The following is a 135,351-nucleotide window of genomic DNA, read 5'->3' as shown; positions in this document are numbered from 1 at the left end:
AATTTGGTGCCCTGCAATTTCACTGGCTGTTGTTGACACTAGCGTCCCACTTGTACCAGAGAGGTTAATGGACGCCTCTGCAACATAAACCCGGTAGAATCGGGAATTCCCCAGGGCAGCTGTCTAGGCCCCTTACTTTTTTCAATCTTTACTAATGACATGCCACTGGCTAAAAAGTCAGTGTGGCTATGTATGCGGATGACTCAACACTACACACAACAGCTACTACAGCGAGTGAAATCACTGCAAAACTTTACAAAGAGCTGCAGTTAGTTTCAGAATGGGTGGCAAGGAATCAATTAGTCCTAAATATTTCAAAAACTAAGAGCATTGTATTTGGGACAAATCATTCACTAAACCCTAAATCTCATCTGAATCTTATAATAAATAATGTGGAAATTGAGCACGATGAGGTGACTAAACTGCTTGGAGTAACCCTGGATTGCAAACTGTCATGGTCAAAACATGTTGATGCAACAATATTTAATTTAAAAATATATATATTTCACCTTAATTTAACCAGGTAGGCTAGTTGAGAAGTTCTCATTTGCAACTGCGACCTGTCCAAGATAAAGCATAGCAATTCGACAAATATAACAACGCAGAGTTACACATGGAATAAACAAAACATAGTCAATAATACAGCAGAACAAAAGAAAACAAAAAGTCTATATACAGTGAGTGCAAATTAGGTAAGATAAGGGAGGTAAGGCAATAAATAGGCCATGGTGGCGAAATAATTACAATATAGCAATTAAACACTGGAATGGTAGATGTGCAGAAGATGAATGTGCAAGTAGAGATACTGGGGTGCAGAGGAGCAAGATAAATAAATACATACTGTATGGGGATGAGGTAGGTAGATAGATGAGCAATGTACAGGTGCAGTGATCTGTGAGCTGCTCTGACAGCTGGTGCTTAAAGCTAGTGTTCCAGTCAATGGCAGCAGAGAACTGGAAGGAAAGACGACTAAGGGAGGAATTGGCTTTGGGGGTGACCAGTGAGATATACTTGCTGGAGCGCGTGCTATGAGTGGGTGCTGCTATGGTGACCAGTGAGCTGAGATAAGGCGGGGCTTTACCTAGCAGAGACTTGTAGATAACCTGTAGCCAGTGGGTTTGGCGACAAGTATGAAGCGAGGGCCAACCAACGAGAGCGTACAGGTCGCAATGGTGGGTAGTGTTTGGGGCTTTGGTGACAAAACGGATGGCATTGTGATAGACTGCATCCAGTTTGTTGAGTAGAGTGTTGGAGGCTATTTTATAGATGACATCACCGAAGTCGAGGATCGATAGGATGGTCAGTTTTACGAGGGTATGTTTGGCAGCATGAATGAAGGATGCTTTGTTGCGATATAGGAAGCCAATTCTAGATGTAATTTTGGATTGGAGATGCTTAATGTGAGCCTGGAAGGAAAGTTTACAGTCTAACCAGACACCTAGGTATTTGTAGTTGTCCACGTATTCTAAGTCAGAGTGGTCCAGAGTAGTGATGCTGGACGGGCGAGCAGTTGCGGCAGTGATTGGTTGAACAGCATGCATTTAGTTTCCCCTGCGTTTAAGCTCGTCTGGAGGTTAGTTAACACAGTTTCCAAAGAGGGGCCAGAAGTATACAGAATGGTGTCGTCTGCGTAGAGGTGTACCAGAGAATCACCAGCAGCAAGAGCAACATCATTGATGTATACAGAGAAGAGAGTCGGCCCGAGGATTGAACCCTGTGGCACCCCCATAGAGACAGCCAGAGGTCCGGACAACAGGCCCTCTGATTTGACACACTGAACTCTATCAGAGAAGTAGTTGGTAAACTAGGCGAGGCAATCATTTGAGAAACCAAGGCTGTCGAGTCTACCAATACAAAAGTGGTGATTGACAGAGTCGAAAGCCTTGGCCAGGTCGATGAATATGGCTGCACAGTAATGTCTCTTATCGATGGCGGTTATGATGTCGTTTAAGACCTTGAGCGTGGCTGAGGTGCACCCATGACCAACTCTGAAACCAGATTGCATAGCGGAGAAGGTACGGTGGGATTCGAAATGGTCGGTAATCTGTTTGTTAACTTTGGCTTTCGAGGTCTGTAGCAGTTTGGGTCTAGAGTGTCACCCCCTTTGAAGAGGGGGTTGACGGCGGCAGCTTTCCAATCTTTGGGAATCTCAGACGATTTGAAAGAGAGGTTGAACAGGCTAGTAATAGGGGTTGCAACAATTTCGGCAGATGATTTTAGAAAGAGAGGGTCCAGATTGTCTAGCCCGGCTGATTTGTAAGGGTCCAGATTTTGCAGCTCTTTCAGAACATCAGCTATCTAGATTTGGTTACAGGACAAATGGCGGGGGCTTTGGCGGGTTGCTGTGGAGGGTGTCGTGCAGTTGACCGGGGTAGGGGTAGCAAGGTAGAAAGCATGGCCAGCCGTAGAGAAATTCTCAATTATAGTGGATTTATCGGTGGTGACAGTGTTTCCTAGCCTCAGAGCAGTAGATAGCTGGGAGGAGGTGCTCTTATTCTCCATGGACTTTACAGTGTCCCAGAATTTTTTTGAGTTAGTACTACAGGATGCAAATTTCTGTTTAAAAAGCTAGCCTTAGCTTTCCTAACTGCCTGTGTATATTTGTTCCTAACTTCCCTGAAAAGTTTCATATCACGGGGGCTATTCGATGCTAATGCAGAACGCCACAGGATGTTTTTGTGCTGGTCAAGGGCAGACAGGTCTGGCGTGAAGCAAAGACTATATCTATTCCTAGTTCTACATTTTTTAAATGGGGCATGCTTATTTAATCTGGTGAGGAGGGTACTTTTAATTCCATGATACCCCGGCCAGGTCAATTAGAAAGGCCTGCCTGCAGAAGTGTTTTAGGGAGCGTTTGACAGTGATGAGGGGTGGTCGTTTGGTCGCAGACCCATTACGGATGCAGGCAATGAGGCAGTGATCGTAGAAGCTCGAATTGTTTGGGCACAGACTTGAATAGTAATACAGAACTCTGCAGGCTATCTTTGCAGTAGATTGCAACACCACCCCCTTTGGCAGTTCTATCTTGACTGAAAATGTTATAGTTAGCGATGGAGATTTCAAGGTTTTTGGTGGTTTTCCTAAGCTATGATTCAGACACGACTAAGACATCCGGGTTGGCAGAGTGTGCTAAAGCAGTGAGTAAAACAAACTTAGGGAGTAGGCTTCTAATGTTAACATGCATGAAACCAAGAAGTCAACAAATGAGAGCACCTGTGGAGTGGGAGTGGAGCTAGGCACTGCAGGACCTGGATTAACCTCTCCATCACCAGAAGAACAGAGGAGAAGTAGGATAAGGGTACGGCTAAATGCTATACGAACTGGCCGTCTAGCACGTTCGGAACAGAGAGTAAAAGGAGCAGGTTTCTGGGCACATTGGCATAGATTCAAGGTATAGTGTAAAGACAAAGGTAAGATAGGATGTGAGTACATTGGAGGTAAACCTAGGCATTGAGTAATGATGAGAGAGATATAGTCTCTAGAGACGTTTAAACCAGGTGATGTCATCGCATATGTAGGAGTTGGAACAACATGGTTGGTTAAGGCATATTGAGCAGGGCTAGAGGCTCTACAGTGAAATAAGACAGTAATCACTAACCAGGACAGTAATGGACGAGGCAAATTGATATTAGAGAGAGGCATGCATAGTCAAGTGAACATATGGGTCCAGTGAGTGGTTGGGCTGACTGGGAACACGGCGATTCGGACAGTTAGCAGGCCTAGCCTACATGCTAACATTTAGTAGGCCGGGGCTAAACAAGCTAGCAGTTAGCACACCGGGGCTGGCAAGATAGCAGTTAGCAGACCGGGTTAGCAAGCAAGCAGTTAGCAGGGGCTAGCAGTTAGCAGACCGGGGCAGGCAAACTAGCAGTTAGTAGACCGGGGCTAGCAAGTTAGCCTTTGGGGGACGTCACGATGGGGGTATGTCTGTTTTTGCCTCTTCGTGCGGTGACGTTGATAGACCAGTCATGTAGTTAGTAGGGTTCCAAGTAGCTCTAGGTAGCTAGCAGGCCTAGCAGATTAGCAGAATGGGCCTTCAGCAGGTGTCGCGCCTGAGGGGCCTGTTGGAAACCTCGGGCAGATTATGTCGGTATTCCAGTCTTAGAGGATCGGCGGGGTGTGAGCCGGGAGATGGTTCTAGCATGGGCTAGCCCCAGGCTAGTTGGTGCTAACTCCGGGACGGAAACGTTAGCCAGGAGTAGTCAACCCTGGTTGCGGTTAGCTAGCTGTGATGATCCAGATGAAAAGGTTCAGAGTTTGTGGTTGGAATTCGGGGATATGGAGAGAAAAATAGGTCCGGTATGCTTTGGTTTGAAACGCGTTGTATGAACTGGCGAAAGCTTTCCGAGCTAAAGGTTAGCTGATGAACGCTAGCAGTGGTTAGCTGACTGATAGCTGGTTAGCTAGCCAAAAAAAACAGTAGCTAAGCAGGGGAGAAGTCTGTCCACAATAAAGTGATGCTATGCCTTTTTAACAATACTATCAACAAGGCAGGTCCTACATGCTCTAGTTTTGTCGCACCTGGACAGCCGTGTGGTCACTTGCCACAAAGAGGGACCTCAGAAAATTACAATTGGCTCAGAACAGGGCAGCACGACTGGCCCTTAATAAATGTTCACGGAGAGCTAACATTAATAATATGCTTATAAGTCTCTCATGGCTCAAAGTGGAGGAGAGATTAACTTCATCACTACTTGTTTTTGTAAGAAGTGTTGACATGCTGAATGCACCGAGGTGTCTGTTTAAACTACTAGCACACAGCTTGGACACCCATGTATACCCCACAAGACATGCCACAAGAGGTCTCTTCACAAACCCCAAGTCAAGAACTGACTATGGGAGACACACAGTACTACATAGAGCCATGGCTACATGGAACTCTATTCCACATCAGGTAACTGATGCAAGCACCATAATAAGACACGCAGTCTACACACACGTACACATGGATGTTGTATTGTAAATATGTGATATTGGAGTAGAGGCCTGAGGGAACACACTAAATGTATTGGGTAAAGTGTTATGAAATGTAATGTCATGTAATATTTTAAACTGTATATAACTGTCTTAATTTTGCTGGACCCCAGGAAGAATATGGGGATCCATAATACAAATTCAAATACCAATGTAAATGGTCTCGGATGGTTGAGGGGCAGCTCTCAGGGAACTGTGGTCGGGATCTTGGACGGTTGGTGGCCTGGCAGTTGGTAGCTTGGGCCGGTGGACGATAGGTTGCTGGTTCGGGTCCCCGTTTTGACTTGGTGGGAGATCTGTCGATGTGTCCTTGGGCAGGGCGTTGATCCTGGTTGCGTCTGTGGATCTCTCAAGATGGGAGTCTGTTAGATGACTGAATGTAATGTAAATGTTGAGTGGCTTCACCGCACGTAGATTGTATGTTTTAATATTCAATAATAAAAAATACAAAAATTGCTGGGGAGGTCCACATACTCCTTACTTTTTTGACGTCTAGATTAGAAAAACTGTATCCAATTATATTTTCCAATTACATTAGCTGGTCTTCTAATACAAAGGTGATGCAGGGGTGAACAACACAATATGTATGTCTGTCTGTCTGTGGTTTTGCTATCAAAGCGGTGGAAATGGACACTTCAGATTCAAATCTAAGTAGTCTGAGTCGTGTTCAGTGTCCTGAAGCAAACCCTCACCCCCCTCTGACACTGTCTTTCATACGCACAACACACAGTATCATGTTTTGAAGCGACCCCTGCCAAACCAAACTGTAGCATGGACAAAATCGCTTTGCTAATCTGCTGTTTGATAAGCCCTAGACACAAGACTCCATGGAGTGGTTCTTATCACACGGGTAATGTGCCGCACGCGCATAACATTAAACACCTCACACACACATACAGTATGAGGAATAAAACACCTCTCACACACACATACAGTATGACGAATAAAATACCTTTCACACACACATACAGTATGAGGAATAAAACACCTCACTCACACACACATACAGTATGAGGAATAAAACACCTCTCACACACACATACAGTATGAGGAATAAAACACCTCACTCACTCACACATATCGTATGAGGCTGAAAACACCTCACTCACACACACACATATATTTGCACATACTGTATATACGCACACACATACGCAAACAATATACAGTACATATGCACAGGCACACACACACACACACGAAACAGGCCACACCGGGCCACCACTATAACCATTAAAGGGCCCAGTCTTCCGCAGGAGAGATAAACAGCTATCGTAAAATAACAGAAAGGCAAAGGCTCTGCATTTGTATTCAGTGCTGCTATCCTATACAATCATAACCAAATCTCAACCTAATCACAAACGTAAATGTAACACATGAAAATAATCTTCACAGGGAAATTATCTTAAATAAACCATTTAGGAAGAATAATGTTTACATTGGAAGAAGTGTTTCTTGGCTATCGCCCCAACGGCTTAGCTGTAGCTGTTATTATCAATGAATTCTTTATACCCTGAGCCAAGTTATTGTGCTGTTTTGTTCGGTCGTAGACATTGGCTACTTCAAGTACAAAGCCATAAGCAATTGTAATAAAGAGGGGAGAGCAAGATTAATTATTTTATCAGTTGAGTCATTGTTTGAGCTAGATTGACATTTTCCCTGGCACAAAGCAGTCGTCTTGGGATGGAATACAACAATAGTTAGACACACAAGAGCAGGGCCACAGTGGCGTCTAGCTAGCCACTTAAGTTTAAGATCACAAGAAATGACTTTGTTCGCTTGCTCTAATGATAATAGCCTACCTACATAACTATACGTGACTGTTCCATTTTACTTAATGATATCAAGTTACCCATGCATGTATTTTCATTTAATTTCTGAATAAAAACATTTGAAACAAACCTGGCTACTGTTTAGTATTTGATGCCCTAAGTTTCATGTAGTTTTCATAGATCTTCACGAAAATGCATGTCAAGCATATTGAATACCTTGGCTTTTTCAAGGAAGATTAATTTAAAATAAAGATCAAATTTTCTCATGCTCGATAAGCTCTCTACTTTGTGGTCAATGCTATGTAGCCTACATTCCCAAAGCTTTGAACAATCTCAAGTGATACTGGATACTGAAATTCTACATCTTTTCAAAAAGGACAGACCCGTAACACAACACAAAACAGTCAGTGTTGACCATGGTATGGATTACTTCTGTTTTTCTCAAATGTGAGTGTGGGGGAAGCAAACCCCAGACCCCACCCCAGCAACCAAGCACCCCCATACCCCTCCCCCTCCATAGGGACAGCTGTCAGACTGAGTTTCAAACCAAAAGCGTCACTCTCTGGTGTCCCCAACCCCCTACTGTCTCTCCTGACATCATCACTGCGAGACGCACTGAGCATAATCAACTCAGCTATTGTCTAACTCGGTTCAATCCATCAATTACAGAGACACATTGTGGGCAAATACTATTCTCACTGCACATATATTGTACCGACCATCTGACACAAGTTGTTTAAAGATGTTGAGATGAAGGGGGAGAACGAAGAGGTGTGGAGGAAGGGAGAAAGAGTAAGATAAAAGAGCTGGAGGGAGAAACTATATGTCTTTGGATAGATAGACTGATAGATTGATAGATGAATGTCTGGGTGAGCAGATTGCTCAAAATATTGACCAGTCATACATTGAATATAGATCAGGAAACAGGATGTATCAGCTATCAGAGCCTTGTTGCCGGTGGCTGATCCCTCCCTGTGTGGGAAACTGTAGTAGAACCTGACCATAGATCCTTCACTTAGTGTACTGGGTCAACCAACTACTCAATGGTTTTAAATGAATTCCACTGCTCACATGACCATGTATGGTCTCGTTTGGAATACAGAAGGAAAAAACACTATTGGGTGGCTCCTGGAACACAACCAGCCCATTGCAGCTGTCCCCAAATATACTGAACAAAAATATTAACACAACATGTAAAGTGTTGGTCCAATGTTTCATGAGCTAAAGTAAAAGATCCCAGAAATGTTCCATACTCACAAAAAGCTTATTTCTCTCAAATGTTGTGCACACATTTGTTTACATCTCTGTTAGTGAGCATTTCTCCTTTGCTAAGATAATCCATCCACCTGACAGGTGTGGCTTATCAAGAAGCTGATTAAACAGCATGATCATTACACAAGTGCACCTTGTGCTGGGGACAATAAAAGGCCTCTAAAATGTGAAGTTTTGTCACACAACACTATGCCACAGATGTCTCAAGTTTTGAGGGAGCATGCAATTGGTATGCTGACTGCAGGAATGTCCACCAGAGCTGTTGCCAGAAAATGTAATGTTAATTTCTCTACCATAAGCCGCCTCCAACGACGTTTTAGAGAATTTGGCAGTACGTCCAACCCGCCTCACAACCGCAGACCACGCGTAACCACATCAGCCCAGAACCTCCACATTCGGCTTCTTCACCTGCGGGATCATCTGAGACCAGCCACTTGGACAGCTGAAGAATTTCTGCCCTAACTGTCAGAAACCGTCTCAGGGAAGCTCATCTACGTGCTCGATGTCCTCACCAGGGTCTTGACCTGAATTCGGCGTTGCAACCAAATTCAGTGGGCGAATGGCCACTGGCATGCTGGAGAAGTTGTGCTCTTCACGGATGAATCCCGGTTTCAACTGAACCAGCCAAATGGTATAGCGTCGTGTGGGCGAGCAGTTTGTCCCATGGTGGCAGTGGGGTTATGGAATGGCCAGGCATAAGCTACGGACAACAAACACAATTGCATTTTATCGATGGAAGTTTGAATGCACATAGATACCATGATGAGATACTGAGGCCCATTGTCGTGCCATTCATCCACCACCATCACTTCATGATTCAGCATGCTAATGCACGGCCCCATGTTGCAAGGATCTCCACTCAATTCCTGAAAGCTGAAAAGGTCCCAGTTCTTCCATGGCCTGCTTACTCACCAGACATGTCACTGATTGAGCATGTTTGGGATGCTCTGGATTGATGTGTACAACAGCACGTTCCAGTTCCCACCAATATCCAGCAACTTCACACAACAATTGAAGAGGAGTGGGACAATATTCCACATGCCACAATCAACAGCCCGATCAACTCTATGCGAAGGAAATGTGTCACGCTGCATGAGGCAAATGGGGTCACACCAGATACTGACTGGTTTTCTGGTTTTTAATGGTATCTGTGATCAACAGGATGCATATCTGTATTCCTAGTCATGTGAAATCCATAGACTTGGGCTTAATTGACTGATTTCCTTATATGAACAGTAACTCAGTAAAATCTTTGAAATTGTTGCATGTTGTGTTGTTTATATTTTTGTTCAGTGTATTTTTGTCTTGATTGCCCCCTAGTGGAGTTCTAAAAAGCCATCTTAAAAACTTTGTTACTCTTTCCATTGGAGTAATCACTGATCTGAAGCTTTCACCTCTCCCTCTCTTCCTCCCTCTCCTTCTCTCTGTCAGTGTGTTTGGCAGGTAAGCCACCCACCTGTATTTTCAGGTGGTTATGTAACCAGACTTTAACCACTGGAGAAGATTACAGAAACAATGTCCTCTTAGCAAGGAGTTTAGGATTGACAAGTTCATTTCTCGCTCTTTATCTCTGTCTGCCTTTCTCTCACTCCTTTCTGTCTCTCTCCTTCCTGATTCTTCCCTTTCTCTCTTTTTCATTGTATCTCTCTGTTTTGTTCTGTTCACCTCTCTACTCAAATATAATAAACAGAGAAATAGAGAAAAAAAGACGGAGGGAGAAGATTTCCAAGGTACCCATAGCTCCCCACACCTTATCTCGCTTTTCTTCCTTCTCTCATCCTCTTCTCTGGCATACACACTTGTGTCCCAAGCCGATCACAGGGCCCATCTCAGGTGTGAAGCTGCCAGGGTAGTGTTTACACAGGTGGAATACTTTTAGTCAGCACCTGACCCTCTCAGCATGATGTCTCTGATTCAGGAACCTGGTGACAACAGGAACCTTTCTTTCTCTTTCTCTTTCACTCACTCACTCACTCACTCACTCACTCACTCACACACTCACACACTCACACACTCACACACTCACACACACACACACACGTTTTATTACATACAGTCGGGAGGAACTACTGCATATAAGAGGAACGTCAACTCAACATCATTACGACCAGGAATACGACTTTCCCGAAGCGGATCCTGTGTTTTGCCCACCACCCAGGACAATGGATCGGATCCCAGCCGGCGAACCAAAACAACGACGCCGTAAAAGGGGCAGACGAAGCTGTCTTCTGGTCAGGCTCCGGAGACGGGCACATCACGCACTGCTCATGAGCATACTACTTGCCAATGTCCAGTCTCTTGACAACAAGGTTGATGAAATCCGAGCAAGGGTAGCATTCCAGAGAGGCATAAGAGACTGTAACGTTCTTTGCTTCACGGAAACATGGCTCACTCGAGACACGCTATTGGAGTCGATACAGCCAGCTGTTTTTTTCACGCATCGCGCCGACAGAAACAAGCATCTTTCTGGTAAGAAGAGGGGCGGGGGGGTATGCCTTATGATTAATGAGACGTGGTGTGATCATAACAACATACAGGAACTCAAGTCCTTCTGTTCACCTGATTTAGAATTCCTCACAATCAAATGTCGACCGCATTATCTACCAAGATAATTATTTTCAATTATAATCACATCCGCATATATTCCCCCCAAGCAGACACATCGATGGCCCTGAACAAACTTTATTTGACTCTACGTAAACTGGAAACCACATATCCTGAGGCTGCATTCACTGTAGCTGGGGATTTTAACAAGGCCAATCTGAAAACAAGACTCCCTAAATTCTATCAGCATATCGATTTTGCTACCAGGGCTGGTAAAACCCTGGATCATTGTTATTCTAACTTCCGTGATGCATATAAGGCCCTCCCCCGCCCTCCTTTCGGAAAAGCTGAGCACAACTCCATTTTGTTGCTCCCTGCCTATAGACAGAGACTAAAACAGGAAGTTCCCGCGCTCAGGTCTGTTCAACGCTGGTCCGACCAATCTGGTTCCACGCTTCAAGATTGCTTCGATCACGTGGATTCGGATATGTTCCGCATTGCGTAAAAAAACAACATTGATGAATACGCTGATTCGGTGAGCGAGTTTATTAGCAAGTGCATCAGCAATGTCGTACCCACAGCAACTATTAAAACATTCCCAAACCAGAAACCATGGATTGATGGCAGCATTCGCGCGAACCACTGCTTTTAACCAGGGCAAGGTGACTGGAAACATGACCGAATACAAACAGTGTAGCAATTCCCTCCGCAAGGCAATCAAACAAGCTAAGCGTCAGTATAGAGACAAAGTAGAGTCGCAATTCAACGGCTCAGACACAAGAGGTATGTGGCAGGGTCTACAGTCAATCACGGATTACAATAAGAAAACCAGCCCCGTCGCGGACCAGGATGTCTTGCTCCCAGACAGACTAAACAACTTCTTTGCTCGATTTGAGGACAATACAGTGCCACTGACACGGCCCTCTACCAAAACCTGCGGACTCTCCTTCACTGCAGCCGACGTGAGTAAAACATTTAAACGTTTTAAACCTAGCAAGGCTGCAGGCCCAGACGGCATCCCCAGCCACGTCATAAGAGCATGCGCAGACCAGCTGGCTGGTGTGTTTACGGACATATTCAATCAATCCTTATCCCTGTCTGCTGTTCCCACATGCTTCAAGAGGGCCACCATTGTTCCTGTTCCCAAGAAAGCTAAGGTAACTGAGCTAAATTACTACCGCCCCGTAGCACTCACTTCCGTCATCATGAAGTGCTTTGAGAGACAAGTCAAGGACCATATCACCTCCACCCTACCTGACACCCTAGACCCACTCCAATTTGCTTATTGCCCCAATAGGTCCACAGACGACGCAATCGCAACCACACTGCCCAAACCCATCTGGGTCACCTACGTGAGAATGCTGTTCATCGACCACAGCTCAGCATTTAACACCATAGTACCCTCCAAACTGATGTTGTAGGTAACAACATCTCCACCCAGCTGATCCTCAACACTGGGGCCCCACAAGGGTGCGTTCTGAGCCCTCTCCTGTACTCCCTGTTCACCCACGACTGCGTGGCCATGCACGCCTCCAACTCAATCAACAAGTTTGCAGACAACACTACAGTGGTAGGCTTGATTACCAACAACAACGAGACAGCCTACAGGGAGGAGCTGAGGGCCCTCAGAGTGTGGTGTCTGGAAAATAACGTCAAGAAAACAAAGGAGATGATCGTGGACTTCAGGATACAGCAGAGGGAGCACCCACCTATCCACATAGACGGGACAGTAGTGGAGTGGGTAGTGGGTTTTAAGTTCCTCTGCGTACACATCAAACTGAATTGGTCCACCCACACAGACAGTGTGGTGAAGAAGGCGCAGCAGCGCCTCTTCAACCTCAGGAGGCTGAAGAAATTTTGCTTGTCACCAAAAGCACTGACAAACTTTTACAGATGCACAATCGAGAGCATCCTGTCGGGCTGTATCACCGCCTGGTATGGCAACTGCTCCACCCACAACCATAAGGCTCCAGAGGGTAGTGAGGTCTGTACAACGCATCACCGGGGGCAAACTACCTGCCCTCCAGGACACCTACACCACCCGAAGTCACAGGAAGGCCAAAAAGATCATCAAGGATAACAACCACCCGAGCCACTGCCTGTTCACCCCGCTATCATCCAGAAGGCGAGGTCAGTACAGGTGCATCAAAGCAGGGACTGAGAGACTGAAAAACAGATCTCTCTCAAAACCATCAGACTGTTAAACAGCCACCACTAACATTGAGTGGCTGCTGCCAACATACTGACTCAACTCCAGCCACTTTAATATTGGAAACATTTATGTAAAAAATGTATCACTAGCCACTTTAAACAATGCCACTTAATATAATGTTTACATACCCTACATTACTCATCTCAAATGTATATACTGTACTCGATACCATCTACTGCATCTTGCCTATGCCGTTTTGTACCATCACTCATTCATATATCTTTCTGTACATATTCTTCATCCCTTTACACTTGTGTGTATAAGGCAGTTGTTGTGAAATTGTTAGGTTAGATTACTCGTTGGTTATTACTGCATTGTCGGAACTAGAAGCACAAGCATTTCGCTACACTCACATTAACATCTGCTAACCATGTGTATGTGACAAATAAAATTGGATTTGATTTTGACACACACACAGTGATGTAGTGGTACACAGAAAAGTTGGGTAAACTGTTGAGCCAAAAGTGGGTAAACTCTGTTTACTTGCGTTTACCCTCCACTACACCACTGCACGTGCACACACACACTAAAGGTCAGATTACCTGACCTATCACCCCACAGTTAAGGTCTCTCTCCACAGGTGATAAAGCTAACTGTCTGGCTGGTGTAATACTGGTGTATAGGAGCCAATTTCCTAATACTTCCTCCCACCTCGCTTCTGTTCCTCCGCTCTCTCTAGCTGCTACCCACTCTACTTTTTCCACTTTCTTTCCCTCATTCTCTTTCTCTCTATCCCATGTTCTCCCTCTGCCTCCTCACTCTCCAATAACTCTCCATCTGTCTCTTTTATCTCCTCTCCTGTCCCTCCTCCGTCTCCTCCCTCTCACATACCTGTCCCTCTCCATCTCTATGACCTCTACCTCTCCCTCCCTCCCCTCCACCCGCTACCTCTCCCCCTCACTCCCCTCCTCCCTCTACCTCCCCCCCTCACTCACCCTCTACCTACCTCCCCTCCGCCCTCTACCTCCCCCTCCGCCCTCTACCTCCCCCTCCCTCTCCCCCCCTCTACCTCTCCCCCTCTCCCCCCCTCTACCTCTCCCCCCTCTCCCCCTCCCCCCTCTCCCCCCTCTCCCCCTCCCTCTACCTCTCCCCCCTCTCCCTCTCCCCCTCCCCCCTCTCCCCCTCCCTCTACCTCTCCCCCTCTCTCTCTAACTCTCATATAAAGGTGGATAGATTGAGCAGAAGCCAGTTAGCCAGGCTAACACAGACCAGTGAGTCTCAGCTACGCCAGGAACACCAATCCAAATGTAATTTTCTGCAAGATTACACACGATAATGACTGGCTTTGGAGGACCGCCATAACTGATGGCTTCCAATTATAGATGTATAACTATCGATCTGTCAACACTAGAGGGGGGGGGGGGGGGGGGGGGGTAGAGAGGGAGGGAGGGAGGGAGTAAAGCTCTGTAAAGAAATGTTTACTTTGCGAGATGGGAAAAATAATAAAAATGTATTGGAAAAATTATATCACTGACAAACATGACCTCAGAATGCAGGCGGAAGATTGAGGAATGTTCTAATAGCTATTCTCAAAACAAAATGTGTAGCGACACACTGTTTTGAGAGAGGAGAGCAGAAAGCTGATAAAAAAAACAGTACGGTGGGTATACCGGAGTACAGGACAGATCTCTACCACCTGGACAAAGGTAACACACACACACACATTTAAATCGAGCCCAAATGCCCTCTAGCCAACTGCCTTGGTCAAAATACCCCACTGTAGATACACACATCCAAATACCCTCTAAATGCCCCCAGTCTAAATATCCCACAACAACCCGTCCATGTCCTAAAAACCCATCCAGCCCCTGCACCTGCTCAGTACTTACTCACTGGTTCCTCCAGAGTACTGCAGCCAGCTGCAGTCAGTCAGTCTCAAGGACAAATGCCTCAGCTCTACCCAGCTCTCTTCCTTCCTCTCCTCTCTGTGGCTCAGCGATGCAGCAGCAGCACAGACCTTTCTCTCCTCTACTCCGGACCAGGCAGCACAGAGTTCACTTACCCCACTCACAGGGGAGTCCTGAGTGTGTGTGATAGGGGGAGAGGATAGAGAGGAAGTAGAGGACACAGCTCTCCTGCATTCCCATAGACACGGGAATTGCTATAGCAGCCTTGCAGAGAGGGGGAGAGAGGGAGGGAAAGAGAGGCAATGGCATCACGTTTCAGTGAGGTTCTGTGTCAGCATGTGTTTGATGCAAGTGTAGATGTCAATAAAGATATGCAATTTATGAAGCTGTTTTTGGAAAACTGGTATTTTGATGTTTTCTGAGGGACTTTTTCTTTTTTTGCTTGAGGTTTGTGTAAACCAAACATGAATATTACTTCTAAACAGTGTTTATTGTTTCAGAGTATCACCACATTTACTTTGTTCCTTCCTGATTGAACTGACATGTAAAACAGTTTTGCACAGTTCTGCTAATAATTGTTAAAGACCAGACCGTGGTAAGAGAAATTGATCTCACATCTGCTCATAATACAAGGGGATTATTCCACACATTACATTGGCAACACTTTATTTTGCCATCCTATTTCAGTTGGTATTTACCAGGTAAATGGAAGAGACTAAAATAACTACAGGACTGTAAAGTAATGCCCTTCGCTTCATAAAACGTCATTGCCTGTGTCCGAATACCTGTAATAGTTCAAAATAGTAGGCATTTTGGGTATGCAAATTTTTAAAAGGTTTTATAGTGTGTGACTTTGTATTTCCTTAGTATGCTTTAAATGCCATGATGTCATACTCATTTAGTCTTTTCATCTAGTAGAATTTGCTGCACATGAGGAAGAGAATCGTCTTGCTAGACAACAGCTGATAATCAGCTGAGGACGCGCTGTACTAAAATGACCAAACGGCAGGAATCAACGTAATTGCGCATTAGATGACACATTCTCAGTAGGATGAGACGAGTACAGCTGATATGTTGCTTACTGCATTTGTTTTTAATAAACAGTACGTTCTAAATACTATGTAGTAAAGTGGTATTCAAACTTTCTCAGCGGGGATACCATTATTTTCTCCAGAATTTCTGGCAAACCTCCTCCCACCCCAAAATCTAATGAAACAACCTTAAAATCTGTACATTTCGATTTTTACATCAACAAACAACCTTCAACTCATTACATTTCCAGCTTTCTCATCAAAATGAATAGGAACCAATAAATACATTTACTCAAAAACGTTATACATTGTCCCATACAATCATTTCTTGTGCCCCTTCAACCCAAAGAAAATCTGGCGACTCCATTGCATTGGGGTCACGACCCCGACTTGGAATACCAGATGTAGTACGATTAGTACACAGTATGCAATTTAACTAAGTATTGGGCAAGCCAGATTTTGGACACGACCACTGTGAATCATTATTGGAAAGGAGGCATTTCCATGTGATGCATACAAAGCAAGTACAGCCTGATTACTTTTGACTTTTGTTTGGCTTCTTTTTAATAAAATAAACACTATTCTGGAATCTTCAGGGATTGAACATTCTACTTTACAACCATACCATGATTAATTTCCTGAATCATTTACCACACTCTTCCCTCAGGCATACCATCTACACATTCCAACATAACTGACCAATATTCAAAAGAAAGCATATGATAGTTTAAATGTAATATATATTACATGTACACTATTTGTTTTTAAATTAGCCAGTTACTCTGGTATAACACTAATGTAATGCAACTACAAGTAGTATACATTTAATTACCATGCACTACTTAGCTACCACTTCAGCCATCACCTTTTTGTACTAACCAGAGTAAGTACTAGCTACATAGGTTATACCACTATAGTTACCTTGGAATAATGCCAATGTAATGTGGCATTGCAAAAAATATTTAAAAGAAACTATAACTTCAACCACATGAACATCCATGAGTGATTTTGATGCTTACAATTATTTTAACCTGAAATAGATTTTTTGTCATCCTGTGCAACATCACACAACCATTTGGCTCTGCCATACTTACAGAAAATGGAACATTGATTGAAGAGAAATTGTATTCTTGTGAAACTGAGCCTTTTAGTGTGTAGTACACACAGTCCAACTATATAGCCTGGCTAGTTGCACACAATCAAACCCAACTACAATGCCTGGTTGTCTTCTCTTCATTCCTTCTCTTTTTCCTGGTATGTTGGACATCAAGTACAAATCTGAGTTTAAAAAATATATTTTTATTTTATTTAACCTTAATTTAAATAGGCAAGTAGGTTAAGAACAAATTCTTAATTACAAGGACGGCCTACCCCGGTCAAACCCGGATGACGCTGGGTCAATTGTGCGCCGCCCTATGGGACTCCCAATCACGGCCGGATGTGATACAGCCTGGATTCGAACCAGGGACTGTAGTGACGCAGTGCCTTAGACCGCTGCGCCACTCAGGAGCACTGATGGGAACCCTAACGCTCCATGCACTTCCTCTCTAACCAGGGTTGTGACTTTCCCTATCATAGGATGTTCGTCCGCCTTTAAGTTAAACATTTGCATTTGTTCCTTCTTCCAGCTCTGATGCTCTATCAGGCCTTCTTTCCCAGGAAGTGTTGACCACTGTCCTCCCTGCTCTCAGTAGGGTCCATCTCCATCGAGGCCTGCTGGCCTGGCCTGTTCAGTTTGGGGCCTAAAGCATGGGGCTCAGTTAAAACCCAGGCCCGCTCCCTTGGGTCTCTGTGTGGCCCGAACAGGCTCAGTGATGCCCCTGCCCTCCGGACCCAAGCCCATGCCAGGGCTCCAGCCCATACTCTGCAGCATCCGGTTCCCCATGTTGGTCTCTGGGATGGGCCCCGCACTCTCACCTACCACCCCTAGAGAAGGAGACATAAAAGAACAGGAACACAGAGTTACTACAGAGAAGAGGAGATGGAGACATAAAAGGAGAGAGCATGTTAGAGGTGGAGGGAGACATATGTGGAGAGTATTACACTTTACAGAGACTTTATGGACTTTATAGACCACATAGGGTGCCTTCAGAAAGTGTTCATACCCCTGGACTTATTCCACATTTTGTTGCGTTACAGCCTGAATCCAAAATGGGTTAAATTATTTTTTTTATTTTTTTATCTCTCACCCATCTACACACAATACCACATAATAACAAAGTGAAAACATATTTGTATACATTATTGCAAATGTATTGAAAATTAAATACAGAAATATCTCAATACTTTGTAGAACCACCTTTGGCAGCAATTACAGCTGTGAGTCTCTATGAGCTTTCCACACCTGGATTATGCAACATTTGCCCATTATGCTTTTTAAAATAATTCAAGCGCTGTCAACTTGGTTGTTGATCATTGCTACACAACCATTTTCAGGTTGTGTCATATATATTTTCAAGTAGATTTAAGTTAAAACTGTAACTCGGCCAAGGGCATCTTGGTATCAACTCCAATGTAGATTTGGCCTTGTGTTTCAGGTTATTCCTCTCCCTGTGTCTGGGGGAAAGCAGACTGAAGTAGGTTTTCCTCTAGGATTTTGCCTGTGCTTAGCTCCATTACGTTTCTTTTTATCCTGAAAAACTCCCCAGTCCTTAACGATTACAAGCATACCCATAACATGATGCAGCCACCACTATGCTTGAAAATATGGAGAGTGGTACTCAGTAATGTGTTGTATTGGATTTGCCCCAAACATAACACTTTGTATTCAGGGAAATTACTTTAGTGCCTTGTTGCAAACAGGATGCATGTTTTGGAATATTTTATTCTGTACAGGCTTCCTTCTTTTTACTCTGTCAATTAGGTTAGTATTGTGGAACAACTACAACGTTGTTGATTAAACCATTAAACTATGTGACTGTTTCAAAGTCACTCTTGGTCTCATGTTGAAATCCCTGAGCGGCTTCCTTCCTCTTCGAAGGATGCCTGTATCTTTGTAGTGACTGGGTGTATTGATACACAATCCATAGTGTAATTAATAACTTCACCATTCTCAAAGAGATATTGAATGTCTGCTATTTCTTTCCATCTCTACCAATAGGTGCCCTTCTTAGTGAAGCATTGGAAAACCTCCCTGGTGGTTGAATCTGTGTTTGAAATTCACTGCTCGACTGAGGAACCATACAGATAATTGTATGTGTGGGGTACAGAGATGAGGTAGTAATTTAAAAATCATGTTAAACACTTGTTGCAGAGTGAGTCCATAACAAAGGGGTTGAATACTTATTCACTCTATACATTTCAGCTTTTCATTTGTAATTAGTTTGTAAAAATTTAGGAAACCACAATTCCACTTTGACATTATGGGGTATATATTGTGTGTAAGCCAGTGACAACAAATCTCAATTGAATCCTTTTCCAATTTAGGCTGTAACACAACAAAATGAGGAAAAAGTCAAGGGCACTGTATATTGTTTGGAACCCAATTCATACAGTCCCATTTTTACCACATTACCGGAATAAGCCTTTTATACCGACCGTGCACATGTTGGCAAGTTAAGGAGTGGGAGTAGGCATGGGTCGATGGGGGTGTAAGTCTATTTTAATAAATTAATTGCACATTCAGTGCAATCACAAACTATTTGAGTTATTCTAAAAGGGATTATATCATTTCTTTCCCTCACCAGTCCACCCACACACACACACACACCCACACAATGACAAAGCAAAAACAGGTTGTCACTTTTGGACATTTATAAAAAATGTGAAACTGAAAAATCAACTTTACATAAGTATTCAGTACTTTGTTGAAGCACCTTTGGCCACGATTACAGCCTCAAGTCTTTTGGGGTATGATGCTACAAGCATGGCACAACTGTATTTGGGGAGTTTCTCACAGTCTTCTCTGCAGATCCTCTCAAGCTCTGTCAGGTTGGATGGGGAGAGTCGCTGCACAGCTATTTTCAGGTCTCTCCAAAGATGTTAGATCGGGTTCAAGTCCGGGCTCTGGCTGGGCCACAAGGACCTTCAGAGATTTCTCCCGAAGCCACTCTGTCTTGGCTGTGTGCTTAGGGTCGTTGTCCTGTTGGAAGGTGAACCTTCACCCCGGGCTCTGAGGTCCTGAGGGCTCTGGGGCAGGTTTTCATCCAGGATCTCTCTGTACTTCGCTCTGCTCATATTCCCCCTCGATCCTGACTAGTCTCCCAGTCCCTGCCTTTCAAAAACATCCCCACAGCATGATGCTGCCACCACCATGCTTCACCGTAGGGATGGTGCCAGGTTTCCTCCAGACGTGACACTCGGCATTCAGGCCAAAGAGCTCAATCTTGATTTCATCAGACCAGAGAATCTTGTTTCTCATGGTCAGAGTCCTTTAGATGCCTTTTGGCAAACGCGGGCTGCCATGACGCGGGCTGTCATGTGCCTTTTACTGGGCAGTGGCTTCTGTTTGGCTACTCTACCATAAAGGCCTGATTGGTGGAGTGCTGCAGAGATTGTTGTCCTTCTGTAAGGTTCTTCCATCTCCGCAGAGGAACCCTGGAGCTCTGTCAGAGTGACCTTCGGCTCAGTTTGGCCGGGCGGCCAGCTCTAGGAAGAGTCTTGGTGTTTCCAGACTTCTTCCATTTAAGAATGATGGAGGCCACGGTGTTCTTGGGGACCTTCAATGCTGTCAAAAATGTTTTTGCTACCCTTCCCCAGATCTGTGCCTCAAGACAATCCTGTCTCAGAGCCCCACGGACAATTCCTTCAACCTCATGGCTTGGTTTTTGCTCTGACATGCACTGTCACCTGTGTGACCTCATATAGACAGGTGTGTGCCTTTCCAAATCATGTCCAATCAATTGAATTTACCACAGGTGGACTCCAATCAAGTTGTTGAAACATCTCAAGGATGATCAATGGAAACAGGATGCACCTGATCTCAATTTAAAGTCTCATAGCAAAGGGTCTGAATACTTATGTAAATAAGGTATTTTTGTTTAATAAATGTGCAAACATTTCTAAAAACCTGATATTTTGAAACAGAGCCCAAGCCCATGCTTTTTGAAAATCCACGTTTAATCTCTTTCCTACCCTCACTCCGCTTCGTTATGGAACAGGTGTAGGGTCTTACATTGAGAGTATATTCAACAGGATAACTATAGAAAATAATAGCATATCTATATTTTTTAAAGAATGCAAGTCGTGTGTACATATTTCACAACCTCCACGGGCTTTTGGAGTTGCCTTTAGGCAATTAAGCCAAATAATAAGCCTACATTTGAATTAGGCTACATTATTGCATGCTAAATGTTTTCTGATCAATATGATAGATGAGTAAACGAATAGACGAGCTGCCACCACTTATTTGCCCAGCAGTGAATAAACCAAATACACAGACGGAGATTCACTGAAACAAAATCACATTGATCGATTAAGACAAGTCACCGGCTTTTGGTCAGGAGTATATGGGATCCATATACATGCCAAATGTATTCACAAAGGTAAATCACCAATCCACAAATGTAAATCACTGTAAGGTTCTGTATTTATTTTCTAAACCTTGTGTTCTTGAACGTAGCCCTGTCTTTCATTTTTGTTCATTGATTTCACCTGTGTGAGTTACTCGCCTGGTCTCATCAGCTCCTTATTTAGTCCAGTTCATTCTGTTTGTGCCTTTGTGAGGTATTGTTCGTTTTGACTTTACTAAGCCTTTTTCTAGCTTGTTTGTGAGAACCAGTTATAGCCTTCAGTCCTAGTTTTTTATTTACCTGCCTGTTTCCCAACCTGTGTATGACCATTGCCTGCGACCACGATTCCTGCCTTCTGCGAAGGCGAAATAAACACCTGCCGCGCTCTGCGCGTGAATCTATACTTTTTTCTCCCTGAGTATTCACTACAATCCCCAATCCACAAATGCAATTCACTATCCACAAACACATTTTGATTTGTATTTGTAAATCAATATATTGCATTATATTGGAAATGACCTGCATATCTGCAGTTATAAAAAGATTAATGCAATACATCGATTTACAAATACAAATCAAAAGGTTTGTTTGTGGATAGCGATTTACATTTGTGGATTGGTGATTTATATTTGTGAATACATTCGGCATGACATGGATTCCATAAGAGTAGGCCTAGGCTACTGAACGATTGCGAGTGAAGAGCAAAATAATCCATTTGTTAAACTAAATAACATGCAGGCAAATTCTTCTGATTAGTGCTGATAAACGGTGCTGAAATAGTTGACCAAACGCAGTTAGGCTATTATAACAATAGGATGACTTTGGGAGTTTCAGTAAGCAACAATTCTTTGCCTTCAAATACATTAGCCTACTTTATTCAATATTCCATCCAGTTGTGGTTAAGAAAACAGTGCTAAGGGCTATGTGAAGAGATGGGTGAAGTGACATGCCTCACAATGTTTAGAACTGCCAGAAGGATGGTAACAGCCTAGTAGTAACTGGTGCTGCCTAGCAGCCATCAAAAGCTTAAGAGCGTAGTGCGTGCCAATGCCGCCTCAGCATTACGGCTACATTTCATACTAAGCCGCGGGCAGAACTTTACCGCAATCATGACTAGATCGGTTCGTGGAAATAAACATTTAGGCTTTGGATGGAAAAAAGTTGGCGGGATGCTAAAGTATGTTAGAGGGAGACATAAGAGGAGAGGGAAAGAGAGAACTTGAAGGAGACCGGAAGAGCGAGAGAAGAGTAGAGCAGATGATCTTGATGAAGGCTTATTGATTAGGCTCAATGGGCTGAAAAAGCTACAGTATTTAACCCCTGAACTCTACCTCTAACCCAATGAACCAGCTGAGGCCTGCTCTACAATGATTGTGTCACAAAATACATCTTGTCTCTTCTTTTTCCTTGACCTTTACGCACAGTGTCTTCAGAAAGTACTAAGTCCACATTTTGTTGTGTTATAGCCTGAATTCAAATTGGATTAAATAAATAAAATCTCACCATCTATACACATCTATATGCGTTTGTGGAGTAAGGATGCGTTTGTTGAGTAAGGATGCGTTTGTTGAGTAAGGATGCGTTTGTTGAGTAAGGATGCGTTTTGTTGAGTAAGGATGCGTTTGTTGAGTAAGGATGCGTTTGTTGAGTAAGGATGAGTTTGTTGAGTAAGGATGCGTTTTGTTGAATAAGGATGCGTTTGTTGAGTAAGGATGCGTTTGTTGAGTAAGGATGCGTTTGTTGAGTAAGGATGCGTTTGTTGAGTAAGGATGCGTTTGTTGAGTTGCGTTTGTTGAGTAAGGTTGCGTTTTGTTGAGTAAGGATGCGTTTGTTGAGTAAGGATGCGTTTTGTTGAGTAAGGATGCGTTTGTTGAGTAAGGATGCGTTTTGTTGAGTAAGGATGCGTTTGTTGAGTAAGGATGCGTTTTGTTGAGTAAGGATGTGTTTGTTGAGTAAGGATGCGTTTTGTTGAGTAAGGATGCGTTTGTTGAGTAAGGATGCGTTTGTTGAGTAAGGATGCGCTTTGTTGAGTAAGGATGCGCTTTGTTGAGTAAGGATGCGCTTTGTTGAGTAAGGATGCGTTTTGTTGAGTAAGGATGCGTTTTGTTGAGTAAGGATGCGTTTGTTGAGTAAGGATGCGTTTTGTTGAGTAAGGATGCGTTTTGTTGAGTAAGGATGCGTTTGTTGAGTAAGGATGTGTTTGTTGAGTAAGGATGCGTTTGCGGGAAACCCGATTGAGGTGTCAAATGGTGAGTCTGTCAGAGTGACCAGGAGTGCTCTTATTTTGATGAATAGTTTTTCTGAAGAGCAGAAGAAGATTGCAGTGGGCTTCAAAAGAATCCGGACAACAGAAGTTTTGTGTTTTGAACTTCGGAGTAGAGCACCAGTCAAAGGAGTCATCTCAGGGGTGACGACAGCTGTTCAAGTTGAATAACTGAAGAGAATTCCTAGTGTGGTTGGTGCCCAGTGTCTGACCCGCTGGGTGAATGTCTGTAGGCCCTTTTTTTTTTATAAAGTCTGTAGGCCCTGTTTATTTGATAAAGAGCAAATACCTACGCATGTGAAGCTTGGTTATTGAAGCTATGTCGTAAGAGCTTCCGTCGCCAAACCACTGTAGTGTAAGAATTGTAAAGGATTTGGCCATGTTTCAAGTGTGTGCAGACGAACAGAGTATACTGAAGAAAGGTGTGTAAAAGGATAACAGTGTTGCAATTGTGGTGGGGATCATGATCTTGAGTTCCTGGAGTGCCCTGTAAGGGTGAAGGAAATTGAGGTGGCTAAAGTTAATCAATTAAATCTACAATGGAGGCGATTAAAATAATTGAGAAAACAAGTGGTGCTAGTGAAGAGATGGTAGTGGATACAACTCAGCCTGTAGTCAATGTTTACTGCCAGACATAATATACCCTGTGTGTTAAAGGTGGATTTTGTTGCATTCACTGCCAGTCAAACTGTACAGCACAAGCCTCAAAGAAGTCAAAGAAACTTGACATGATTGTGCCTATTTTTTTTATTTCACCTTTATTTAACCAGGTAGGCTAGTTGAGAACAAGTTCTCATTTGCAACTGCGACCTGGCCAAGATAAGGCATAGCAGTGTGAACAGACAACACAGAGTTACACATGGAGTAAACAATTAACAAGTCAATAACACAGTAGAAAAAAGGGGAGTCTATATATACATTGTGTGCAAAAGGCATGAGAAGGTAGGCAAATAATTACAATTATGCAGATTAACACTGGAGTGATAAATGATCAGATGGTTATGTACAGGTAGAGATATTGGTGTGCAAAAGAGCAGAAAAATAAAAATAAATAAATAAAAACAGTATGGGGATGAGGTAGGTGAAAATGGGTGGGCTATTTACCAATAGACTATGTACAGCTGCAGCGATCGGTTAGCTGCTCAGATAGCAGATGTTTGAAGTTGGTGAGGGAGATAAAAGTCTCCAACTTCAGCGATTTTTGCAATTCGTTCCAGTCACAGGCAGCAGAGAACTGGAACGAAAGGCAGCCAAATGAGGTGTTGGCTTTAGGGATGATCAGTGAGATACACCTGCTGGAGCGCGTGCTACGGATGGGTGTTGCCATCGTAACCAGTGAACTGAGATAAGGCGGAGCTTTACCTAGCATGGACTTGTAGATGACCTGGAGCCAGTGGGTCTGGCGACGAATATGTAGCGAGGGCCAGCCGACTAGAGCATACAAGTCGCAGTGGTGGGTGGTATAAGGTGCTTTAGTGACAAAACGGATGGCACTGTGATAAACTGCATCCAGTTTGCTGAGTAGAGTGTTGGAAGCAATTTTGTAGATGACGTCGCCGAAGTCGAGGATCGGTAGGATAGTCAGTTTTACTAGGGTAAGTTTGGCGGCGTGAGTGAAGGAGGCTTTGTTGCGGAATAGAAAGCCGACTCTTGATTTGATTTTCGATTGGAGATGTTTGATATGGGTCTGGAAGGAGAGTTTAGAGTCTAGCCAGACACCTAGGTACTTATAGATGTCCACATATTCAAGGTCGGAACCATCCAGGGTGGTGATGCTGGTCAGGCGTGCGGGTGCAGGCAGCGAACGGTTGAAAAGCATGCATTTGGTTTTACTAGCGTTTAAGAGCAGTTGGAGGCCACGGAAGGAGTGCTGTATGGCATTGAAGCTCGTTTGGAGGTTAGATAGCACAGTGTCCAAGGACGGGCCGGAAGTATATAGAATGGTGTCGTCTGCGTAGAGGTGGATCAGGGAATCGCCCGCAGCATGAGAAACATCATTGATATATACAGAGAAAAGAGTCGGCCCGAGAATTGAACCCTGTGGCACCCCCATAGAGACTGCCAGAGGACCGGACAGCATGCCCTCCGATTTGGCACACTGAACTCTGTCTGCAAAGTAATTGGTGAACCAGGCAAGGCAGTCATCCGAAAAACCGAGGCTACTGAGTCTGCCGATAAGAATACGGTGATTGACAGAGTCGAAAGCCTTGGCAAGGTCTATGAAGACGGCTGCACAGTACTGTCTTTTATCGATGGCGGTTATGATATCGTTTAGTACCTTGAGCGTGGCTGAGGTACACCCGTGACCGGCTCGGAAACCAGATTGCACAGCGGAGAAGGTACGGTGGGATTCAAGATGGTCAGTGACCTGTTTGTTGACTTGGCTTTCGAAGACCTTAGATAGGCAGGGCAGGATGGATATAGGTCTGTAACAGTTTGGGTCCAGGGTGTCGCCCCCTTTGAAGAGGGGGATGACTGCGGCAGCTTTCCAATCCTTGGGGATCTCAGACGATATGAAAGAGAGGTTGAACAGGCTGGTAATAGGGGTTGCGACAATGGCGGCGGATAGTTTCAGGAATAGAGGGTCCAGATTGTCCAGCCCAGCTGATTTGTACGGGTCCAGGTTTTGCAGCTCTTTCAGGACATCTGCTATCTGGATTTGGGTAAAGGAGAACCTGGAGAGGCTTGGGCGAGTAGCTGCGGGGGGGGGGGAGCTGTTGTCCGAGGTTGGAGTAGCCAGGCGGAAGGCATGGCCAGCCGTTGAGAAATGCTTGTTGAAGTTTTCGATAATCATGGATTTATCGGTGGTGACCATGTTACCTAGTCTCAGTGCAGTGGGCAGCTGGGAGGAGGTGCTCTTGTTCTCCATGGACTTCACAGTGTCCCAGAACTTTTTGGAGTTGGAGCTACAGGATGCAAACTTCTGCCTGAAGAAGTTGGCTTTAGCTTTCCTGACTGACTGTGTGTATTGGTTCCTGACTTCCCTGAACAGTTGCATATCGCGGGGACTATTCGATGTTAGCGCAGTCCGCCACAGGATGTTTTTGTGCTGGTCGAGGGCAGTCAGGTCTGGAGTGAACCAGGGGCTATATCTGTTCTTAGTTCTGCATTTTTTGAACGGAGCATGCTTATCTAAAATGGTGAGGAAGTTACTTTTAAAGAAAGACCAGGCATCCTCAACTGACGGGATGAGGTCAATGTCCTTCCAGGATACCCGGGCCAGGTCGATTAGAAAGGCCTGCTCGCAGAAGTGTTTTAGGGAGCGTTTGACAGTGATGAGGGGTGGTCGTTTGACTGCGGCTCCGTAGCGGATACAGGCAATGAGGCAGTGATCGCTGAGATCCTGGTTGTAGACAGCGGAGGTGTATTTGGAGGGCCAGTTGGTCAGGATGACGTCAATGAGCAGAAATGTTTTTGGAACTCAAGGATTTTACATTGAAAGACTTGCAAGGGGTACTGGTGTTGGAAGACCCACCTTCCCAGGTTCCCCTTGAGCCTGTGTTGGGATCAAATCTGTTTTATTTATGTTTTATTTATTTTTAACAGAAAAGTTGTTTTACTTTTGGGGGGGGGGTTGTTTTTTGGAAGGAATCCTGTTTCCATCCTGCATAGTAGGTAGCGGGATGCACATTACATTGTGTGATCACCAATATACCATAGAGGAAGTGCATGTCAGAGCAGAAACTATAACATGAAGTCTAAGGAACTGTCCGTAGATCTCCAAAATAGAATTGTGATGAGGCTTATATCTGGGGAATGCTGTACAATAATTTCTAGAGTGTTGAAAGTCTCTATCATTGGGAAATTTAAATAATATGGAACTACCCAGACTCTGGCTAGAGCTGGCCGTCTGACCAAACTGAGCAATCGGCAACAAGGACTTTGGTCAGGAAGGACCAAGAACCTAACGACCACCAAAACTACAGAGTTCCTTAGCCGAGATGGGAGAACCTGCCAGAAGGACAACAGTCTCTACAGCACCTTCACCAATCTGGGCTTTATGGGAGAGTGGCTAGACAGAAGTCACACCTAAGAAAAAGGCACATGAAAGCACACCTGGAGTTTGCAAGAAGGCACATGAAAGACTCAGAGATCATAACGCAAAAGATTCTGTAGTCTGATGAGACAAATTAGATTCTGTGTCCTGAATGGAGAAAACCAGGCACAGCTCATCACCTGTCTAACGCCATCCCTATTGTGAAGCATGGTGGTGGCAGCATCATGCTATGGGGATACTTTTCAGTGGTAGGGACTGGGAGACTGGTAAGGATAGAGGGAACAACGAATGCAGCCAAATACAGGCAAATCCTTGATGACAATCTGATTCAGAACGCAAATGACCTTAGACTGGGGCGAAGATTTATGTTTCGACAGGACCATGACCCCAAGCATACAGCCAAAGCAACACTGGAATGGCTTCAGAACAAGAATGTGAAAGTCGTTGAGTGGCCTAGTCAAAGCCCAGAGTAGAAAGACTTGAAGATTGCTGTTGACCGCTGCTCCCCATCTAACTTAACAAAGCTTGAGAAAATCTATAAGGAAGAATGGGAGAAAATCCCCAAATTCAGATGTGAGAAGCTGATACAGACATACCCAAGACGACTCAAAGCTGCAATCACCGCCAAAGGTGCTTTTACAAAGTATCGACTCAGGGGTGTGAATACTTATGTAAATTAGATTTCTGTATTTCATTTTCAATAAATTAGCAACATTTTCTAAAAACATGTTTTCACTTTGTCATTATGGGTTATTGTGTGTAGATTGAGGGAGAAAAAAAATCTATAATCCATTTTGAATTCTGGCTGTAACGCAACAAATGTGGAATAAGTCCAGGGGTATGAACACTTTCTGAAGGCCCTGTAACAATGAGAGGTGTGGGCAATAGAGCAGACTCCTGTTGCATGACTTCAAGTTGTAGCCATTGGTATACACTCCTTTATATCCTCTTCCTAGAACCAAGATGGGCACCTGACCAAGACGTATTAACCCTTTATATCCCCAGTCTCATTCCCTTTCCTGGTATTAACATGTTCCACTCCCCTAAAAAACACTAACAGAGGTGAAGGGGAGCAGGAACGTTCTGTGATACACAGCCGTGATTGGCTTAGGGTTCATCTGGTATCTCTCTGACTGCAGAGCCTGCCAGCTGACTGGTGTCCAGCCCAGGTTAGGGAGGAAAGGTGAAGGCGCCAAGAGCTAAAGCTGGTTAATGACCAGGGTTGGGTGTGTGTGTGTGTGTGTGTGTAAGTGAGTGAGTGCAGTAGTGTGTGTCAGAAAGAGTTAACCTGTGGGTGGAGGTAAGCCAAGGGGTGCTGCTTTGCGTCTCCTCTTGACTTCCCCCGTACACAGAGACCCAAGGTGACCACTCGTCTGTCTGTAGAACCACAACCAGAACATAGGAATCATTCATTAGCATCCATGTGTTGGCAACATCCTAGAAACAATGTACCGTTGTGGATGGAACCACTGTATAATTTGTGAGATAATTTGTTGATTGGATTATTCCTAATGTACCTGCTGGCTGTTTTCACTGAGCAGCTCCTCCGATGCCCTCTGTCTGTCCGTGAGTCCCAGTGCATCTAGAGAGAGAGAGAGAGACAGAGAGAATATACTAACAGCTATTAGAAAATGTAAAATACGTCTATCTGGGCATTATCAGCCACAACTGTTTAACAGTCGGTACTGTTTTGAAAGTGCAGCTAGGCGGTGAACTAACAGAGGCATGCCTTACTTGTCCGTGTTCTCGTCTAGACCCCGGACTAAACCACGGGCTGTGGACGACACATAGGTTTGTTTAGTTTATTTGCACACAGTCAAGTCAATTATAGAAAAAAACTGAATAAGGGAAAAAAGAAACAAAGTGTAGACAAGTATTCTACAAGTCAGGTTGTAAGGTAGACTGACTCGTGTGAGTGGGGGGGGTCCTGGTGGTGTCGTCCCAGCCGCTCGTTGAAGGCCTGTCCTGGGCTGCCCTGGGAATCGTGGCCCTGGGGTCCACCATGCAGCCAGCTCAGCCTGGCCTGGAACCCTGCCACAGCAGAGACAGCACAGTGCACACATCATATACTGGAATGGGAGAAACACTATGGCAGCTGTAGAGGCTACAAGACAAACCCTTTGCAGTAGCTGCCCCCTACTGGCCAAATGACAGGTTACAATAGACTTTGGGTAACTCGTTCTACTATTGCGCAAAGAAAAACAGAGACAAGTGGGGGACCAGGAATCAAAATGGTACTGGGCTCAGAGATACAAACAAACAAACCGACAGGTCTGGGTCCAGCTACCTCTCTGTGCCCTGGGGCTCATGATGGGGAAGGATCCGGTGAGGATGCTGTTGAAGACAGGGTCAGCCAGGTCCAGTTCCTCCCCTGCCTCTCTCTCCCACCAGGGAATCACCCCCGCCACCCCACACGCTCCCCCCGGGTCCCCCTCATAGAACCAGTCACTCTGCTCATCATCAGCTGGGAGACGGGAAGAGGTTAGAAGTTAACGGTCAGGGTTTGGAAAATAGTTTTCATATAAAACATTTACTCAGATTTTGGAACAATCTTTTTCAAGACACACATTTTTATCCTTGTTGATAACACTGCTATAAATGACATGGGACAGCAGGTGTTGAATATTTTGTTAAAGCCTAACTTGGATATGTTTCCGCTTATAATTTCTGACATTTGGAAGGCGATTTGTTAGTCAACTTGTAAATAATTAGATACATGCAGCTTCTCTTATGGCATAACTTGGTCTAGAAAAATCGGTACTCACAAGAATAAATGTCATAAATGATAGAATTAATGCATTAATAATCTAGTTGACGCATCCGATTCTCTCACAGACCAAGATGTTTAGGGATCAGGGAGAAAAGCTCTAACACAAGGGAATGATTCTTCCCAAGCAAAATTTTTTTAGATCCTCAAAGTTCTACAGCTGCACCATTGAGAGCATCTTGACTGGCTGCATCACGTCTTAGTATGGAAACCGCAAGGCACCTGACCGACCGCAAGGTGCTACAGAGGGTGATGAGTATGGCCCCCTTTTCTATTTCTTTCTATCTTTAACTCTGCATAGGTAGAAAGGGACACGTAAGTAAGCATTTCACTGTTAGTCTACACCTGTTATTAATAGGTGTTATTTGATCAAATGTTATTTGATCCAGTTCCTCTATACCAGGCGGTATCAGAGAACAAAGACTCCAGCCACCCAAGCCAAAGATTGTTCTCTCTGCTACCACGGCAAGCGGTACCAGTGTACCAAGTCTGGAACCAACAGGACCCTGAACAGCTTCTACCCCTGATACATAAGACTGCTAAACAAGGCTGATAAATAGCTAATCAAATGGCTACCCAGACTACCTACATTGAACCTTGTTTGCACTAATTCTATGCACACACACTGGACACTACCCACACACACCGGACACTACCCACACACACCGGACACTACCCACACACACCGGACACTACCCACACACACCGGACACTACCCACACACACCGGACACTGACCCCCATCACACAATACATACACAACACACATGCATACTACATACTGAGGCCACACTCACACACACTTTCATACTCACCACATATACTGTTGCCATTGTCAATTATCTCTCCTGTTGTCTAGTCACTTTACCCCTACCTATATGTACATAGCTACCTCAATTATCTCGTACCACTGCACATCGACTCGGTACTGCCGGTATATAGGCATGTTATTTTTACTCATTATTGTTATTCACTGTGTAATTATTCCTTGTGTCACTATTTAGATTTTTATCTTTAACTCTGCATTGTTGAAAAAGGACCCGTAAGCGTTTCACTTTTAGTCTACACCTGTTTTTTTACGAAGCATGTAACAAGAAAAATGGTACTCCACCATTCCTGTAAATAACAAGATTTGGTGGCCAGCAAAATAGACGGTTACCTTGCCTCCCCTCGTCATTGGTGTACAGTCCACCATCGCTACTGTTGCTGACACTGCTGGTCTCACTAACAGAGAGAGAAAGAGAGAGAGAAATGAGAAAATATGGGGTGTGAGGTGATAGGAAAAGAAGACGAGAACAATCTGAAATCAATTTCCATTGCCCATCATACAAGGAAAACTCTCAGGAAGATGAAGCTATGGGAAGAATAACCTAGCAAACAAGTCTCCTAAATACTGCTTTCCAACTAGGTGAGCATACCTGTGAACGTATAGGCCTATACCGAGGAGCAGGGAAACACAGCAGACAAGAGAAACACTAACCACCTGTCACTCATGTCCTCGTCCGAGCCCTTCTGCTCCTCAAACTCCATCTTGTCCTTGGGCCCCGCCTGCCCCATAATGGCGTCCTCACTCTCCACCACCACCCCTTCATCAGTTGCCTCCAGCCCCAGCCTGTGGGCAGCCAGTTTCCTCTTCTTTACCCTGCTTTTCCCTCTTCCAACCCCACCACCACCAACGAGCTCCATCCCCGCCCTGCCCTCAGCCACGCTCACCCCAGGGATCCTGCACCCTGCGTGGGGCTTGGGGACGGGTGGGGGCCCTAGCATGGGGGTGTTGCTACTGGAGATCACCGGCTCCAGAGGGGGGTCCACGGCCATGCGTTTGACCTTGCGCCGTCGCCTCAAACTACGGGACCCCTCTGCACCCGGCACTCCTCCTAGATCCTCCTGCCAGATGGGGCGTTTGGCACGCCCTGTGTCGGGGTTCAGGGGTGTACGGCGCTTGGGCCCCAGCTGCTCATCAGAGTCGCTGTTATCACGGGCGTGGCTGTTGCTGCTGGCAATGCCACCTGTGGTGGTGCGGTAGTCCTGAGAGGAAATGAGCGAGGAAGAGAAGGAGAGCAAGAGGAAAGACAAAAACAGTTAGCCAAAGAGACGTTCAGAAAGTCAAACATTTTACATACACTCTTATCCAGAACGACTTACAGGGGACATTAGGGTTAAGTGCCTTGCTCAAGGGCACATCAACAGATTATTTTCACTTAGTTGGCTCGGGATTTGAAACAGCAACCTTTCATTTACTGGCCCAATGCTCTTAACCACTAGGCTACCTAGCTTAGACAGTAAAATGGACAGTATCTGTTATCTTAAGGAATCTGCTTACTGTACTTTCCTGGGGGGAAAAAAAGCAGTTGCCAAAGGAACTATTCCTTTACAATAAACAACAATACCATTTCATTAAGGGCCTACTCGAGACCACCTCCCCACCTTGTGTTCATCCAGGCTGGACTCAGATCCCTCACTGAGGTGGCCAGTCTCCCAGGGTGGGTGGGGGTTGTCAGAGCGTCGCTTCCTCCCACGACGTTTCCGGGCCTGTCTCTTCAGCAGGCAGCCTACGGCCAGCGCGTGGTCCCCCCCATCCCCGAAGCCCCCCCGTGCCGCCTGCTCCGAGCTCTCCTCCAGCGCCGACACCAGGTCATGGACCAGCTCGTCCATCGCCCGGCTAAAGTGCCTGGGGAAGGAGAGAAAGGAGGTATGAGTGTGTAACAAACAGTGAAGAATTTAATTTGTGTGTGTGTTGTGAAGGCTCATGTCCTCATCCATAACCTCTTGCCACGCCTTTCCCCCCCTGGCCACGCTCCACCACAAATGTCTCCACTCTGCTCATTAGCACCCATGTCTATTTAAGCAATAGTGTTCCCTCCAAACTTGTTTATTCCTGTTGGTGAATGTATGAGGTGGACTTCCTATTTTTTTCTTCCATGGTGTGTGTGGCTGTACTTTCCATTATTGGCACACATTTGTAAATGTGTTAACATTAAGATCCTTGGAGTTTGTCAAAGTGTATATGCTGCTGCCATATTTTGTACAATTGCCTGCCAGTCCAGTATGTAAGATCCTCAGTTTGTTTGATACACTTCAGTTTATTCTGCTTTTTGCACTTGTCTGTCATGCTTGTATGTCAACGTGTTACCTCCCTCTTGTTTTTCCATAGGAAACGATATTATCATGCAACCCTTCCCCATGTGCTCCTGCCTGTGTTCAATACAACCCTACTATCTGGATTATTTCTTAATCTGCATTAAATTGTCAGTGGCATTCTGAACTCTAAACCAGTCAACCTCCTTATACAATCCACTTTGTGTACAGCCTAGTGTGTATCCTATTAAGTGTCAATGTGAAACTGTCCCACGAGACCAGGGCTGTATTCATTGTGCAGCATAATCTTTCGTAACGAAAACCAGTTTCTATTGGGTAAATTCATGTTGTTGCCTCGTTCCGTTTGCTCTGAGACTTAACTTTCGTTACAAGGCGTAATTAATACGCCCCTGGCATCTTATGATCTGTAATGGAAGGTGTTCCCGTGTATGTGCCAGCTAGCTATTAGCTAAACTTGCATGCAAGACTTGTGCTAGACGGCCCAGGCACAATCCATGGAGATCTGGCCTCATTTTAAAAGCTAACGCGTTAGCTAGTATTGTTGGCTAAGTTGCAAAAGAAAAGCTAGTTAACTTTGATTAGCTAAATCTAGACCGAGAACGCAATTTGGGCAGTCAGACGTTAGTGATCCATTTAGCTGACAATGTCAACATCTGATCTTTAGCTAGGTAACGTTAACCGATTAACGTTGGCACTGTCGTTTCATCGAAATACGTTAGGCAAGGGTGCTATGCTAGCCATGAATTAACATCACTTACCAGCTGGTTCCCGCTTTACCGATGGTCTTTAAATGAGCTTCACGGAACATTAAAGCCCCTCAAAGCCGGTTACTTTTAACCAAAAACAAAGAGGAGTCTTCTAATGCTAGCTAATAAAGCTTGCTAGTACATATGCGAAAGCAGGCAACACAATTCATGCTGTGGTGTGGTTGGCTAACAAGTATCAACGTTAATTGCGCATTACTGCCACCTACTGTACTGGTGTCACTAACTTTGGTAGATTATATGATTCAGAAAATTAACCGCAGTGGGTCAATTTCCGCAACTAAACGCGTGGAAACTCGAGGCTCAACTTCTGCTGTTTTGGTGCCCTGGCTACGGTGACGAAAAGCCACGCGGTGATGCACAGATTCCGAAGTGTTGCATTTTGCTCCTCTCAATGGGTGCGTTTTCAGTGGTAATGCTGACGCAACCGACTGTGGACTCGTCTGAGGTGCATCTGCGGACACTAATAGGGTTTTCCAAAAGCTCAGATCAACATGGCAGTGTTGCCATTGTTTAGAAATATATAAATAATGTCTCCAACTCCCATATCACACTCGAACTGAAATGATGTGTCTACATTGTACGATCAGTGAGAGCCTCAAACATCACGTTAATTTGCATATATCCGCTGTAGACATGAATCACGTCAAACTTGGTTTCAGTGATGTCTTTAACACTAGCGTGAGAAGACAAAAAGTGGTTGATTATAGAGCCACGATGCAGGTGATGGCTGTAGGATGAAGTTGGTAAAGAGCAAGTGCAGAAACTTCATGACCATTAATCACAGTTTTTGAAGTTCATGTAGGCACAAATGGGAAAATGTTCATCCCCGTAATGCAACACACTTTGGAAGGTGGTGACCAACGACAGTCACCAACTTGACAAAAGTGATCTGCTTGAACGCGCCCATTTTCACCTGTGCTGCTCCTGACAAGTAATTTCACTAAATCTACTTTTAAGAGCACTTTTCTTCATCAATTGTACACAAGACACGATTGAAATTCGACTTCTGCTTTTACTCAACTCCTCCGATAAACACATACATACACAGGTTGGAGCAGGGGGCTGCCACTGGGCACTAGTGGAGCAGTTGTTGTGGGAGGTTTAAGTGCCTTGCTCAAGGGCACAACAGCAGGCAATGGCATCTAGGATTTGATACCAACAACCTTCCGGTTGCCAGTTTACTTACCACCTGATATTTCCCATCAAACCCAGGATTCGAACTGGCAACCCTCTGGCTGGAGGCTCGCCTTTAACTGTTAGGCTACCTATCGCCCCATGCTTTGTACACCTGAGGCAATATTAGGCTATCAACTAATAACATTCTTGACAAAATTGCTACATTTCTGTTTGGTTGGGAATCATTGGACAGCTATTGTCAAATACAGTAGCAGAGATTTAGACTTGTGGGACTGGCCCAAGACATCTGTAATCCACAGTGTGATGTGACGCCCATGACCCAAGAAGGGCAGGCATGGTTTAGTCTATTGGAACAGTTCTGTTGCAATGCCTCCCATCAGAACAAGAATAATCTAAGATTTGACCTTTTGTTCCCAAGTCCTTCCCAAAGTGTAGGCCTACCCACAATGCTAGTCTTGGAAAACCCAGACCAATAGCACTGTTGCATTCACTTTAAGCTGGAACATTAGACAAATTGCCTCCCAAAATGTACCATCTACTAACAATGTGATGTAGTGTACTAGTGTAATTGTTCTTTATGTCATCAACTTTTTGTTGAATATAACATCTGGAATAAAATACATTTATGACTGAAATCAGTTTATTACAAATTATATGATGGTACAAATCAATGTTCATGATAATGAACAAACTGGTCCATGACATCTATAAATATATTCAGTACAACAAAAATAATTAAATAAATCTGGAAGAACATAACCGTTTAATTTAGAAACAACATTGTAGCCTTCAGTCTGACCATAACCTCAGTCATAGAAAAAAAAAAAACCTTTTGACATATACCTGACAAATATTCACATAAAGTTTGGTTTGCACTTTGCAGTAATTTTTTTAAACAATTTTTAATACAGCTTATATTTGAGTTGCATGCATTGTAACAAAATGTATATTTAGAAGCAAGTAGCTCAATGCTGACATCACCCGTAGCAGCAGAAGTGACAATCAACGCGATAGTCAGATGTCTGTTCTGGGTAGATGACAAATCCATACATTCTCAATGGCTTCAAGGTCAGTGAACACCATGGCACTAATGATTGTTAAAAAAAAGATTTGCTTTTAGCATAGATATGGTCTGTTGTAGGCTTAAGTACTTGACAGAAATCAAACTGATAAGCACTACCCTAAAACAGCCTGCCCTTGAAAGTTAAAACATTGCGAAATCTACATTTCAGCCACAAGTCATTGTATTTACTGCTTAATTAAAGATACTGCTTTATTTTCAGTTCCACCCATGGGTTATGAGGTGTATCTCAATGAAAAAGTGCACATTTGGTGAACTAGCCTGAACCCAACTAAACTACATAATTATGGTACACATGCACTTTCACAAAATATTTTTTTGTCAGTTCTTATTCTTTAACTTACACTTATACAGCATTCTTCGCACACATTCCCACCTATCCCAGCTGCCTTGGCAGACGGCGGGAATAAACTGTGACATTGGCTCAGCACACAACAGATACAGAACTCACAAGTGCTCTTAGTGCACACACACCAGGGGAGGACGGCTGATGATAACAGAACGGAGCAAATGGAATACCATTCCACTGATTCTGCTCCAGCCATTACCACAAGCCCGTCCTCCCCAATTAAGGTGCCACCAACCTCCTGTGACACACACACATACAGGGGACAATAAAGAACTGCTCCATTCTACCTTTTACAAATCTAGCACACTACGATACAGTCAATTTGGGGCAATTTACTCATTTGAAGCATCTAGGTTAATTAATCGCTTCACTCTTGAATCCTTAAGCGTTCTCTCCTTCTCCTTCAGACATACCAGAATAAGCTACATCAGTACCATACTATCGACTACCCTGACAGAAATATAGTGCCACTGCCAATAACATGAAATCACAACCATAAAGCTTCATCATTGATACAGCGTCATCCAAAGCTTGGTAGAGAATGACAAAATGGAGGACTTAAATAATACCTCATAGTTGTTTGACCTAAATTAACAAATTCATTCATTCAAAATTACAGCATTTGAAAATGTTTTGCCAAGTATGTTTTTCCCCTCCCTCTGATGCTGTTTATTGTATACTGTATTTATTTGGAATCTCAAACATTCTGATACACTATCCTAACAATCTCTACACACAACATTCATATAGAACACATCTTAAGAATTTTCACGATCAGACAATCAATTTTTTTTAAAGTAAGAGTGGTGGTCCGTTCATTCAGCAGTAGTTTTTTGCCAAGCAGTAAAATGTCCCAGTCGCTCAGGAACATTTCATGAATCATATTTTACAAGACAAGCACATAACACCACTAACACCCTCTCTAATTCTGCCATAATATTGAAGCAGTCCAGCACATGTTCTCATGGACAACTAGTAGTGTTTTTATTATGATTATCATCACTATGGTAACAAAGAATGGGCAAGGATGTAGCCTGTCTTATCTTGGTCATCTTGCCAAACCTAGCCTGGTTGCTGTCTGATCAGCTATAACATTCCACTCCTTGCCAGTCATATCATTTGCCAAATGACAGAAGTGGCTAAGAGCTGCATGTTAGCTGAAAAGACTGGTACCCAGACTAGGCCAAGCCTACAGTACTGGGCAACCACACATCGCACATAGTAGAGTAGAGTAGACAAGGCATATGGACATTATTTTGGCCACAATCCACTTATTAAAGCAAGCAACAAGTTACCACTTCTTTTACCCAGCTTTGCCTACTTTTACTTTGAGCTTGTGCAATGTGGAAGAAGCAATTCTAAACAGCGGTACTCAGTTACACCTTTACCAGTCAAGACCCATGTACAGTATACTGTGTCATGATGGTTTTATATTATAACCATCAAGAGATGCTACAGAGCCCTGGGATCACTGATCAGGCCACAACGTTTGCCCCTTTGTGTCCTCGAGTGGACCTCTTGGTGCTTTCGTTGGTGTTGTGTTTGGAGGTGGTGGGGCTGGTAGAGGGGCTGGCACCACGCTGTCTGTCCCCAGGCCCAGTGGGCTTACTTGGGGCTTTCTTCTGCCTTAAGGGGGACCTGGTGGCCTGTCCAGCTGAAGTAGCAGCAGCCACCGCTGCCACCTTAGGTTTCCCAATGCCAGCTCCACCAGGTTCCACAATGCTGTTGATCACTACAGAACCAAAGTAACATTCAGTGTTCTATTCAATTTCATTGGCCAACTGGATCATATGCTTTCAGCTTTATTTAGATGTTCTGAATATGTTATGCAGATATGAGGCCGTTCAGGACAAGCAATCCAACATTACACTCCCAATCCATTTTAGGAAGATTATAACAAAACAAAAAACGAGCCATGTGTAACTCTTACTTTCTAGTTGTTTCTGTACTCTTCTCAGCTCGTTCAGGATGGAGGAGATTTCCTTTGAGAGTAGAATTAAAATGATGACAATTAAACATTTTCCCATATATGATGACCTCAGTTTTACACCAAAATGTCTACCAATGTAAGATGTGTGGCTGGCTACAAATGTTGTACCTTATTTGATGTTTTTAGGATGGGTACTTCGTTTTCAGCATTGATCTTCGCTTCAATCTCCTCCCAGGCCGCAGTCTTATTGTGGAATAAAACCCTGACGGAAAAAAGACTAAGTATAATCTAACTGAGCCAAGCAGAGATGAAATAATGGATTAGCTCTTTTCTCTTTAACAGAAACACAAGGTGAGAGCTCTGAGGTACATCAAGTTCCCTTACTTCATTTTCTCAGCCAGCTGTTCTGTGTTCTCCCGAATGGCCTGAGAGAGCTGAGAAACAGGGTTCAACATCAGATTGTCCAAAATCACCTGGAGGGAGAAAATGGCAGACGTCAAACACTCAAGTATTCCCAAAGTAGTTTCACTCTCCTAAATATACTTTAGTCTAATTCCCAGCAGACCAAAACTAACTGCAACAGATCCTTTTGTGTAGCCTGATGGCCAGTTTGTTTATGCATGAGCCAGCTTTGCTATTTGTTATATTCCTAGGTTTCCAAATCATTGATAGGTAGTGAAAGTACTATTCTAAAAGGGACAAACAAGTGTTGACAGGAAAGTGACCTCTTCACGGTTCCACCGGGGCTTAGAGCTTGGGTCTTGGTCATTCATGTTAGGATCCAGGTCCATGACAGCGGTAGAACCTGGCGATAGTAGAACCTTCTGGTAGTTTAAGCTGGCTTCAGGGATATGTTGGACCAGCTGGAAAGAGAATAGAATCAGTGCATGGTCCGCCCTTTCTGAACAACTGACATGGCCACGACTACTGAGGGAGTCAGTGCCTCAAGGCCTTCTACTGTACTTCAAGGGCACAACGAGAATAAGAAGTAAGAATATCTTTGTTTTACTGTCCTAGAGAAAAATCAACCAGAGTGACTAGTGCTTTGTGATCACATGCTCCACGGCAACATGCAGGGGTGAGAGCAGTTGAACTGTGAGCAGTGAATTTTAGTTTTGCTGGGATACAAGCCGGAACAAAGTTACATTAGTGAAACGTGAAAATGTGCCTGTTACAGTGAGAGTTGCAGTGAAAGTCTGTAGTGAGACAGTGGCAGCCAGGTTTTAAGTTCCTGAAAAGCTGTCACCATAGAAGGTCCTTAGAAACATAGAAGATCCCAGTGTCATAAAATATAAGAATCTGTAGCTAGACAATCCAACAAAATAGCAGTGTTTGGATTAGTGATGATAGCATGACTTGTGTGAGAGCACGGAGGTGAAGGGAAAGAAATAGAAACCGTTGCAGGACAGCGAGAGACAGAGAGAGAGACTGTCTAATGTATCTGAGGTATGCACCTGAGATGGGAGGACCCCTCGCAAAGATGTATATGGCCTCTGTACAGTAGAGAACAGAGACATGCTCATGAGAATCTAAGACATGATAAGGGATCCTTTGCACTTGTCACTGAGCCTGTACAGAATATTGATGTAAAATATTTAGTGGCACATTGGTTAAAAAAAAAAATCCCATAGGCTGCAGTGCCATTGTATTATGCATTGGAACATTACAGCAGGATGGAAATAATGTGAGGTACAGGCTAGAAGGGCATATTTGAAGTGCATTATGGGTAGTGGGCGGGCACACCTCTTCCCGGCTAGAGATGGGGATGGTGGAGGCGGGCCCGGGTGTGTTGGGTGCAGAGCTGGGGGAGGGGTTTGTGCCCATTCCAGAGGAACTCTGGGAGTCCCCATCTCCCGCCACTTCATGGATCTCACGGGCCAGAATGGCAAGGTCCTTGGCCAAGTCCTGACTGAGCCTGGGAAGACACAAACACAAGTCATGACCATTTAAAAAATACATACGTACAGAATGCATGTTCCACAGCTTTCAATCATGAGGCTCAGTAAGTGGTTTCAGGTGATACACAGTCAACCCATAGTTAGTGCCATTATGTCACCCTACTTTGCTATCTCGGCGCTGTGTGTGGTCCAGTTCTGGTAGTGGTCAGTCTCATTCTGGACTTCGTCCTCCTCAGTCTCCAGTGAGCCGGACTTGGACCGAGCGACTGCTGCTACTGCAGCCTTCTCCTTCTGAGCCCGGGGGGTCTGTGTGGCAGCAGACGTGTGGGAGGAGCGTTTGTGTTTGGGGGTTCCAGAGCTGGCCTCATATTCCTCCTCAGATGTGGAGGTATAGTCTGAACCTTTCTGCCTTCGACGGGAACCTACCAGAAAACAGCACGGTTCATTTGACCAACATCATTGGTTCATTTGACCAACCTCATTAAATTACAGGATTATTTCTCCCAGAAAAAAATAAATAAAATAGTACACTCTAAATAAATTCTCAGATAGGAAGATCGTAACAGTAGACTAGTCATTCACATTAACAACATTATTCATTGCCAGACACCTTGGGATTACTCCACAATATTGATACTGATACATAAGTACATAATACACCATCTACAGTGCATTTGAAAAGTATTCAGACCTTTTACTCAGTACTTTGTTGAAGCACTTTTGGCAGTGATTACAACTTTGAGTCTTCTTGGGTATGATGCTACAAGCTTGGCACACCTGTATTTGGGGAGTTTCTACCATTTCTTCTCTGTAGATCCTCTCAAACTCTGTCAGGTTGGATGGGGAGTGTCGCTGCACAGTTATTTTCAGATCACTCCAGAGATGTTCGATTGAGTTCATGTTCAGGCTCTGGCTGGGCCACTCAAGAACAATCAGAGACTTGTCCTGAAGCCACTCCTTTGTTATCTTGGCTGTGTGCTTAGGGTCGTTGTCTTGTTGGAAGGTGAACCTTTACACCAGTCTGAGGACCTGTGTGCTCTGGAGCATGTTTTTATCCAGGATCTCTCTGTACTTTGCTCTATTCATCTTTCCCTCGATCCTGACTAGTCTCCCAGTCCCTGCCACTGAAAAACATCCCCACAGCATGATGCTGCCACCACCATGCTTCACCGTAGGGATGATGCCAGGTTTCTTCCAGATGTGACCCTTGGCATTCTGGCCAAAGAGTTCAATTTGTTTTCATCAGACCAGAGAATCTTGTTTCTCATTGTCTCAGAGTCCGTTAGGTTCCTTTTGGCAAACTCCAAGCAGGCTGTTTTGCCTTTTACTGAGGAGTGACTTCTGTCTGGCTGCTATGCCATACGGGCCTGATTGGTGGAGTGCTGCAGTGATGGTTGTCCTTCTGGAAGGTTCTGCCATCTCCACAGAGAAACTCAGGAGCTCTGTCAGAGTGACCATCAGGTTCTTGGTCACCTCCCTGACCAAGGCCCTTTTCCCCGATTGCCCAGTTTGGCCGGGCGGCCAATTCTAGGAAGAGTCTTGGTGGTTCCAAAACACATCCATTTAAGAATGATGGAGGCCACTGTGTTCTTGGGGACCTTTAATGCTGCAGAAATGTTTTGGTACCCTTCCCCAGATCTGTGAATCGACACAATCCTGTCTTGGAGCGACCACCCGGTTACTCAACACTGCACCTTAGAGGGTACTGCCCTGTATACATTACATGGAATCACTGGTCACTTTAATAATGTTTACATACTGCATTACTCATTTCATATGTACTGTATTCTATTCTACTGTATTTTAGTCAATGCCACTCCGACATTGCTCCTCCTAATATTTATATATTTTTTAAGACATATGTGAATGAGGAATTTCTGTTTTCTATTTTTAGTAAATGTGCAAAAAAATATACACTGCTCAAAAAAATAACACATCCTAGATCTGAATGAATGAAATATTCTTATTAAATACTTTTTTCTTTACATAGTTGAATGTGCTGACAACAAAATCACACAAAAATTATCAATGGAAATCAAATGTATCAACCCATGGAGGTCTGGATTTGGAGTCACACACAATTAAAGTGGAAAACCACACTACAGGCTGATCCAACTTTGATGTAATGTCCTTAAAACAAGTCAAAATGAGGCTCAGTAGTGTGTGTGGCCTCCACGTGCCTGTATGACCTCCCTACAACGCCTGGGCATGCTCCTGATGAGGTGGCGGATGGTCTCCTGAGGGATCTCCTCCCAGACCTGGACTAAAGCATCCGCCAACTCCTAGACAGTCTGTGGTGCAACGTTGGTAGATGGAGTGAGACATGATGTCCCAGATGTGCTCAATTGGATTCAGGTCTGGGGAACTGGCGGGCCAGTCCATAGCATCAATGCCTTCCTCTTGCAGGAACTGCTGACACACTCCAGCCACATGAGGTCTAGCATTGTCTTGCATTAGGAGGAACCCAGGGCCAACGGCACCAGCATATGGTCTCACAAGGTGTCTGAGGATCTCATCTCGGTACCTAATGGCAGTCAGGCTACCTCTGGCGAGCACATGGAGGGCTGTGCGGCCCCCCAAAGAAATTCCACCCCACACCAGGACTGACCCACCGCCAAACCGGTCATGCTGGAGGATGTTGCAGGCAGCAGAACGTTCTCCAAGGCGTCTCCAGACTGTCACGTCTGTCACATGTGCTCAGTGTGAACCTGCTTTCATCTGTGAAGAGCACAGGGCGCCAGTGGCGAATTTGCCAATCTTGGTGTTCTCTGGCAAATGAAAAACGTCCTGCACGGTGTTGGGCTGTAAGCACAACCCCCACCTGTGGACGTCGGGCCCTCATACCACCCTCATGGAGTCTGTTTCTGACCATTTGAGCAGACACATGCACATTTGTGGCCTGCTGGAGGTCATTTTGCAGGCCTCTAGCAGTGCTCCTCCTGCTCCTCCTTGCACAAAGGCGGAGGTAGCGGTCCTGCTGCTGGGTTGTTGCCCTCCTACGGCCTCCTCCACGTCTCCTGATGTACTGGCCTGTCTCCTGGTAGCGCCTCCATGCTCTGGACACTACGCTGACAGACACAGCAAACCTTCTTGCCACAGCTCACATTGATGTTCCATCCTGGATGAGCTGCACTACCTGAGCCACTTGTGTGGGTTGTAGACTCCGTCTCATGCTACCACTAGAGTGAAAGCACCGCCAGCATTCAAGTGACCAAAACATCAGCCAGGAAGCATAGGAACTGAGAAGTGGTCTGTGGTTATCACCTGCAGAACCACTCCTTTATTGGGGGTGTCTTGCTAATTGCCTATAATTTCCACCTGTTGTCTATTCCATTTGCACAACAGCATGTGAAATTTATTGTCAATCAGTGTTGCTTCCTAAGTGGACAGTTTGACTTCACAGAAGTGTGATTGACTTGGAGTTACATTGTGTTGTTTAAGTGTTCCCTTTATTTTTTTGAGCAGTGTATATATAAAAAAAACTGTTTTTCACTTTGTCATTATCGGGTATTGTGTGTAAATTGAGGAAAGAAAATATTTACCTATTTTAGGATAAGGCTATAAGTAACAAAATGTGGAATAATTGAAGTGGTCTGAATAGTTTCAGAATGCACTGTATGCATAATATGGTTCCAAATCGGTTTAACAATAATTTACATGCACATCAAAAAATAGCTGTGTGATGATGTACGGTCAGGAGCTGTGTTTCTATGGAAACGGCAGCAGGCAGCAGAGGGCATCATCATACTGCTTCATAGCGAATACACTGAGTTCCTACAGGACAAGCCACAATACAGCATACCTGCATGCATCTCACCAAGGACAATGAGTCACATTCACTATGAAGGGTGGAAAAGGTCACTTCAACTCAGTGTCAGGCTCTGTTTCAATAATCTGATGATAGAGTATATTACCTTTAAATCATGATTTACAGTTCAGGATACAAAATGTGTTCTCTGCAGTGTTTGAGCAAGTTACTTGATGGGAACTGTGACTATAATACTCACTGGTTGTGCTGGAGTATTTAGCCCCGTTGGAGCGTGTGCGGGTGAGGAGCTGCTTCACGGGGGCTCCGACCCCTCTTGTGGCCCCCTGCTTGGCCCCTGTTTCACCCACTGATGTCTTCCTGATAGGCCCAGTTGATTCTGCACTCCTGTTGGAGAAGCCAGGCCGGGTTGTAGGGGTCGTGGTGGAGGACTCGTTGTCACTAGGCGTAGTGAAGGAGCCTGTTCTCTTCCTGGGCATGGCCAAGATGTCCAGTCTGGAGAGGAGCTTCTTCCCATCAGCAGACACCTTGCTGGAGGCACCAATGTGGTCTGAGTTCTGGGACCCCCGGTCTGTCTCAGTTCCCTCGTTGTCAGAAGTCTCTCCCAGACGTGCCCTGCGCAGCATGGATGCCCGGGTGGGCCTTGGTGCTGACAGGCTGTTGGAGCGGATCAGTGCCTGCTGTGCTGCACTCTTGGCGGTCTTCCCATTGTCCTCTTTCTGTAGGGGTGCTATGAGCTTTTTGTTACGGCTGGTGGGGCGGGGACCGGTGTCATGGTCAGAGGCAGTGTCAGGCCAGTGCTGACCAGAACCCTGCTGGCCCTCTGATAGGTCCAGGGAGCCGCGGTTCCCCACGCTGCGCCGCATCTGGAAGCGCTTGGCCTGTTCGGCCTTGCTGCTGGAGTTATCACTGGCTGCCACGTGGCTGCGGCGTTTCTCTGACAGACGCTCGCGGGCCGTGAGCTGGCGGTGGCCCTTCCCCTGGACAGATTGACTGGAGGAAGATCTCTCCTTCTGGAAGCCACCGACGGTCATCCTCTTCTTAGGGCCTGTGGTGACAGGGGTGTTCTTGTTGCTGACCAGGCTGACGGTGCTGGCTGTATCCACATCTGATTCCCCAGACAGAGAGTCGTCCATGTGACTGGAGGAGCCTCCTCTCTTAGAGCTGCGTCCGGAGCCTGAGGAAGGGAACGTGACCTCCAGAGAGGAGAGAACAGCGTCTGCTTCTTCCCTGAGGAAGGGCTGTGGGTCCTGGGTCGTCTCTCTCTGCTCCATGTCCCTCAAGGTGGGGTGACTGGAGATGTGTGGGAGCCTCTTGATCTGGACATCATCACTGGGTCGCTCCTTGGTGAAACTCTCCTGCCTGACGAACGAGGAGGACCCCAGGATGTCTTTACTGGGGTCTTTAGAGTCTTTGTCCTGCTGGGAGTGGAGGTTGGGGGCTGAGTTGTTAGGCTTTACGCCCGACCTCCGGGGCTCGTGGCTGCTCAGGTGCCTGATGAGGATGGTGGTGGGGGAGGTTTTGTCAGGGGTGTCTCGCCCCCTCTCAGGCCCCTGAGAAAGAATAGGGCTTCGGGCCAGATCCGGCTTGCCTGAGCTGCCATCCTCAGACCCAATGTAAAAGGAGGTGGACTTGGTAGACTGAGTCGGAGACAGCTTATCTTGACCCTTATACTGAGGTCCAGTGTCCCCGGGCGAGGTAGTGCCCTTCCTCCCCTGGCTCTTTCTGGTCCTCTCCAGCAAAGAGCCATCGTCAGAGCGGCTGGCGTCACTCAGGCTGTCTGGGTCTACATCGTCCTGGACACAAAGACTCTGGGTGTTGTCCTGATGCCGGGGCGTACCACTACTCCTCTCCAGGGTGGGTTCAGGACCTGGGTAGATCAGGATGCTGGGGTTGAGGCTCTCTGGCTTGTCTCTGTCTCCAGGTGGAACCTGGGGAAGCAGCCTCCTGGTCCTACAACTCTGGCTACCCTCTAACTCAGAGTTATCCACGCTGTGGCTAGGTATCAACTGCACATCTAGGAAAGAGAAACATTTTAATTCATGCTGTTTTCTCACATAAGTTCTGAGCAGAGCAGAGTGGTTGCAGATATCTCACCTCCCTCTGCAAATTCCCCTTGAGGTGGAGTAGAGCCCGGTTCTGCATAGCTGTCTGCCAGACTGGCCCAGCGAGAAACCCACTTAGGCCCCTCCTCCTGTGCTGCATTGTTAGCAGACTGCACCTGAAACAGTGGAGGAAACTATAAGGGGTTGCATTTTTTTAATTTGACCTCTAGGCAAGTCAGTTAAGAACAAATTATTATTTTCAATGACGGCCTAGGAACAGTGGGTTAACACTGTTCGACAGATTTGTACCTTGTCAGCTCGGGGATTTGAACTTGCAACCTTCCGGTTACTAGTCCAACGCTCTAACCACTAGGCTACCCTGCCACCCTGCATACAACTACACAGAGCACAATGTTGAAGGATAACTATAATTTCAATCTCCTTCCAAGGACAATCCTTACATTGTAAGGAGAGGCACTGTAGAAGCCAAAGGGAGTATCAAGGCAGGACAAATAATTAACGTGCATAAGTTTGGGGTGGAACATGCAAATGTATTAGATCCCTTATTTCTCCAGTAGCGTAGGACGGTGATGTTACCTGGATGGGGCCTGAGGGGGCCCCACTGAGGGTGGCTGGGTTAAAGCCATGCATAGAAACTGCTGCCATTTGATCCACAGTACTATCGTCACTAGGCCGGAGCATTGCCAGCTCGTCCTTGCCATCATTAATGATGGGTCTATACACTCCGGCACCACTGTACTCTGGTGAGTCGAGGACCCCAAACACCTGTCAGGGAGGGACAGAGCATGCATGAAGTAGGTAGGAGAAGAGATTGGACAATGGGACTTTGCAAGGGGAAGAAGGAAGGCTGGGTTGGGAGGGGGTACTGGGTAGGGGGCGGATGTTCAAAGCATGCGTCCGTCAAGGTATTGTCATCAAGGCATTATATGGTTTATTGTAGAATTATACCACTTGTTAGAATCATAGCATTTAATGTCAGAATCCAAAAAGCTACCATACAATAATTACGCGCATGTGAAAAGATCCACCATCAACCCCAAAAAATAATGGTGGTGGCAGAGACTTTAAAAATGAAGAATGAGTACCCTCTGGATACTACAATCTCACCTGGTCGATCATGTTGCGTGCCTCCTCCACCTCTTTGTCCTGGGACTCTGTTTCGATAGTGTATGTGCCGGCATCACTCAGACTGTCCTCTTCCTCGTTTCTCACCACCCTGGAGGCTTTAGGGTCCACCCCACGCAACCCCAGACCCAGGGGCATCTGAGGGGGCAAGGAGTGGGCTGGGGAGGCAGTCTGGACAGGGCTGCGGGAGGGGGGGTGGGAGATGGCTAGGACTGGGGAATGAGGGGCAGGAGTTGGAGAGTAGGAACGTGGCGCAGTGGGTTGCAAGGGGGTGGAGGGATAGGAGACGGAGGAAGGGGGGTCTAAGGGGGACGGAATGTGGGTGCGAGAGGGTGACATCACCATCACCATCACCGGGGGAGCGGACATGGGAGGAGGAGACGTCTTATCCCTGGTGGGAGACAAGGCTCTGTGGACTGTATCTTTCATCAGGAACTCTGCTGCAAACTCCTGGGCCAGCTTGGTCTTCTTCCCCACACTGCCAAACGGCTTGATGGTGATGCCACAGGAGGTGCGAGAGGAAGGCCCAGAACCGGAGGAAGAGGAGGCACTGCCTCCACTCAGGGGCTCCTCCGTCTTCTCTCTCTTCAGGGAGCTAGACCTCTGGGACCCGCCGTGGCCCTGACTCTTCAGAGGAACAGTCACCTGTTGGGTGGGAGGGATGTGGCCGTGCATGGAGTTTGGCCTCTCTCCACCCTTCCTCCGCTCCAGCTTGGCCTTGAGGGCGGAGTAAGAGTCTGCGTGGGCAGGATTGGCCGTGAAGGATTGCGAGCGTTTCTTGCGCGGGTTGTCGTCGAAGAACTCTATGATGAAGGCTTGCTGGGTGAGGGGCTCCTGGGGGCCGGGCTTAGAGGGACCCATGGTGGGGGAGCGAGCCTCAGGCGGGCTTTGAGACAGGGGCCTCTCAGGGGCCACAGGAGAAACTGGGGTCAGTTTGGGAGGGGAAAACTGAGGCTGAGGCTGAAGTAACCTTTGTGACAAAACTGACTGCTGCAACGGAACTGACAGGACTGTCTGGTGTGACTGGACTGACATAACTGACTGCTCAGACTGGATCAATTGGTGTGACTGGACTGTCTGCTGTGTCTGTTGTGACTTGACTAATTGGTATGACAGCACTGTCTGTTGTGACGGTTCCGACAGCTCAGACAGGGAAAGCTTTGACTGGATCGAATGTTGCGACTGGACCCGGTGGTGTGACTTGCTTCGCTTCCCTTTCCCTAAGACCGGGTCCTCAGAATCACTCTGGGTCCCATCGTCATGGTGGTGTCCTAGAAACAGAACCATTCAAACCGCAAATAAGGGACAGGGAACAAATAAACAACCCCTTACAGATTTCTATAATAGATTTATCTAAAAGTACCCCTCTGACCTTTGAGGCTTTTGATGTTGACGGCCTGGTCACTCTTGACACTGTAAACATCCTCACACGTGGGACGTCTCCTCATCATTCTGACATCACTGTGCACCAACCAATCTACCACCTTGCACTCAGCTGACATCACCTCAGTGGGTGTGGTGGCCAGAGTTTTCCCGGACGCCTGCTGCTGCTGCTTCCTCTGGCGCGAGGAGAACTTGGTCACGTGGTCCTTGATCTTGATCTTGCCTGGCGTGCAGTCATCAAACTCTATGGTGAAGGAGGCGTGGCTCTGCACCACAGGGGGACTGGCTGTGGTGGGGGTGGGAGGGGCTTGTGCAGAGGGTGTGTCTGTGTCCTTGGTGGGGATCTCATGGAGCTCTGCCCCCAGGGACTTGGGATGCAGCTGGGACTCCTTGGTAGGGATCTCAAAGTAGCTAGGCTCCCGGTGGTAGGGGAAGATGGACTTGCCCTGATTGTCTCTGTACTCTAACAGGGAGCCATTCACCTCTGGATCTAAGCCTGAACCTTCCTTTGGAATCTCTGGAAACGGATAAAGCACCAATTAGCACCAACAAGCAAATTAAAGGACAACCACAAACCATGTTTTGTTAATCTCTATTTCCTAAAAAGAAACTGGAAGGACCGACCTGGGTGACCCTCCTCTGGCCTGTGCTGTCCTTTGCCGGCCGCATCCTCCTCCCCCCACCACGAGGGCTGGCCATACAATGGGGTGGGTCGGGAGGTTGGAGCCTCTGAAAACAAACAAACAAACAAACAAACACACACACACACACACACACACACACACACACACACACACACACACACACACACACACACACACACACACACACACACACACACACACACACACACACACACACACACACACACACACACACACACACACACACAGCCAAATGAGAGAGGAGTAATTTTTCAGAACTGCAGCAGTCATCCATCTACTATTGGTCCACTGGGAGTTTAGAGGAAGAATATTCAAGGTTTGTCTTTACCCCACTAGAATACATCAAATCACCAGACTGCAGGAAAATGATAGAATCCATCTCTAAGCTAGATACTATGGGAGCACTGGTAGCAAACCCAAATGAAGATAAAGTATGTTAGATATCACACCCTATGGATCTGTTCTTTCTTCAGTATCAGATTTATTTAATATACCCTATCATCATTCAACCCATGTTTCCACTCAGGGTTTCTTTTTATACCTTTTGAAGCTAATCAAGACAAGTGCTAACATCAGACACTCATAAGGCGTGTTATTTATGACACAGTATTTCATCCAGTGTGTCCAACCCATCCAGTGGAAGTCCTTTAGGCAGTGTTTATTCAGGGTTTTATCTGAGCACAGAGGCTGCCGTAAACAAGGGGATTAACTCTGCGTTGATTTGAGTGTGGATTCAGCTATATTCCAGAGATTTATATGTATGTCATCACAGCATCGCAGGGCAAGCAAAATGTTTTTCAGGGACAACACATCAGCAGGAGAGGGCACAACGCAGCCTATCCTGATAAAGCTGTTGAATCAGCGTCCACTAGTCAATAGGTAATGTTTATGGCTTCTTGGATGAAATGACCCCTCTGGCAGAGAGCTTGACAGGGGTATGCCAGTGTGAATAACATAGAGTAACATAGAGCAAATATCAAGCAGGCCGTAAGTGCTGAACTGTGACTATGGGTGCTGCAGCTGTCACCATGGAGACGTTATATGACCAAATGCAGCCGCCAGAGGGGGAGAGGGTGGCAGAGAGAGGGATGGTGAGGGGGGGAGGGGTGACAAAGAGGTGGAGGGGAACATGTTCTGACTGAAAGAGGTTGAGCTGACGCTGACATCATAGTCAAAGGACAGGGACGTTTTAATTTTCTTTAGAGGAGCAAAGCAAGGCTAAAATACTCATGATCCTCACACACCATACCATTCCAGGTATTAGTGAGTCACAATTGATAAGCAGAATGATCAAACCTATTCAATCTAGGATATTCTGCCAAGTTAAACAGCTGTGTCATTAAGCAGTGGCATGATGAAGCGAAAGCAAGCAAGGTCATGTTTAACGTAGCATGGTGACCCAATTCCCAGAGTTGTCCTGAGCTCAAAGATAATATCAAAGCATGTAGCTATCCAAACAGGTATATCAATATGAGCACTACATGTATCTAGACCCCCCCCCCCCCACCCCAGTAGGTGATGAGCTTTGTTGAGAGAGAAAAATATACAGAGGGAATATATGGTGGAATAGCATTTAAACAGGTTTGAAACCTTCACTAACACTTACCTTGAGACAGAGATTTCCTTTCTGTCTTCTCTAGCTTGGACTCCAGGTGCTCAGCCATCTTCCCCTCTGAGGCCTTCAGACCCATCTGCAGCTGGCTGGTGTATTTCTCATGCTGAAACAGTAGGAGGCACAACACAACTCAAGTTGCCAAAGAGAGTAAAGTGAATTGATGGTAGACTAGAACTGTCTGAAAAGCTAGTCCAGGTTAGGGTTTAGTGTTTTATTATAGTTGATGTTAGCATTAGCATAGAAAGCTGACCTTGAGTGCCTCCTCTGGGACTTTGTGTTGGCTCCTTTCTAGGATGTACACATGGGAATGTAAATACTAGGTTAAGGCAATAGCCAATCACATCACAGACAAACATTTCAATGAAATTCCAACGCTGATGTTTATATAGGTTATTATGCATACATGGCACAAGAATTATGCATTTATGACATGCGTGAGGAAAAAGGATATCATATCCGAAGCGAATGACATCAGACAGTTTGAGGGTGATGTAGGTTTGGTCTGGGATCCTCAGGTCATTCACAAAGGTCTAGAGGGGAACACAACATAGTTGGTTGTTACTGTAAACTGGAGATACTGAATGAAGAATGAAGACAACAGTCTCCATGAGGTACTGGGATAGACACTGTGCACCACTCACCTTCAACAATCAACACAAGAGCAAGAGTGTCAGTGGTATTTCAGTCCAGTACAGAAGAGTAACTGTATGGTTAAGGCCAGGGAAACATAGTGGCAAAGCCCACTGTACCACATAGAAAGAGAAAACAACTGGAGATGTAATGATGCACATGATGCATATGTTTTATTGTCACATACACCAGATGGGTGCAGTGAAATAGGTTGTTTTACAGGAGGGTCAGTCATAGTGGTACAGCACCCCTGGAGCAAATTCGGGGGGGGAAGTGCCTTGCTCAAGGTCACATCAATACATTTTTCACCTTGTTGGCTCGGGTATTCAAACCAGCAACCTTTCGGTTACGGGCCCAACGCTCTAACCACTAGGCTGCCTGCCGCCCCAGGTAGTTACAGACAATTAGATACAGGCCCTTAGCCTAACTGTAGCGCAGTGCTAGTTGGACATGATCGATACAGTCCAGTGAAAGCTACTTGGAATGTTTCCGCCTACTACGGAGGGAAGTCTACATCAGCAGCAAAACAAACGGCTCTCTGAAATATCTAACAGCTAGCCTCCCGCTCCGAACCAAATGTTTCCCATCTCACAGCACTATCTGGAGGCCTTTACCATTTAAAAGGAAAATATTTTCTTGACTGTTCAGTAAAATGGCCTCAGCAACAACTTTTGGACCGCAGTTGTCATGTTGCATGTTTGTAATCATAACAAGTAAAGACACAGCATTTACATCATTACTGCACAGTAGCCTAAGTTTCAGCGGACAGAAAAGCAGAAACTATCTTCATAGGACAGAGCTTAACCCTGCTTCTTTTAGCTAGCATTAACTTACATATGTAAAAGAGATAAGTGCCATTAAGTGCTTGCTTAAGCTGGTTATCTACGATGCCAGGCTTAGAACTACTTAATAGAATACTGAAACATATAGGGACTTTCTGATATAATTCTGTCTTTGTGTATAGTAAGAGAGGGGAGTCCTTGTACCAAAGACAGAAAGGAAAACCATTTCAACTTTTCCCTGCCCCTCCCTCCCGTGGATACTCACTCCATTGAGGCTGCCCAGGTCCTTGACCAGGTGCTCATTTGTAGCAGGGTTGTAGTTGATGACGGCGTGCTGCTTGTCCACACTTCGAGACTGAAAGAGATAAGAGAGAACCATGGATGGTTACTTAAAGAGTAGGTTTACTTCACCTGTGCCCTACAATTATAATATGTTTTCAAATAATACAATACTACATGAATAAGTACCATTATTACATATATAGGACAGTGACTGGAATTCCTCACAATTACTGATACAATTTGGAAGACTATTTTTAATACTCAGCAATATCTCCATTAGTCGTATGAAGTAAGCAACATGTCAACACTGTGTATGATACTCAATACTCTCATGCTTGGACGTTTATGGGTACAGGTGCATATGTACAATAGTTATTCTGCACTTGATTCAGTCCCTATTGGAACCACTGGAACTGAACCAAGTGCAAACTGGGGCCAAGAAGCTATGTAGCTCAACTACATGTGAGGGAAAGACTTAATTCAACACGAGCTACATTCAATACAGTTCACCATAACACGCCTCATCAAACTAAGCCACGTGGCATCCATTTCACCACACACGTTTTATTTTGTTTGTGAGACTTGACTATGCAGAGTTACAGTACTCTCGCAACCATAGACCCATTTAAGGATAAATAATTCAATTATACCGTACTATGTAAAAGCCTTGTCGCATTCTGTGTCTTTGTCTCAGGAATGTGAGAGATGCATGCCCAACAGGCCTCTACAGAGGTAAGTGAACTGGAGGATGACTCACTAGACATGGCTGGCTTATTTCTTCATTTCTTTTTTTGTATTTGTATTTTTGTAATAGTATTGCACTGTTAGACACATTAGCATTTCGCTGCACCCGCTTTAACATCAGCTAATCTGTGGACGTGGCAAATAAACGCTGATTTGATTTACATGTAGATAATGAATGGTATCTCGTGGTATTTGGTGAATTGTATGAATGATGAGGAAAATATACTCTACATTCACATCCTCCTACTAACAATTGTGCCTGAACAGAACGTCCTCATAGTGAAAACCGGTGATTACCAGTGACTGAGCTCTCTCGCTCCTATTTACCTACTCCAGCATGACACTTCAAACAGGGCCAGCCATACAGCGATCTCTCTCATCACAGGACTTTCTGTTGAAATTCATGTCTTTATTCATCCCTCCCTCCATCCCTCCATTATACGGACTCACATGCCAACTGAATGTGAACAACAAAGGTCAGACCCTAGGAGGTGCCTGGCTGTGCAGTGTGCACTAATGCAATGGCAAGCTTTGTCTTGATGGTCACTCATAAAGAGCAGTGTTTCTCAATACATTTCCCACCAACAAACCAAGTTCATGAGTACAGTACTAAACAGTCGGCCAAGTCAGTTGAAAAAGATATCCCTACTATGATGCGTGATAAGCCTAGACAGTGGAAGGAAAAGGGAAATGCTACAATGGGGTATCTTCCAGGAAGTGAAATGGGTCAGAGACAAACTCAACCACCACATGACAGGAGTCATTCTCCAGACAAGTATCCAGAGAGCTTCGGACAGTGACCTGAAGCATTCTGCCTAGCCAAGTTGCTGGGTTAGTTGCAAAAATCACTGTTAAACACATAGTGATGAAAGGCTTAGTGACACTGAAGCCTGATACAATAGACAAAGGATGGTAGTTATGATCCACCTCAGATGGGGGCCCCATAAGACTGAACTAAATACTATATGGCAGTCATGGCACTAAAATGGCTAAGTGTCCACAATAGCAGTCTCTTAAAACTGTATCACAACCGCCCGTGATTGGGAGTCCCATAGGGTGGCGCACAATTGGCCCAGCGTCGTCTGGGTTTGGCCGGCATTGTAAATAAGAATTTGTTCTTAACTGACTTGCCTAGTTAAATAAAATAAAAATGAAATAAAACAGTACCTTTTTGAACACACATTGTATCTGATTTTAATGAATTATAAAATCATGACCAATAATCCAGTTAAATAAAATGGTGTAACTGCACCAGTGTGTCATATATTCAAAACAGTGTTTAGAGCTACACAATAACATCATTGTTGCCAGATGTATGAGGTAGCTTTCACCTCTAAACAAAAAGGGGGGTGATGAATAGTGCTGGCCTCAGTCACAGACACTGCTGTGCCTCGGTAGGTAGGACAAAGGCCGATTATCTGTGGCCAACAATATGGAGGGGGTGTAAATTACACACAACATGGGGAAGAGAAGGCCTTTCTCTGCTACAGAGGGGTCCAGGAGGATGAGAAGACTTTAAGTGCAGGTATGGAGAAAGATATGGATGGCAACAATTTTTCACAATACAAGCTGGGTTTAGATACAAAGAGCAGGTGAGGAAGCATTAGTCCTATAACACAATATTATACTGGGATAGCAACAGGCCCACCATTCGCTGTGTGAGGAAAAAGTCCACCTCAGCTGTTGCTATAGGCAACGGCTGGCCAGATCAGAGGAAGCTGCAGGGCTGACAGCTCTGCATCGTCGGGATCTACAAACTGGTGCCACGGCAACTGCCAGGGACTATATATATATATATATATATTAGATATACTTTGTATCAAAACCCAGCTTGTATTGTGAAAAATTGTTGCCATCCATATCTTTATATAGACTGCTCAAAAAAATAAAGGGAACACTAAAATAACACATCCTAGATCTGAATGAATGAAATGTCCTTATTAAATACTTTTTTCTTTACATAGTTGAATGTGCTGACAACAAAATCACACAAAAATGATCAATGGAAATCAAATTTATCAACCCATGGAGGTCTGGATTTGGAGTCACACTCAAAATCAAAGTGGAAAACCACACTACAGGCTGATCCAACGTTGATGTAATGTCCTTAAAACAAGTCAAAATGAGGCTCAGTAGTGTGTGTGGCCTCCACGTGCCTGCATGCTTCTGATGAGGTGGCGGATGGTCTCCTGAGGGATCTCCTCCCAGACCTGGACTAAAGCATCCGCCAACTCCTGGACAGTCTGTGGTGTAACGTGGCGTTGGTGGATGGAGCGAGACATGATGTCCCAGATGTGCTCAATTGGATTCAGATCTGGGGAACAGGCGGGCCAGTCCATAGCATCAATACCTTCCTCTTGCAGGAACTGCTGACACACTCCAGCCACATGAGGTCTAGCATTGTCTTGCAGTAGGAGGAACCCAGGATATGGTCTCACAAGGTGTCTGAGGATCTCATCTCGGTACCTAATGGCAGTCAGGCTACCTCTGGCGAGCACATGGAGGGCTGTGCGGCCCCCCAAAGAAATGCCACGACTGACCCACCGCCAAACCGGTCATGCTGGAGGATGTTGCAGGCAGCAGAACGTTCTCCACCGTGTCTCCTGACTGTCACGTCTGTCACATGTGCTCAGTGTGAACCTGCTTTCACAGGGCGCCAGTGGCGAATTTGCCAATCTTGGTGTTCTCTGGCAAATGCCAAACGTCCTGCACGGTGTTGTGCTGTAAGCACAACCCCCACCTGTGGACGTCGGACCCTCATACCACCCTCATGGAGTCTGTTTCTGACCGTTTGAGGCGACACATGCACATTTGTGGCCTGCTGGAGGTCATTTTGCAGGGCTCTGGCAGTGCTCCTCCTTACACAAAGGCGGAGGTAGCGGTCCTGCTGCTGGGTTGTTGCCCTCCTACGGCCTCCTCCACTTCTCCTGATGTACTGGCCTGTCTCCTGGTAGGGCCTCCATGCTCTGAAGCCTACGCTGACAGACACAGCAAACCTTCTTGCCACATCTCGCATTGATGTGCCATCCTGGATGAGCTGCACTACCTGAGCCACTTGTGTGGGTTGTAGACTCTGTCTCATGCTACCGCTAGAGTGAAAGCACCGCCAGCATTCAAAAGTGACCAAAACATCAGCCAGGAAGCATAGGAACTGAGAAGTGGTCTGTGGTTATCACCTGCAGAACCACTCCTTTATTGGGGGTGTCTTGCTAAATGCCTATAATTTCCACCTGTTGTCTATTCCATTTGCACAACAACATGTGAAATGTATTGTCAATCAGTGTTGCTTCCTAAGTGGACAGTTTGATTTCACAGAAGTGTGATTGACTTGGAGTTACATGGTGTTGTTTAAGTGTTCCCTTTATTTTTTTTGAGCAGTGTATATATATATATATATATATATAGTGGGGAGAACAAGTATTTTATATACTGCCGATTTTGCAGGTTTTCCTACTTACAAAGCATGTAGAGGTCTGTAATTTTTTATCATAGGTACACTTCAACTGTGAGAGACATAAAATCACATTGTATGATTTTTAAGTAATTAATTTGCATTTTATTGCATGACATAAGTATTTGATACGTCAGAAAAGCAGAACTTAATATTTGGTACAGAAACCTTTGTTTGCAATTACAGAGATCATACGTTTCCTGTAGTTCTTGACCAGGTTTGCACACACTGCAGCAGGGATTTTGGCCCACTCCTCCATACAGACCTTCTCCAGATCCTTCAGGTTTCGGGGCTGTCGCTGGGCAATACGGACTTTCAGCTCCCTCCAAAGATGTTCTATTGGGTTCAGGTCTGGAGACTGGCTAGGCCACTCCAGGACCTTGAGATGCTTCTTACGGAGTCACTCCTTAGTTGCCCTGGCTGTGTGTTTTGGGTCGTTGTCATGCTGGAAGACCCAGCCACGACCCATCTTCAATGCTCTTACTGAGGGAAGGAGTTTGTTGGCCAAGATCTCGCGATACATGGCCCCATCCATCCTCCCCTCAATACGGTGCAGTCATCCTGTCCCCTTTGCAGAAAAGCATCCCCAAAGAATGATGTTTCCACCTCCATGCTTCATGGTTGGGATGGTGTTCTTGGGGTTGTACTCATCCTTCTTCTTCCTCCAAACACGGTGAGTGGAGTTTAGACCAAAAAGCTCTAGTTTTGTCTCATCAGACCACATGACCTTCTCTCATTCCTCCTCTGGATCATCCAGATGGTCATTGGCAAACTTCAGACGGGCCTGGACATGCGCTGGCTTGAGCAGGGGGACCTTGCGTGAGCTGCAGGATTTTAATCCATGACGGCGCAGTGTTACTAATGGTTTTCTTTGAGACTGTGGTCCCAGCTCTTTTCAGGTCATTGACCAGGTCCTACCGTGTAGTTCTGGGCTGATCCCTCACCTTCCTCATGATCATTGATGCCCCACGAGGTGAGATCTTGCATGGAGCCCCAGACAGAGTGATTGACCGTCATCTTGAACTTCTTCCATTTTAGAATAATTGTGCCAACAGTTGTTGCCTTCTCACCAAGCTGCTTGCCTATTGTCCTGTAGCCCATCCCAGCCTTGTGCAAGGTCTACAATTTTATCCCTGATGTCCTTACACAGCTCTCTGGTCTAGGCCATTGTGGAGAGGTTGGAGTCTGTTTGATTGAGTGTGTGGACAGGTGTCTTTTATACAGGTAACGAGTTCAAACAGGTGCAGATAATACAGGTAATGAATGGAGAACAGGGGGGCTTCTTAAAGAAAAACGAACACGTCTGTGAGAGACGGAATTCTTACTGGTTGGTAGGTGATCAAAAACTTATGTCATGCAATAAAATGCAAATTAATTACTTAAAGATCTCTCACAGTTGAAGTGTACCTATGATAAAAATGACAGACCTCTACATGCTTTGTAAGTAGGAAAACCTGAAAAATAGGCAGTGTATCAAATACTTGTTCTCCCCACTGTATATATATATATATACACTGTGCTCTAATGGCCTCTTTTTCACTGCAGTTCTGGTTCAAGACAACTGGATGACTGGTTAATCTTTCTAAAGGTGTCTTTAGAAAGATTAACCAGGGTGTATCTTTTGTATTGAAATCCAGGGGTTGATTTTTGGAATATCCAGGGCTGAGGCTTTGACTGACAAAAGGCTGACACATATAATAGAAAAGCCAATAAAAAAAGCGTCTAATTCAAAGTCCAGTCGTGTCTTTCACAGTACAGTTGTCTGAGCTATGCAGTGAAATGGGACACCAATCTGGCTATAAATAGCAGTATGTAAATAACACTGTTGCTGTTCCACCCACATATCAATAAGGTAGTGGTGATCTCCAGCCGACAGACAGAGCACTAGCCCTAGCTGGACGACAACCAATTTCGACATACAGTACACCATCTCATTAAACATCCCAACATAAGAGTCCTTTGTTGAGAGGCGTATGCTTCCTGATTTCTGTGATGCTTGATGTCCATTTCCCCTTCTTGCTGCCCCTTCCTACAGTATGGTAGTCAATCAGATTGTTCTAAAAAAGGTTTTACCATAACACAGCCCATGCACCCATTATTTTAGAGTGCCTTCAGAAAGTATTCACACCCCTTATCTTTTTCAAAATTGTGTTTGGTTACAGCCTGAATTTAAAATTAAATTGAGTTTTTTTTATTTTATCACTGGCCTACACACAATACCCCATAATGTCAAAGTGGAATTATGGTTTTTGAAATGTATTAACATTTATTCAAAATGAAAAGCTGAAATGTCTTGAGTCAATAAGTATTGACCCCTTTGTTATGGCAAATTTGAAATATGTTCAGGAGGTAAATTAGGGTTAAAGCTGCAATATGTAACTTTTTGGGCGACACTACCAAATTCACATTGACAAGTGAGTTATAGATCTGTCAGTCTCATTGAAAGCAAGTCTAGGAAGCTGTAGATCTGTTCTATTTGCTATTTCTATGCTTCCTATTCTTAAGTTTTGTTTTTGCATCTTTTACTTTTGGTTTTGTACACCAGCTTAAAACAGCTGAAAATACAATATTTTAGGTTATTGAAAGGATATTTTTTATTTTACAGCGGTTTAGATGGTACAATGATTCTCTACACTGTATTCTCTATTGTTTGTTTAGTCACATACACTGAAATTAGGCTAACTATTCGAATTTTAGCAATCAGGAAATGGCAGAGGTAGTTCTGCATATTGTAGCTTTAACAAGTCACATAAGTTGCATGGACCCACACATACAATTAACGGTAAGGTCCCTTCGTCGAGCAGTGAATTTAAAAAAAACAGATTCAACCACAAAGGGAGGTTTTCCAATGCCTCACAAGAATGGCACCTATTAGTAGATACATTATTTTTAAAGCAGACATGGAATATTTATTTGAGCATGGTGAAGTTACTAATTAGACTTTGGATGCTGTATCAATAAACCCAGTCACAACAAAGATACAGGCGCCCATCCTAACTCAGTCGCCGAAGAGGAAGGAAACCAACCGTTCAGGAATTTCACCATGAGGCCAATGGTGACTTTAAAATAGTTACAGAGATGAATGGCTCTGATAGTTTTCTCCTATCATTGTAGTTACTCCACAATACTGTACAGAATAAAAATATTCCAAAACATGCATCTAAATTAATACTGAAAAACATGTGGCTAAGGAATTAGCTTTTTGTCTTGAATAAAAAGTGTTATGTTTGGGGCAAATCCAATACAACACATTACTGAGTACCACTTCATATTTTCAAGCATAGCGGTGGCTGCATCATGTTATGGTAATGCTTGTAATTGTTAAGGACTGGAGAGTTTCAGGATAAAAAAGAAATGGAATGAAGCTAAGCACAAGAAAAATCCTAGAGGAATCATCACTGGGAGATTAATGCACCTTTCAGCAGGACAATAACCTGAAACACAAGGCCAAATCTACACTGGAAATGCTTACCAAGAAGACAGTGAATATTCCTGAGTGGCCAAGTTACAGTTTTGACTTAAATCTACTTGAAAACTATGGCAAGGCCTACAAATGGTTGTCTAGCGATGACCAACAAACAATTTGACAGAGCTTGAAGAATTTTGAAAAGATTAATGGGCAAATGTTGCATAATCCAGGTGTGGAAAGCTCTTAGAAACTCTCCAAGAAAGACTCAGAGCTGTAATCGCTGCCAAAGTTGTTTCTACAAAGTATTGACTCAGGGATGTAAATACAGTTGAAGTCGGAAGTTTACAAACACTTAGGTTGTAGTCATCCTATATCAACATAACCTGAAAGGCCGCTCAGCAAGGAAGAAGCCACTGCTTCAAAACCGCCATAAAAAAGCCAGACTACGGTTTGCAACTTCACATGGGGACAAAGATCATACTTTTTGCAGAAATGTCCTTTAGTCTGATGAAACAAAAATAGAACTCTTTGGCCATAATGACCATTGCTATGTTTGGAGGAAAAAGGGGGATGCTTGCAAGCTGAAGAACACCATCCCAACCCTGAAGCACGGGGGTGGCAGCATCATGTTGTGGGGGTGCTTTGCTGCAGGAGGGACTGGTGCACTTCACAAAATAGATGGCATCATGAGGTAGGAAAATGATGTTGATATATTGAAGCAACATCTCAAATGGGTCTTCCAAATGGACAATGACCCCAAGCATACTTACAAAGTTGTGGCATAATGGCTTAAGGACAACAAAGTCAAGGTATTGGAGTGACCATTACAAAGCCCTGACCTCAATCCCATAGAACATTTGTGGGCAGAACTGAAAAAGCGTGTGCGAGCAAGGAGGCCTACAAACCTGACTCAGTTACACCAGCTCTGTCAGGAGGAATGGGACAAAATTCACCAAACTTATTGTGGGAAGCTTGTGGAAGGCTACCCAAAATGTTTGACCCAAGTTAAACAATTTAAAGGCAATGCTACCAAATACTAATTGAGTTTATATAAACTTTTGACCCACTAGGAATGTGATGAAAGAATTAAATGCTGAAATAAATAATTCTCTCTACAATTATTCTGATATTTAATATTCTTAAAATAAAGTGGTGATCCTAACTCACCTAAAACAGGGAATTTTTACTAGGATTAAATGTCAGGAATTTTGAAAAACTTAATTTAAATATATTTGGCTAAGGTGTATGTAATCTTCAGACTTCTACTGTACATATGTAAATGACATATTTCTGTATTTCATTTTCAATATATTTGCTAAAATTTCTAAAGACATGTTTTCACTTTGTCATTATGGAATGTTGTGAGTAGATGGTTGATATCAAAATAAATGTAATCCATTTTTAATTCAGGCTATAACACAACAACATGTTGAATAAATCATGCGGTATGAATCCTGAAGGCACTGCATGTGATGAGGTAAGGGGACTGGGTGAATTTGGAGAATTTTTAATTTTTCAAGAACTTTAAACAGCTTTATGCTGCAATCTAGTGAGATAATCATTATGCCGAATTCTATGTACAAAAATAAATAAATAAAACTATTTTTCTGCCTAGGTTCACTAAGCATACCCAGTTGCCTGTTTACATTTCATTTTAATGAGGGTGTCATTCTGACTTTTGTAAATCACACATCTCAATATTCTACACTAACATTACTAGGATATTAGATCCAAATTACAACACAGTACATCATCAATACAGACACATATCATAGCATCATAATTAATACACAAATATAATGATATTATCATAAGGTACCTGATTACATTTAAATCAAGTATTTGTCTGCATATTTAAGCATACTTCTTGAGCTATCTGTATCCACCTGACTGGTGGTTGTTCATTTAAAGAAACTAAATATGCTTCTCTGCTAAAATCGGGTTCAAAGATTGAAAGGAATGTGAGTCTTATTTAGTACATTTAGTAATTACTTCCTTTTCTATAGTCTAGCAACCTTGCCAGATAGTTAGACAAACTACTCTAAATTGATTGATAGCCTGAAATGGCTTGGTAGCTAATTATGAGGTTGGGAGATTGGGAACCTATCTAGCTGGCTAGCTAAAGCCATCTTCATAAAAAGGCTAGATGGCTAGTATCTAGCAAACAAACATTTTTGTTGTATTTATTTATCAAGAAGGAATGAATAGACTACATAGCTTGATATAATTAATGAACAAAAATACCTCCTGTGACTCCTGCCCATTACAGGCAGCTAAAATGTAAATCAAACGCTGTGTGTCACTCTACACTCTCTCTTCTCCTCCACTGAGAACACTGCACGTACTAGAGTATCTAGCATCCTGCCTTACTAGGGAGAATATGTGGGATACTCTTTGCCTGGTCCAGTCAGTGCTACCTCCACAAAATACTGCAGACAGATCTTTTGATTAATAATTATGATAAAACATGGGCTTGAAAATTAAATGGATCGAGAAACACTGGTCTATGCTACTGCACTGTACAAACACAAGCACAGGTCAAAGATTGTTTTTCCTCCAGACAGCAAACTTTGACATGATGGGATAATAACTGAGCATGCATTCTGAGGGAGAATAGCTAGAGACATCTTCTGACTTTTGAGTAATTTGTTGTCTTTCATGCTACACAGAGGAAATAGACAGTGGCTGAGGAGGGCTGAAGAGGGTTGTCTGACTGGGTGGACTACTCACTGTTCAAAGGGCACAACTACCAGAAGCCTTATCTACTGCCCTGCTTTACTTCAGCCACAGACATCATCTCTGAATGATCTTAGTAGTCACCATGTTTTACACACAGAGCTCTCCTCTTCCTCATGAAGAAGAGGACTACAGAGAATGCAATACCAGCAGACAATGTTGTCTCTAGTTATCTCTGCCTGATGAAAGTATGCATTTGATTAGAGTAGCATAAACATCAAGCCTTTAAGGAGGTCTTCAGTTTAGGGCAGGGTCACATCACCTACCTGCAGCATGAATTCACAGTCCTCCCGGCCCACAAAGATCATCTCCCGTGGGAGGCGGTGGCGGGTGCCAGAGCTGCTGACCAGGAACCATGATGTCACGCTCATCTTTACAGGCCCCCTAGGAAACCCCTTTGCATCCTGGGACACACAGGGGACAAATAAAGTAAGTCAGAGTAGGACACATGGAATGTACAGTATGGTATACATTCAGGGAGGTGGCCATAACCATCGGTCCACAGACCAATTGTCCCTTAAAATATGTTAAAACTTTTTTCCATCATAAAATGGATACACTAGACAGATCTATCATTACATAGACATTTTGTGGCACATATTGAATCTTTACATTTATTGTTCCATTGTTTTGGTGGTAACACAGACAGTGCTGCACACTGCCAAGCCTTGTAGATACCGCTACATCAGCAAATACAGTTCAACGATGGCTAGAGCATTTCAGAGCACTTCATCCACTCAACAAACAAACAATAAATTGCTGATTTCAATGCTTTTTCTGTCAATATACATTGTACATCCATCAGCTCGCTGTAGGCCTAGCTAGCTATGTATATAAATATGAGGGAGCAGGACGTCAATTGATTGACCTGTTATTTGACTTCACTGGCTCACAAAACATTCCCAAAATGCTATGCAGGATGCTGATTCACAGGAAATGACATGAGAAAGGGTGGTGGTATTGGTATCATTGAAAAATAAATGGCAGATATGCTTGGGTGGAAACATGACTGTGAGCCTATTTTTAAATGACACCATAATTAATAATTTGGTGAGCATGATCAGTAACTACTGTCTGTGTGCCCTTTGTATTGGTTCAATGTCACCAACAGAAAACGGTACTGTAGCTAGGGCTGTGGTGAAGGCAAGCCCACAGCCCCCTGGGTAGAAGTCAGATCTGATATGACACAGGGCGCTTTGGTACTGGTGCCAAGGGATGTGAAACTGAGAGGGGCCAAGATGCTACATGTTGTATCAAAAACACTCAAACCACACCCTTGACCAGGGATGGCCAGTCCTCTCCTGGAGAGCTACTGGGTGTTCAGGCTTTTGTTCCAGCCCTGTTCTAACACACGTGATTCCACTCATCAGCTGCTCATCAGGACCTTGATTAGCTGAATCAGGTGTGTTAGATCAGGGGTGTTAATACTGCTAGTAGGAGATCGCAATGCCGCACAGCCATTTCACTGAGGAATAAATGGGGCTTTGATAGCAGCAAACAGCATCAGATGCCTTGTAAACATAATGAGAGCCTACAGTATGTCCAGCAATGGACAGATATGGTGTTGCTCTGACACCAAGACAAAGATACTGTAGGCCCTAAAGACACCCAAAACAATATATACTGTATATATACAAAATAACAATGTAGGCCTATATGGTGATAAGTAAGCTATTATTAGTATGTTATAAGCTTTATCCTATTGACTAGCACATGTTAGGCCTATCTCAAATGGGAACAATAAAACATATTTGTAAGTAAATATATTATATTTAATATGTCATACTTAATTTATAAACTATTATTATTCATAAACACATTTGATTCATTATTCATACTGAGAATACGAATCCCATCAATTTTCACATTCCATTACAGGCCAGTGTCAGCTGGCTATAGGGTGCACGTGATTCAACACGTTCGTCTGTAGGCCCTACTTGAAACATACAGGCTACTTGAATCACCGTCCGTCCCGGTTACATTCAAGCTCAACCTAAATGTGTTCTTGAGGCGACCCGTTTATCCAATACGAAGGACAGTGAACATTCAATCCAAAGCATTTAATTTGAGAAATAACTCGATCAGATAGCGCAGCTGTGGTCCCAAATGCATCAGGGATCAGGGAGAATCCGAGACGACTGGATGATAATGATGATGCTATGTCTGGTTTATATGCCTAGCCCTATTGCTATTTCACATAGGCTACTACGATACACTGTATTGATATTTACACATCCTATATAGGGCGCTATAGCATAATATAAGCAGAGGGTGTCACTGTCGGAAATACCATGGACAGAATGCTTGGATACAATGTAACATTAAAAATGCGTGTTAAACGCCAATACTAGTCTGTAGCAGGCTGCTGGCCCATTCATTGAAGCACGGACGAGCTAGATCTTTCTCCTTTTAACCCTAAATATATCCGCGCCGACCACACCAAAGATAGGCCTTGGCTACTGGCATCATAAACCAACGTCATTTTCTACTACAGAAATCCTTGCCCAGTCATGCGACCTACCTACAATATTCCAGATGCTGCTCCACACCAGACAGCAACAGCCTTGGCGCAATCCCTTGACAGTTTGTGGTCAAATGTGGCTTGAAATCATTGTCGTAACGCGGGTCCAGGTGAATAACATGCGAACTTCGGGTGGGGATATTGATGCTGCTGTTATGGCATTTCTGTCTGTGACGGAGAGTCGCCGACCGTGGACCAGCGCCGCCTCCAAGCTCTCGGCAGGTTGTTGACGCAACACCACCAGATGCGAATATCAAACGCTGCTTTATCGGGTGGTGCACCTGCTGTAATGAAGGCCAAATACAGGAATTTAGCTATGTCTATCTCAAATAAATATTATCAAGCGATGTCAAACGAAAATTTGTTGAGGATTCCTGTGAAAATAGCATTGCATATAGAACATATATTTTTATTTTTTATTATTCAAGTGAGGGACATTGGTCACTTTCTGTGATGTCGTCAAGTCTTTTGTTTCCTTTATAATACATTAATATTGTAATATTGTAGTGTAGACTAACAGCAAATTTGGAGATGCTGACATGATTTCAAATGTTGCACGTGTTATTATTACGGATATTGACTGCACGTAGGCCAAAAGGGTATGCTTTCTCATCCCATCCAAACTGTCAGGTTAGGCTAGGCTACATGTCTTTACCACGCCCTGTTGGGTGGCCTGTAAATCCACGCGCCCGTATTTATGTAGCAGCCAACAGTCGGCTATTCATTCGATGTGGTTGCTGAAAGCAAATCACAACTTTAGAAACTGTTCATAGTTATTATTTTTCCGCTGTAACCTCTAGCGCAAAAATCCGTAAGAACTACCAACATCAAAACAACATTAATGCGTGTTGTTTTGATGCTGCTGCACGCATTAATGTTGTTTTGATGCTGCACGCATTAATGTTGTTTTGATGCTGCTGCACGCATTAATGTTGTTTTGATGCTGCACGCATTAATGTTGTTTTGATGCTGCTGCACGCATTAATGTTGTTTTGATGCTGCACGCATTAATGTTGTTTTGATGCTGCATGCATTAATGTTGTTTTGATGCTGCTGCACGCATTAATGTTGTTTTGATGCTGCATGCATTAATGTTGTTTTGATGTTGGTAGTTCATATGGCACTGGTCTAGTTGCTTGAAAAAAAAAACTTTTGATTATATTACTTATAGTTTTCACACTACAATCATATTTACATAAATCCCAATGCATTTCAGGGGCCATAGACGAATGGGAAAGAAATCTGGAATAAGCTAGAAAATACCATTCCATTTAATATAGAAACGCTAAAACGTGCAGACCGGTCTGGAATAGTGTGCTTGTATACAGCTTTTTGATACCATTTAAATACTTTTTGAACTAGAATTGTTTTAAATCTGCATAAAACTCCATAGGCTTTAATGAAAAGTATTTGAATTCACCACTTGAAACGTTAAAGCTACAAAGGATTGTTGCTATTTACATTTGCATAAAAGCCCCATGGGCTTTAAAGGCCAAATTTGGATTCACCACTGATTTTGATCTATTTCAGCAGAATGACTAAACCTTTCCTACTTTATAACCCATAAAGCTTGCTGTATCTCCTTTAATTTCAATGGTGGAATGCAGGCTTCAACATTCTAAACTGAAACCATTGAGAATGTTCAAACAAAAACATTTTTGAGAGCTTAAAAACACATGCTTTGATGATATAGTACTCACTCTTGCTAACTATACTAGTCCACTATAATAACTCCACACCTATAAACCACCCCAAAATAGGTCACTATAACACAGCCTATGAAAACCCTTTTACAGCCATAAATACTTAAAGACTAGCAAGCACACCACATTTACTTCAGTAAAAATCATTTTCTAGTTGGTGTAATTTCTGTTCATGGTCAGTTATAAATTGTGATTTCAATCGGTCTCCTGTAAAACTATGACGTCAGTTTTTAGATGCTTAATTTGGCAACATGTGCCAACACAGTCTAATGCCTAACCTTTCATGTGTGTTTTGTGATCATTTAGCTTTATCCACGATGGGGCGATGTTTATCAGGAATAACTGCATAGAGTGAGTGCAACCTTCACCATTGGCTAAATACAATGAGACTGCATAGCCTTTTGAGCCAGACGATGGCGCACTATGCATGCCATATGGCTTTGCTGAAACAGAGCCTTCCTTGAGGAACTATTTGAAGAATTAACATCAAAATGTTAATGCAAAACATCCTTCAGATCTATAGGATTTCTTTAGAAGGTAGGGGCTTGGGGTCAACTGAGAATTCAGCAATTGTCTAATATGTTGCTCCATCCACATCAAGCTCCAGCACCCAGCTTGGCTCACAGCTGGACCCCAGCACACTGGACTGTCTCCCTGGACATCTGCTCCCTATTCTGGGCCATCTACACTTGGCTCTGGACCTCCATTGTCAGCCCAATACAGATATCCAGAGGATGGGCCAGCAAATTATGTGCTGGACAATATTTTTTTAGGCTACTTGATACTCTGTATACAAGTGGGAAGCTTAGAGTTAATTGAAAGAATCGATAATCACTTTGTCTCAAAAATATCTTTATTTCTGAATTCCAATGAAAAATACCACACACAGTGAGGGAAAATGTTATTTGTTCACAAAAGCTGGTGCATTCAATTGTTCAGTTTCTCATCTACCAAGGGGGCAAAGGGAATTAAATAACTTAAATAGAAATAGTTTGAAAATGTTCTTAACACCTGTCGATAAGCAACAATTAGGTCAATGATTTAAAAAAATATATACAAAACTGTAATGTGACAATTAAATATATGTTTCACATTCAATTTACAATTTCTTTACCACTAATTATCAATTGTATTGTTTTGTGAAAATTTCAAACCATTTCCTCTAGAAATAATTTATATTCAGACTAAAGGCCTTAACACTTGACAAACCTAGAATCTGGTGGATCAGGACAAAGTCAATTATCCTCTTAATTCTTGAACAGTCAATCATTTTAAAGCTAAACGTAGATATCCTCACTTGGATTCAATTAGGACCATTGAATTGTTGCCCTCACAGACCTGTCCGCACAATCGCGTGCACACACAAAAATACATACAAAATAAAATGGTCATCCTTCCTCGATTGTGGTCAGTCACAGCCTGTTTGGTGTGTTTCACTTGCAACAGTACCGGTCTATGTACAGTAGCAGTCGGTCTGAAAGGTACTGTAACAGTCACTGAGATGTTGCTAAAAGCATTGCAGAGAAAACACCCAATAACCGGAAAGGATCGCAAAACAATAGAAAAAGGAAATGTACACAAACAAATCACAGAATAGGCTACCTGTTGAGAACAGCAAAAAGGTAATTTTGTTGGCAGAACATTCACACAATTAATTTTGTACACTCAATCCCAAGGTTCGAATCAGTACATGCCTTTCAGATGATATTATCCAGGCTTCTGTCGGTGCTACTCCGATAAGGGTCAGGGCAAAACAAAGCAGAGGGTAAGGTTGTAAATCTCTCAAACTAAATAAGACTTTGGTCACAGTTCTAGCTAAGACAGATATTCATTTCAAACCATTTATTTTGTTTCGGCATTGCCCTCACGAGGACGCCAGTGACAATTATGTCTGCACCTCCGTTCCCCTCACTATGGCACTGTGTTATTGCACAAACTCTCCACCAAGCTAACAGTCTTCAGAATATTTTCCAGAACTGGATCATTGATGAGAGTTTTGTTATACATTGTCCAGACTGACCGTTCTCAATAATAGATCATATTTGTGGAGAAACTGCTTGGTTGGTAAATAGTTGTTTATTTTTTTTTTTTTTTAACTCTACAGGCAGGTAAACTTCAGACTCTTCCGTAGTTTAAGCTATGCATGTGTGCGCATTCAATGGCATGCTGGTAGAAAAATACATCTGTTTTCAACAAGTTGATTTATTTTATCAACATGTAGCTAGCATGATTTTCTGCTAGATATAAAAAGTGAGTTATATTACTTCTCATTTCAATGTACTTTGAAGTATACGTGTACAGCTTTGATAGAAAAATATAAACCAAGGACCAACTCAACATTTGTTCACGGGGTAAATGGAGTGACCTTTCTAGAAAAAACAAGTGTGTGTGTGCATGCATGCATGCATGTTACACACACCTAGTCATTTCACCATAAAATGTATCAGAAAAATACCTCCCCTACTGTGGTTGCAGCAGCAACTTTACAGGAATAAACAAGATTGCTATTCACATGATTTCTCATGAAAACATCTATTTCACTAAACATTAATGTAGCCAATACACCCATCAAAAATGTCCTTTATGATCCACACATCATTTTGTGAATTCCACTCTGTGCTTCACCACTTTACAGATGGTGTGATCCAGTAGAGCCAACTGTCCTCTCGATACATTGTACTGTAGTCACTAAGGACAACTTAGGCAAGGTGGTGAGGCCAGTAACACTGAAGAAAAGGAGACGGCTCATTCCATAGACTGCATTTCAGTTCTATAGAATTTACTCCTACTAGAAGGTGTGTGTGTTGGGGAGGGTCAACATTTGAGAGGTGAGAGACTGCAGGGTTATGCTCAGAAGGCACAAAATGGGAGAAGGCAACAGGAGGTGCTACGGAAACTTGTTCAATAAGAACACATATTTTCATTTTCTATTTCAAAACTTGTTGCTTTGTGGCGTCCTACTGAACACAACCCGGGTGTGGAGCTTTAGTGTTACCTCTCGCAAACGTGTAAAACCTGGGAGTCAGAGCACAATGGCAGTGGTGGCTAGTAGCTGGGAAGGACTATTTCTACAGATCACGCTTTGATGTTTCCCTTTGCTCCATCAAAATATAAAGACAATCATTTGGAGAAATATATAGTGTACCGTTTAAAAAGCTAGTTTTCAGAGAACGCTTATGAATGTGCTTCTCTTTTGAGGCTAGCGCCATACGTATCATTGACAGGAACATCATGCTGCCATGAAGAATTAAGTAGGTCAGTCACCACCACTGTGTCCAAGTGTGTTGCTTTTGGCAGGCAACAGAAACCTCCCCTTAAGCACAAAAAGTACGCTATTTGAAACACTGGTGACACCAAGGTTGACTCTCAATAGTTTATAGTGGCCTTTCTCTCATTGTCCATCTGAAGAGGAGACCAGGATAAGAAGCCACGCTAGACAATTGAGATGTGCCCCAACAATTACAGCAAAATAATAAAAGTGAAAAGAGATCATAGATGGCCTGTGAGGATGTGTTCTGGTCAGAGGTATGTGTGGGGTCAGGATGAGAGGGGTATGGTCCATAAGAGAGTGAGGAGAGGAGAGGGAGGGGCTAGGTTTTTGGTTCAGGCTGTCCCACTGGCAGAGTAGGAAAACTGAGGGAAGTGGGGTCTCCTGTCACTGTCGAAAGACTCCATGCTGTCATCTGGGAAGGAAAGAGAGAGAGAAAGTTAGAGGACAAATCATTAAAAAGTAACATTCATCTTTCAAAGCAAAAAAACAAAACAAAGTCAAATTGTGGATTATCTAGTAGTATGAACGCTGCTAAGTCAACTAAGGGGAGTTGATGTCCCATAAATCCATAAAATCTTTAAGCAACGTTTTGTTGAGTTGGGAGGGAGGGTACCTTGTCCTGGAGGAGTGATGGTGATGGTCTGCCCGGTGAACTCCACGTCAAAATAGCGGGTGTCTGTTTCCGAGGTGACCTGGGGCTTGAATGGCGGGACCAGCTGAGAGGAAAGGGGAGGAGTCATGAGTGGGCACCTGCCTGTCATAACACTTGCCATCACCATGAGAACAATGACAACACATAGAAAGCTTAGGATACGATACCTTCTTCTCGTACACATCTTGCCACTCGATCCCAGCAAAGAACTTGTGCTGCATTATCTCCTTGGCGTCATCAGGCCCTCCACCTAACCTAAATAGAGGAAAACACACATAAAGTCAGTGTGTACACACACACACACACACACACACACACACACACACACACACACACACACACACACCTTACCTCTGCTTGGGGTCCTTCTTGAGCAGGCCAGAGAGCAGGGACTTTCCCTCGGGGCCCAGGGTTCTAGGAAAGCGGATCTCCTCCATCAGGATCAGCTCAAACAGCTTCTCATGGTCCTGGTTGTAGAAGGGCAGCCGACCGCACATCATCTCATACATGACCACACCTAGACCCCACCAGTCCACAGCACGGCCGTAGTCATTGTCCTCCAGCACCTGTGTGTTGGAAAGGGGAGGTAGAACATGAGCGTCATGTACAGGTGGGTGGTAGATCCTTTGGAAGGGCTTTCTAAACTCATACCTATGTCTATGGTAGTGGTCCTGATTCACTGATAGTTTTCGATCAGTTGAAGGAAAGGGTTGATGGGTAGGTGTTTACCTCAGGGGCCAGATACTCTGGTGTCCCACAGAAGGTCTTCATGGTGGCCCCGTCCTTGATGCCCTCCTTACACAGGCCAAAGTCTGTGATCTTTATGTGGCCGTCTTTGTCCAGCATCAGGTTTTCCAGCTACAGTAGAGAGGGTTTCATAAGGTGAGTTCGAGAACAGGGAGGTTCCTTCTTGAACTTGTTCAATAAAAAAACATTTGTATTTTCCATTGCGAAATGTTTTCACGACTCCCTAAGTCACCTTCAGGTCCCTGTAAACCACGTTCTTCTCCAAGTGGAGGTAGTCCAGCGCCGACACGATCTCCGCTCCGTAGAACCGGGCCCTCTCCTCAGAGAACACACGGTCTCGTGATAGGTGGAAGAACAGCTGGGTTGAAAGAGATGGTTATTGTGGCAATCCAATTTACAGTCACATAAATACGAACCATTTCCCCCAACCTTACCGGTATTAAGTTCACCATCATATGATCGTCTACCATGTAAGATCGTCATTGAAAATAAGAATTTGTTCTTAACTGACTTGCCTAGTTAAATAAAGGTACAATTTTTTAAAAAGACAAGGAATCACGTCCACTCTATTCATTACAGTCCATCTACAATATTCTGAGTATTTCACCTCACCGATAAGGCCTTTACATCAGGTAAAATGTAACAAAGTACTCACCTCTCCTCCATTGGCGTACTCCATGACGAAACACAAGCGGTCGTGCGTCTGGAAGGAGTACTTCAGACCCTTTATGGAGCGGATGAAGGAAGAGCACAATTAGGTTACCGATTTATATTAGTATAACAGTAAACAGAGGGAACACAGTTTCTGTTGCACACCAATGGAATGGTCTCTCACCGTTAAGAAGGGGTGTTTGGAGTTCTGCAGTACTCTGTTTTCAGTGAGAGTGTGTGCTACTTCATCCTAGAGAAGACTAAGGAGATGAGCTTGATCCAAGAAAAGGAAATACCAGTATACACAGACTAGGCGCACGCACACACACACTCGTCTACTCACTTTTGCCACAATCACTTCTTTCTTGAGGATTTTCATAGCGTAGTATTTTCCGGTTGCTTTTTCCTTCACCAGGATAACCTTCCCAAAAGTGCCTTTTCCCAAGAGTTTGAGGTATTCAAAGTCGTGCATAGTCTAGGAGACAAAGTGTTAAAAACAAAGAGTTGGAGAAACTGTATTTTACCATATCAAAAACCCTGCCACTGGTATTTGCCTTACAACAACACAAATGCTGAGAACAGAGGGTTAGGTGTACGCACCACTTTGAGTTTGGGCTTGGTGAGGTACATCTCCATGTCCATGGGGTCTGGTGAGGAGTCCATCCTCTCCTCCTCCTGTTTCTGCAGCCCATCAGCCACCTCCTGGATGGCCTTTGTCCACTGCTCCCTGAGGACGGAGGGAACCAGAGGTAGGATGACTACGTGTGTGTGACATGTTTATTTTTGTGGGGACCAGAAGTCCCCACAAGAATAGTAAACAACAATTTGAGCAACTGGGGACATTGTTAGTCCCCATAAGGTCAAATTTTATTTCTAGGGGGATTAGGGTTAAGGTTAGAATTAGTGTTAGTTTTAAGGTTAGGAGCTAGGGTAAGAGTACAGGTTAGGTTTGGGGAAAATAGGATTTATAGGACTGAATTGTGTCCCCCCCACAAGGTTAGCTGTACAAGACTGTGTGTAACCTACCTATCCTCTGGGCTCTCCACATGGAAGGTGCGTTCTATGACAGTGGTCCACTGTAGGCAGCGGATGATGAATGTGTTGGGCTTGGGTCGCTCAGTCTTCATCAGCTGACATTCTGCTGGTCATAAGGAAAAACAGAGGGAGAGAGCGGGAACGAGAGCGAGATATGTCATGTGGTGAACCATCAGGGATGCATAGAATGTAGTGCAGAACAAGAACAAAAATGTGCAACCTCTGAGGTACTTCAGGACCTGAGTGGAGATGTACTGCTCAATTTGTGTGTTAAATATTGTGATTAGGGGGGGGAGAGTGTCAGTGGGTTGCCTTACGTGCTACTGAGAAGTTATTGAGTGGCGTCTCCAGTTGGTCGACGTCTTGCGGTCGCTCCTTGTACCCGATGAACGTACCGTCTCTCTTCAGCAAGAAATACCTGGGCCTCCAGGTCTTTATGTACTCTCCTGAGAGGAAGCGAGAGAACCATTTAACAGATATCCTTCAGCCAATTGCATGTATTACATCAGAAAGGAGACTACTCAACCTGTCAGTGAAATCCTAACCCAGCCTGAAGAGCCATAAGAGCACTGAGCTATCGCTAACCCTAGGGGGAGCTAGTAATGATAGCATGTTGGACAAGTGTGAGAGAGAAAGACCGAGTTTGGTTGACCGCAAACTTCTGAGGCATTTGTCCTGGTGGTTTCGACGAAAACAGAACTTCCCCTCAAAGGCCATTTCTATTTTTTGTATCTCCTCTTTGCACTGCGTGTATCTGTTGTACTGCCTTCCTGTACTGTACCTTTAAGACAGGCAGCTAGTAAACAGGGTCTCCGATATGTTTTTCATTTATTTTTATAACCGCGACTACGGGTACTTCTGGTAATCAACAACCATATTCTAGAAAACAGGAAGTGACACACTAACAGCACATTTAGAGAAAAACGACACCCTAATCAAGTGTAGTGTCAGTGCTGCTGCTGCTGACTCATCTGTTAATGCTCAATAAGGGCGATAAGATGATTGGAATCTTCGAAAAACAGTTTCATTTCACACGCACACTTCATGCCTAGAGACTAAAGCAGATGAGTGTGTGATGCTCCTAGGGCAAAGTGACCTAAGGAACAAACTGTTACCTTATAAAAGACAATCCATACCTATTAAGTGTTGTTGCATGGTGCCTGTCCAGACTCATTTACCAATGACACTCATCTGAAACCCATATCTTTGCAAACACATAGGCCTAGGGTTAAACTTGCAGTAATTTATGGCAACTTGGTAATTTAAACTTTTTTTCTTTCTAATTGTAGTCGTATATAGAATTATTTTTTTTTATATCTCCTTGTCAATATTGTCCATAGGTTTCAAGAGAAAAGCCTAATTGAAAAAAGCATCTAAATCAACAATGGCATTACTTTCAAATTTACTTTTTTCAACATTTGTGAAATAACATTTAAAGTAAATTAAGTGTGAAAAAAAAGGCTATTTCATGCAGAAATCCACACACACACACACACACACACACACACACACACACACACACACACACACACACACACACACACACACACACACACATTTGTCACATGCTTCATAAACAACAGGCTACAGACTAACAGTGAAAAGCTTACTTACGGGTCCTTTTCCAACAGTGAAAAAAATAAAAATAACGAGGTATAACTAATGAGAAAAATAGCATGGCTATATACAGGCTATATACAGGGAGTATTTGTACCCAAATCGATGTGCAGCAATGTGAGGTAAATGAGGTAGCTTTATAAATATACAATGATTTCGGAAAGTATTTAGACCTTAAACTTTCCACATTGTTACATTATAGCCAATCTAGAATTTATTAAATAAATGTTTTTCCTTACTTAATCTACACACAATACCCCATAATGACAAAGTGAACAGGTCTTTAGAATGTTGATAAAATATAAAAACAGAAATACCTTTAGTATTCAGACCCTTTGCTATGTGACTAAATTGAGCTCAGGTGCATCCCGTTTGCATTGATCATCCTTGAGATGTTACTTTCTACAACTTGAGTCCGTCCACCTGTGGTACATTCAATTGATGGGACATGACTTGGAAAGGCACACACCTATCTATATAAAGTCCCACAGTTGAAAGTACTGTGGGACCTTCCCCAACCAGAAACAGTGGATTGATGGCAGCATTCATGCAAAACTGAAAGTGCGAGCCACTGCTTTTAATCATAGCAAGGCGACCTGAAACATGACCGAATACAGTGTAGCTATTCCCTCCACAAGGCAATCAAACAAGCTAAGCGTCAGTATAGAGACAAAGTGGAGTCGCAATTCAACGGCTCAAACATGAGACGTATGTGGCAGGGTCTACAGACAATCACGGACTACAAAAATAAAACCAGCCCCGTCGCAGACACTGATGTCTTGCTCCCAGACAAACTAAACGCCCTCTTTGAGGACATTACAGTGCCACAGCCCGCTACCAAAACTTGCAGGCTCTCCTTCACCGTAGCCAACGTGTGTAAAACATTTAAACGTGTTAACCCTCGCAAGGCTGCAGGCCCAGACGGCATCCCTAGCCGCGTCCTCAGAGCATGCGCAGACCAGCTGGCTGGTGTGTTTACGGACGTATTCAATCAATCCCTATCCTAGTCTGCTGTTCCCACATGCTTCAAGATGGCCACCATTGTTCCTGTTCACAAGAAAGCTAAGGTAACTGAGCTAAACGACTATCGCCCCGTAGCACTCACTTCAGTCATCTAGAAGTGCTTTGAGAGACTAGTCACGGATCGTATCACTTCCACCCTACCTTACATCCTAGACCCACTCCAATTTGCTTACCGCCCCAATAGATCCACAGGCGACGCAATCAAACTACACACTTCCCTAACCCATCTGGACAAGAGGAATACCTATGTAAGAATGCTGTTCATCAATTACAGCTCAGCATTTAACACCATAGTACCCTCCAAACTCGTCATTAAGCTCGAGACCCTGGGTCTCGACCCAACCCTGTGCAACTGGGTCCTGGACTTTCCGACGGGCTGCCCCAGGTGGTGAGGGTAGGAAACATCTCCACCCCGCTGATCCTCAACACTGGGGCCTCACAAGGATGTGTTCTCAGCCCTCTCCTGTACTCCCTGTTCACCCATGACTGCATGGCCATGCACACCTCCAACTCAATCATCAAGTTTGCAGACAACACTACAGTGGTAGGCTTGATTACCAACAACGACGAGACAGCCTACAGGGAGGAGGTGAGGGCCCTAGGAGTGTGGTGTCAGGAAAATAACCTCACACTCAACGTCAACAAAACAAAGGAGATGATTGTGGACTTCAGGAAACAGCAGAGGGAGCACCCCTCTATCCACATTGATGGGACAGTAGTGGAGAAGGAGGGAGGTTAAAGTTCCTAGGCGTACACATCATGGACAAACTGAATTGGTCCAGCCACACAGACATCATGGTGAAGAAGGCGCAACAGCGCCTCTTCAACCGCAACTGTAGGGCTGTCCAGAGGGTAGTGAGGTCTGCACAACACATCACCGGGGGCAAACTACCTGCCCTCCAGGACACCTACACCACCCGATGTCACAGGAAGCCAAAAAGATCAACAACAACCACCCGAGCCACTGCCTGTTCACCCCGCTATCATCCAGAAGGCGAGGTCAGTACAGGTGCATCAAAGCTGGGACCGAGAGATTAAAAACAGCTTCTATCTCAAGGACATCAGACTGTTAAACAGCCATCACTAACATTGAGTGGCTTCTGCCAACATACTGACTCAAATATCTACCCACTAATAATAAAAAATTGGATGTAATAAAAGTATCACTTGTCACTTTAAACAATGCCACGATACCCTACATTACTCATCTCATATGTATAATGTACTCTATACTACCTACTGCATCGTGCCTATGCCGTTCGGCCATCGCTCATCCATAGATTTATATGTACATATTCATTCCTTTACACTTCTGTGTATAAGGTAGTTGTTGTGAAATTGTTAGATTACCTGTTAGATATTACTGCACGGTCGGAACTAGAAGCACAAGCATTTCACTACACTCGCATTAACGTCTGCTAATCATGTATATGTGACCAATAAAAATTTATGTCAAAAACCAAGCCATGAGGTCGAATTTGGGGAAGGGTACAAAGAAAATATCTGCAGCAATGAAGGTCCAAGAACACAGCGGCATCCATCATTCTTAAATGGAAGAAGTTTGGAACCACCTCCCCCCAAGAGACTCTTCCTAGAACTGGCCGCCCGGGACAAACAGAGCAATCGGGGGATTAGGGCCTTGGTCAGGGAGGTGAACAAGAACCCAGATGGTTCACTCAGACAGAGCTCCAGAGTTCTTCTGTGGAGATGGGAGAACCTTCCAGAAGGACAACCATCTCTGCAGCACTCCGCCAATCAGGCCTTTATGGTAGCGGCCAGACGGAAGCCACTCCTCAGCAAAAGGTACATGACAGCCCGCTTGGAGTTTGCCAAAAAGGCACCTAAAAGGACTGACCATGAGAAACAAGATTTTCTGGTCAGATGAAACCAAGGTTGAACTCTTTGGCCTGAATGCCAAGCGTCATGTCTGGAAGAAACGTGGAATCATCCCTACAGTGAAGCATGGTGGTAGCAACATCATGTTTTTCAGCAGCAGGGACTGGGAGACTAGTCAGGATCGAGGGAAAGCTGAACGGAGCAAAGTAGAGCGAGATCCTTGATGAAAACCTGCTCCAGAACGCTCAGGACCTCAGACTGGGGTGAAGGTTCACCTTCCAACAGGACAACAATTCTATGCACACAGCCAAGACAAGGCAGGAGTGGCTTAGGGACAAGTCTCAATATCCTTGCGTGGCCCAGCCAGAGCCTGGACTTGAACCTTACCAAGCATTTCTGGAAAGACCTGAAAATAGCTGTGCAGCGACACTCCCCATCTAACCTGACAGAGCTTGAGAGGATCTGCAGAGAATGTGAGAAACTCCCCAAATACAGGTGTGCCAAGTTTGTAGCGTCATATCCAAGAAGACCAGGCTGTAATCGTAGCCAAACGTGCTTCAACAAAGTACTAAGGGTCTGAATACTTTTTATTTTCTAATACATTTGCAAAAATTCCTACAAATCTGTTTTTGCTTTGTAATCATGGGGTATTCTGTGTAGATTGATGTGGGGGGGAAATAATTTAAATCAATTTTCCGGTTAAGGCTGTAACAAAATATTGAAAAAGGGGTCTGAGTACTTTCCGAATGCACTGTATGCATTTTTTTAACTTTTACTACCCCTTTTTCCCCACCCAATTTCGTGGTATCCAATTGGTAGTTAGTCTTGTCCCATCGCTGCAACTCCCATACGGACTCGGGAGAGGCGAATGTCGAGAGCCATGAATCCTCCGGAACACAACCCAACCAAGCCGCACTGCTTCTTGACAACGGCCACTTAACCCGGAAGCTAGCCACACCAATGTGTCAGAGGAAACACCGTACACTTGGCGACCATGTCAACGTGCATGCGCCTGGACCGCCACAGGAGTCGCTAGAGCGCGATGAAACAAGGACATCCCTGCCGGCCAAACCCCCCACTAACCCGGACAACGCTAGGCCAATTGTGCGCCGCCCCATGGGTCTCCCGGTCGCGGCCGACTGCGTCAAGGCCTGGACTCGAACCAGGATCTCTGCGATGCAACTGCGATGCAGTGCCTTAGACCACTGTGCCACTCGGGAGGTCTACTGTAGGTAAGTGACTAGAAAACAGGTTAGATAAGACAGTAGCAGCAGCGTATGTGGGGAGTTTGAGTGTGTGTAAGGCATCAGTATGCACGTACGTGGTGGTTTCAGAGGAAGGCCCCAAAAAATGGTCAGACGCCAGCCACAGTCCGTTTGCTCTGCTACCGCACGGCAAGCGGTACTAGTGCACCAAGTCTGGAACCAACAGGACCTTGAACAGCTTCTACCCCCAAGCTAAGACTGATAAACAAGGCTGCTAATTAGCAAATCAAAATGGCTAACCAAACTACATGCATTGACCTTTTTTTAAACAAACTTTTGCACTGAGAATGTGCACACAGACTTATACTGACACCCTAACACACACACACACGCACACACGCACGCTGCTGCTACGGTCTTATCTACCCTGTTGCCTAGTCACGTTACCCCCTACCAAATGTACATAGCTACTACCTCAAATGAACTTGTACCCCTGCACATCGACTCGGTACTGGTACTGGTATATAATAATGTTATATTTTTACTTATTGTTATTCACCGCAAGGTGCTACAGAGGGTGATGAGTATGGCCCCCTTTTCTATCTTTAACTCTGCATAGTTGGAAAAGGACACGTAAGCATTTCACTGTTTGTGAACAGGTGGAGACTAAGCATGCAACAAATAACATTTTATTTGAATGGGATTCACTGAGTTGGTTTATATTTAGGATTATGTTTTACAGATGTCATCTTATTTGATTATTTAATATATATTTTACATGTTGAGACCTTTGTACTAAGGTACTGAACATTGTAAAAAATGAGTTAGTCACATAACTGATCTTTAGATGGTTCTTCATGTCTGTGAACTTAGTTTATTTGAAAAGTAAATTTGTGAAAAAAAATGTACTGGAAAGTTAGAACCTTTTAGTGCCAAGTTCAAATGGGTTTATCTGTAATCCAATCACAAGCCTGAACAAATACAGATGGACCAATCAGCATATCTTTGCCATCTCTCTCCAAGTATGGTCTAGACTAGTCTTGCCAGCAATAATGGCATGCAAGCAAAAAATAAAATTAAGTCAGAAAATAATTGTTCGGTAATGATTATCATAATACATTTCCTAATGTATTTGATGTGTTCTGACTGTCTTGTTAAGAGTTATTCTATAATTTATGTATGTATTCAAATAACCTAGTCTTCTTAAAAACAGAACATGTCTAATTCAGAAGTGTCAGAGAACATTAAGGCTGAACCCAGATTGACATTTCAGAGGTATAAGGTTCTCTGATTGCACCAGTGAAAAAAAGAAAAAAGAAAACATTTAAAAAAAGGGAGCGACAGTGAGGATTTTGATACTCTGCACTTTAGGTACCTTTAAAAAAGGTGGACCTTAATGGGTTATGAAAAAATAATATAGTTCTGAGATGTGAAAATGTTGATGCTCAATATCTCAGAAATATGCTTTGCACAGATGGCACTATAAGGGTCTAAGATCACGGTTAGATAAGGCCACACAGAGGGCCAGAGATAACTACATACATTTATGATAATCTGAAGTACCCCAAAAGGCCACTAGAATAAAGCAGCAGAGTGTTTGCGTCAGTCTCCCAGCTAGTGAAATGTGGTGCCGGACATTTGACCAGCAGCATTTAAAATGTACTGGACCCATATGCATTGGGGGCATAACCTGATTGGAGTGTCCACCCACGGTGCTAAGAATTTAAGAAGTCACATTTAGATCATGGTAATTCATATTAACAGAACATGCAAATCCAGGATGCAACGATGCGCACTTTGAAGGACGTTAGAATTACTGTCTACATGTACTTTTCCTCAGCAAACAAAACAACCAACGAACAGCAAAATCACTAACTATCTATTCTACTGGTCAGCTTGTCGAGAAAGAAATAACCTATTCCAAACACAGACAGTTGTGAGGGGGATGAGTGATGCAACAGATCAGAAACTGTTGCTTAAAATGCTGACAAACTATTATGTATTTACATAAGAGCAGCAATGCGCACAAGTCAGTAGGCTACGCATGCATGTTCGTTCCATAACGCTTCGAACACACCGACAGCATTTTGCGCAAAATAGTACACATCATAATCGGAATATGTATGCAACAAAAGTTCAACATTCACTTTCTACAACAATTTCTGTCAAGCAATCTACACATACAGTTTGACGCATACATTCGAGAAATCCAAAGTATGCACCAAACCGAACGCACTGCAACTGCCTCTGCAACGCAAACGCAGTGTTTCATTTGAAATTACTGGAATTCTGGTGTACCAAAATACAACGACGCTGTCGGTGTTCGCAGCATAATGCAATTAGTAGTAAAACACAGTCCTCTAAAGCTCCCCGCACATGCTAACAGTTTAATGTGAAATACTTGAATATCGAAAATGAGGGAGATCTAATATGCTACAACTCGCATGGGTGGCTAATATGACTAAGATTGTGCTACTGGACAATGAAATACAGTTTATAGAAAATATTTGCCTCTACGGATACGGTCTGATTTTGGCTAGGCTACTTTGAAACAAGGTAAGACATGCCTCATTTGTAGTAAAACTTTAAGCATGTTTTTAAAATGCAATACTGCCTCGCGCTGATGAAGCCTGCCTTCTGTTGCCTATGCATTTGCTACTTGAGATGCTGTAGCAGAAACTCTCGCGTTGTCTGACAGTTTCCACTCTAAAAGGCTCTTTATGCGGTACGCGTGTGATAAAATACTAAACGAATATACTGTACACGAGCCAATTTAATTTTATAAAATTATGCGTGTGGAATGGACATGGATGGTTTCACACAGCTGCATGTGCACATGATGCTCCTAGGGCAAAGAGTGAGCTAATTAACATGCTGTTGCCTTATAGAGTGGTTAGCTGACAATATCACGAATCTGATGCCCACGCTTCTATGGGGCAGACAGTGTTGACAACTAATTTTCAGGCTAAGTTGCTAGAGGCAGGTTGATTTGTTGCGAAAAGTTGCTAAATGACGTTGATGGCACAGTTTACGTTTTTACGCAATGACATCTCTGCAAAAATATGATTTGACTTTTGTTCAGGTACAGACTCCCACTCTTTTCTGTACTTCTGGCTGTACAATTTTGATTGAAACTTGTTGATTGATGTTGTAAGTTCTGTTCAAGGTCAAACATTCGTTACCAACTATATTCATTGGGTTTGGCTCGTCGAACCCGTGCTACTGCTCCTGCAGTCAGCCAACAATGATTTGCAATTTGCTGGAATTGCTGCTAGCCTGCTGCTGCCTGTGCACGAGCTGAGCTCCTGCTGCTGACTTCACTCATAATGCATTTTTGCAGCCAGGCACCTGTTGTGACTGACAGAAAAAAGTTTGTCATTTAAAAGGGAAAATGCGTGCATGTTAGCATGAGTCACTTTTCAAAAGTTGCTAAAAGTTCAAAAAGTTGCCAAGGTAGTCTGAAAAGTTGCCAAATCTAGCAACAAAATCGCTAAATTGGCATCACTGGGGCCAGAAGTCCGTGTGTTGTGTTTCTGAACATCTAGCAACAATAACATGCTGCTGCCATGTGGGGAATAGTAGGTGGCTTATTTCAGCTCGTATCTTTTTGACTGATGTCATATCGATGATAATATGGCTAAAATTCGCTAGCTAACCAACAACTGTAGCGATGGATATGAGAGACATTGTGCAAATGTAATGTTTTCAATAAACATTGTCGACGAAATATAGTTTACACGTTGTCAACAATTCAAGCCATCCCAGTCTGTTTTGCTACATTTGCGCACGTGTCATTTTATTTGCTTAATAACAACCAACCTGTCTATAAAGACAATCCATCTCTATATATTAATTGTTGTATGGTTCCAGTCTAGACTCACAAACACCTAGGCCTAAACTTCAGGTAATTTACCAAAATTACCAGAACTTTCGGTAATTAACTGGTCATTTATATTTGAACCTTTATAAACATGTATTCATTTGTTTACATATGATGATTCAGGAGAAAATGTAAAAAGCATCGAATCAACAATAGCATTATTTTCAATTAACTCTTCCAACCATTTACTTTTTCCACAACTGCCACCAGTTTGGCACCAAAGCATTTACAATGACATTTTTTTTAAAACCAAGTGAAACCCTCATATTAAACAGCAATGCTATTCACTAAGTTGATGGTTTATATTTAGGATAATGTTTTACAGCTTTGTCATTCTATTTTTAAAATCTTATTTGATAATTTGATATATTTATTTTACATGTGATAAGGCCACAGAGGGCCAGATATAGACATGTGATTATCTGAAGTACCCAAAAGGCCACTAAATGTCGTGATAAAAATTACAGTTAGCAGTAATATACTCTACCTTTGCAACACTACATAAATCTGCCTCCACCCTAGTGGCAGATCAATGCATTCGAGGTTAAAGGAGAGAGACCCAGTAAACAATCAAGGTTAAAACTAATAATGAATAAATCATTTATAGCTAGCTACCCAAGCAGGCAGGAAGCCAGTGGCTAAGCCCAGTGGTACAGTGACAGGGCAGATAAGAGATGCCATTGCAGCCTGGGTTAGGAGGAGGATGTGGTTTCAAAAGGAACTGTGTGTGGCTTATAATAAGAATCCACTTCCTCCTCCCGCCCATCTGGTTGTCTTAGGTAGTCTCTTCTAAAAGAGGAGTCGAACACGTGTAAACTACAGCGTTGTATGCATGTAGATAGCTACAAAAGCAGCAAATTAAACAAGTGTCTTTATTGGCAAAGCAATCAATCATCTATGTATGCATAGTGTGCTTACACATTGTTAATATCACTCTGAAAATAGTATTGCATGAAAATTGCTTGTGAGTAGACCCGCACACTTCCTGTCTAGACTAAGACAAGTGGGTCAAAACAGCAGTCAGATGTCAGCTGTCTCTGGCCTTTTCCATTCAAACACAAGCACAGGCAACAGTGGTCCAGTAGTCTTCTGGTCAGTGGTCCCATTTGCAAGCATCTATGAGCCTTATGCTAGGCCTTGTTAACACAAGGTGGCACAGTAATCAAATGTACACGTACAGCACTAACTCAGCACACATTTCTCATCCACATGTAAGTGTTGAGAGGAGCCAACACCACAAGTATGTCTCAGCCTTACAACCACTCCTCAAGATTCCTCAACTCACTCCACAGTGTGTTCAACCACACTGGGTCTGAGGTTTTTGGTAAGGAAGGTACTGGATGGCCTGGCTGACAACCATGGCCACCCTCCCCCAACTAACTGCCAATCTCTACAGACAGATCCTGGTGTATCCATCTCTGCAACATTCACAAATGGAATGCTTTGATCAGGCAAGAGTGGCACACCATCGCAAGCCACACAGCTGCAGGCTAAAGGGTGTGGTCTGCTGCCTGCAACATGGGTGTGGCTACTTCGACTAGCCGTGAGGTTAGTCCCATGTCAGGGACAAACCAGCTGCCAGGATACTAAAACAGAATTTAGGCTGAAGCTGGGATATAAGAATGTCTTTCCAGTGGTGATTTGAGTCACATCCAAACCATCTTGTTTCTCCTTCATCTTGTATGACTCATTTGATTGGAATCGGAGGACTCCTAGCCATGTTGAGAGATTGGCTAAAAGGGAAGGGTGGATGCGTTCCAGGGAATCCAGATGTTTTTCCCTCAGAGTAGGCTTTTCCAGTGGGTGACTAACTCCTTGGCTCAGGCCCCTGCCGTGTTTCAACGTGAAAAGAATCACAGGGAGGTCATCCAAGCAGCCATCCGTGGCTTTGATTATCCCTGGAATAGTGGGAAAGTCCACACTGTCTGCTGTGATGGAACCAATCCCATAAGAGAACACCTTTGAATACCATCCAGTAAATCTTGTGTACTTAAATCGCCTCACACTAAAATACAGCCCTATTTAATGGACCCAAGATACTTGACATAAAATCGTGTCATTCAGGCAAAATGTATACACCTCATTTTCAGCACATACAAATCAGCTCAGCATGTTGTCAACCATACAGATGAGACATGACTGGTATGCTTGGCCTGTTTAAATTAGGTGGCTGCCATTCAGTGCTTTAACGAGCATAACCCTCAGTGTTTCCCCTATATTGATTTTGCAGCGCCAGGCTGCCGCTGCTAAGACGTGGGCACCAGTCCCCCAAAAATTATCCAGTAAGAGTCAAAAGTTTGGACACAGCTACTCATTCAAGGGTTTTTCTTTATTTTTACTATTTTCTACATTGTATGATAGTAAAGACAAACTATGAAATAACACATGTAGTAACCAAAGGGTAAAATCAAAATATTTGCCTTGACAGCTTTGCACTCTTGCCGTTCTCTCAACCAGCTTCACCTGGAATGTTTTTCCAACAGTCGAAGGAGTTCCCACATATGCTGAGGTCTTGTTGGCTGCTTTTTCTTCACTCCGTGGTCCAACTCATCCCAAACCATCTCAATTGGGTTGAGGTCAGGGGATTGTGGAAGCCAGGTTATCTTATGCAGCACTCAATCACTATCCTTCCCTGTCAAATAGCCCTTACACAGCCTGGAGGTACTGTTGAAAAACAAATTAGTGGGACTAAGCCCAAACCAGATGTGATGGTGTATCACTGCAGAATGATGTGGTAACCATGCTGGTTAAGTGTGCCCTGAATTCTAAATAAAATCAGACAGCGTCACCAGCAAAGCACCCCCGACACCATCACAGATGCGGAGGTCCGTTCACCTACTCTGAGTCTCAAAGACACGGTGGTTGGAACCAAAAATCTCAAATTTGGACACAGACCAAAAGGACAGATTTCCACCGGTCTAATGTCAATTGCTTGCGTTTCTTGGCCCAAACAGGTCTTCTTATTGGTGTCCTTTAGTAGTGGTTTCTTTGCAGCAATTCTACCATGGAAGCCTGATTCATGCAGTCTCCTCTAAACAGTTGATGTATCTAACTTGAACTCGGAAGTATTTATTTGAGCTGCAGTTAACTACTGCAGAGGATAAGTTCATTAGAGGTACCTCTGGGTCTTCCTTTCCTGTAGCGGTCTTCATGAGAGCCGGTTACATCATAGTGCTTGATGGTTTTCAACTGCACTTGAAGAAACTGTCAAAGTTGTTGAAATGTTCCGGATTTACCGACCTTCATGTCTTAAAGTAATGTTTCTCTTTGCTTATTTGAGCCGTTCTTGCAATAATATGGACTTGGTCTTTTACCAAATAGTGATAGTAGTCTGTATTCCAACCCTACCATGTCACCACACAACTGATTGGTTCAAATACAAGAAGGAAAGAAATCCCACAAATTCACTTAAGGCACACCTGTTAATTGAAATGCATTCCAGGTGACTAACTCATGAAGCTGGTTGAGAGAATGCCAAGTGTTACTACATGATTCCATGTGTTATTTCATAGTTGTGATTTCTTCACTATTGTACAATGTAGAAAATAGTACAAATAAAGAAAAACCCTGGAATGAGTAGGTGTCCAAACGTTTGACTGGTACTGTATAATTAATATATATTCAAGAGATGGGAAAAGATTCAGTGTAAACTGAAAACGACTAAAACCAGATAAAGTATATAGAAAAGATAATGTAGCTATCCAATTATAAGATCATCTTTGAGAACTAACCAAAATGTAAAAAAGTAGCCAGAATAAAATTCAACATTTCATGGGCCCCCCATTGATTTTGCTATAATGTTTGAGTCACTGTTTGAGTCACATAAGAACACTGCATAAGCCATGGCAAAATATGTAGAATTGCAGGAAACTACACTTAGCAAAAATATAAGGTGTTAGTCCCATGTTTCAGGAGATGAAATAAAATATCCCAATATGCAAAGCTAATCTCTCATTTGTTGCACAATTATTATTATAATTTTTTTTACATTCCTGTTTTTGAACATTTCTACTTTTCCAGGATAATCCAGCCACCTGACAGGTGTGGCACATCAAAAAGCTGATTAAACATGATCATTACAAAGGTGCAGCTTGTGCTGGGGACAACAAAAGAGCACTATAAAATGTACCGTTTTGTCACAACACAATGCCACAGATGCCTCAAGTTCAGGGAGAGTGCAATTGGCATGCTGACTGCAGGTATGTCCACCATATCTGTTGCCAGATAATTTAATGTTAATTTCTCTACCATAAACCGCCATTTTAGAGAATTCAGCAGTACGTCCAACCAGCCTCGCAACCGCTGAAAACGTGTATGGCACCGTGTGGGCGAGCAGTTTGCTGATGTCAACGTTGTGAACAGTGCCCCATGGTGGCGGTGGGGTTATGGTATGGGCAGGCATAAGCTACAGACAACAAACACAATTGCATTTTATCAATGACAATTTGAATGCAGACATATACAGTGACAAGTTCCTGAGGCCCATTGTTGTGCCATTCATCCACCTCATGTTTCAGCATGATAATGCATAGCCCCATGTCACAAGGATCTGTACACAATTCCTGGAAGCTGAAAATGTACCAGTTCTTCCATGGCCTGTGTACTCAGACATGTCACCCATTGAGCATGTTTGGGATGCTTGGGACCGGCATGCACGACAGCATGTTCCAGTTCCCGTTAATATCTAGCAACTTTGCACAGCCATTGAAGAGGAGTGGGACAACATTCCATAATCAACAGCCTGATTAGCTCTATGCGATGGAGGTGTTATGCTGCATGGGACAAATGGTGGCCACAGCAGATACTGATTGGTTTTCTGATTCACGCCTAGGGCTGTGGCGGTCATGAAATTGTCAGCCGGTGATTGTCAAGAAAATAACTGCTGATCTCACAGTAAATCGACAGTTAATTAGCATCTCCTGGCTTCCACACATAGCCTACAAGCCAATGATGCAGACCTTTGGAATACCTACATTTAAAAAAAAGTCTAATAAATCCATGTAATATAGCCTAACCCATCACAATAAATCCATTATTTAATTTAGACAGGTCTAAACAAACATGATATGAAGAAAATGTAGTCTATTTCAAAAGAACAGAATAGCATACTTTGAGTGGTCCATATGTTAGGCCCGGATATGGCTATGCCATATGACTGTGGGCTACACTAGTTTATTTTAACAGACAAGTTTTGCTTAGAATTCCATGGCATTATTTTGAGAAAAAAAAGTGCGCACATACGTTTTATGAACTGTAACTAAATAAAATCTTGTTGAGTTTCTATTTTTGTACAGTATAGCTTTAAAACTGTACAACTTTCTCTCCACCTCATGCCAAAATGTGTAGAATTAAGGCTGTGCCCTACAACAATTTTTTTTTCTCTCGAATAGTCTTTTCTTTCGACCAATCGATTGGTCACTTTTCTCAATATAGACACATCCTATGTGTTTTAATCAAATCAACTAAACTCAGCAACAAAAGAAACGTCCTCTCACTGTCAACTGCGTTTATTTTCAGCAAACTTAACGTGTACATTTTTTGTATGAACATGAACATAAAATTTAACAGACAAACTGAACAAGTTCCACAGACATGTGAATAACAAAAATTTAATAATGTGTCCCTGAACAAAGGTAGGGCGGGGGGGGGGGGGGGGGGGGGGGGGGGGGGGGGTCAAAATCAAAAGAAACAGTATTTGGCCACCAGCTGCATTAAGTACTGCAGTGCATCTCCTCCTCATGGACTGCACCAGATTTGCCAGTTCTTGCTGTGAGATGTTACCCCACTCTTCCAGCAAGGCACCTGCAAGTTCCCGGACATTTCTGGGGGGAATGGCCCTAGCTCTCAACCTCCGATCCAACAGGTCCCAGACGTGCTCAATGGGATTGAGATCCGGACTCTTCGCTGGCCACGGTAGAACACTGACATTGCTGTCTTGCAGGAAATCACACACAGAATTAGCCGTATGGCTGGTGGCATTGTCATGCTGGAGGGTCATGTCAGAATGAGCCTGCAGGAAGGGTACCACATGAGGATGTCTTCCCTGTAACACACAGCGTTGAGATTGCAGGCAATTATAACAAACTCAGTCCAATGGTGCTGTGACACTGCCCCAGACCATGACGGACCCTCCACCTTCAAATCGATCCCGCTCATTCCTTCGACGATTAACACGAATCAGACCATCACCCACCGGTGAGACAAAACCGTGACTAGTCAGTGAAGAGCACATTTTGCCAGTCCTGTCTGGTCCAGCTACGGTGGGTTTGTGCCCATAGGTGACGTTGTTGCGGTGATGTCTGGTGAGGACCTGTATTACAACAGGCCTACAAGCCCTCAGTCCAGCCTCTCGTGGACAGTCTGAGCACTGGAGGGAGAGATTGTGCATTCGAGCAGTTTTATTGCCATCCTGTACCTGTCCCGCAGGTGTGATGTTCAGATCCTGTGCAGGTGTTGTTACACGTGGTCTGCCACTGCGAGGACAGTCAGCTGTCCGTCCTGTCACCCTGTAGCTCTTAGGCGTCTCACAGTACGGACATTGCAATTTATTTCCCTGGCCACATCTGCAGTCGTCATGCCTTCTTGCAGCATGCCTAAGGCATGTTTTCGCAGATGAGCAGGGACCCTGGGCATCTTTTTGGTGTTTTTCAGAGTCAGTAGAAAGACCTCTTCAGTGTCCTAAGTTATCATAACTGTGACCTTAACTTCACTAGGGTAGGGGGAAGCAAAATATATATTTTTATTTGTGATGCAACATTGTTCTTACATAATATAACCACATACAATTTAAATAGCAAATGTCTGATGGACTGTGCCATCCCGATGGATCAGTACTAGAGGTCGATCGATTATGATTTTTCAACGCTGATACAGATTATTGGAGGACCAAAAAAGCAGAATACCGATACCGTCCGATTTTTATTTTTTTAAACTTATTTGTAATAATGACAATTACAACAATACTGAATGGGCACTTATTTTAACTTAATATAATACATCAATAAAATCAATTTAGCCTCAAGTAAATAATGAAACATGTTCAATTTGGTTTAAATAATGTTGATAGGCTTGAAATCATAAACAGCGCAATGCTTGACGCACAACGAAGAGCTGCTGGCAAAACGCACGAAAGTGTTGTTTGAATGAATGTTTACACGCCTGCTTCTGCCTACAACCGCTCAGTCAGATTATATGCAACGCAGGACACGCTAGATAATATCTAGTAATATCATCAACCATGTGTAGTTAACTAGTGATTATGATTGTTTTTTTATAAGATAAGTTTAATGCTAGCTAGCAACTTACCTTGGCTTACTGCATTCGCGTAACAGGCAGTCAGTCTCCTTGTGGAGTGCAACGAGAGAGAGGCAGGTCATTATTGCGTTGGACTAGTTAACTGTAAGGTTGCAAGATTGGATCACCCGAGCTGACAAAGTGAAAATCTGTCGTTCTGCCCTTGATCGAGGCAGTTAACCCACCGTTCCTAGGCCGTCATTGAAAATATGAATGTGTTCTTAACTGACTTGCCTAGTTAAATAAAGGTATTAAAAAATGATTTTTTTAAAAATTTTTTAAATCGGCGCTCATAGATACCGATTTCCGATTGTTATGAAAACTTGAAATCGTCCCTAATTAAAATCGGCCATTCCGATTAAATCGGTCGACCTCTAATCAGTACACTCAGACAGGTGTCTTGTACACCATGATTATTATTTTTATTGCTACTGCTCGACTAAAGAAATCTTGATCGACCAATAGCCTATCGACCAAACAATTCACCAAATCGGCTAAAATGGGTCAGGCCTAGTAGAGTTGCAAGTCATTCGCTTTAAAACAGCTACATTTAGTCTCTGCGGCCAAGAGGGCCACTAAACTTTCAGTTGGAGGCCATGCTATTGGACACACCCACTATCCCTCCCCCTACGCTTCCTTTGCCACCACTGTTGAAAAAAATCCTAGGGGAAACGCTTCTAAACTAAATTTGTTGTAGGATGTTTGAGTGACAGGTGGGCAAAATACACCCTGAGCAGAAAATGCCTGACAGAACCACTCTGCAGCCTTCATAGTTTCCTGTGGGTGATGTCACCATGGTCACATAAAGAGAGAAAACATCTCCAAATCCCTTGTGGACAAAACAGGCTCCCCGCCACATTAAGCGGCGCAAATCCAGCGCTGGCTGCCTTCCTTTTGATCAGGGCCCAGAGCCATTCTGGGTGGGGTCTGTCTGCATAGCTGAACTGGGATGACCCCCAAACTCCTAGCCACGGCGCTACACTGTCCGACTGTCTGACTGGCCAAGGCTGGAGGGAGGGAGGGAGGGGGTAGGACTCTCCAGTAAAAACCCAATGGCCTTGCAAACTCCGACGGTCCAGCTTCCACAGTTTGTGTAGTAGGAGTCTTGCTGCTGCCATCCTCAGCCACACCCTAATCCCTGCTCCATTGCGCCGCCTGGCTTTTCCAGAAAGTTGGCCTCTGGTTGAGTTGGGTGTTGTACACAACCCAATAACACCATTTGCTAGAAAATACCATATTGGAGAGTCCGTAAAATATATTATATCCAGTATAGGCTATCATAGAAGATTTCATGTGTGAAAACCGAAACGTTTTTCATTGTTGCAATCTGGTCGTCCCTGTGGCTAAAGCTATGTTGAGGCTTAACGGCGTACACCATATGTTATGATATACCGGTATTGATGCAGGGACTGGTTTGGGTTTTTACTTTACCTTCTATACCGGTATTTGAATGTTTGGTTTGTTGAATGTGATACGCCATATGTAAATGTCAATTTTTATAGTTTACTTAGCTACTTGAGTCATCTCCGTGCCACACAGACCTAGCCACGCCCCTTGTCACTCAAGGAGTGCATTTGACGTTCCTTCACCACGAGACACTTGCATTCAGTCTGCATGGTCAATGCAGAACATGCAACAATGTTGATGACAACGATGCCGTTTTCACTTTGCGTCTTAATATAAATCCACTAGCGTTCTACAAATGACATTATTAGTTCATGTTTCTTACGTCAGCAAACAGCTAGTATGACCTTTCTTAGCAAGTTGCCCTAAATCTTGTGAGATGCTAATAGCTAGCTAGATAATAAATGTACTGAGTTAGAGCAAACACAGCTAGCTAATACAGCCTGATAATACCAGTGATGGCGTAGACCTAAAATCAGCTTGTTGTTTGTGCAACAGTATCTTCTAAATCAAAGAGGAATATGCAAAGCAAGAATATGTTAGATACATGAAGTAGCTAAGAGAAAACATGCAATGTAGCCAACCAAAGCTTATAGGGTCCCCTAGGAAACACTTTAGTTCCTACCCTGTCACAATAACTCCTCCCTGGCATTTTAATTCATTGTCATCTCAAACACTGTATTCAATGTACCCACTATTACATTCTAACTATAGAATTAGACTAGTCATTCTATTTTCATGATTCCAACAGTTTTGCTCTAATTAGCAAGTCAAATCGCAATTGCAACATTTGGTTAAAAATAAGTCCTAGATGATTTGTCCATATCATGCAGCCCTACGCGGCAGTATGGAAATTCTCAATTGAGCAGTGGTGTAAAGTACTTAAGTAAAAATACTTTGAAGTACTACGTACATTTTTTTTTGGGGGGTATCTGTACTTTAATTTGAATTACTTTTACTTCATTACTTTCCTAAAGAAAATACTATACTTTTTACTCCATGCATTTTCCCTGACACCCAAATGTACTAGTTACATTTTGAATGCTTAACAGGACAGGAAAATGATCCAATTCACACAAAAGAACATCCCTGGTCATCTACTGCCTCTGATCTGGAGGACTCACTAAACACAAATGCTTTGTTTGTAAATTGTTGGAGTGTGCCCCTGGCCATCTGTAAATACATTTTACAGATGGCCAGAATTTGAAATTACTTCTACCTTTGATACTTAAGTACATTTTATCAATTACATTTACTTTTGATACTTAAGTATATTTAAAACCAAATACTTCTACTCAAGTAGTATTTTACTGGGTTACTAACTTTTGCTTGAGTAATTTTCAATTAACGTATCTTAACTTTTATTCAAGTATGACAGTTGGGTACTCTTTCCACCACCGCAATTGAGTGCAGGAAGTGCTGAAATGTGTCTTGTTTGAAGTTGAATTGAACAGTATAAAACAATCAGAATGGAGAAAGACTTACTAAAATCACTGAGAATGGATGTGTTGCCACCCTGGGATCATTTACTACTCAAAGCAAAAATGTACAACTATTATTAAAAAAAAATAATAATAATTGCAACCAACCAATTTCTTTTAAATACCGTGATAATATTTTGGCCCTATCGCCCAGCCCTAGCGTATGCTGGCAACAGTTAGTTAATAGAGTGGGGGGGGGGGGGGGTGTCTATTTCTTTGTTTATAGAACACGGAAAGGGTCAAAGGTGAAGCAGGTGCGAGTGGAACACACACCAATTCCAGACGGGACCGGAAAATATGCACATGGAATGGCCTGGGTCACAGCAGACCCAGAGTTCAATCTGCACAAAGACTAATCCAAAACAAGATAAAGGTTGAAAAACACAGCTTTAAAGTTAAATGGATGTGCCTCCCCCCAAGAATTGGCAAATGTTTTACACATAAAACATTTCTCATCAGCTTTTACAAATGCCCTGATATAACCTCTACTAGTGTGTACACTAACAGGTTTGTTATGAGGATGTATTCACAGGCCTTAGGTGTCAGGAACCACATTTTTATGGACCATAAACATTCATAGGGGCCATAAACATTCTTATAGACAAACATTGCATCACTTGCATTGTAGACCTGGTTATCGATGAATGGAGCTGAAACAGGAAGCAATCTCAGAAACGTGTGACGCAGGGACGACTTTATATGCCCTTTTATCTCAAGAGACAACAGGTTGGCTAATTGAAAAGCATGCAAACATAACCAGAAAAAGCAACAAAATCTACACTTATTTCATAGCAGGACAGAGGCAACATATATGTTAGATTGTGGGTGATTTCCAAAGCCTTATAGGTAAGAGGGTGGTGGAGATCGAGGGTGTAGGTATTACCTCGTTTGTGAAGCCATCCCTCCTTCACAATGACTACTTCACCCATGGTGGCCCGTGGAAAAATGGGGGGAGGGGTTCTGTCCGCTGAGGTGGTCCCACAGAAGGAGGCGTCACTCTCGTCCCCTTCACTCAAATCAGGAGCGGTCTAGTGCTGGGGAAGGTTTCAGCCAGCACTGTTTACCTATTGGGGAGGTTAAAAGACAGACGGACAAGGAAGAAATGCATCCTAGTTCAAATCCAGCAAATTACACATTCTTAAGTGCTGCAAATATTAAGGTAGAGTGAGAGCAACATTTAGAGACAAAGAAACAAGGCATGGCAATCAGTGCTTATTGCGCAAAAACAGCCGTACGTCTTGTTAGTACAAGACCCTTACTGTAACTGAAAACACAGGGACATAGAACTATGCAGATCCTTTAGCAGCTGTCAAATCATTCTACTTTGTTATGGCTAACCCCACTTATCCCTCCATATATCTCAACACTGGAAATATTGCTTCATTATCATCCCCTGGATATATATTTTGTGCAATGCCACATGTATCACGTAATGGAATTATAATCAAGATGGTTCCCAGGTTAGGTCAGGTAGTTAACCTGATAGCCCCAGGTGTATGAGTGAAATTTCAGCTTTATTTTGGTAGGCCTAATAATTATACTATTGTACTGTAACTACACTATGATCACAATACCATGATTCATATTAGTGCAAAAAAAATAAGTTTTCATATAATTGTAAAAATATCCGTTAGCAAGCATTGAGGGGCTCGATTTGTGCCTTTGTTTCTGGAAATCCTGCCCCGGACTGCAACCCAATGATCTTAAAATAAAATTGCACCACTGTTTAGCGGGGTGAAATGAAAAGGCATGAAAAGAGCTTATTGAATGCACTGACAGAAGATCTGCATTATAGAGAGGGTAATGCGGGTTCACATTCTGATTCACATTCTTGTCTTCAGACAGCAGGTGCTGTCTAGCACAGCATATGCCAAGTGCATTCTAGTGATGGGGGGTATCAATACAGTTACATTAAATCGGGATATTATTTTGACTATCGGAATATTATTTGATATTGGTCACTCAAACCTAGTTTTTGAAAAAAAATCAAGGAAATTCAAGGACACCATGGTGGAAGCATGGTGGAAGCAATGTGATGGTCTGGGGGTGGTAAACTGGGAGATTTGTACAGGGTAAACGGGATCTTGAAGGAGGAAGGCTATCACTCCATTTTGCAACGCCATACCTAGTGGACAGCGCTTAATTGGAGCCAATATCTTCCTACAACAGGACAATGACCCAAAGCACAGCTTTAATAACTATTTAGGGAAGAAGTAGTCAGTCATCTGTTATTCTGTCTATTTTTATTTTTTTTTTACCTTTATTTAACCAGGCAAGTCAGTTAAGAACAAATTCTTATTTTCAATGACGGCCTAGTGGGTTAACTGCAGAACGACAGATTTGTACCTTGTCAGCTCGGGGGTTTGAACTTGCAACCTTCCGGTTACTAGTCCAACGCTCTAACCACTAGGCTACCCTGCCGCCCCTATAATGCAGTGGCCAGCACAGTCACCGGCTCTCAACCCTATTGAGCTGTTGTGGGAGCAGCTTGACTGTATGGTACGTAAGAAGTGCCAATCAAGCCAATAACTTTTGGGAGGTGCTTCAAGAAGCATGGGGTGAAATCTCTTAACAAATTGACAACTAGAATGCCAAAAGATCTGCAAGGCTGTAATGGCTGCAGATGGAGGATTCTTTGACGAAAGCAAAGTTTGAAGGACACAATTATTATTTATAACCTTGTCAATGTCTCGACTATATTTCCTATTAATTTTGCAACTCATTTCATGCATGTCTTCATGGAAAATTTCAAAGTGACCCCAAACTTTTGAACGGTAGTGTAACTTTGTGCGACCAACCAAATTGACAATGAAATGTGAGTTATAGAGCTGTCATTATCATTGAAAGCAAGTCTAAGAGGTAGATCTGTTCTGTGTGTGCCATTTCCATGCTTCCCGTGCTTAAGTTTTGCGTCTTTTACTTTGTTTTGTACACCAGCTTCAAACAGCTGAAAATAAACATATTACAGTGGTTTAGATGGTACAATGATTCTCTACACTATACGTGCTTGTTCTATCAAACTAGTTGAATTTTAGTAACCTGGAAATGGCAGAGCGATTCATACATAGTACATCTTTAAATAAGGAGACAATGTTTTCTGCACTTATTTCCGTGACTGATACAAAAAAAATACAAAAAAAAACTCATGGCTCTCTCATCCATCTGCAGCAGACACATGGTGAGGAATATGTTTGGAACATCAAAAATATGAGAAATGCCATACCTATCGTATTGACACCTAAGTATGGTGATATCATATTGTGAGGTCTCTGGCAATTCCCAGCCCTAATACATTCCAGATGTACATTTTCTGCACATCTTTGCAGATAATAAATAACATGTGGTTCCTGAGACAGAGATGTCATCCAATGACTTCCAAGTTCCCTCCCCACTGCACTACATTGCACACTCCATCTAGCAGCTACTAACAGTCTTTACTTCGCACCTTAATTTTTTTGATCTACCTATCAAGCATAATTTCGCCTGGAGTAAAAAGAACAGGTTCCAACAGTGAACTGCTTAGAAGGCCAACACAAAGACCGGACATTTTTAAACATGCATGCTCCTTTGTCGACCATAGCCCACCAGATTATTTGTTTGAGTAAATAACGAGCTGCCAGATACAGGTAACTGCCAAAATAAATGGAAAACATGGAGTAAACGAGGGATGCAAAATACTCTACATGACCAATAAGTTTGTGGACACCTGCTAGTTGAAAATCTCATTCCAAAATTATGGGCATTAATATGGAGTTGGTCCCCCCCCTTTCCTGCTTTAACAGCCTCTACTCTTCTGGGAATACTTTCCACTAGATGTTGGAACATTGCTGCGGGGACTTGTCCATTCAGCCACAAGATAATTAGTGAGGTCGGGCACTGATGTTGGGCGATTAGGCCTGGCTCGCAGTCGGCGTTCCAATTCATCTCAAAGGTGTTCGATGGGTTTGAGGTCTAGGCTCTGTGCAAGCCAGTCAAGTTCTTCCACACCAATCGCATCAAAGCATTTCTGTATGGACCTCGCTTTGTGCACAAGGGCATTGTCATGCTGAAACAGGAAAGGGCCTTCTCAAAACTGTGGCTGAAATAGCCAAATCCACTAATTTGAAGAGGCGTGTGTGTGTGTGTGTGTGTGTGTGTGTGTGTGTGTGTGTGTGTACACAAAAGTTTGTTTTTATTGCGGAACAGAGAAAGTACAAGTAAAAGAACAAAAAGGATCTGGCAGTTACAGCACACATCATTTGTGTAGCCATTTCCTAGTGAAAGCCTTTTTACTGGCTGCCAGTAGAACCTTCAAGAGGTACTTTTCTCCATTGCGTAAGTTCAGGTATGTCACCCAAGTACAAAGAAATTCATGTTTGTTCTGTCAAATCCCATTATTTTTCCAATGTTCGATCTTATTTCTCCCTAGTAAGTTTTGATTGCAGAGCAGGACCAAAAGATATGAGAGTGATCCACCCTTGATAGCCCACATTCTCTCCAACAACGGTGTAGGGAGCCAGCCTGTTTTGAGTTCAGTTTAGGTGTTATGAAGAAATAACATTCTTCCAACAGAATGCTCTCCATGACCTGGAGTTGGTGGAGCTATGTTGAGTCTCTAAGATGTTCTATCATGTTTCATCAGTTATTTCAATGTCAAGTTCCTCCTCCCATTTCTTTTTAATATAGTTTAGAATATTTCTTTGAGGATTGAATAACCAAGTAAAGAGGTTGTTGTTTTTTACTCCAAGTTGTATGCGTTAGTGAATACTTGGATTCATTTGAGGTGCTCGAGGTAGGGTTGCACAATTTGGGGAATATTCAGTTGTGGAAACTTTCCATGGGAATTAACAGAAATATATGCAAATTAATATTAATACAATTTAAATGTAATGTTTTGTGCATTGATACATTTACCATAGCATATGGAGACAATCATAAACCTTTCACCTTATCATAAGTAGACAATTGCAAATTATTAAATCCTTCCAATAGAAATGAAACAATTTAGTTACGAATAGAACTTTAATTTAGAGAGTTGACTCATCACATGATTTCACTGAACAACAAAAGGGAATATTGAATAATGTCCAATGATCCATCGCATCACCCAAAAACATCAACATATATCTGTAAAACTATAGTTTCAAGACTAAAGCTTTGGTTGTCTGCCTCTCAGGCTTCCATGTCTCCTCCCTGGACCTCAATGTCCAGCTCTTGAACATCAGACTTAGGACTCATCTTCACGATCACTTTCCAACCTTGAGGATGGCTTGTTTTCAGGCTCAAAAACCCAAAAATGTGTAGGTCAGCCTGTTGCATGCTTTGGTGTGTGTTCCCAAACAAGGACCAGTTGCGCTCTGAGGCAGCTGATGTTGGTGGGATTTGGAGGATGAGGCAACTGGGGAAAGAGCCTCAGATCCACAAAGTCACTTCCACCAGGTGGCTGATGAGATATGTTGGCACGACTGCCATATTGCATCTCCATCCCAAAGCCCTTGCTTGGAAGTGTACTTCGCCAGACTGCCAAGAAACTTTCCCTCATCCAGGCCAAGGTGGCGAGACACGGTAGTGATGAGACCATAGGAATTGTTGATCTCTGCACCAGACAGGATGCTTTTACCAGCATACTTGGGGTCCAACATGTACACTGCGGGGTGCATGGGCTTCAGGCAGAAGTCTTCATGATTTTTGATGCATTTCAGAATTGCAGTTTCCTCTGCTTGGAGCAACCGTGAAGTGGGCAGGGCAGTATGGATTTCTTCTCTTACATCTGCAAGCAGAGTGAATATCGGATAGGATGGCATTGTCTCCCTCAATCCATGTAATGGTTACTGCTATTGGTTTCAGGAGTTTGACTGCTTACTACTCTCTCCCAAAATACATCCAGGAGGATCCTCTTTAAAAAAATGTTTACCCCTTTCTCCCCAATTTCGTGGTATCCAATTGTTAGTAGCTACTATCTTGTCTCATCGCTACAACTCCCGTACGGGCTCGGAAGAGACGAAGGTTGAGAGTCATGCGTCCTCCGATACACAACCCAACCAAGCCGCACTGCTTCTTAACACAGCGTTGGAGCAACCGTGAAGTGGGCAGGGCAGTATGGATTTCTTCTCCTTATCTGCAAGCAGGTTTGATGCGCGCTGTGTTAAGCAGTTTGGCTTGGTTGGGTTGTGTATCGGAGGGTTGTGTATCGGAGGGTTGTGTATCCCTGGTTGAGGGGTGGCGATGTAGTTAATTACAAATTAGTAGATAAAGCATGTCTGGTTGGAGGAGTGTATGCTGGGCGAAGAACATTCAGAAATCTCTTCCAATACACATCGCCTGTGAGCAGAGGTGAACCAGTTGCATTCACAGCTTGAGCAAAACATTCATTAGCATTTCTCTGATTACGTTCTTCCATTGAGTAAAAAAAAACTGATTCCAGGAGTAACCATGAGCTGTTGCTACCAATAAGGTGTCTGATTCATCATTTTCACCTCAAATAGAAGTAGGGGGTCTTTTGTTAGAGGTTGCTTGTTGTGAGCGCTGAGGTAACAAACTCAAAATTAACTGAATTTGGGATCAAGATTGCAACTCCCCTTCTTCCCATATTGTAAGAAGGAAAAAAAAGTATTCCTATATCCAATTTTCTTGAGTATCTCGTGTTCAGGTGTGGTTAAGTGCGTTTCCTGACAGAATAGTATGTCACCGCCCTCCCGTTTCATCTTTGCTATTACCTTACTTCTCTTGATGTCACTCCCCAGTCCGTTTACATTGAGACTTATGACCTTATATTCCCGATGATGCATCAATATAAATGAAAACCCTGTGCACCATATCTGCCTGCTTAACATGAGCCTAAAAATGAACGATAAATCAAGAACGATAATAAAGCAAACCAAAGTGGGGAAAAACTTTGGTATTTGGACTCCCATGTCAGAGGACTGTCTCTTGCCTCTGGGGTTTGAGGGGATGAGCCTGTCCGCAGGTGGTACCCCTCGCTCAAATATAAAAATGCGTAATGCAGTCGCGAACAGGACCTGTTAGAACCAAAAATATTTTGGAATTCACCAACGTGTATAAGCGACAAGTGAAAAGCGACAAGTATATACAGTGGGGCAAAAAAGTATTTAGTCAGCCACCAATTGTGCAAGTTCTCCCACTTAAAAAGATGAGGCCTGTAATTATCATAGGTACACTTCAACTATGTCATAGTCTGTTAAATCCGATTCAGTGTCTTCCATCTTCTCGTTGGAAATGCCTGAGTTTCTCGAATGTGAACATCTTCTCGCCGAGGTGATTTCCCGCTTTCCTTGACACTGCTTGCCGAAAATGATCCATGGGATCTTGGGATCTTGGTGGGGTGCCGCTGGGGGAGGGGGTGAGGCCAGAGCATGGTGTGCTCTCTCGATCCCCAGGTCAGTGTTGTCTTCAAGTATTTATTTGAATAGACCCTCCACGAATTTGGGCATAGAGTCTTTCTGCGCCCTCTGCACGGAATAAAGTGTTGTTTCGATGTGAAAAACCTTTGAGTTCTGTCACTTTTGCCTGTAGTGCGTGATGGCTTTTCAAAGACTGTTCAAGTATTTTCTTGACTGCAGTGTTCCATGTGTCCATTTCCCCAATGCGCTGTTCTGCATCCCCCATTCTTGTAGATATGCTGTATAATTTTGTTTGTTGAGTCTGGTTAATGTCCTTCTTGAACTCAGTTATTTTCATACATCTTCTCGAAGTTCCTCTCGTAAGCCTGTGAGCGCCTCGCGCAATTCCTCTATCACCTCACGAAATGAGGGTTATTTTGCTGTTGCTAGCTTATTTGCGCTAGCATTAGCCATCTGTTTCGTCTACGATTATATCTTCTGCGGTCTTGTTACGGGCTACTGTTGAAGCTCCACAACCTTTGCCTATTTTCCATTTTGTGTACGTTATTATAATGCTTAGAGCAAATACTTGAGGGGGGAGAAATACCCAACCGATGTGCTGTACGAAGAACTAGGCAGACATTTTCTAAACTGTCACCAGAAGTCCTCCTTTTGTATTTATTTAAAGCAGGTGCTTCCACACAGGTGTGATAATTGAATTAATTAACATTCTAAGGATAATTTATAAAAACGCCCAGTTGCCCATTACTTTGGCAACCTTGGCTAGAAGCTGTTCAATGTTGGAATGGTGTGGGCATAACCTAACAGAACGGTATGGGTATATAAATGGTTACTAGAATTTTGAATGCAGGGCGCTGATTGGCCAGCTCATTCTCCCCAAGACCGCTGATCCTCGCAGGGAGATGGCATGTTCTATGAGGAAATAGCAACCATTATTTTTTTTATAGTCTGTTTGAGGTGGGGTTAAGTGTCAACATTATCTGGGTGTGAGTTAACATAAATTCATATTAAGAGATTCACTGGGCAGTTACTTTAACACAAAAAGGTGCATGTAATCTCCCCTCAGTAGAATATTAGGAAAGTCTACTCTGGCCCTAGGATGGCCTTTGATCTGTGCAGGACAAAGGGTCAAGTGGTTGTCTGAATGTAATGTCTCCCTGGGGAGTTAGTTTGGTTCACCAGGGAGGTAGTACAGTGCGCCCAAAGGTGAAAACATGGCTTTTTTTGTCTGCATTGAGGCAAGCAGGAAGTCACAGTGACCTTGCAGTGACCTTTGTTGCTTGGAAGCATATGGAGCCCCAGTGTTAAAACACTCATGCTACATAGCAGAGGAAGAAGGCTGACAGGACTACCTAGAGATTTAGGTGAGGGAGCCAGGAAGGGGGGAGAATGCGAGTTGTTTTTCATTGCTTAGACTTGGTGGGAAGCTGTCCATTAACATAAACACCACACTAAAAAGGTCTTGCAGTCCTGTAATGTCGTCATCCAAAAATGTATTTTCCAAGCTATAGCACACAATATTTTACATAAAGCAGGTTTTTAAAAAGGACCAAAGAGTTGTCTGATTGAGGTTTCTTCGCAAAGGAAAAAAATATTGCAATACTGGTATCAATCACAGACCTAGGTATACGTTAGAGCTGTAAATTGCCAGGGACCTCACGATATGAACGATACTTCGGTGCCGATACGCATTGCAATTCTCAATTCCATACTGTGATTCGATGTTCTAAAACAAAGCTCACCATAATGTGACCCATTTCAAGAAACTAGGCTTATGGCGCACGTCACAAGAAAGGTATGAAGTTTTCACTTGTATGCATTTTTGGGCAGAAATTCCTTCTGGAACATGTGAACTTCCATACCATCTATAAATAAATAAGTTAAATTACGAGCCTAGTTGGTTTAGCAAAGGAAAAATACAAACCTTCCCGCTAACCATGATTGTCTGAGAATGAGTGGGCTAGACATGCCGAGAGAGGAGTTTAGATTGGTCTGCCATGTAGCATGCTTCTATCTATAACATGTGCTGCTCAGTATGTGTGGATAATCTTACCAACCGTGGCTTTTGAAAATGATCATGAAGAACTGAAAAAGTTTGTATTTTTACTACATTTTGATACTACTTACATCACTTTTAGTCTTGAAATCTTTGGTCGTTCACTACACGGTTTAAATAATGCAAAAACAAAGTGTTGGAGAAGAAAGTAAAAGTGCAATATCTGCCATGTAAGAAAGCTAACATTTAAGTTCCTTGCTAAGAACATGAGAACATGAAAGCTGGTGGTTCCTTTTAACATGAGTCTTCAATATTCCCAGGTAAGAAGTTTTAGGTTGTAGTTTTTAATAGGAATATTTCTCTATACCATTTGCATTTCATATACCTTCGACTATTGGATGTTCTTATAGGCACTTTATTGCCAGCCTAATCTCGGGAGTTGATAGGCTTGAATTCATAAACAGCAGAGCTGCTGGCAAAACGCACGAAAGTGCTGTTTGAATGAATGCTTATGAGCCTGCTGGTGCCCACCATCGCTCAGTCAGTCTGCTCTATCAAATCATAGACTTAATTATAACATAATAACACAGCAATACCAGGGAGGTCATTAATATGGTTGAATCCAGAAACTCTCAAAAACAAAACATTTATTCTTTGTGAAATACGGAACCGTTCCGTATTTTATCTAACGGGTGGCATTCAATCAATCTAAATATTCCTGTTACATTGCACAACCTTCAATGTTATGTCATAATTACATAAAATTCTGGCAAATTAGTTCACAATGAGCCAGGCAGCCCAAACTGTTGCATATACCTTGACTCTGCGTGCAATGAGCGCAAGAGAAGTGACAATTTCACCTGGTTAATATTGCCTGCTAACCTGGATTTATTTTAGCTAAATATGCAGGTTTAAAAATATATACTTCTGTGTATTGATTTTAAGAAAGGCATTGATGTTTATGGTTAGGTACACGTTTGAGCAACGACAGTCCTTTTTCGCAAATGCGCACTGCATCGATTATATGCAACGCAGGACACGCTAGATAAACGAGTAATATCAACCATGTGTAGTTACAACTAGTGATTATGATTGATTAAGTTTAATGCTAGCTAGCAACTTGTCTTGGCTTCTTACTGCATTCACGTAACAGGCGGGCTCCTCATGAGGCAGGTGGTTAGTGTTGGACTAGTTAACCGTAAGGTTGCAAGATTGAATCCCTGAGCTGACAAGGTAAAATCTGTCTCGTGAAAAAAATGTAAAGAAAATAATGCAAAATAACCTTTTTTTAAAAAAAAATGACATGATTTATTTATTTTTTTTATTTTTTATTTTTTTTTTAAATCGGCCATTCCGAATAAATCGGTCGACCTCTAATCCCAATATGCAACTATCAATTTTCCCTCATCTATCATCCCTCATGTCAAATTTCCCCCCAGAATGGGATGTACAGTATAATGAATCTCAGACAGACCTATAGGCAGACCATAGGAATTGCCTTGAAATTATCCGGTGATGATAACTTCAAAAGGAACCTGGGGGGCTACAGTGAGGGCACTATTGACTGGGACTAGCCAATGAGAACAGAGGCGGTAAAAGGTAGACCAAGTCCAAGGGGGAAAAAAATCTGCGGAATACACCCTTTCCGTCCCCCCGTCCCCCTCCCTTATGTCTGGCTCTTTGGAATGCACTGAAAGAGAACAGTGTTCCTGTGAACTAAAAAGTTGTCTTTGATTGGTTCCAAATCGGTAATGGAATTTCTGCAATTGAAATGACTACAATGGGCAATCATAGTAGTCACAAACCACAGATTGGTTCACAAGTTTGGACAGCACAGTCGAGTATAGTTCAGTACACAGTAGAGCATACTACATTTGAGTACACTAATGTACTGTACTCTGTTCTACTGTCCAAATTACTCATCCATAATTACACATTTTTGTATAGTACAGGCATCCATGAAGAAATTCCATTATCGCAATTCACTAATTGTAGTTCAATAACCAAAATAGATTGTGTCAATGTCATTGAATCCTAATTCGGAGCAGATATTTAGTCAAGTTTTTGGAAACCGTGAAGGAGATTTTACCAAAATTCTGTTACCAAACTGAGCATCTGCACAGTTCTCCCAGTAAATATATTTTTGTAAATGTTTCAGTATAAATTAAAAGTAGTCCTTGTGCATAGAGTTGCATGGTTTGCTAAACTTTGAAATCAATGTTTTTTGTTTGGCATACATTTTAAGTGACAAGAGGTTCAGCGCAACTTCGTTATTGTGTAAGATTTATTTATTTATTTTTTTAAATACTCACACCTGTGGACACCAAGCAAGCTGCAAGCTAAAGCATGCAGTCCAACACATGGGACCACAAACATATGCAGTAAACACATCCTTTTCTCACAATAACACCTATAGGTTTTGATACAAATGGTCATGTCAAGCGAACAGGCACACACAAAACCCAGTGCTACCATACCAAATATCACACAAGAATGGCTCATACTTGCAACACACACCCCTTGGAATCTCACATGGACAACCCCTCCTGGTTCAGGCACATTGCTACCAACCAGAGCATTCCTCCCTCTCGAAGCTCGCCCACCCACCCAGTCACTGCTGCTGGAAGATAATGGACTGGGCCCGTGGCCAACACACTCGCTCCCTCAAAAATAAAATACAAATAAAAACTTGCTTACTCAAAACACACGACAGCACTCAAATGAACCCAATTCCCTCACAGCTGGTCACGTGGCCAAGCCAGAGAGGGAGGGGAGAAGGATGAAGTGTATGTGAGAGAGGAAGACGGATACAGGGAGATAATGGTGGAGGGGAAAGGAGGGAGGTGTAGAGGAAAGAGGCCCCTTAAGAATGCCACCACCCCTCCCGCCAGCCAGGTTCAACATTTGTGCCCTCGCTCATGGTAAAGTGTGCACCACACGCCCGTGTCAGGCAACCTAGAAAAGCTGCTGCAGAGAAGAGAGAGGGAGTGTATAAAAGACAGCAGGAAAAGGTGGTTAGAGGATGGCCTCTTCCACATGCCACGCAGCTGCACCCTTATGCATCCACAGCTGGGATTTGGGGCATGCCAGTGGTCATGCCTTAGCATTACCTAACATGTGGCTTGCTGCAGAGAGCACTAAGTAGCAGGGTTTTATGATGACTATGGTTCAATGGGTTCATCCCAGTGGCGGCACAGCGCTCGTATGCCCTTCAAAGTACAAGTGATGTTGGCCATTTGAAAGGGACGTTAGCAGGCATCGTGTCGACATTGAGGGATTCTGATGACAGTGTGGTCAACGACTTGAGTCAATGTGACAAAAGCATTTCAGTTTGTTTTCACTATTTGATCATTTATGGGTAAATCCATTTGAATTCACTTTGACAGCATCCCTTTTGATTTAAAGCGTTCCATACATGTTTGCCCATGGCAGTGGTCAGAAAGTGCATACCCCACCCATGAGACATCCATGTCTTCATCACTGGAAAAGATACAGTTGAGATTGATATAATTTAAAAGCCTAGTGTTAAACTATTATTTATTTTAAAATGTTTTGATACGTTTTTTTTTTTTTTTAAACTTACAGCTGCAAAATGTAACTTTTTGGGCAACCTGTCCAAAGTCACATAGAAATGTTCACATAGAAGTGTTATAGATCTGTCAGTCATTGAAAGCAAGCCTCAGAAGCGGTAGATATGTTCTGCGCACGCTATATCTATACTTCCCGTTCTTAAGTTTCATTTTTGCGTCATTTACTTTCAGCGTTGTACACCAGCTTCAAAATATTTTTGGTTATGGAAAAGATCATTCACATCAGTTTAGATACAACGATTCTCTACACCAGCGGTCCAACCTTTTTTGCACCACGGACTGGTCTCATATAGTCAATATTTTCCTGAACAGGCCGTCGAGGGGAGGTCACGATACGGACCAGGACATCGATTAGGCCTATAAGTTTAGTATAGACGCTTTTTCATAACATTTTAGTTCAAGTAGGTCTAACGTGATGATATAAAATCAAAGTGCATATTTTATATTTTCTCTTAATGACCATTTAATAAAAACACTAACTCACCATGTTGCTGAATCAGTGGGAGCCCTGAACTTGTTTCCCAGCAACAAGACGGTCCCATCTAGGGGTGATAGGAGACAGTGTCACTCTGTCCCTTATGTCCAGTCTACTCTGTAATTTTGTTTTGGTTGCAGTTACTGTGGAAAACCGCAGAGATGGGATGTTGGAAATGAAAGCAACTTTCTCCACTGAAGTAACAGATGGAGTTCATTGAGCAGGTTGAATACGTCACAGGTAAGAGAGTTTTGCAACCCATTCAGTCATTGACATGTGCTGCCAGTGGTGACTTTTTTTTCCTTAAAGAAATCTCTGCAGCAGTCTCGTAGCTCACACTCTGGCAAGCCATCTCCCCCTGGATAGCCATCTGACTTGTGTATAAGAGAAGGTGTTTGTGCTCTGCGTCCACTTCGTCACAAAACCGCCCAAACAGACATGAGTTAAGGGCATGTGCTTTGACGTGATTGATAACTTTATCATTCAATACAACGTTCAAGTCAGGTGACATTTTTCGTCTAGCTAGCATTTCTCTGAATGACAATGCACAGACTCACATTTAGGCACAACCTCTAACCCGGGTAGTGAAATCAGACAGCTGTCCAGTCATGGCAGCAGCCCCATCCATGCATACGCCAACACATGACCAATCCAATTTTCCTGACATGTAATCCTCCAAAGACTTGAATAGTTCTGCGGCCGTTTTAGTCGGCAGGGACAGCACACACACACACATCTCCTCATGCGCGTCATCCTGAAATATATATCGCACTTAAACAAGCAGTATTGCCTTGCTGTCGACGTCAGTAGATTTGTCAAGCTGGATTGCATACCACAGTGAGTCGTTAAGCCTCTAACAATTATGCCTCAACGTCCTCCGCTATTTCATCAATTCGCCTAGTGACGGTGGTAGGTGAAAGAGGAACCTGTGCCATCTTTTTAGCTGCAGCCTCTAAGAGTTCACGGCAAATGTCCTTAGCAGCAGGTAGAATCAACTCCTCGCCAATAGTGAAAGGCTTCTTGGCCTTACCAATACAGCTAGCCAGTAAGTATAACGCTCTGTTTGTTGATGCGGTGGCTTTCAAGACTTGCTTCTGTCCAAGTTTTCACTCAAATTTCAACAGGTTTGTCTTTAAGTGCAGGGTGCTTGGATTCAATGTGCCGAAGCAGTTAAGGGCGTCATTGCCCATCTCCACATACTACGCACTGGGGGCTTGGAGCATGCGAGTCACCTTTAGTAATAAAACCATGTTTTAGGTAGGACTCATATTTTGAGGCTCTTTTTTTGCAGTCCCGGGCTCTGCATTAGACAGGACTTTTATCTCCCTTACCCCTTCTGAAGAAGCTCTCCAGTGACGTTAGTTTTTATTCATGTCAGCTAACGTAGCTAGCCAGTACAAAGTTGGTGGGCAACACAGCTCACGCAGACCGTGATGAACTCGCAGTGCGCGGATTACTCAAATTCAAAATCTATAAACTGTCGTGGGCGTGAGATATTAAAGTGGTGAGAAAAGGACCAACAGACCACACCAAGTTCAATGTTATTACTGCACAAATACAATTTATAGGCTATGTAATTATTTTACTGATAATTTGTATTTATTTGATTAATAATCCTTTCCGTGCAGCCATGTAGCGAATGTGCTGCGGACTGGTACTGGCCCGGTGGTTGGGGACCGCTGCTTTACACTAGATCTGCTTGTTTTGTCAAACTGAAATAGGCAAACTACTAGAATTTTAGCAACTGGGAAAGAAGTGGAGCTATTTCTGCATAGTGCATCTTAGGTCTAAGCACTTAAATTGCAATATCTACTATGCTAATTTATACAATATTTTTAAGACTGTCAAATTCATAATTTAGCCATTTGATGTAGAATTTTAAGACCCCTGTACATATACAAAAATATCTTGAAATAATTTGATGAACATTGAATTTGGCCTTTATTGCTATAGCCCATTGAAACACATTTAATAACATTCAATTGCAAAACAGTCCAAATGTATCCTAAGGAACAAGGTTTTGAAGTGTCTGTCCTAAAGTGCCTTTAGAATATACGCATACCCATCACCTTACTCCACAGTTTGTGTTACAGCCTGACTTCAAAATGGATTAAATATATAAAAACGCAACACGTAAAGTGTTGGCCCCACGTTTCATAAGATGAAATAAAAGATCAGAAATGTTCCATACAAACAAAAAGCTTCTCAATTTTAAACAAATTTGTTTACATCCCTGTTAGTGATAATTTCTCCTTTGCCATGATAATCCATCCACCTGACATATGTGGTATATCAAGAAGCTGATTAAACAACATGATCATTACACACACGTACCTTGTGCTGGGGACAATAAAATTCCACTAAAATGTGCAGTTGTCACAACACAATGCCACAGATGTCTCAAGTTAAGGGAGCATGCAATTGCCATGCTGACAGCAGGAATGTCTACCAGGGCTGTTGCCATATGATTTAATTTATTACGAAGTCGCCTCCAACTTCATTTTAGAGAATTTGGCAGTACATCCAACAGGCTTCACAACTGCAGACCAGGTGTAACAACGGTAGCCGAAGACCTCCACAGGTATAAGCTATGGACAGTAAACACAAATGCATTTTATCGATGGCAATTTAAAAATGCACAGAGATACCGTGATGATACTGCAAATTTTTGTGCCCTTCATTTTTTACCTTTATTTAACCAGGTAGGCCAGTTGAGAACAAGTTTATTTACAACTGCGACCTGGCGCCATCACCTCATGTTTCAGGATGATAATACAAGGCCCCATGTCGCAAGGATCTGCACACAATTTCTGGAAGATAAATGTCAGAGTTCTTCAATGGCCTGCATGTTCACTAGACATGTCACCCATTGAAAATGTTTGGGATGCTCTGGATCGACGTGTAAAACAGCATGTTCCAGTTCACGCCAATATCCAGCAACTTTGCACACCCATTTAAAAGAGTGGGACAAAATTCCACAGGCCACAACAAACAGCTCTATGCAATGGCGATGTCGCACTGCATGAGGCAAACATTTCTTTTTTTAGTTCTGTGACCAACACGATGCATATCTGTATTCCCAGTCTTCTCAAATCCATAGATTTAAGGCCTAATGAATTTATTTCAATTGACTGATTTCTTTATGAAAATCAGTAAAATTGTTGCATTTATATATTTTTGTTCTGTGTAGATTATCATTTTTATTCTGCACCCATCAACAAACAATACCCAATAATGAAAAACATGTTTTAGGGAAGGTGTCTCCTCATTAGTCAGCATGTGTTACACCTATGCTGGGATGTCCATCTCGTTAGTTGGAAGGAGGTTTCACCTGTGTTGGCACAGATATTTAAGAGCTGCTGGCCCGGTGCTCCAGCTGTCTTGATAGATGGAGGGTTAAGACCTTTAAGTTGGCTCTCTAGACAATCCTTTCTGATCTTCCTTGTTTTTGTTTTGCTCCACTGTTTGGTTTGCTTCCTGTCTAAGTCGGGTTATTTTGGTATTTTTTTGCCTTGTGCAAATTTAGTGGGCTCTCACAGAACCCAAATCGTCTGCGCGCGTGCACCATCGTGCATACATACATTTTGTCCTCCTACACCAAAAGCGATCACGACACGCAGGTTAAAATATCAAAACAAACTCCGACCCAATGCGATTACGACCTATATACAGTGTGTGTGCACACACACACACACACACACACACACACACACACACTCTATATACAGTGTGTGCAAATGAGGTAGGCCATAGTGGCGAAATAATTACAATAGCAATTAAACAAAGTAGCAACAAATTATATATAAAATAACAGTATGGTGATGAGGTAGTTGGATAGGCTATATGAAAGCTGCTCTGACAGCTGGTACTTAAAGTTAGTGAGGGAGATATGGGTCTCCAGCTTCAGTGGTTTTCACAATTCGTTCCAGTCATTGGCAGCAGAGAACTGGAAGGAAAGGCAGCCAAAGGTGGAATTGGCTTTGGGGGTGACCAGTGAAATATACCTGCTAGAACGCGTGCTACTGGTGGGTGCTGCTATGGTGACCAGTGAGCTGAGATAAGGCGGGGCTTTACCTAGCAAAGACTTAGATGACCTGGAGCCAGTTTGTTTGGTGAGGAATATGAAGCGAAGGCCAGCCAACGAGAGCATACAGGTCGCAGTGGTAGGTAGTATATGGGGCTTTGGTGACAAAACGGATGGCACTGTGATAGACTGCATCCAATTTATTGAGTAGAGTGTTGGAGGCTTTTGTAAATGACATATCCGGAGTCGAGGATCGGTAGGATAGTCAGTTTTACAAGGGTATGTTTGGCAGCATGAGTGAATAATGCTTTGTCGCGAAATAGGAAGCCGATTCTAGATTTAATTTTGAATTATATCAGGATGGAAATTAGAGTTTTTGGTGGCCTTCCTAAGCCAGGATTCAGACTACAAAAATACAATTTTGTGGTAGACTGACATCGACCTTCGGGGTTGTAAGTTTGGTGCAGTCATTTTGGAAGTTGCATAAGCACAGGCTAATAAAAATTAAAGCCATGGACTTTAAGTTGGAAGCATTTGTGGAAAACCCAACATGGGAGATGCAAATCTGCACATCATTACAAAGCATTATGACATCAGTGGCATCTGGCGATCCAAAAGTAGTAGTCAGAGTTGATCGGTACTGATTTGGTGGAGGATAAAATCTTCTTGGTGAGAGAGACTGATGAAAAGGGTGCTTCGGGTAGAGAACATCCTGTAGACGTGCAACTAAGGGAGTTAGAACTAAAGGCAAAGGTGGCGCAACAAAATGTTTTGCTTGAACAGAAATTATAGCTTGAGTACAAGGAAAGAGAATGTGAGGAGAGATTGGAACAACAGAAATTAGAGTTGGAGCACAGGGAAACAAGATGACCGTGCAGCCAAACAAGAAAGTGCAGCCAGACATGAACGTGAGCATGCCGTTTGAGTAAGAGAGAGATCCAGTAACACTGAATCCAGTCAGGCCATCCTGCACCCTCAGTTTGATCTTGGTCGGAAATGCCGGCTTGTACCGCCTTTTAACGAAAAAGAGGTGGATGTATATTTTACTCTGAGCGGATTCCCACATCCCTAAAGGGGCAGTGAGATATCTGCTCCTCCAAAGTGAGTAGGTGTTGTGTGAGAAGACCTCTTCGAAGTCAGAATGTCTGCGAAAGAGTTCAGACAATTGCTGTAATGCATTTTAACTTCTAATTACTACCACAGAGGATTGCCCATCAAATGCCAAATTAATTTGTCATCTTTATTCTATTATCAATATTTTTATGATTTCAATAGATTTCCTATGGAAGACTGGCAGTTACATTAAAACAGATATCCCATTAAAATCAACACTGATGTATGGACCTCCAACCATCTTTGTGGTACCCACCCTGTATTTAAGAGCATGCATCTCAACCGATGGGGGGCATAACACAAAAACCTTCGATTATGTTAAAAGAGAGTCATATACATCATAATAATATGAAAAAAAAATGAACAAACGGAGTTTACTCGTTATTAGATATACGTTAAAGGTACATAAAAATACATTTAAAAAATACTATTTGACAATGGATTATTTTCCCACAGTAGCTAACGGCTTTCTATGGGTTTACACTACACAGTACTATTCAATTCCTCATTTTAATATTGGATCCCGCCGGCAGCCAATAACACTATTGGTTTGGCCCGGTCCTCAGAGGCTGTGATTTGTGAAGGGAAAAAAAGTTGCGCAAGGCTTATAAGGAAAACAGAGCAATAGTGTCTTTCTCTCCTTTACAAACTCTTAATTATGTGAGATAAATGTGACTGTACTTTGTTACAAGTTAACATTGTAAATTCAGTAGAAAATAAGAATTATATAGAAAATGATATTTTTCTAATAGAGAATGTTTCTATTGCGAAGTGAGGAGATTCGCATCTAGCGTGTGAGTGCCATTTCTCAAACTGAGTGATAATTAGTAACGTTTAAATTGGGCTCAATTTTGAGAGTTCTAAGACCAGTATTATAAACTTTGAAACAACTGGTTTCTAGTAGGCTACAGAATTGGAGTAGAGCCGTTTCTCAACCTTCGGCAGTAGGCTCAAACAAGCCGGTTCCTCTACACAGTCAGAGGCCTGTCAGACTGACCAGCTGACTATCCTCCTTATTTCTGTTAAGAAAACACGTTTGAATGTCACAATTGTGCAGAGAAAGCACTTATGTTGATGCAACATAAATCACCCCAAGAATACCTCCAGAACCACTTTCATATTTCAATTGAGAAAATGTGTTCCCAGATGATGAAAGGGCACCTTGCCTGAAAGTACTGATTAGATCATGATTAGCACAAATACAGATAACACCATGCTTAAGCCTATTTATTTAGCGTCACTATGCTGTATCAGTTGGGCTACAGGTGATAATGCTAAATAACACAACCAGCCTGATAATATGGAGCAATATTTTATTAGGCACAATTTGAAGGGACATGTATATTTTAATGGTGTCTTTTTTACTTTTTATTAATTAGGGTAGAAAAGTCAAGGGTTGCACTCAGTAGGGAAAAACTTGGACCAATAGTTTAAAGTAATACTGAAATGTATATTTCAGTTGTTAGGCTATATTGACCAAATTATCAGGAAGGTTTTGGATGCATTCTCCCTTCAGAATGACCAGAAACAAATGTACCAGCTATTTCTTAAAACATTTTATATCCTGGGTGGGGGTATGCCACCCGGTCCCCCTGAAAGTGATTTGACCCTGGAACCCCCAATATGCAACACAAAGTTACACCCTTGCCTGTTAGCTTTTAAATTATATCAATCTCAACGGTTTATACTTTCCAGTGGAGACAGTACGGTCAGGAATGCAAAATGGGTCCATTTCTGGGCACTTCGACAATGAGCAAGTACTGTATGTAAGGAAGGTCTCTTTCAAATCAAAAAGGAGTGCTGTCAAAAAGTTACTTAATTCAAAAGGATTTACCCTTATACCACTCACACAAAGCAAGAGGTACCAGTGCACCAAGTCTAGAACCCTGAACAGCATCTATCCAAGCCATAAGACTGCTAAATAGCTACTCAAACGGCTACCCGCTGCTGCTGCTACTACTACTACTATATCTATCCTGTTGCCTACTCACTTTAACCCTACCGATATGTACATAGCTACCTCAATTACCTCACACCCTGCACAGCAACTCGGTACTGGTACTCCATCTATATAGCAATGTTATTTTTACACGGAATTTCACATGGAATTGTTCTATTTAAATGTTTGAATATGAAATTATTCGTGATGAGATGAAATGTGATTTTAGCTTCTAAAATGTGAGATTTGGGTTTTCATAAGACAGAGCTCTGCTCAAATCAGTGGCCCGCCCCAGTGAAGGGACATGGGCTATAAAACTTTTCAAACACGGCCTCCTCTCCCTTCCTATATAAGAACTTGACGACAATATAACCTCCTCTTCCGAGGACGTGAGGACGACGGTCCTATGTCAGAATGGTTCAGATAATAACTACAGAACGAAGCAATCATCAGTGTGAGCTTTGGTTGCGAATGGTATGAACTTTGAACTCTTATTCACTACAGAAGTGATACCTCCTAGCCATTGAGTTAGCAACAGCAGCTGCAAACGAGGGTTAGTAAGGAACAGAGAGTATCCCATCTATCACACAACAACGTTACTACAACGTATCCAATTGACCACCAGAGACATTCTGCAAAGGACAAAGGACTCGGTTTGGCAACACGGCCTTCCATCTACCACCAACCTACCGAAGCGCAGCTCAAAGTAAATATTTATTGCATTTTCCTTTTCCAAATGGGCGGTAATTTAGAATGCATAAAATACTGTATTTACGAAAGCACAGCTTCTTCCCGCTCATTCACTCAAACCCAGCCCTTTTCTTTTGTGTAACCAGCTGTCATATCTGTTACGCCCGCTAGGGACGTTTTCCTTTGACGTAATTTGTAATCAAGTTAGGATTTAATTGTGTAATTCAGTGATTAGTTAGGTATTTAGTAAATAAATTATACAAAATTGGGTTTTGCTGATTCAACTTGTTAGCCAGGGTTCGTGCAGATAACCAAGAATTTACAACTTTCAGATGAGACTGAATTAAGGTGACGATTAATATTGACTGCTATTGATGTAAAATATTACTAGGTCTTTAAGAGTTTATTCAGAAGATAACAGCTCTATATATATATATATATATATATATATATCCAAAAAGTCCATTTATTTGGCAGGTTAGATCCAGAAAAACAAGGGTTCCAACTTGCGCAATGTGACAAAATCTCAAGTTACTTGTAAACTTTGCCAAAACATTTCAAAACTACTTTTGTAATACAACTTTAGGTATTTAACGTGAATAAGCGATAAAATTGAAGACGGGATGATCCGTGTTCAATACAGGAGGAAAACAAACTGTAGCTAGCTTTCTGGTCACGCGCCTCTAACAGTACACTTGAAGTGACCCTCGTTCTGAACAGGGCTACTTCTTCATTACACAAAGGAAAAACCTCACTTAATTTCTAAAGACTGTTGACATCCAGTGGAAGAGGTAGGAACTGCAAGAAGATCCCTTAGAAATCTGGATTCCCAATGAAACCCCATTGAAAAGTGACCTCAGGAAAAAAAATCTGAATTGTTTGTCCTCTGGGTTTCACCTGCTAAATTAGTTCTGTTATCCTCACAGACATGATTCAAGTTAACCCCATGGTCTGTGTCGGCAGTTGTCGAGCAGGCGTTTCAAAACCATGACAGAGGGTATCACATCTGCGGCAGATGAGCTTATTTCTTGAGTCTGTTGTTTGAATGGAGCTAGGAGTGTGTTCATGTTTTCAGTGAGTCTCCACAAGTTTATACTGACTGTTGCAGGTAACTCAGTCAGGTGCGTAAATGCCAAGCACTCATTTTTGTTCCAGCAGGCACTCCATGTAAAAAGTACTGTTCCATCTGGTGGAAACATCTTGCTTAAGCCTTTTCGTTTTCACGCCAAGCTGCTTCTGTATTGCTTGCAGGCAGCTGTATGCATTTAAAATGACCCACTATCTTCCTACCTGTTGCCACTATGCTGCGTTGTGCCAAAACAACTTACTTCACAGCCAGTTGCAGCGTGTGTGACATGCATGGCAAACTGGCAACTCCCAAAGACTGTCATCTTACGTGCAATATCACGTAGCACAGCATGTACTTCGTTCTTGGGGATTTTCCAAGTTTCAAACATGTTCTCAAATGCTATTGAAATGGCAGCAGCTGTATAAGAACCAGCACATTCTTGAGCATGCAAGACAGCTTTCCTCAGTACGAAATCCTCGTCGACCCACTGTGCTATCAGATTCAACACGCTCATGGGGCCAACGTCACTAGTCCAACTGTCAGTCGTGAAGCTAATAGCAGTGACGCCCATAGCAAGTAGCTCATGGTTGTGCGTTTCAACAATACTGTAACTCCGGTAGGGCAACATCTGAAAAATAACACATACTTGCTAGTGTGTACCGGGGCTCGAGGTGCTCGACCAGTCTGCGAAATCCAACATCATCCATGACAGAGAAGGGTTGATTGTCAAGGGCAATGAATTCCATTATGTTGGCGTTAATGGATTTCACCTTTGAGTTGTCTCACTGAAATTCTTACTATTTCAAATGACTGCTCGACTTGAACTGGTTTAGTTGTTGGAAGTGTGCGCTTCGTTTTTCTGCTTTTGTTCTAAGTAGTCGCTGAACGTCTGGAGGTGAAGCACTTTCAAATGAGTATTCAGGTTTGTGGTATTGAAAGATTTAACTTTCTCCCCTCAGGAACTAATAGCATCAAACGCTGCATATGACCTTTGTTAGCTTCCTTTGAAACTTCAAAATAGAACGACACAGTAGGCTGTGTTAGGAATGCTGTGTTGCACATGTAGCGCTGTATTTTTTGTGGCGTCATTACGTCATCTACCTACGTTACACAGGTATGCAAGTCAGCTTTGACAGTGTTAAACTACACGTAGAGCAGATGCCGGCATTTTTAGCTAATATGGTCAGATTCCGATATACTTACCGATATATTGTGTATCCCTAGTTTGAACTAAACTCAGCAAATAAAGAAAGTCCTTTTCAGGACCCTGTCTTTCAAAGATAATTCATAAAAATCCAAATAACTTCATAGATAGTTGTAAAAAAAGGTTTCAACACTGTTTCCCATGCTTTTTAAATTAAACAAACAAATAATGAACATGCACATGTGAGACGGTCATTAACCTCTCTAGGGTAGGGGGCAGCATTTGGAATTTTGGATGAAAAGCATGCCCAAATTAAACGGCCTGCTACTCGGGCCCAGAAGATATGATATGCATATAACTGGTAGATTTGGATAGAAAAGACAAAAGTTTCCAAAACTGTTAAAATAGTGTTTGAGTATAACAGAACTGATTTAGCACGCGAAAACCTGAGAAAAATCCATTCAGGAAGTAGTTATTTTTTGGGTTTTGTAGTTCTATTCAATGCCATTACAGTATCCATTGACTTAGGACTCCATTTGCAGTTACTATGCCTTCCACTAGATGTCAACAGTCTTTAGAAATAGTTTCAGGCTTGTATTCTTATAAATGAGGGAGTAAGACCAGTCTGAACGAGTGGACCCTAACGTGACGCAGAGTTCAGACGCATGTGCATTTCCTGTTTACCTTTTATATTGACGACGTTATTGTCCTGTTGAAATATTATAAATCATTTAGGCTAAAAAACAACCTGATGATTGAATATAAACATCATTTGACATGTTTCTATGAACTTTACGATACAATTTTGATTTTTTTGTGTGATTGTTTTGACTGAGTTTGAGCCTGTGGATTACTGAAGAAAACACTAAGAGGTTTTTGGATATAAAGAGACTTCATCGTACAAAATGAAAATGTATTTAGTAAATTAATGTCTTATGATTGCCACCATATGAAGATCATCAAAGGTAAGGGATTAATTTTATCTCTGAGTTTTGTAACGCTTCTGCTTGGCTGGTTACTGTTTGTAATAATTTGTCAACTGGGCTATGTTCTGGGCTAGGTATGTTCTGGGCTAGGTATGCTTTCGCCGAAAAGCATTTTATAAATATGACACTGGTTGGTTTAACAAGAAATAATGAGCATTTCTGTAATTGAGTTTGGCGCTCTGCAACCTCACTGGATGTTGGCCAGATGGGACGCTAGCGTCCCACATACCCTAGAGAGGTTAAGACACTAACAGCATAGATGGTAGGCAATTAAGGTCACAGTTATGATAACTTAGGACACTAAAGAGAGGCCTTTCTACGGACTCTAACCACCAAAAGAAAGACGCCCAGGGTCCCTGCTCATCTGCGTGAACGTGCCTTAGGCATGCTGGGAGGAGGCATGAGGCCTACAGATGTGGCCAGGGCAATACATTGCAATGTCCGTGCTGTGAGACGCCTAAGACGGCGCTACAGGGAGACAGGACGGACAGCTGATCGTCCTTGGAGTGGCAGACCACGTGTAACACCTGCACAGGATCGGTACATCCGAACATCACACCTGCGGGACAGTTACAAGATGGCAATAACAACTGCCCGAGTTACACCAGGAACGCACAATCCCTCCATCAGTGCGCAGACTGTCCACAATAGGCTGAGAGAGGCTGGACTGAGGGATTGTGGGCCTGTTGTAAGGGATTGTGGGCCTGTTGCAAGGCAGGTCCTCACCAGACATCACTAGCAACAACGTCACCTATGGGCACAAACCCACCATCGCTGGACCAGACTGGACGGGCAAAAAATAGTCTTCACTGACGACTCGCGGTTGTGTCTCACCAGGGGTGATGGTCGGATTCGCGGTTATCGTTGAAGGAATGTGCGTTACACGGAGATCTGTACTCTGGAGCGGGATCAATTTGGAGGTGGAGGGTCTGTCATGGTGTGGGGCAGTGTGTCACTGCATCATTGGACTGAGCTTGTTGTCATTGCAGGCAATCTCAACGCTGTGCGCTACAGGGAAGACATCCTCCTCCCTCATGCGATACCCTTCCTGCAGGCTCATCCTGACATGACCCTCAAGCATGACAATGCCACCAGCCATACTGCTCATTCTGTTCGTGATTTCCTGCAGGACAGAAATGTCAGTGTTCTGCCATGGCCAGTGAAGAGCCCAGATCTCAATCCCATTGAGCACGTCTGGGACCGGTTGGATCGGAGGGTGAGAGCTTGGGCCATTCCCCCCAGAAATGTCCGGGAACTTGCAGGTGCCTTGGTGGAAGAGTGGGGTAGCATCTCACGGCAAGAACTGGCATATCTGGTGCAGTCCGTGAGGGGATGCACTGCAGTACTTAATGCAGCTGGTGGCCACACCAGATACTGACTTACTTTGGATTTTGAATGAATCTGAGTTTGGCAGATGCCAGGAGAACGCTACCTGCCCGAATGCATAGTGCCAACTGTAAAGTTAGATGGAGGAGGAATAGCTGTGCCACTAGAGATCCTGGATCAAGTCCAGGCTCTGTCGCAGCCGACCGTGACCTGGAAACCCATGGGGCGGCGCACAATTGGCTCAGCATTGTCTGGGTTAGGCTGGCAGGGATATTCTTGTCCTTTCACGCACTAGCGACTCCTGTGGCGGGCCGGGCACAATGCACGCTGACACGGTCACCAGATGTACAGTGTTTCCTTTGACACATTGGTACGGCTGGCTTACGGGTTAAGCGGGCATTGTGTCAAGAAGTAGTGTGGCTCAGCTGGGTTGTGTTTCGGAGGACGCATGGCTCTTGACCTTCGCCTCTCTCGAGTCCGTACGGGAGTTGCAGCGATGGGACAAGACTAACTACCAATTGGATACCATGAAATTGGGGAGAAATAAAAAAAGGGTTAAAATGTTTTCATAATAATGGTTTGTCAAGATCAGTATGGAACAACTTGACTGGCCTGCACAGAGCCCTGACCTCAATCCTATCAAACACCTTTGGGATGTATTGGAATGCAAACTGCGAGCCAGGCCTAATCACCCATCATCAGTGCCCGACCTCATTAATGCTTGTGGCTGAATGGAAGCAAATCCCTGCAGCAACGTTCCAACATCTAGTAGAAAGCCTTCCCAGAAGAGTGCAGGCTATTATAGCAGCAAAAGGGGGGGGGACCAACTCCATATTAATGGCCTTGATTTTGTTATGAAATGTTCGACGAGTAAGTGCCCACATAGTGTGCATTTTCCAAATGGCATGTCATGACAAAGCTGTGATGTCAAGTTCAACATCGTGAAAAACACTAATGCAGTACGATGGGTAATTTATAGCTCTCCAAAACCCAAGGGAACTTACAGCCATCTCCCTTTTAGGGTTCTCAGATGAAGGTATGGACCACAGGTGGCTCCAAGAGAACTATAATCCCGGTGCTCTGTTTTAACGTTTAGAAACGTTAATAATCCTCGCTTGCAATATGGTTTTGGAAACCTTTGGAACTTAACTTTCATACCAGCGAGAAAGAATCTTTCAAATACAAAATATATATTTACTGTATGCAATTCAGCAAAGTTTCACCTGAATGTAACAACCTCCAGCCGAGGTAAGACATGAGCTGTGTTCGAATACCTATACTAAACATACTATATACACTACATGAGTATATACACTACATACTATTTGTTCATTTTAGTATACCTTCTTCAGTTGAGCGTACTAGCGCTGCGCCTGTCTACCAGAAGTTGGTGTTGCTATGTAACCTCTTGCTAACTCGTTAGTATAACAAATTACTAGCTAGACATTTTACGCCTTCGGTTGAGTTCTTAAATTCAATCTAGAGTGCACTCTGGGCGTTCGTAAATTCAGAGTTTTCAGATTTTCCATTTGAAAATTCAGAGAGTTCACTATTTTACTCACCCTAGCAGAGCTGGTAACGCTGTTTTCCTGTTATCCAAAGCGTTGGTGACAAACTGCTGCTGGGAACAATTTAATTACGCTTTTTTGGCAATGTTTACTGACACCGGCACCCGAATGTCCAATGAACACCCACAACGACTATTCCACTTAGCTAAGAATGACAAGAATAATCAAGTCAATAAACGTTGGGTAGTTAGTTAGGAAGCATACAGTTAATATTCTCCCTGATGTAGTAGCCAACTAACGTTAGGATGGTAGCTGGCTAACATACATACTATGTGGTTCGTAAGGATAGCGTAGCTAACAAATTGTCAGCCAACATAACATGTAAAGTAACTTATTTGCAAAGTCAATACTTTATTATATTGCCCAACATTTTCTTATGAATTATGTCATAATTCGTTAAAGCAATGAATATGTATCGGCTCTTGCTGGACTTTCACCATTTTCTTCAAATATTAAAAATACTTTTAAGAATTGCATTATGGGCCCTAAAAGCACAGAAATAGTGTCCACTGTTTGTATACTTCGTGTATTGGCGAACGTAGTACGACATCCGGGAACTTTTGGCATACCAACACTATGACCAATAAGCATACTATATACTCAATTTACGTCACAAATAGTATGGTTAGTATGAGTATTCTAACACTACTATGCTCTCACCTTACATGCGCATTTGAGCAGCGTCGGCGCATTTCCCTCACAAGGTTAAAGGAGACGTCAAGAATAAGGGCTCGGTGGTTGCTTTTCGTGAAATTAATTCTGTAATAAAATATTCATATTTTAATACAATGTTTACGCCAATCTTTCAGGGCATATACAGTATTAGTATGCGGATACAATGTTTTCACACTAAAGAAAAAAAAGTAAATACCATTGTTACATTAGGATTACAGTTTAACCAGAGTCTGGGTTTACGGTAGACGTTACTATACACCCAGATTCTGGTTCAAGTATCACACGTGTTAGACTACTGAAGAAAAAAAATGCGCAGGTTCCTCTATGGTTCGGAAACGATGTAGAAATAATTCAATGGAACAACCACCAAGTCCCTCTTATTTCAGGTTTTTGGCGTTAATAAAATTATTCAACCAACCGTTTCAACTAAATTAAGACAATAAATAGGCTGAGCTTCACAAGAGCACAACAGTACGAGGTGGGGGGGGGGGGGGATTTGTGTACTAAAACACCGCGGATTTACTACAGTCCTTGCTGTTGCCAAATGAAACCAAGCGGCATGCAATACATTTATTCATAACAATTCATTACAGAGTATCAGTTTTTTTCCCCAACACCCTGCGCGACAGCAAAATAAAAAACGATTTTACAGCAATTATTTGTTAACTCTTCGGGCATATGTAACACATGTAATACCCTGACTATGAGTCTATTTAATACCCGACTAACTATATGTTACAGACAGTAGGCATAACAATATGATATTTTGGCTCGTTTTTGACAGTTCAAGGCCTAGCAGAGCAGATTGGGTGAAGATATCCGCATCCCCACTGACTACAATGCGAACTACTACTATTTCTGGCATGACTGAAACAAAATATTTTAAACAGAACTTTACCTTGACCAACTCGAACGTTATTATGGGTCATTGTTCGGACTCTTTGACAACTTATCAGCATATTTGTCCATGCGTATTATTAGTTAATGCATCCTCATGCACTCAAAGTCGTTCTCCCATTAAATCAACCGAGCCTTATGTCCTCATAACATCCGAATCCCCCCTGGGTCCTAAAAGCCGCCCTAGTTCTTACACCATAACCCATAAAGAAGGATAGAGGCCTCTAGTTACCAAAAGGCTATTTTAGCATTGGCAGCGCCATTGAGGGCTTCCACCATTTTAATGTAGTCAACTGGGTGGGATTTCCAATTTCATTGGCTGATCCCTCCCGGTGACCCTATTGGAGTCCGGGGCATAAGGAGGGATCAGCCAATCCTGAAGAAGAAAACTGACTACTTCAAAATGGAGATTGCCTCAATGGCGCAGCGCATGCTGTCACAGACACTATAGTAGCACATATACAAAGATTAGTTCTCTATCTATCTCTATGCCGTAACCTCATTTGGCTTTTCCCCGTTTTAGAGTTCAGTGTGTGCATTGCAGTTATATCAAGGAATGTGCAATTGTCACTCAAGATGCAAAATGCCACGTTTTATGGAACTGTGTTGAACGTTATTTACGGGATGATTATGATGACAATTCAGAATCACACATTTTATTTGCCTATAATTTAATATTCAACTTAAAATGCAAGTGGATCTTTTTACAGTTTACTGTAGGCAGAAGCAACTTAATTTGTATCTACCAAATGTACTTATGACGCCATATTCTATCAATGATATTCTTCATTATTGCTATAATGATCAGTAGCCTAATACCCACTATGAGTCTATTTAATACCCGACAAGGAGTCTGATTGATGCGTAAACATGTTCATGGGTATCTAGACATCAGCTGCGTTCGAACACTCATACTATTCGTACTATTTGTGACGTAAATTGAGTATATAGTATGCCTATAGGTCATAGCATGGATATAGATAGTATACCTAAGGTTCTCCGATGCCGTACTAAATTCGTCAAAATACGAAGTACACAAGCAGTGGACACTATTTCCGTGCTTTTAGGGCCCATACTGCAATTCTTCATAAAATGGGCGTGGCTCCACATCGTTTCCAGATTTGAAGAAAATGGCAATACAAATTCATTGCTTGAACTAATTATGACAAATGTTAGGAAAATGTTTAGCAATATAATAAAGTAATGACATTTCAAATAAGTCACCTTGCATGTTATGTTGGTTAGCTACGCTATCCTTACGAACCACATAGCATATCATTACAGCAGTATGTACCGGTATGTAAGCTAATTACCGTTCTAGTGTTAGTTGGCTACTACATCTAACTTGCCAGGCTGTATATTAACTATATGCTTCCTAACTAACTACCCAACGTTTATTGGCTTGATTATTCATGGCATTTTTAGCTAAGTGCTATAGTCGTTCTGCGTTCTCAAGGGGCATTGTTAATTCTGGCTATCTACTCCGATTTCAGAGCACTCTTATCTCGTCTGTGTGCCGGATCGCAGAATAACTGATGCATTTACAAACGCTCAACACCCATTGAATATGGCTGGTGTGAATAAACGTTGCCCCAAAAAAACTTAATTAAATTGTTGCCAGCAGCACACTTAGTCACCAATGATCTGTATAACATGAAAACAGCCTAACCAGCTCTGCTAGGGCGAGTAAAATGGTCAGAAAGGTGTTCTCTCATTTGTGTCTGGAAGTAGCTAGCTAACGTTAGCCAGTTCGCTTGGGTGCTTGACCACCGTTGTGAGTTCAGAACGCTCGGATTAACCCTACTCCTTGGCCAGAGTGTCCAGTGTGTGCACTCCGAGAGTGAAACGCTCTGAATTTACAAATGAACAATCTGACAATGCTCTGGATTTACGAAAGCCCAGAGCGCACTCCAGATTGAAATCATGAAACACCCGAATTCGTAAAATGTCTAGCTAGTCATTTGTTATGCTAGCAAGCTAACAAGAGGTTGCTTAGCAACAGCATCGACTTCTGGTAGACAGGTGAAGCGCTAGTACGCTCAACTGAAAGGATACTTTCTTCTACGATGAGGTTCGGCGGAGGTTGGCATCCAATAAATGTTGCATTACCGCTACCTACTAGACTGGAATATAACTCCCTTATATAAATACTAAACTCCACTATTTAAATCTATTTAGTCCTATTTCAGGCAAACAGCCTGAAAGCGTGGGACATCACCACCTTCTGATGTCAAGTCTTGCACACCCAAATACCTCTCTGGAGCTACCACAACAAACTATTTTCTGTGACTTACAATCCATCCCTGCAGTACGGTTGATAACCATTACTATAAATGCCAAAAATCCAATCTTACTGAAACATGTATCACTTGTTGGTTTATCCCTCTGTACTGGTACAAATCTACTACTCACACCACTCCTCTCAGGAACCCTCCTCTTGACCCATCTTCCTTTACTTTCTTCACTGCCTCAGCATATGACCACTTCTGCACTACTCTAACCCTGGAAACCTCAAACTGCCTCTCTCGCACTGGACATTTCTGATCCCCAGCCCCATGGGCACACCTACAATTAACACATACCTCTACTTTCCCCAAAGCTACCTTTTCCTTTCACTCATGCCTTCGGCACACTTCTCACACCTAGGAACCTTCCTCCTACACACTGCTGCCACATGCCCATAAGCTTGACAACTGTAACAACGTAATGTAGTCGTCACAAAAGCTTGTACAGGAAAACTTATATATCCTAACATCACCTGGTCGGGCAAAGACTCAACATCAAAACTCAAATGAACAGACAATGACTCTTCTGTTTCTCCACTCACACCACCCTGTCTGCGTCACACCAAGCGATGAGCATCACAAACACTGGGAATCTTCCTCTTCAGTTGATCAGCTTTCACATTTACCGCTACCCCAGTAATCACTCCTTTCAATGGAGCCCTTTTCTTGAGAGCAAAACAATTTAAAAAAACAAATCTCTTGCCACCATTCGTTTAACATAGAGCATCTGCTCCCTCTGACCAGCAGAAACACATAATTATCACAATACCACTTCTGGTTACCCTCACTGATTCCACAACACCCAACTCTGTTTTTGCCCTGAAACCTCAAATGGATCAGCCAAAAGGCAAGGGTCCACTTTTTCCAAAAACTTCACTCCTACTGTCAGACTTATCTTTATCCTAACCCTCGGTGCAAGTATCGGGCTCCGAGAACTTCACCACAGCTACCACCTTCGATACTTTGCCCTCATTCACTTCCATTTCTACCCCTGTCTTCAACTGACTCTGCTTACACTTTCTACCATTCTTCTTTAAAAAACCATATCCTTTTTCCCCACCATTTTTAACCGACTCAAGCTCACCCTCTTCCTCCCTCTCTCTCTTAGACCTCCTCTGCCTCTCTTTTTCCCATCCGGCTATCTGGGCCCCCCCTCAGGATTCGGCTGGGACAGCTGCGCCTCCCGTATTCCAAGTATAACTCTCCTTATGATAATACTGTACTTCTCCTTACATACATCTTGTTCTTGCCTTGTCAAGGGACGCCATTTAACTGACTGTCACAATCAACGTACAATCACGAACCCCTCGGAATGTAGCGCTCAACAATGCATCCCACTTGTAAAGCAACTGGTTCGTCTTGATGTTCTTCTTTATCAATAGCTACCACAACGCAGATTCCTCTATTTCCCCTGAAAGGATACCGTTTGTTTACAGTATACTAAAATGAACTAATAGAATATAGTATGTACACATTAAGTATGTAGTATACAGTATGCTAGTATGGGTATTCAAACACAGCTACAGTCTTGAGTTATGTCAGGTAATTACTTACAATATGCATTATAGCAAACAATTAGCTCTTCTTTCTTGATTGTAAAGAGACAGCAACGCAAGCAGGGGCGTAATTTCAGCTAAACCTAGGGTATAGCAAAGTGACTCTGAATTTTTATCAAGTTGAAGCTCATTTACTACATTTTTACTTCATTTAAAAACTCTAAAATGCTATTTAAAGAATAGCAAAAAAACATCCAAAATTGACTTCAGCCATTATCACCTTGGCTGCTGTAACTTCTTTCACCCCAGTCGATAGTGGACTTTACATTCTACAAACACGTCAGAGAGTAATTAGCTGCTACTCACTAGCTCAGTACCGGGATCAAAAACTCTAGTTTAGTTTGATGTCAAGTCAAACAGCAGTTATCTAGCCATCTATCTCCTCCACAGTTTTGAGAGAAGAGTTGTGTTGTTCTCTGCAGAGCTGTGTGGATGCCCAGTCCATAGTCCTAAAGCCAGCCAGCTGGGTTGCTTCCATAGCCACGGAAAGTAGGGGTGCTGGAGCACCCCCTGAAAAATCTGAAAATACCCTTATGAAAAAAGAATGCAGTTAGAGTGCAGTATATATCACATTAAGGTAAGACCCAAATGCAGGCAACATCGAAGTAACAACAGTTTATTAATCCAACAGGGGCAGGCAAAAGACAGGTCAAGGGCAAGCAGGGGTCAGTAATCCAAATAGGTGGGGCAAAGGTACAGGACAGCAGGCAGGGTCAAGGCAGGCAGAAAAGGTCAAAACTGGGAAAACTAGAAACCAGGAACAATCGAGAGACAGGAACAGAGGGAAACCGGTGGTAGGCTTGACGAAACAAGACGAACTGGCAACAGACGAACAGAGAACACAGGTAATATTATTGAGTCCAAAATACCACAGTCGACTGCAGTTACGACACTTTTACTGCAGTTTCAGAACTGCAAACTTTTTTTGTAAGGGTTAATAAAAAAAAATCACAGCACCCCCCACCCCCACCCATCTTCCCGTGGCTATGGTTGCTGCATTAGCCTTTTAATAGGGATATAAATTATTTTAGTAGTCTAATTTTAATTGTTCGTGTTGAGCTAGGGTATGCCATACCCAATCGACAACCCTGAGCACAAGACCCATATCAACAGAGTGGTTTCTCAGGACACTGTTACCAAGATATCATGTCAGTGTGCCAAAGAGTGTCCCGGGCTCAGATAGGCCTCAGCCATCTGCACACTCACGGTACCCCAGACTCATCCCAAAAAAGTATGTCTTGGTGTGTGTGTGTGCCTACTAATAAGGTATTTGCCACATTGACAACACTTCAACACAGTTTCGATAAAAAGCCTCTATGATGGTATAGGTTTGGTGGTTAATTTTTCCCCACACAGAGGAAATCCCCTCAGAGCCCCAGCCGGTAAACAAGAAGTCAGTGCAGAGTGGGTCTGCCAGCAGGACAAAAGGCATCCATTCAGCTGGCTCAACTATGAGAAACACACACAGCCGTGCTTCATGAGCTATTTGTTATTGGAAAACTACTAAGACACTTTTTAGTGTTCTGTGAAACTGCTTTGGTTCATTGACCTTATTTGGAGTAGCCTAATTATCTTGCTGTCAAAGCCTATAACTAGGCTACTGCTGTCAAAAGGACATTTCAAACTGATCAAAATGTGTTTTCAGTTCAGCTAATGATGTTTTCTCAGGCATTTAACTGTGGCCAGGGAAAGGACTATTTTGCTCTGTCAAATTCTTCTAAATTGTTATCAAAGGTGACCCCTGCATCAAACAATTGTAATGTTTAACATGTTTTGTGATTTTTTTAGCAACAGGACATGGGCAAAACACAACATTTTGTACTTTCAAATCACACATGCAAATTGAGGAAAGTCCTGATTGACAGATGAAAAAGAAATTGAGGATAAAAATGTTGACTTTGGAAAAGAGTAGAAAGGCAGAGAAAGTTGGACCAAGAGTTTCTTTTTAGACATATTTGGTTTACCCACACACACACACACACACACACATGCACACGCACACACACAGCATCAGTCTGGTCATACAGTTAATAATAATTAGCAGACACTTTTATCCAATGCAACTTACCACCATGTGTGCATACTGTAGCAGGCTCAAGGGTGTGGGGTTTCCAAATCACCAAGTTTCCAAGTTCAATACCAAAACATGCACCAGTAGCACAAATCGAATGCAAAAGGGGGAGTTTATTAAGGATATCGGTACACGGGGAAAGAAGGGGGAATTCACCAATCACCTCACAGTCCACAAGCCATTCTCGTTGTCCGTTACGTTTTCCGGGGGTAATCCCCACACTCAGGTCCTGAGCCAATCCGGTCCGGTACACAAGGGGGAGTAGTCCGACAGTCCAGTTCACAACGGGTAATCACACCGATATTGTTCTCGCTTCTCCCACTCTTCATAACGCTCTTGGTTCTCTCCTACTCTGCCCTTTTGTGCAGGCTGCTTCCTCCTTTATCCCCAAGCATTGCCTGGCTTAACAAACAGCCTTGCCTCGTTGGGACAGGAAGACCATATAAGGCTTGGGGATGGAGCCAGCGGGCTGTAAGATATTTCCCCTCACCTCTCCCGAGAGCATCCCTCCTGGAGAGGGCATCAGCATTTCCATGGGCTGCACCTGATCTGTGGACGACAGAAAGCAAAGGGCTGTAAGGATAGGAACCATCGGGTGACCCGGGCGTTACTGTCCTTATTCCGTGACATCCAAACCAGTGGTGCATGGTCCGTTACGAGGGTGAAGTGCCGTCACAATAAGTATTACTTCAGCGTTTCCAGCGCCCACTTCATCACAAGACATTCTTTCTCCACCGTATAATATTTTTGATTCCACGGCAACAGCTTCTGGCTAATGTACATGACTGGGTGTTCCTCACCTTCTTGTATCTGTGATAGGACGGCACCCACCCCTGTTTCGGATGCATCGGTCTGTACCACCAGTGGCTTGGAGAAGTCCGGTGTCACCAGCATGGGTACAGAACACAGTGCTCCCTTTAGGTCCTGGAAGGCTTCCTACGTCTCCTCGGGCCACGTCACCTAGGTGGGCAGACGGCTCCTGGTCAGATCTGTCAGGGGGCTGGCTAGGGAGGCAAAGTGGGGAATAAATCTCCGGTAGTAACTAGTCAACTCCACAAATGTGGGTACCTGCTTCTTGGTGAGGGGGCGGGGACAGTCCCGAATCGCCTCCACTTTCTTCACCTGGGGTTTGACACATCCCCTACCGATCATGTACCCTAGGTACGCAGCCCTCCACAGGTTGAGCCGACATTTTTGGGGGTTTGCTGTTAGCCCCACATCCTGTAAGGCCTGCACTACTGCGCTCACCCATGGATCACAATATTTTGTCGATGTCTGCCACCACGAACATCCGATGGGGTCGGAGAACCCGGTCCATCAACCTCTGGAAGGTGGCCGGGGTCCCGTGCAGTACCAAAGGGAAGCTTCTTGTAATAGAACAGACCGTCCCGGGTGGCGAAAGCAGTTTTCTCCCGTGCCTCGGGACCTAAGGCCACCTGCCAATAATCCTTTGTCAGGTCGAGCGTGCTGATAAATCAGGCGGCCCCTAGCCGTTCGATTAAGTCATCAAATACGGGACATGGGGTAGGAGTCGATTATTGAGATTTCCTTTACTTATCTAAAATCATTACAGAATCGGAGCTGCACCACTCACTATTCGACTCTTCGATTAGATCAGCTTCCAACATCGTTTTTACCTCTGTCCTGACAGCCTCTCTCCTTGAGTAGGGTCTCAACTTCACCTTTTTCCCGGGTTCGGTGATGATGCGGTGCTGTACCAAATTGTTGTGTCCTGGTTCACTGAAGAACACATCCTGGTTTCGGCTGACCAACTCCCTCAGCTCCTGATTCTGCTGCTCCCCTATTGTCACCGCCGCCGGCTCGGTCTCTTTGTTAGCCTTCTTCGGCGAAATAGAGTAGAGTATATCACGTGCATTCCATTTCTTTAGCAGGTTCACATGGTAAATCTGGGTCAGATGCCTACGTCCCGGCTGTCTAACCCTATAGTTAACTTCACCCACCTTCTCAATGACTTATATGTAAAAACACTATTTCGCCATGAAGGTCAACAATAGCCTCAACAGCACTCTGTAGGGTAGCACCATGGTGTAGCCGGAGGACAGCTAGTTTCCATCCTCCTCTGTGTGCATTGACGTCAACACAAAACCTAGGCTCATGGTTCTCACCCCCTTCCATAGACTTACACAGTAATTATGACAACATCCGGAGGACGTCCTCCAACCTATCAGAGCTCTTGCAGATTGAACTGACATGTTGTCCACCCAATCAAAGGATCAGAGAATGAATCTAGTTCTGAAAGCATAAGCTACGTCTAGCTAGCACTGTAGTGTATAAAATGTGGTTAGTAGTTGACTTAAAGAGAGAAAGACAATAGTTGAACAGGTTTGAACAAATTCATTTGTTTTACAATGAAGGAGAAGCAAGAGAGCGAGAGAGATATTTAGTTGTATTTTTTTCACTTTCACTTAGCTAGCGAATACAGGTTTAGCCTAATCAAACACCTGGCTGAAACAGAGAGGGATGCTATGTTAGCTAGCTGGCTATGGCTATCCAGACACTGGAACTCTTCCAAGTCAAGGTAAGTGTTTGGTTTTATTAATTTATTGCCACCCACTGGTGTAACTGCTGAACTGCTTGCTGACTGTATACTGTACTGAATTATTGTACCGGGTTTAGTAATGCGTTAGTTATAGTAGCTATGTTTTTTTTTTTTTTTTACCCTTTTTTCTCCCCAATTTCGTGGTATCCAATTGTTGTAGTAGCTACTATCTTGTCTCATCGCTACAACTCCCGTACGGGCTCGGGAGAGACGAAGGTTGAAAGTCATGCGTCCTCCGATACACAACCCAACCAAGCCGCACTGCTTCTTAACACAGCACGCATCCAACCCGGAAGCCAGCCGCACCAATGCGCCGGAGGAAACACTGTGCACCTGGCCACCTTAGTTAGCGCACACTTCGCCCAGCCCACCACAGGAGTCGCTGGTGCGCGATGAGACAAGGACACCCCTACCAACCAAGCCCTCCCTAACCCGGGCGACGCTAGGCCAATTGTGCGTCGCCCCACGGACCTCCCGGTCGCGGCCGGTTACGACAGAGCCTGGGCGCGAATAGTAGCTATGTTGATTATGACGTTACTAGCGTTGTTAGCTAATATGGTGCCAACAACATAGGCTGTGTGTAGTGGTTAGCGGCTATGATATGAAGGTTTGGCTTGGATTTTTTTTTTTGCATGGCCCCAGGCACATGTGTTGTGCTCTGAAGTCCACAAGCGAAGGGAAAGTGTGAGAGGAGGAGAGTGAGTAGATGCTAGAAGGAATTATATAACAAGCAAAATGTTCATGCTGTTTGTATGTGGCTGCTACGAAAGTGGCCTGTGTTTGTGTATGATCAGGGGTTTGTTCATTCTGTCTATTATGTTTAAAAATGTTTCTTGAACAGAAGCAAACTATCAAGGCACAAGGCGAGACCCAGATGCAGACACAGGAGGCAGATGGTTAGAGTCTTACAATGTTTATTAATTCAAAGGGGTAGGCAAGAGAATGGATGTGCACAGGCATAAGGTCAAAACCAGATCAGAGTCCAGAAGGTACAGAGTGGCAGACAGGCTTGTGGTCAAGGCAGGCAGAATGGTCAGGCAGGCGGGTACAAAGTCCAGAAACAGGCAAGGGCCGAGGACTAGAAAAAGGAGAATGCAAAAAGCAGGAGAACGGAAAAAATGCTTGTTGACTTGGAAACATACAAGACAAACTGGCACAGAGAAACAGGAAAAACACAGGGATAAATACACTGGGGAAAATCGGCGACACCTGGAAGGGGTGGAGACAATCACAAGGACAGGTGAAACAGATCAGGTCCTGACACTAACGGAAGGAAATGGGGACAAACATACCTACATTTGTTCAATTGAAACTCTCGTTTGCGACTGTTGGACTAATGATTGCACCCTAGATCAGCTGGATGCAGGCAAGAGTGTGCAAGGCCATACTAAATGTGTCACTGTCACCTTGATTTTTTTTAATACATTTTTTGGGGGGTTACTTTTACCCCTTTTCTCCTCAATTTCATGGTATCCAATTGGTAGTTACAGTTTTGTAACTACCAACTGAAATAAAGCCATGCTCATAAAAATAAAAGTGATCGTCCTCCCTCATCTTAAACGTCACCGACCACCACTGATTGAGCCACAACTGCTGTATTAATCTACTACAGTAACATAACTGCAATCTAAATATATAATACAAAGCAATAGCAAAGTTACTCCCCTAAATTTAAATATTGTAACTGTTCAAGTATTTGAGCTTGTTTTCTACAATTTCTATGTGTGGTTTATTATTTGCCTTTGTTAGAAAACAGAGCCATCTTCTCTCTGAGATGCTTCTGCAACGCAGACTCTAGCATATTGTAAATTAAATTACAAGAAAGAAAGAACATGTGGATATCCTCCTCATCATCATCAATGAAATGCCCATCCAACATCCGGTATAAAGCCAGAAGTGAAGGTATGAACTGTTTCAACATTAGATTAGTATTGGCTCCTGCTGGAGCAGAGGAACACAGCAGGGACTTGCATCCAGAAAACAAACATCCTGAAAACAAGGCACAAACACATAAATACAAATGTCCAAGGAGAGGCTGAGACGTTAAGTGGCGAGCCAGATGGAAAGACCTTGTGTTCCTCCCCTGCAGGGACACAATTCCAGGAACAGTTTCTCACAGCAACTATGGATTTATTGTCAATAAAAGAGCCAAAATGGCCCCTTGCTTACCGAATGAGAAACTCCAGCAGGCTCTTATCTAATTTGCCCTAACCTTCTCGTTAAACAGGCCATCCCTGGGTCACAGTAACGTCGTAAATTGTTGGTTATCTTCACGAATCCAGTCTTCACTATGAGTCATCCATACATCAATTGTCTTAAAAAATGTATTTATTACTAACTATGTAATTCACAGAAATGCATAAACAAACAGTAAATATGGTTACATGAAATGATAGATTGTGCCCTAGTGGGCTGAACCGGCATGGCAGCTTGTTAGACAAAGGGGCAATGGGGATCGACTAAGAAGTCCCTAAAAAGTTAATTATAACAATTAAAATGCTAATCCTTTACACATGAACGCTCACTCATTCGGGAACAATTGCAATCAATATATATATATTTACGCTCAGTGTGTCATCTTGATCGCTGGTGAAAAGTCTTTCTTTTGGTAGAATTTTCTGTCTCCCTCCTTCTCTCTCTCTATCTTGGTTAGAGGGGATAGTTCAAAGTGACATTCATTATAGATGGATGTTTCGGCGGTTGTCATTCTTCGCGTTGAAAGATACCAAATTCCTAGCTGCAGACTAGTAATCAATATCAAAGACTTGTTCTTATTCTGTCGGTATCGATAGTCTAAGAGTTTAACCACATGGTATGGTTAAAAGATTCTACAACCTTTAGCCATCTCGTAATTGAGGTAAGCTTGGTCTACAACCTTAGTCCTACCCTAATGGAGAAAAACATGGTCTGGTGATAATTTCTCAAAGTTGAGTTTTATTCGGAATGGCAGAAAAGGGGCTGTCCCAGGATGTCTGGCCCTAACTGGGCTCAGGGGCGGTCCTCTGATTTAGTTCAAATCAAAAGGGAATTGTATTTTTCTTTATTAAACAGTCCACAATCGTCTTACACCATTATACAAACAGTATCATACTCACTCATTCATCTTATACAACAATTAGATGTAAACCTCATATCTGAGGCTATTATATAAACAGCGTTATGGAAAATGGTCATACCATCTCCCATGAGCTTCCCAAGTTGTGACAAACGCACCAGTTCGTAGCTGGATTCTTCACCAATCTTTTACACTTTCTCTGGAACATGACATTTGTTAGTACATCACGTACTGTGACGTGGAAGGATTTCCTTTGTCCTCTGTGAAAGTTTACCCTCTTCTCTAATACTGTGTGTCCATGAGGTCTTCTCAGGAATTTACAACCTCTGACCACAGCAGTCTGGTTGTAGAAGCAAAGAGCGGGGGATGGTGCTCGCTGTACTCAAAGAGGGCAACGTCATGACAACAGATAAAGGAAAGGAGGCTGCGACAGTCAGAAGTGGTTTCCTCTCCCTTATCTTCGGCTATTTACACAGGCATTCTGATCTTCTTTCCACTAATTGGTCTTTTGATCAATCACATCAGATGTTTTCACATCAGAGCTTACTCAGAGCTGGTCTGATTGGTCAAAAGACCAATTAGTGATCAATAAGATCCAAAGTGGTCTACCTGTGTAAATGCAGCCGGAGATAAGGAGAGGAAACCGCTTCAGACTGTTGCCAATTACTGTGCCTTGCGAAAGTATTCGGCCCCCTTGAACTTTGCGACCTTTTGCCACATTTCAGGCTTCAAACATAAATATATAAAACTGTATTTTTTTGTGAAGAATCAACAACAAGTGGGACACAATCATGAAGTGGAACGACATTTATTGGATATTTCAAACTTTTTTAACAAATCAAAAACTGAAAACTTGGACGTGCAAAATTATTCAGCCCCCTTAAGTTAATACTTTGTAGCGCCACCTTTTGCTGCGATTACAGCTGTAAGTCGCTTGGGGTATGTCTCTATCAGTTTTGCACATCGAGAGACTGAAATGTTTTCCCATTCCTCCTTGCAAAACAGCTCGAGCTCAGTGAGGTTGGATGGAGAGCATTTGTGAACAGCAGTTTTCAGTTCTTTCCACAGATTCTCGATTGGATTCAGGTCTGGACTTTGACTTGGCCATTCTAACACCTGGATATGTTTATTTTTGAACCATTCCATTGTAGATTTTGCTTTATGTTTTAGATCATTGTTTTGTTGGAAGACAAATCTCCGTCCCAGTCTCAGGTCTTTTGCAGACTCCATCAGGTTTTCTTCCAGAATGGTCCTGTATTTGGCTCCATCCATCTTCCCATCAATTTTAACCATCTTCCCTGTCCCTGCTGAAGAAAAGCAGGCCCAAACCATGATGCTGCCACCACCATGTTTGACAGTGGGGATGGTGTGTTCAGCTGTGTTGCTTTTACGCCAAACATAACGTTTTGCATTGTTGCCAAAAAGTTCAATTTTGGTTTCATCTGACCAGAGCACCTTCTTCCACATGTTTGGTGTGTCTCCCAGGTGGCTTGTGGCAAACTTTAAACAACACTTTTTATGGATATCTTTAAGAAATGGCTTTCTTCTTGCCACTCTTCCATAAAGGCCAGATTTGTGCAATATACGACTGATTGTTGTCCTATGGACAGAGTCTCCCACCTTAGCTGTA

General features: G+C 43.3%; 3 protein-coding genes across 12 annotated transcripts; all 3 read right to left on the bottom strand.

Annotated features, from left to right (window-relative positions):
* Positions 1-16,407: 16,407 nt before the first annotated feature.
* Positions 16,408-34,156, bottom strand: LOC139407186 (G patch domain-containing protein 2-like). 2 transcript variants are annotated; one of them, XM_071150734.1, is made up of 10 exons: positions 33,986-34,156; positions 32,556-32,799; positions 31,609-32,156; positions 31,288-31,352; positions 29,650-29,826; positions 29,270-29,393; positions 29,097-29,136; positions 28,880-28,944; positions 28,651-28,739; positions 16,408-17,578 (listed from the first exon to the last, which is right to left on the bottom strand). In XM_071150734.1, exons 1-10 carry the CDS (start codon positions 34,033-34,035, stop codon positions 17,409-17,411), a joined length of 1,572 nt encoding a protein of 523 aa, XP_071006835.1. In that variant the 5' UTR covers positions 34,036-34,156; the 3' UTR covers positions 16,408-17,408. The 2 variants fall into 2 exon arrangements, with proteins under 2 accessions (XP_071006835.1, XP_071006836.1); XM_071150735.1 differs by having other exon boundaries at positions 17,176-17,578; positions 31,612-32,156.
* A 1,742-nt stretch (positions 34,157-35,898) lies between these two features.
* On the bottom strand, positions 35,899-65,604 carry LOC139407185 (centrosomal protein 170Bb). Its single transcript, XM_071150733.1, has 20 exons — positions 65,565-65,604; positions 63,310-63,447; positions 52,687-52,776; positions 51,461-51,539; positions 51,260-51,318; positions 51,001-51,112; positions 49,354-49,458; positions 48,719-49,246; positions 47,329-48,617; positions 46,798-46,986; positions 46,253-46,376; positions 44,397-46,172; positions 40,553-40,811; positions 40,235-40,406; positions 39,946-39,984; positions 39,217-39,354; positions 38,876-38,964; positions 38,660-38,753; positions 38,492-38,543; positions 35,899-38,293 (listed from the first exon to the last, which is right to left on the bottom strand). Exons 2-20 carry the CDS (start codon positions 63,412-63,414, stop codon positions 38,037-38,039), a joined length of 5,556 nt encoding a protein of 1,851 aa, XP_071006834.1. The 5' UTR covers positions 63,415-63,447; positions 65,565-65,604; the 3' UTR covers positions 35,899-38,036.
* A 2,498-nt stretch (positions 65,605-68,102) lies between these two features.
* LOC139407184 (RAC-alpha serine/threonine-protein kinase) lies at positions 68,103-122,360 on the bottom strand. Of its 9 annotated transcripts, none has more exons than XM_071150729.1 (15): positions 122,196-122,359; positions 121,283-121,381; positions 94,246-94,426; positions 73,941-74,069; positions 73,615-73,726; positions 73,189-73,315; positions 72,932-73,063; positions 72,773-72,838; positions 72,593-72,661; positions 72,170-72,295; positions 71,920-72,048; positions 71,542-71,756; positions 71,358-71,445; positions 71,152-71,254; positions 68,103-70,950 (listed from the first exon to the last, which is right to left on the bottom strand). In XM_071150729.1, the coding sequence occupies exons 3-15, from the start codon at positions 94,289-94,291 to the stop codon at positions 70,871-70,873; spliced, it is 1,422 nt and encodes a 473-aa protein (XP_071006830.1). In that variant the 5' UTR covers positions 94,292-94,426; positions 121,283-121,381; positions 122,196-122,359; the 3' UTR covers positions 68,103-70,870. The 9 variants fall into 9 exon arrangements, with proteins under 9 accessions (XP_071006830.1, XP_071006825.1, XP_071006831.1 ...); XM_071150724.1 differs by having other exon boundaries at positions 73,615-73,729; positions 122,196-122,356; XM_071150730.1 differs by having other exon boundaries at positions 121,288-121,381; positions 122,196-122,356.
* Positions 122,361-135,351: the final 12,991 nt, after the last annotated feature.

Source organism: Oncorhynchus clarkii, chromosome 4 (genome assembly GCF_045791955.1).
Source record: "Oncorhynchus clarkii lewisi isolate Uvic-CL-2024 chromosome 4, UVic_Ocla_1.0, whole genome shotgun sequence".
Lineage (NCBI taxonomy): Eukaryota > Metazoa > Chordata > Actinopteri > Salmoniformes > Salmonidae > Oncorhynchus > Oncorhynchus clarkii.
The sequence above is the reverse complement of the archived record's forward strand: the minus strand, read 5'-3'. Positions and strand labels throughout refer to the sequence as shown.

Excerpts from the sequence above, each read along its gene's own strand:
- LOC139407186 (XM_071150734.1), bottom strand. The coding sequence starts at position 34,035 with ATGTTCCGTGAAGCTCATTTAAAGACCATCGGTAAAGCGGGAACCAGC. Across the intron at positions 29,827-31,287 it reads CAATGACGAGGGGAGGCAAG|CTGATGATGAGCAGAGTGAC; the intron begins GTAACCGTCTAT and ends CCCGTCTCCCAG. Across the intron at positions 29,394-29,649 it reads GAGCCCCAGGGCACAGAGAG|GGTTCCAGGCCAGGCTGAGC; the intron begins GTAGCTGGACCC and ends CTGCTGTGGCAG.
- LOC139407185 (XM_071150733.1), bottom strand. The coding sequence starts at position 63,414 with ATGAGCGTGACATCATGGTTCCTGGTCAGCAGCTCTGGCACCCGCCAC. Across the intron at positions 52,777-63,309 it reads ACTGTGAATTCATGCTGCAG|TCTCGAAGTGTGGACAAGCA; the intron begins GTAGGTGATGTG and ends TATCTCTTTCAG. Across the intron at positions 38,754-38,875 it reads CAGCTGGCTGAGAAAATGAA|GGTTTTATTCCACAATAAGA; the intron begins GTAAGGGAACTT and ends TTTTTCCGTCAG.
- LOC139407184 (XM_071150723.1), bottom strand. The coding sequence starts at position 94,291 with ATGGGTGAAGTAGTCATTGTGAAGGAGGGATGGCTTCACAAACGAG. Across the intron at positions 73,316-73,614 it reads GTGGAGAGCCCAGAGGATAG|GGAGCAGTGGACAAAGGCCA; the intron begins GTAGGTTACACA and ends CTCCGTCCTCAG. Across the intron at positions 72,662-72,772 it reads CCAAACACCCCTTCTTAACG|GGTCTGAAGTACTCCTTCCA; the intron begins GTGAGAGACCAT and ends CGCTCCATAAAG.